This window comes from Telmatherina bonti (genome assembly GCF_933228915.1).
Source record: "Telmatherina bonti genome assembly, chromosome: 2".
Taxonomy (NCBI): Eukaryota; Metazoa; Chordata; class Actinopteri; order Atheriniformes; family Telmatherinidae; genus Telmatherina; species Telmatherina bonti.
This window is the reverse complement of record NC_136620.1, coordinates 16,688,165-16,832,343: the sequence shown is the minus strand read 5'-3', so window position 1 is coordinate 16,832,343 and position 144,179 is coordinate 16,688,165. Positions and strand designations below refer to the sequence as shown.

Here is a 144,179-nt window from a genome sequence, read left to right as displayed (position 1 = left end):
GTTTAGGATGAATGTGAACATAAACTTCTGTCAGATAACAGTATATGTGAGCATATTCTCTGCAAACTGACGAAGTGGAGAACAAACATTATAGATGTTTTAGTATGAACAGTCCAGAAGAGATACCATAAAATGACCATCTGCTCTGATTATCAGACAGTTTAGTGATCTAAAATTTTAAAAGATTAAAATGACAATAGTAAAAACAAATAAGTTTTACTGTCTGTATTGTTGTCCATAATAAATTCTGTGAAAAGAAAAACATCTTGAACCATTTCTTCATTACATTCATTCATTCATCCATTTTCCGAACTGGTTAGTCCTATTAAGGGTCGTGGGGAAGCTGGAGCCTATCCCAGCAGTCTTTGGGCGAAAGGCAGGGTACACCCTGGACAGCTTACCAGTCCATCGCAGGGCTCCTTCGTTACATATTATCATGAAAACATTGCATTTGTGCATGAGATTAAACTTTTTCTAAGCTTGAAAGTTGATATTTGTTATACATCTGGAAGTCCAATAGAGTACCATCTTACAAAGTCAGATTAAACTCTTAAAGGAGGCATTTCAAGTCTAATGTGAATTACTTTTAATCAAATCAAATAGTTTCAAGAACAACTAAATACATCAAGGGTTAGTCCATTACAGTAGTGAAAGGAGAAAGGCTGCTCCCAAGCAGATGATTAACAGCTTAAACAGAAATAAAAAGAGAAAAGAATAAAGATATATAAGAAAAATGGGGATACCCTCTGCTCTCCTGTCTTGTCACACCTACATCTCCAAATTTATTCTGCAGGGACACTCACACCTGGTCCTGCTTAGCAATAACTCAGGTTGATGGGCCTCCAGAGTGTTAGTGACACAGCAAACAGTCCACACAATGGTGTGCAATAAAATACTACATCTTCATCACACTTACCCAGATTTTCTTCTTTGCCAAGGTATGTAAAGCATGTAGGAAGGCGCATCATGACACTTCCTGAAGATGAATTCAATCATGAAAACCTGGTTAAAAACCACATGGAAGTACAGTAGTGTCATCTTCAGCAAAAGTAGATTATTTCACATGCCTGTAACTTTTACTATTGAAAGTAAATCAAATGAAAAATACCTTATCTTAGAGAAACAGCAATTTCTAAAGAGTAACTCATCACAGGTCCCAAGTCATCCTGTCAGTGATTGTATTAAAAGTTTGATTATTTCTGCTTGGAAGGCCAGATGTTGCAACTTTACTTTCGAACTGAAAAGGACAACGTTCAGCTTTTCCTGTTCATAAAAATAATCCACAAAGCCATTTTAACACAGCTCTGGTGCCTTTATTGGCTTGAAAAAGATATTCTTGATAAGCTTTTCATTGTTCATACAAACCAATGGAGTTTGTGTGGCCTGAGGGAACATTCACATCAGCCTTCTACATGCAAGTCCCAGTCCGTTTTCTCGGAAAGTCCACCTCGTTCAAGGTAATGTGAATGTGCAAACTAATTCTGAGCAGACTCAGTCTGACTACAAACATACGTTTCAGTCTGTTTAGAGGCAAATCAAATACAGGAAGCAGTTTAAATGACTTGTATTCATATTGCATACAGGTGAAAACATGTTTGTCTGGAAGAATCTTGGCACTGACAACGTTCAGAACGTGCATGGCTGTGATTTGTATTATATATATATATATAGCTTTCTCTTCTTCTTTTAGTACTTTCCAAAGTATTTTGAAAATATTTTTTGTTGTCTTTTGTTGTAAACACTGTTTAGTGCCACACTCAAACTTCTGTCTTTTGTAAAAGTTACTAATTCTCATCCCCCTCCAGATGACTTGTTTGCAGGTGAACTGGCTGTTTGGCTAAACTTTACTGATTTCCTGTTTCACAGTTCTCAGATATTTGGTCAGTGGAGCCAATAAAACGATAAGAAAATGATGACTAAAGGAAACTGTTTATTTTTGCCTGGTGTCTTCATTTGTTGAATACAGACAAACATCAATTTCATACTCAGAGAGACATTTTCATTGCAAGTCTTCTTCAAAAATTCTTACATTTATGACAACAAGAGAACCACGGTACTAACATTTTATTTTCTGCATGAATTAAACCTTTATGAGTTTAATTTTAGTAGGAAGCAGCAGCTTGGGAGAACAGCTCCACCCAGCGTAGCATTGACAGGTAAAGTTTTCAGCCCAAGCGTTGAGGTCAGCACTGGATGGAAGACCAGCAGCCAAGTACTTCCTGCCTTCTTGAAGGATGCGAAAGTTGTTGGGGTTCAGGTGCAGGTAGTGGGGGGAGTTGTAGTTCTTCCTGATGCAGCGGCCCTTCCCCTGGCATAGGACCTCGCTGCAAAGCATGGTGGCAGCCGTCACATTGGCAATGTATGGATTTAAAATGGAGGTCAGGTACTTGGACAGAGACTGGCAGGCAGACTGTGAGGAGAAGCCGGGGTTAGCAGTGGAGACATTGTGGCTTCTCCAAACCAGAAATCTATTTTTCATTTTTTTTCTACACTTGGTTCAGTATTAAAATGGAGATGCAATAATCCAAGCAGAAATCCACTTTGACATGGTAAAACTAGTCTGTATAAGGACAGAACATAAATATTTATTGCTGATCAATTACTTTCAGGTCTACACTGAAATTTTTATACAAACATTAATAATATTACTCAGACAACATTAAGTAGGATAACGAAATTTTATTTGTATAAACTTAAAGCAGATTTTTAGCTTCTATGTACAAGATCCAAACAGTAATCTGAATTGGATTAAATCAAATAAGCATAGCTCAAAACGTGTAGCCTGCTTCAGACCCTTGTTCAATCCAAATGAATAAATTAACAACCTTGAAATCATCAGGATTAGTTAGTTGGTTAGTGTTTGGACATTTTGAGCTGAAACCTTTGACAGGAACATAAGCAGCAGCTGAACGCATCAAGTGGGCAAGAAGTTGTGTGAACGTGTGTGTTTGAGCTGGAGAACCTAAGCGATCAGTTCACAGCTCTCTGAACTCTTACTACAAGTTTAAAGCTTCATTTTGAGTTCTTAATTCCCACTTTTGAGGTACTTTCAGTGCAGTTTACTCTACAGTGAAGGCCAGGCTTACACACTGTAGTATACCTTTACTTTGCTTAAAAGTCAGTAATCGAGTGTTTGGTGGATAAATTCCTTGTAATACTTCTTGGCATTAAATTGCATACTTTCTGAAAGCCTGTTTATTTTCCTTTTTGAGAGCAAAATACATTTTTTGGATGAGCAGAGGGAGAATGTGGTTTTGTCTGGGACACAATCCAGATGTTCAACTCTCAACCTACAAATGTATTTTCCTTATCAAAAGGTAATTAAACTGGCTTCACAACAGTATATGAAGCATTGTTACAGATACAAAATAAATTTCCTTCCTTTTTTCTTAACTTTAATTTTGTTTTGGCCCTGTTGCAATGAAAATGAATGCATTTGTGAATGTTGCTTATTTGTAAAAGTAGTATTTATTTATGTTAGGATGGTGTTTAGTTTCTCCCCATTTATTTCAAAGCAGTATTTATACTTTTACATTTCAAAATGTTTGTATTTTAGTAGAAATTAGATTCTTGGATTTCTCAAACTTTTCCATGAAACTAATTTAAATTGACTGAAATGTTTAGTTGTTAAATTAAACATCAAATTTGAATAAATTTAATTGAATAAAAAAGGACGATGAAATAAAAAATAAGTATGAAACCAATAATGACGGAGCAGTTTTTGCACATCTGTTAGCAAAGATAACAAAACCCTCCAGTCATTCAACTGTTAGCTCTTCCTTAAAGAGGAACTAAAGGCAGACAAATTATTTGCTGATTAAAGCCTTGTCATCTGTGTTCCTGTTGTTCGCCTTTTAGACAGTTTCTGTGAATGCTAGCGAATGAATAAATGAATAAATGAGATTACCCTGTAATGACTCAGATCACACCACTCAAACCACTAAAACACAGTGCTGGGGTTACCTCGCTGTTGTAGTCTCTGATGCCTCCCCACATTACAATCCCAGAAGCTCCCAGAGCTGCAGACTCTCCAACAGTGCTGATAAGATCAGCCTGAAAGAGCAAAATAACACAGAACGAGTTAACAAATACACATATTTGCTTGTTTCAGACCCACAGTCAGCACCGTGATGGAATTATGGCTATTATGGAATATTGTCACCAAAGCTAAAGCCAATCATACCAGTACTTACCAGTGTAATATAGTGATTATTACTGACCCTAACTTTACAACCTTAAAACATCTTCCGCTTTTTCTTCTGAGACACCAGGTTTGCAACTTGTCACCTGCTAGCAAGTGGTTATAAACACACCAGCCACTTCAAACACTCACCGGAGCCGATTCAGCAAAGAACACAAGGGAGAAAATGAATCACAGAAAAAGGAAAACATCAAGAGATACATTTACGATTAGAGTCAATATTAGACCATCTTCTGGCTGGAAAGAGCTCACTGTACAGATAGGATGAAAGACTGGGAGTGTAGAAGTGCTGCCATGCTTCTGTTAAGTTTAGGCTAAAAATAGAAAGCTTGAAGTCCTGCAAGATGGACATACTTGTAATCTCGTGAAAATCTTGCTGCTTTTCATAGTAACTTTTACTTTAATTTAACCTGTTGATTAAATTGTGTTATTTTTTGTCCAAACTAAAGAAATTTCAATCAATCAATCAATCAATCAAAACTTTATCTTTTATGTTCAACAGACTAAATCCTCCTACCAGTGTATTCATTTTCTATTTCCACCTGACTCTAGCTCATGGTAGTGGGGGGGCTGAACCCTATTCCGGGTACAAGTGGGAAATTATGTTGTTACACCCTAGACTGGTCGGTAGACCATCACAGAGCTAGATGAGACAAACAACCATCCATAGGTGGATGAGGAGGAAGGGTGGATTTACAAGTGGGTGGCCACTAAGTTAATGACATTTAATGTTAATATCAATGACAACACTCACCAGACTCTCAAACTTTTCAGTCTGATCCCTGTACAGCAGCCTGGAATAGACATAGATTGGCACAGTATAGGGACGTTTTGGCAGTGCTGCCACCCTCAGAGCCTCCTGGACACGATTGCGAACGAATAGTGCGGCGCGAGGCGAGTTCCTCAGGCTCAGGTGGAGGTAGACAGATGGAAAGAGGGCGGTACTTCGCTCCCATAGCCACAGCATCTCATTGTTCTGCTTCTGGATCTGTGCAGAGCACTTCCCTGTGTAGCCTGGCTTATTCCATCCATAGTTAAAGCAGTCAGGAAACAAGTAGAACCCCCAGCGGCAACTTGGACGCTCTGCAATGCCAAGGCTGATAGTCTTCTCCATGAAGCGTCGCCCAGTCAGCTGAAACTGCTGCTTTGCTAGCTTAGAAATGCGCTTTGATGACAGAAATGGGAAAATCCGTAGAGCATGAGAAATGGACAAGGACTGATAAATACGTTTTGATCCCCAGTTCTGGTCCCACAGGGGTCGCCAAGACTCCCAGTCAATGACAGCAAGCCCAGGAGATGAATCTTCAGAGATGTAGCGATCTATTTGAGTTTGGGCTTTGGAGAGATGCTCTGTCAGGTTGCCATTTTGAGGGACACCACCTTGGTAGATTTTCTTCTTTTTTATGTCAACTTTGGGGTAAAGGCCCAGCCTGTCTTCGTAGAAGAGGGTAAGGAACTGACCTGGCACAGACGCAGGTGTAGTCACTGCCTGGAAGGCTGCCGTGTTCAGAGGGATGTCAAGCTGTTGGCATCGTTCTGTCGGAGCATTCCATATGGCAACAAAGGGGTGGCCGTGGATGAGTGGGGGCTCCGTTGGTGGTAATGCAAGGATGGAGGATATTGAGCAGGTAATAAAGAACATGACGCAAGACAGGAAGAATGAGGCCATTGTGATGACTCTGGAGGAAGATGAAAGACAGCAAATAAAGATTAGTCTCAATTTTAGGGGTTAAAATTTCAGAAACAATTAATATTCTGAGTATTGAAGTGGATGAGAATACATGAACAAGATTGGAATTATGTAATAGAATTTAATGTTTCTATGTCATTAATTATTTTTATTTGGGTTTGAATGTGTGTGTGTGTGTGTGTGTGTGTGTATGTCTTGTGTTGAAATCATAGACTGTATATAAAAAGATGGATGGAGCCTAAAGAGCTGAATTGAAGCTCGGTTAGCGGTTCCTACCATCGTCATCTTTGCAGAGGCATGCGCGTTGTCTCGCCCAGAAAATACAAATGTGGGCAAAGAGGTGGAGCTGAGAGGGGGGCTGTGAGCATCATGGTGGATGATTGACATCGAGCAAATTCCAGGCTGCCTGTAGGTAAGAGCTAACCGAGCTAACCCGGAAATAACAGGAGCTAACCAGCTAACGGAGGTAAGAGGGCTAAAGCTAAGTCATGGTGTTAAGTGCCTGAAAACCGTGGTTGTTGTACGTTATTCTTACTTGAAGCGGGGGATCAGGTACCTGTCAATCAAAAGGGCATGCCCCTAAATATGCAGAATTTTTAGATTAAATTACTTTTAAGCAAGCAAAAATTCACTCCCCCCACAGTTGTCATGAAGATAAACCTGGCCTATTAAACCGAAAATGGATTTTTGAACCAGGCTGTAAAGATTTTTATTTCTGCTGTGAAGTTGGCCTTTTTAACATGGGAATCTATGGGGATTTACTCTTTTTTGCAGCCAGCCCCTAGAGGATGAAGAGGGAACTGCAGTTTTATGCACTTCCGCATAGGCTTCACTTTTAGTCGCAGGAGGCTCCGGTCATATATGGTCTATGGTTGAAAAGCTCCCGCCCACCATGGTAATTCTAGTGTTAATTAAGAGTACAATTATTTCATAGGAAAGCATCATGTCATATCGCTGTCTTTTTTCAAAACTTTGCACTGAAACTTAAAAAGTCCCTATTTGCTTACGAGTACATAATTTTCCTTTTTTAAACTTCTTCACCAGTGTTTTTAAGTTCAACATTGCAGGACATAATATGTCCTCAAGCTTGGTCTCTCTCCCTCACAAACACATACTCTGCACTCTCAAAATGCGGGTTCTTAAATATTTTTCCTCTTTCTTGAGTTGCTGAATGAGTTGTTTCTTAAACGTCCTCCAGCCAACATCGTACCAGATAAAGGCAGACCAAGTAAATCGTTACATGAATAAGAGCACACAAGATCTAATACTGGGTTGGAGATACGTTCAAATCGGCCTCTGTATTGCACAACTTACATTTGGTGTGAGTGGACTGGATGGGATTGAACAGGTCATTTGCCAATCACCAAAAAAACAGAAAGCTGTTTTTTCACAACACAAACTTTAACTGTAGGTATTTAAAGAAGTGTTTTCTTGAAATATCATATATTCCACACAGCTAATCTAATGACATGAAGTCATACATAAATACAATGGGCCTCATTCACCAACCTCTTTCAATTCTTCTTAAATTTAAGTTGTACTTAAGTTTTTTTCCCCTTCATCAGATTTACTAATGTGTTTGTAGACCACATAATTATTTGTATGTTTTTTCTTAGATAGGTGAATACCAACCTGTCCTAAGCTGAAATGATGGATCGGATGGCTCTACTTTGCAAAGACTAACATGAGGAAAAAAATGCCCATAAAAGGTCATGAGGCTTACAGCTTTGTGCAATCAGATACAGCCCTCTGCAAAAAATGACAAGCAGAAGTAACAAGAAGAATGACAAAAAGGTGAATGAAAACAAGAGATAATAATAAAGATACTCACTAAAGACTAAAGTGTTAAATTAGTTAAAAAAATAGCCACATGATGAGCTTCAAATAATATAAATCACTTTATGATTAAACAAGTCATTCATTCCTCCTGAACTTGGACCGCAGCCTGCAGTCTGCTCCAGTCAGGAAGCACATCCTTGTGATGTTGTGGCTGAAGAGGACGCCGTAAAATAAATGATCTTTACATCGGCACATCTTTACATCTTTACCTGCTGTGGGACCATTTCCCTACAGAGCGGAGCAAAGTGGCGCATCTGATGAATCCTCCAGGTGAGTCTGTTATGTTTTATGAACCAGGCAGCCACAATCAAACCTTGATTTCTTCATAACATTTAACATATTAAAAAGACACCAAACACTCCCTCACACACTCATTATGACTTTTGCTGACAACCACACTTTGTAAAATGACCACCACACTGAAGTGCAAGCAGCAACTGTATCATCAAAAATTCCTAAATGTGTTATTGATATCGGGCCTGACGTCACCCCATCTCGATGAGTGTCCTGTCTGACTGGTGTTTCTTAATTTGCGGCACCAGTACTTTACCACATTTTTCTTTTTCGTCATTGTAAAACTATTTTATCCACATTGAATTTTTTGGAACTTTGTCGAGGGATAACTTTCATATTTGCTTCTCATAATTTGCAGCTCCTTTACCTTCTCTTGGTTCTAACTGCTGCACAAATTGTTGTCCAATTGTCTTAATTAGTGATTGTGTCCACTTCTAAACATTCCTCTGGATTTAAAACAAATAATGTGCCCTCTAATGTATGCTTTACATGCCTCCCATCTGACAAAAAATAATTGGCATTGTGTTGTTCAGTGGATTTGATATAAACTGCGTGCAGCAGCAGTTCATCTCTTACAGCTATAAATGTCAGGTGGACAGCGTAGGAAAGAAATGCTGAAAAATATTACCCTAATCAATATCATAACACTGACAAATAACATTCACCATTCCTGTAAGTATAAGCACACCTCTAGCATGAATTGTATGGAGCACAGAAAACCTGGCCTGGACATCTATTAACTTCTGCTGCTCTTAAATGCATCTCCTGCAAAAAGGATGAATGCAGGAGTTGTTTGATTCTGTTTGAAACTTGTTTTAATTTAGTTATTTACCTTAAACCCCAACCTAACATTTCAACTAGTAAATTTCATTTTAGATATAGCTACTGGTGTTGAATAAAATGTTGTCTTGGATCAAATGATGAGTACTGCTGGTGAAAGTCCTGCAGACAATAGTTGGAAAAGACTTGTAATAAGTTGTAGTATGAGCAACCCACAGAAGACTGTTTAATATTATTGAAAACAATATTTTTAATATGCTTTCATTAATAGAAATAAGAGACAACAGTGCGTCTTCTCTTTCTGCACCCCAGTCATGCTTAGTTAGTATGAATTATTTCTAATGTTTACTGACTGGCTGCTTTGGATATGTAATGATCTCACAGTGTAAAAGTTTGTTTTTGTAAATCTGTCCAGTGGCGATACATTAATAACTTGGTTTATGTCCAGTATTTTAATTGTTTGCTCAGTAATAAGTTTTTGAAAAGATCCACACAAGTTTTTCTGTAGTTGGGTTTTCCTGTGACCAAATTGTTGAACAGCTGTTGACATAGTCATGGTTGTAGCATCGATGTTCGCTGGTGCCACCTGCATACCTGATGAAAAGGAGACTGAACACAGTGAATTTGGCTCCACTGCAGACCTCTAAATGTTTGGAATCAATAAAACATTTTTGGATTTTGTTATTTTTACATAAATCTGAGTTAAGAGCTATAAACTGCTATTTTGCACGCTCTCTTTCTGGTTACTGAAATGTAAATAGTTTAAAAAATAAATCTATTTTGGAGCTTTAATGGGAAGATGAACAGTACTAATTACAAATACAAACTATTCAATCAGATGGACTTAGGAAATATGATTATATTATAGTCTTGTTTTCTCCTAAAAGACAACATTTTGTGTAGTCACCATTGTCAACTATCAACATAAAGAATTTCTATAATTTTCTATATATTTTTAGAAGAGAATTTCATATTACAATAATAATTTTACATAATGAAAAAGAAAAGATACCAACTCATACCTGCTGTTCTCGTCAGTGACCCGTGACGATCTGCTCACCGCTTATAAACCGCAACAATTTCTTTTCTTTCTGACAATTTCTTTTTCTTCTTTTTGCTGATTCATATTTTCACGGAAATGTTTCTTCACTCTTTTAAATTGTTATCTGATTGGTGTTTGGGTCTGGCCTGTTCTCAAGAGGCTGGTGGTAAAAGCAGAAGCTTTCATTACACGCACAGACACACACAAGGACACAGAAGAAAACACACACACACACACAAGGAAAGCAACTCAAATTTAAAGTGGCATTATTTACTACACTTTAAAAGAAAAAGAATAAAAAAATAAGGCAAAAAAGAGAAGAAATATTTGAAGGAGTTTTAGGGTTTAACCTTTTACAGCAGTTTTACTTGTATTTTTCTAATGTGTGCATTGCATCTTGGGACCAGGAACTTCTTTTCAACCTTGCACACGTATCACGTTGTGTGGTCTGGAGTATTATGAGATGAGTTTTCTACTCCAAAAGTTCTACAATAAAGTTTGACACATCTTTAATTTTCTGACATACACTTTGACCCAGAGTCGGACGGATATCAGGTCAGATGTTTCTGGGGGCTCCAGCAGTATTTCCTCCATAGCCTCAGAGCAGTGTTGGGGTCACTACTCAATAAAATTAAGTTACTTTTTACTTCTGTAAATTGTAATGATGTCATGGTGGCCGGGCATGTTAATACATGAAATAAATAAAGACAGGTAAAAACGTCCTCCCTGCCACCTTGGTCCTTTTAAAAATCATGGGGAGCAGAGTCAATCACACTAAACCTTCATAGTAAAAAAAAAAAAAAAAACAGAAAAAAACAGTTTATTAAAAAACAAATAAAAAGATTAGAAGGTTAAAATATTAAAACCCCATCCTCCAGCCCATTCCTCTAAAATGTCCGCTGTGCGGTTTGGGGTGGTCCTCCTCTCTGCGGTGATGAATTCATGCACGCAGCCTTATGTTCTGCGGCACCACGCCCCATTACCTGCAGAGAGGAGCACATACGGCAGTCCACAATCCTAAGAGGGGAACCCTCCTGCCTGGCCCTGCAGCCAGCCTCTCCCTCTGGACCCTAAACTTAGTCATTGTACTCATACTTGGTCCTGGGCCGGGAATATCCGAAGGCCCAGAACTGAGTAGCTGCGCCTTAGGGTCCAGACTGGCTGCTGCACTTCAGGCTCCGCCTTACCACCGCCAAGCCGTGGTGGGACCTGTCATCACTGGCCCCTTTGTAGTTCCTTCCTCGTCAATGTCATCCTCATTGTCATCCTCATCCTCATCATCATTGTCATCGTCGTCGTCTCCTTCTTCCATCTTTTAGGAGCACTGTCTCCTTTCTTCCTTGTCCTGCCCTCTTCCTCTCACACATCACACCTGTTGCTCATCTTTAACTTGTCTGCTCCAGACACTCACAGGTGTTCTCACTTAACAATTAGGGTTGAGCTTGTCAGGCCTCCGGGGGGGGGGGGGGTTGTAGTCACACAGCAATAAGTTAAAAACACAATTTCATTTAATAACCGTGCATTTGATCTCATCACAATAAAATTACTTTATTCATTACTGCTTTGGAAAAGCAATGTCATTACTTAATACTTTACTTTCCATCCATCCATCCATTCTCCGCTGTTTGTCCGGGGGGGATCCCAGGCCGAGAGATATAAACCCTCCAGCATATCCTGGGTCTCCCCCGGGGTCTCCTCCCGTAGGGACGTGCCTGGAACACCTCACCAGGGAGGCGTCCAGGAGGCGTCCAGGAGGCATCCTGACCAGATGCCCGAGCCACCTCAACTGGTTCCTCTCAATGCGGAGGAGCAGCGGCTCTACTCTGAGCCCCTCCCGGATGACCGAGCTCCTCACCCTATCTCTAAGGGAGAGCCCGGCCACCCTGCGGAGGAAACTCATTTCAGCCGCCTGTATACGAGATCTCGTTCTTTCGGTCACGACCCACAGCTCATGACCATGGGTGAGGGTAGGAACGTAGATCGACTGGTAAATCGAGTGCTTTTGCCTTCTGGCTCAGCTCCTTCTTCGCCGCACTGATCCCCCTGTCGATCTCGCACTCCATCCTTCCCTCACTCGTGAACAAGACCACGAGATATTAAAACTCCTCCACTTGAGACAGGACCTCATTCCCAGAGGGAAGAGGGCAATCCACCCTATTCCGGCTGAGGACCATGGTCTTAGATTTGGAGTTGCTGATTCTCATCCCAGCCACTTAAGGTTGATATTTTCTTGCTAGCAGGCTATTGCTATAAGTCTTGTTCATGAAAGTCATTCACCAAGATGAAATCCACCGACATTGTGTTCTCATCCAGTTAGTAGATGTTCCTCAGTGAAGCAAGGATTGAAAGATATGGCTGATGCAGTCCTCTATGGAAAGGTTAACAAGGTGATATCTATACTGTGTGTATATGTAGAAGATTTTTATTTTAAAGTTATACATGCCTTTTTCTTTATGACTGAGTATATTTTGACCAATTGATATGTTTTTAAGCAGGTAAAGAAACAAAAAAAATATTATAAAACACATGTACTACAGTGAGACTGTAATTCTGTTGTTTTCTTTAATGTTACAAGAATTCTGCAAACCCTTCTGGATTATGTAAACCATCTCTCTGTGGCCAGTAGTGACACTGAGTGGAATGAGTCCAGTTTGTCCCAAGCATCTACTCTGCAGGTAAAAACAATCAACATTATTCCAGTATGAAATATGTGTAAAACAGTAGCAAAAAAAAAAAAAAAAAAAAAAAGGCCTTTAACAGTATTTAACAATCCACAGAGGTATGGCATATGTATTTTACAGATAGATTTTTTGTTGATTGTGATGCATGGAACGCAGGACGGCCATGTTCTGTAACAATCTGCGCTGCCTTGTTGCTCTGCAGCTTTTCCAAGAATCTTAAACTAGAAGCGTCACTGTCAACAAAGATATAGTTTGATACAGCAGTTATTCAAGTAGAAGTTGAGTCTGTCTACAGCCTGATGCTTCAGTACAACTGAAAAGAAGCACATACCTTCATGCAGAAGCAGGTAAAAATATGTATTTCATGCTTTTTCAGTGGTTCTTTTAAGGAAATTCTTTGCAAATGTTATTGTACTATTGATAACATGCAATTCTTTTTAATGGACACTTTACATGAAGTGTTTTTGTTGGTAACTTGACATTCTTAACCCTTTAAGGTCTTGGTCTACCTTCTGGTAAATTTGAAATGGAAAAATACTTTATTAATCCCCAAAGGGAAATTCAATATATTTCAATACATATCCTGAATTGCAGTGACTCTGATGAATTTCTTTAAAAAGATTGTGGAAATAAACCTGCCTGAGCTATCTCTACCAACTGGTTTGGGTATGTAAAACCCAAACTAAGTGTGTTTTTATAACACTACTTTTTCAAATTTCACTGATAGGCTATTATATTATTACTAACTTCTTCTTTTTAACATCTCAACCATTTATTTAGTTTATACTTACAGAAAAACACAGATAAAACATTTTTCTCTGGCCTTTTTGTTACTGTAAAAGATAATTGGTTAAAGTAAGAACCCTTTTTACATTTGTGTCCCTCAGCTTGATTTAAATATGAGTGCCTGCATGACAGTGCAGCCACTTTCTAAATATATTGCATTCGAATGTTTTTATTGCATATTACCCAGAAAAAAATCCAAGTATGAAATAAATATTCTGGGTTTTCTTTTTGTTGTTTTTATTGCCGAATCATATTTCTGTACCACATCATGTGAAAGATATGTGCCTCAGCTTTAAGGAGCAGAAGTAACAAGGACAAGGATTTAGTTTTGGATTTTTCTTTATCATCGCTGACAAACAGCTCCTTTCTGAAGCTGATATACAGTACTGTGGATACGAAGAAACACTGACTAGGACATACCATACGTCATGCAGATAAGCTGTAGTTCCTGTGAGGTCACCAAAGTTAATGTTGCTTCGGTGTGTGTCTTTGCTAAAACCATGTTGGACTCCATAGTTTTCTGTGGACCCCTGCCAAATCTAATCAGTGATGACATGTTTAGCCGTAAGTCATCCTTCAACCGCTGGCTGTCTGGATGGTGCTCAGAATGCAATGTGGGCTTTATCGATAACTAGAAATGTTTGTGGGGGAAACCTGGTCTTATTAGAGGCAACGGCATTTATCCCACTCCGGATGCAGCGGCTCTCTTTACTGGGAATATGGACCATTTTATCAGTCACCTAAACCCATGACAGTTCAATGCTGAGATCAGGAGGCAGAGTTGTAGTTGTACACACTTCTCTGCAGACTCCCATCTGCTGACAATGCAAAACCAAAAAGCACCCGAAAATCTCATGAAAACTAAAACAATAAGTTTAAAAGAAAAAAAAATTAAATGCAGTTTGCTGAATATCAGATGTTTTTTGTCTGAGTCTCTGTTTGCCAGTGATCTGATTGCTGGTTATTATATTGATTTATTTTGTCTTCCAGCAACCTGGCTGCAGCAGGAGGATCATGTGTGTATTACTGACTCTACTCCACCTGATTGTCTGAATCTTCATTTCCTTCATGAGTTTAAAATTCTTCTCATCACACATAAAGCTTTATTCCAAACAGAGCACTTCCTGCTCAGACTGCAGGCTTGTGATTCCAAGAGTCTCTAAGAGTACGATGTGAGGAAGAGCCTTCAGCTATCAGGCTCCTCTCTTATTGAACCAACTCCCAGTTTGGGTTCGGGAGGCAGACTCCCTCTTTACCTTTAGGATCAAGCTTTAGACCTTCCTTTTTGACTGATGTGGATTTATAGTTAGGCACTTTAGTCATCCCTTAGTTATTTTGTCATATGCTTAAACTGTTGAGGGACGTCCCATGATGCACTGAGCCCTTCTTTTTCATCTCTCTGCTCCTCATCTTCCATGTAGAAACATATGACAGTATTGTCATCATCATCACCTCCTCTTTGTGGATCTTCCTGGATGGACGTTGCAGTTAGTCTCTCTTTTCTGTCGTCTGCACTCCAATCAACCGAGGCAGAGGACTGCCATCCCTGGGCCGGGTTCTGCCACCCCTGGGCCCGGTTCTGCCACCCCTGGGCCGGGTTCTGCCACATGTTTTCCTTTCCACTCTCACCTTGTGCACGGTCAGGCTGGGGGATTGGATCCAGTCAAGATTTGATCCTATCTGTTGTCTTTCATTATCTAGACTATTAATTATGAACTGGCTTATGTTGATGTGTCTGTAGGTTTCCTGAGCCAACATTGTTGTGAAGCGGTGATATACAAACAAAGCTGGATTGAACTGAATTCCAAGAAGACTTTATAGTGATCAGTTAACCTAACATGCATGTCTGTGACTGTAGGAGGAAGCCAGTACCTGGGGCACCTGCATACACAGGGAGAACATACAAACTCTGTAAAGAAAGGCCACTATACAAACCTACACTTCCAGTCAAAAGTTTAGACACACTTTTCCATGAAATTCAATGGGAGAGTGTGACTAAACTTTTGTGATGTGTGATCAGTTCCTCTCCAATTTTTAGTTGCAAATATTAAGCATGTTGATCACTTATCTTTCATTCCGAGACGTTCCCAGTGGATCGGACTGGACGTGCTCACTCGTAACACACCCCACACCAGAGGAAAGTCAGACATAAAGTTGTTTGCAGACACTGAACAGTCAAGCCTTTGCCGGCTTATTTTACAGATTATTCTGTAAAGTGAACCCACCCTAATCAACCTTTTTGTTCAAATCTTGTTTTATAAAAGTATAAAAGCAATAAAATGTTAATATCTGGCCATGTTTAGTGCTGAACACTTTTGTTTTTGCTTGATATTTATCATTTCTGCTCATCATTTCATGTAAATATTTGACATTTCAGGAGGTCAGAATGTACCACATAAAATTGGACATTTTTCTTTCTTTCCTCTTTTAAATGGATTATATTTACTCAATTCTGATCCTAAATTAATCTGTTTTTTGGGATTTTAAATTTGATGTTGATGTGAGCTTATTTAATTTCTCTGGATGCTGATTATCACATCTAACCTCCTGGACAGTGGATGATCTTTTCTGACAGGTAAACAGTTATTTTTCCCACATCCTGAGCATGCTTATGATCATTTGTTGCTTTTGGAGCATAAAATCACACTAATGGCACCAACCAGCATTGAATAAAAACATTATAATGACAACATCTCTCCATGGCTGCATTTAGGTGGATCCTTTCAGGATTATACAATCACCTTTACAAGTAAAACATCCAGCAGAGTCAAGAGCAGGATCATTTGATGACTGCAGCGGGTTGGCATTGCAGCACTCTCCCTGCTTTCATATTGTCCACCCTGCTCATCCTCCCACTCTATCCTTCTTCGTTCCTGTTCATCCCCCTCGTTCGTCCTCCACAGCTCATCATCCTCTCTCACTTTGTTTATACTATCACACGTGCCTCCCTCATGACCTTCATAGCAGTGGCAACGAAACCTCTGAGTCAGCAGCTGTAGTTCGTACTGCGAGGGCCACCCAGTAACAGCAAAGTCTCCATCTCCAGTAGGAACAATCTTGTAGCTGTCAGCGCCCAGGTGGAGGTAATGGCTGGCACGGGGGTCCCGTCGAATGCAGCGCCCGTTGCCCTGGCACAGGAAGTCGCTGCAGATTTCAGCAGCACGCGTCACATTGGTGATGTACTGACCCAGGCGGTGGTTCAGGAACGACTTCACCATGGTGCAGTTATGCTGCATAAAAACCCAACAGTCAGAACATCATATGAAGCATATTTTCTTTGATTTATTGAACATTTTTAGAAATATTAGAAGTAGTTAAATGGCAAAGATGTCAAATGTGGCATTAAATTATATTTGCACACATTCATACACTCACTAGCACACACACATGTATATATAGACAATAAGTTTATGGTATCAAAATAAAAAAATATCACCTTACTGTCCATTAATATAAAATATATCTTCTCACTCGTGTAATATTACGTCCACTAATAATTCTAAAAATAACCACACATTCTGGTTAGCAAAGAAAGTCAGATTTGTTTATACATATGTTACAGAAAAATGAAAAACAAAAACATTATCTTACACAAATCAGCTTCGTCTTATGTATTTGCAGATGTAACATGTTTTTCTGTTGCTTGTGCAAAAACCAGCTAATATAGAAAACAGCTTTCAGGTCTGACAGGGGGAGTCAGACAGCGAATTACACCCACCTTAGAAGAAGTCAGGTTCAGATCCCCCCAGATAACAAAGCCTGCAGCTCCCAGAGCAGCACTCTCTCCAATGGTGTGGATCAAGTCTTTCTGAGGGGGAAAATCAGCCAACAAATTGCATCCATTACTAACACACACATATACACAAAAAGAGAGGTAGGCCTAACCATGAGAATGAGCTCTTCTCCAAATCTGGGATTTTGATAATAAAATGATGTCATCAGTAAAATGACACAGTTTAATTCCCAAATGACTCAGTGCACAGAACTTTACTGCATTGGATTTTCCTTCTATTTCCACCAGATGGCAGAAGGGGACAAATTCAGTCTGACCATCTTCACAGTTGGTAAGACAGACTGTTGAGAGGATTAATGTATCTTACACTGTTCTCAAACATCTTTCTGAAATGTCATCACTGTAATGCATAGCAGAAATGTTAAAAATGACGGAGAAGAAAGAAACCGAGAACAAGCTTAGAAGTGATCTTTAAACCTGTATTGCAAGGTAGAGAGAAAAGTCACACTTCTGCAGGTTTCTGGACTTCCACAATAAATCAACACATGCACAAACCAACCTTATGACTGAGATTTTAAACTAAGGGCCATGGTGTATAGCTGTACAGGTATGTGTTTTACAGAGATTTATTGATAGAGCTTTTTAAATATATAGAGCTGGATCTTCACATGTAAATATACTGGTAATGATCTGAAATATGCCATCACTTCTAACTTAAATCTAAGTAAATATTAGATTTACATTATAAAGAAAAGATTGAAAATCCCCCAATCTATTATCAGGAAACTTCAACCCCTGAATCACACAGAAAAAAAAAAAATTACAACAAAATATTAAAGATATTCTCTACATGAATTTGATACCTGCAGCTTTTTTGTATCTCTCTTTGTTTTTAGCATGGCTGATGAAGCCATTTGCTTCACATTGCCTTTTTGGGCTGCTTATGAAGTCTGCTTTCAGCCTCTACATTAAGCTGCAGGCAATAAAATTTGGTTTTGCAGACCAGACTGTTGTTAGAAGACAAAAGAAGTTCCTGTGAGGGGTCCTTCAGAGCAACAGGAAAGAAAAGAAGAGCACTGCTGAAATGCTTCTCGGTAAAAATCACACATCAATCTAAACACTGTGTAGTGTTATTTGCAAAATAGAACCACCTTCAAGATAAGTCAGAGCATTTCTATACTGGACATGCCTTCAATTATCACCATGGAGTCTGCAGCAGGGAGCAATTTAGAGCTGCATAACATGATGCAACAGCCTGGACTGACCGCAGAGCTGAATCATCAGACCATTTTTATAACCAAAACTGATAGTTCAGAGTTCATAAACACAGCCAGCTGTGTTTAGTTGGAAAAATAAGGGGACAATCAACTTAAGTTCTTGCTCTGGAGGTGGTTTCTATTGCATAGTAATAACATCAACACCAATAAACTGCAATGATTAGAAAATTTAATCAGAACTGCTTATTTCTCAAATGACAGATGTCAACAAGAACTCATGCAACACGACAGCAAGTATTGAATTTATTGCAAACCCATCCAGAATAACACTAGAACCACTTTTATATGCAACATTTTAGGTCAGTGAGAAGTTTAGACAAAACTTGTTAAATGATATATGTCTAAATTTTGACTGGCACTATGTTGTACACACTATAAACAAAGGAAAAGATTTGTGAAGACAAACCAAACAAGATCCTTGGTGTCACTGAAAAAAGTAGGGAAGTGTGTTTGTACAGTAGAAACACGATAATGTATAATGTAGAACATTAAAGTTTTCTTACTGTGGTCAAGAAGGCCAGGGCATCCTCTCGGTAACCCAGCCTAAGGTACACATAGGTGGGAAGGTCATACTCCTTTGAGGTCAGTGAGGCGATGCGGAGCGACTCCCTTATCCTGTGTTGGGAGAATTGCAGGTTGCTGATGCTGTCGGTGTGAGTTTTCCTGATTGCCACAGAAGGAAACAGCGCCGTGCTGCTGTTCCACATCCATATCAGCTCATCGTTTCTCAGCCTCTCGAGCAAGGGGCAGAGACCAGTGTAGTTTTTATCATGCAAGTTGTAGTTGTGACAGTCAGGATAGAGGTAGAAACCCCAAAGTGCATTGGGACGAAGGCGTGTTCCTAACTGGATTGTCTGCTGCATGAACATCTTGGCACTTTTCTCAAACCGCCGCCGAGCCAGCTCCTCCACCTGAGCTGCAGTTACATTAACATATGCCTTCATGGTCAACTCTTTGGACTTGCGGCGGTAGATGTCTTTTTTGTGCCAGTTACGGCTCCATTGAGGCCGCCAGAACTCCCAGTCAATGACAGCCAAGCCTCTGAAGTCCTGTGCTGGGATAAAGTGAGTGATGTCCTTATAAGCTTTGAGCAGGTGCTGGTCCAGGCTACAGTTTTGAGGTAGCCCACCATGTATGGCACTGCCTTGCGGCGTGTAATAGGGATAGTTACCCAGTCGGTTGGCGTAAAAAATTGTGACATTCTGTCCCATCCAATCAGCACGTGGGCTTCCTTGAATGTGAAATAGGTGGTCAAGATTGGCTGTGATGTTGTACTTGATGGTACACATATCAAGTGGCGCATTCCATGCAGCAATAAAGGGTTTCCGGCTGATTAGTGGGAGTTTTGCAGGTTTCTGACCAAAGGCAGTTTGGAAAAGCAGGAACAGCCAGGAGCAGGTGAGCGTGACAGGTACAATGCCGTGGGAGGAAGATGCCCTGCCCACTGGCATCACAAGCATTCTTGGTTTGAACAGCTGCATGTGCCAATCATCCTAAGAAGAGAGATTTTCATTAAAATCAGTTCAATTTTATTTGCTCATTCAATTCAGACGTCTGTCATACATAAAATATTGCCATATGTTATTTAAAAGTCTTTTAGTTTTCATGTTCAGATTTAAAGAATGTCCCAGCTTTTCTGGGATTGGTCTGGAACCCAATGCCCATTCTGAAAACACACCATGTCTCAAGTTTCTTCAGCAAACAAACTTGAGGACATTATCAGAGAAAGAAAAAAGAAAAGAAAGAGAGAGGCACAAAAATATCAACATTTTATTGACTTTTCATAGCTGGAGAGAACTGAAAGAAAAGCCCCGATACTTGATGGCTGTTGACTTGATTTACCCCAGCTGCAGATTGCAGAACAGTTTGGGGCTGGATCATGGTCAGGTTGGACATTCGATGGACACAGCCAAACAAACTGTTTGGAAAAATAACTCCATCTTCTGTACTAATGAAAGAACCGCATAGACACCTGGATCTATTAAAGGTTTGCGTGTACTATAATGCGTGCAAAACTGTTCAATCTGATTTACTAAGAGCACACACTGAGGGTTGTGTCTTTCAAAGATCTAAAACAGCACGTCTGCAGCCAGTTAGAACGCCTGCTGCAATGAATATTCAAATTGTTTTTCACTCACAACCTCGTCATGGAGCAGATGTGATTGTTTCTTGCGTTGAATGCAGCTTGAAGCTGGGTGCTGTGGGCCAAGCCTTACTTGTGCTCCATTGGACGAGGGAGAGATTTGCATCGGAGCCGTTGCTGCTCAGGGCTCAGAGTAAACTTTATTCCTCTATTCCTCAATAGTCTTCAGTATCATCAAAAAAGTCACTACACTTGTTGATAGTTGCTTTTTTTTCCCTTATAGATTTGCTGAAGGGGTCTAAAACATTTGCTAAAAATTATTTTAGTTGCTAAAAATATTGCCAAAAATGCAAAGTTCTTAGCAGAGGTCTACTGTGTGTGTCAGTGTACTCAGAGAAAATTGTGCAGGCCTAGTTTACTTCCTTGTCATTACCCACCAGTCAAATATCCTAGAGAGGATGTGAGTTTACACCCAGAACTAGAACAAAGACCTCAGCAGGGCTGACCACCGCTTTCCTTTCCACATATAATCTTTCTCTGACCAGCGTGGAAAGCCATAATGACAGGCCTCCCCGCCAAATATCTGAGAAAGGGTCAGTTGTTGCTCTTTCTGCATCCCTTATTTTTGGAGCAAACATCCACTGAGAAAGCAGGCCGTGATCTGATGTCTGAACTTGGTACCTCGTATGCTTTAGTCATGCTGACAGAAATTCAGCAGATTATTCATTATTAGCCCCAGTTTCTTAGCTGTTGGATTTAGTAGAACTAAGAGAAAATTCATCCACTTTTTCATGGTCTGGAAAGTGTATTTATTATTAATTGGACTACAATAACCTTAAAGATGTCTTATATCTACAAAATATACTTATTATCATAGTTTAACATTTAAACTGAAACACAGATAAAATTATTTCCAGTATCACGTTTCTTCTTATGCTTCTGTGGAGCTTAAAATTTATAATAATGCAATATATGCCATTAGCTTTCATTGTCCATGAAATAACTAACAATGATTTTAAAATAATTTCTGGATGATCTCCTTATTGACAGCACACATTTAGCATAGAGGATTTTACATGCTTTGACACATAAGTCTTTTAAACCTACTCTCATGAATACTTCTGATGTTCTAATTCTGTGTCCAAAGCTACAGACCAGGTGCCGTATTCATAAAGAACCTTCTGGCTAAAAGTAGCCTCAGTGTGTCTAACATTTTCGACCTAGGAGTGTTTTACGTAGCATTTTAGCTCCAGCAGTTCCTAATCCTGTAAATGGTTAGGAGTAATCACTTCTGAACACAAAGAGCAAACCAAAGATGAAACCAACAATGACTGCTGCCGGTCATCCACAGAAACAGTTTACGCCAGCGTTTTTGATTCAGTCCCAGTCCGTTCACTCAGAAAGTCCACCTCATTTGGGGGTAATGTCAATGCACAAACTCGAATTTGGATCAATGAAGCGAACTCGGCCCACCTACAAACACAGGGGTCTGACCTCTGATGGAGAGTGAAAGCAGTTTAATAATCTGTGAAGATGGTTAATCTGGACTGAGTTGTTATTGAAATGTAGCCTGTTGGATGGTAAAGTCAAATAAAAAATCCATGTCTAAAAGACACTTCTGGCCTACATTTTATTTCATATCTTTATTTGACTCCAGCAGGACACATCCTGTAGCATCTCTGTCATGAATTTACTGACAGAGATGTAAAAAATAAACAGAACTGCAAATCACAGTGCTGGTAACATAACAATGACATCATCCATAGCAACGGGGTGCACCATGCCCGTCTTCTTAGCTTAAGGTTAGATTCTCTCAGTTCCACAGTTAACTCTCGGCAGAAGTTTGTGACTGGCGTATGATATGTCAGAGTCCTCTTACTTTTTTATGTTTCTCTCATCCATTAATTTTTAGGGTTGAGATATAAAAATGAATGTTTTTAACTCTCAACCCAAAAGGTGACAAAGGCATGTTTCTTGAATGATTTCAGTATTTCAGTTCATTTTAAGAGTTACATTGTCTGAAACAGTTGAATTGTCAGAAACAGACATTGGAACTCAGAAATGAACTCCATGTCCTCCCATTAAACGTTTTACCCATCAGTTGTGCTAATGTATGGAAATATGTGGGCAGTTATATTTGATACTGTTTTAGATAAATGTGTCAATTTATGTTGATAAAGGCATCATGAATGAGCTTACACACATACTTTCTTACAGTGCATTCCCTCAAGCCGTGTTTTATTCAGATCTTTGTCCCTTTCCTCAGGAAGTCTGCCCGTTTGGGGAATTTTTAACATACAAACAAACTGACTGAAGGAATGTTACTGCCCTTAGCTGATCCTGATTCTTGTGGACGATCCTGATGTGAATGTGCCGTTACACAACTACATGTTCCCTGCTCACACTTTCTAAACATGTGCTCTTAAACATGTGAATTATATGTTACTTTTTGAGACACTTTTTTGAGCTGCATTTTTAATTAAAGCTGTTTTCCAGAAGCAAATTCAGAAACACATGGAAAATGTTTGAACTTTTTCCCCAAATTTCCAAAACAATTAGGTTAACCTGAATGTACAGAAGTAGCATTTTTGAGTAGAGGGTCCAAACCATTTCCATCCAGAGCTCTATAGTGAGAGGGAAAGAGAGTCTGAGAAATATTTTCCTCTCTTTGTTCTCATGCCAGTTTTCCTTGGGTTTTTTTTAATGATTTGACTGCTACACTCAGTGACGGTACATCATTTTTCAAAGCAGACTGTACTGCTACATTAAATATGGATAAGTCACTCTCAATTTGAGCTGAAATCACTTCCATCTGAATACTGCCTGCAGAGCACACACACACACACATTTAACCAGAGGATAGTTAGAGTTCATACTTCTTGGACATTTTCCGTTTGAACTAAACATGTGATCCAAGTTAAAAGCGTTACTGGTCTGCAGCTCGTCTATATAGATCAGATTTATCTCTTTATTTAAATGGGAAATAATCTTAACGGGACTTTAAAATATCAGGACAAAAGTGAATATAAGATTTTGTACTTTTAACCATTGCAACTATCGACAAGGTTTTAGGACTCGTAGTATTGTTTTAGTATGGTTCGTCATTGTCCTCTTAAAGAACTCGCATTAAAGTGTTTTCTGGTAACAGATTGCTGTGCATCTTAAAAGAAACAGCCTTAAACTGACTATTTGGTTAAACGATGCTGAAATCAAACATAGAACCACTGTCTGGGTCCTTCAGGACCCTTTCCAATCATTAGTGCTTATCACAGTCAAAGATTCAGAAAGAAGCTAAACGCATCAAAGGTTTATTTACAGTTCGGCTTTGTGTGAAACAAAATTATTTATCCAAAGTAGCTTGGAGCCATGGACCAATCTGGAATCAACTAAGATAGGAGTTTGTGTATGTCTGTGGTTTTTGTGGAATGGACTGGCTCCACTCATTCAACAAAGAGATCATCTGGTTTTCAGTGTTTATTGGAAAATTGGGTGAGTTTGAGTCATGGTTGCCAGTGTCTAAAGTTTAGAGGATTTGTCTGCAAGAATGTCAGCAAACCATCTTAACCCCCTCCCCCATAACTCTTCACAGTTCATCGCAGATCTGTTTGATACTGTATATGTTATGCTCATGTTTATGTCCATGGAAAGACCAAAGGAAAGCCACGTTTTATCTTTTACAACACAACAACCCTCAGCATCGCTGAAGGGCTCACACATATACTTTTGTACTGGGAAATTTGTGTCCAAAGAAAGCATGCTGAACTCAGAGGGAAATATGATTAACAGACTGAGGGAGACGGATTCGAAAGAACTGAAAGACAAGAGCGCTCTTAGCATATACAAAGATTGTGGAAAAGCATGTCCTAGATTTGATGTTTTTGGAATTGATCTGAAAAATCCAAAGGAGGGCTTGGGGCATAAGCCAAGTTAACAGATTCCCTCACATATACCATCTGTCATGGGAATCAGTCCTAAAACCAGCCGAATTTCATCAAGTCTTACTCAGTTTTACCAGAGCACATATATTACATGTATTTTATATACCATTTAGTCCCATTCAGGGCCCAGGACAGAGGCAAGGTACAGGCAAGGACAGGTACTAAGGGACCTAAGGCCACCCATAGCACGAGTGAGCTTCCCCATAGGGGCAGTGTTGTTAGAAATGTACGTGCAACACTGTTCCCCAAACAGAGAGCAGACACCCCCTCGCTCAGCCAAGATCATGTCCAACACCATCCTATTCTGGAAAGCCATCAGGGAGGTCGCCTTGAGCTGTTCATGGACCACCAGCAGTCAGCAGGGCAGAGAGACAACCATTTACATTCTTTCCTAGGAAGTGAATCGTCTATGGAGAATTTAGAGTGACCAATTAACCTAACATGGATGTGTTTTTAGACGGTGGGAGAGAGTGGAAAACCTGGAGAGAACACACACACACACACACACACACACACAGAGAGAACATGCAAACTGTTCAGAAAGCCACTTAGCCCCAGCCAGGGTGTAGTTGTGGTGCTTACCACCACACCGCTCTGCACTTTATTATTTAATGATTAAAATTTATCCTCCACATGTTTCTCCGACTTTTCACACCACACTTTGATGCCCGCATTGGAAAAAAGCCTTTTTTTTTTTTTTTTTTTTTTTTAACCAAATCTAAACATTAGAGTCTAAGTGAAATGGTTCTTCATTCTTTAAAGGCCATTATGAGACCTTGGGAACCTACTGTACACAGCAGGAACAATGAACAGTAAAATCTAAGGTACGGCTTTACAAAGAACTCACAGCTGTGAATATCATTAATTTAGCTAGAAAATTTGGACTCTTATCCTTTTGTCCTTGTGGAAAAATGCAGAACTGAACAGGAAAGGTTCATTATTCAGGGAAGAGAAAGCAAGCATATGTTTGATCAGGAAGTCATGTGTATGTTTTTTTTTTTCCTTTGGACGTGTGTGTGTGTGTACATGGTGCCAACTTAGCAACCAACTCAGTAGGACACATGAGACTCAGAGTAAGAGAGACCAAACACAGTAAACATATCTTAAAATGCATTATCTTTACACAGGAAAGTGATTATTTTCTGCATAATTAGGGGTTTTCAGATAGAAACTGGAGCTTTAACCTTTGAAGGCATATCAAACAATCTGCAACACCCATATTTCATGCAGGAGACGACGGGTATTAAACAGTTAATGTAAGTGGTGGGTAACAGATCCAAGCAAACCGCAGTTGTGGTTTCACCGTAAGAATGTGTCAGGCATTGCTCGGGTAAGCAGAAAAAAAGGCAACCTCATAGCAGGAGGTGGGGGCTGCGTGGAGAGATGTAGTGCATCTTTCATGATTACTTAAGTATGATGATGAGCTTTGTTGGACTTAGAGAACATTTTGAGTCAGTGGGGCTATTTTTCACTGCAGTGCACAACTTTCTTTTACTGAAATCAAAACATTCAAAACATGAAACAACTGATGTTTTTTTTTTTTTTTTTTTTTTCTTTTTTTTTGGCTGAGGGTTAATAAATGTGTGTGTGTGTGAGAGAGAGAGAGAGAGAGAGAGAGAGAGAGAGAGTTTTAAGCACATCTGGAATCTCATTTGATCACATTGTGGAATGAGCAGTCAATGGTGAGATAGTGCTTCTCTTGTGTTGATAATTGTTCAGGATGACTTCACGATACAAACCTAATTCACCCTTTCAGAAACACAAACACAGCGCTTCTAAGTGCATGCGGTTTTTGCTTCCTCTTCCAGCCCCATGCTGTGATGTTCCCAGCCTAGTGGGAAAATCTCATTGTTCTAATGATCTGCCCCATGGTTTCCTCCCAGTTTGACTCAGCTGTATAGATGGCAGCCTGGTCTCAGGCTCTATCCTTCTCAGCTAAGTTTGAGCTCACAGATTCTACAGAGGCTAAATCAGCCGCATAAATTAGCGAATTCATTTGATGAGTATACAAAGTTCTTGTTGAGTAGGACTGATGATCAACCAAAGCTGCAACGTCAGCATTTTCTTAGTGATATGGGCGTCATATAACTACATGTAAACAATGTTCATGCGCCATAAACATAAAGCATAAAGAAATAATCTTTACATTTTTGACAGTCAAACATTTATCAAGCCGTTGCTAATTCTCTGTCATTAATGGTGAATATTCTCCCAAACAGGCTTTAGATTGTCTCCTCCATCATCTATCTGTAGCCTGATTGCATCTGGATTTTCCACGAGTCACACCAAAATCTGCTTTTGGACCGTGTTAACCGGAGATTCAAGTGTTTTACCAAATGTTGCCAGTGACTGAATGTGGTTGTGATTCATGCTGCTTGCATGAGAGGCTGAAAACAAAAGTTGAAAAAAAGGAGCAACAAATACTGATTTTTTTAATCCATTTTAGCTGTGCCAAAGTCAGTCGCAGTGCCTGGAAGTTACCACAGCTCCAGCACTATTTGCCAGGACAAAGAAGCCCCTGGTGAAGAGTTTGGGCTGGATTTGAAATCAGTGGAAAGTGCAAAAAGCACAAAGTTTAAAAGGATTGAAAAAAGGCAGAAAAGTTCTACTTTGATGTTCTCTGTTTTGTTATCATTGTTGGCTTGTTTTAAGCCAACAATGATGAGACAGTGGAAACTGTTTAACAAGAAGGAAAACTGCTTTTTCCTTCTCACACAAAATTATGACGCAATTAAGCCGATGTTTAGGTTCTCTTAAGCATGTTTGCCACATGACCATGGCATGTAGCATAAGCAGCAGAGACAGAAAGAAAAAGCAAGTGATGACATGATATTTGTAGTGTAAAGTTTTTCCCAAACAACCACAGACATTCATCTCACCAGCTATACCAATGAGACACTACGTTATGATGACATAATTGTCATTATGTCATAATGTGTTCATTTAAATAGGCCAACATAAACTTCAGCTCGCCACATAAACAACTTTAACTGCTGGTCAGAATGTATAGTCTTTTCTTCAACAAAGGACATTGTTTTCTTGTTCAAAAGGAGGGCAGAACTGTTGATTTTCATGACTGAGTCGTAGTTTTCAGTAGACCGTTAGGTTTTAGCTCTACAGCCATGAGAAATAAGAAATACAGTGACAGTAAATCAAAGCCTTGTTTGGTCTCAGTTAATGACTGCAGTGTGTGTTGAAAGCTAATAACCATGCATGCCATCCAGCGACACATGGTATTTATGACTTCAGACAGCACATCTGACTAGCAGCATTGGGGGATCCCAGCTGTGACAGCTACTGTAAGCTGGAATGACCCAGATGCAAAAAAAGTGCAGACTTGTAAGCAGTTTTGTGTCATTGCATGTTTGTGTGACTGACTCCTACTTGTGGTTCCAAATCCACCCTGAGTTCCTCCAACAGCTCCGAATCAGCAATGCTGGATAAGTGATATGTTCTGATGATTGTTTCCTCGTTTATCCTAAAAATAATTACACAAAGGTGAAAAATGCGTTCTCTGCATGTCTTTGCTTCATTTCGATGTCTAGTTGCGACAATAATTGGAGCCGCCTGTGTGCAGTTTTATGAGGAAAATTACTTTTAGGTTTTATATCGCTTAGAGGATGCTAAATTAATATATTTATGTTTTTTCATCGCAACACAAACAAACGTTGTGTGTGAACACTTCATATTGCACATTTACTACAACAGATACGCTAACTAGAAGCAGACATGCACCTTTAAAAGATACAATGATCGATGTGTGTTGTTAGTTTGTACATTTTTTTTGCATGTGCAAGGATTTTCCATGTGTTTTTGTACTTGCAAATATTTAGTAGAAACGTTTAAGTCCTGTGTCTGTGAACTGCAGCTTGAAAACTCAAAATGTTGAAGAAACTTTACTCTGGCTTTCTGTCCTTCAATGACGCCAAGACCTTTAGTTGTCGTCAGGTTTTCTGACTATTTACTGTAACTCATTATGAGTTGAGCTGAGATGGCATTTAAATGGGACTTTCCATGTCTCTGTTACAGCTTATGCTAAAGTCAAATACCACTCATGGACTTCAAATATGTGCTGGTGTGTGTTTGATTCTAAATGACAACACTGTTTTCCACTTTGTGGTTTTTGGTTCAGGGGAACCAACATTCCTTGCATGACAGGGCAACCCCTCCTCCCCCCTCCTACATGACTCAAAACACTCGAGGCTTGCTGTAATACACAAGATTGCCGCCTTGCTCAAGATTTAAGAATAAACTTTATCTCTGTCAACAAGACACAACTGCAGAGAATTCAGACTTGATCTTAAAGTCTGATAGGAAAAAAAATCATGCTTTTAGCAGTCTTCCGATATTAAAAGTGGTGACACAGTTTAAAAGCTCACCTGCACATGTTGGGGTTTCTTCCCTGGAGGTCACACCGGTGGTCATGGTGGCTCAATGTGTCAAATGTCCGAGTGGTCTGAATGCAGTCTCTCCGTCACACTGAAATAGAACAAGCTAACCACACTTTTATACAGCCAAGACAGGGGAAGAGAGGGAGGAGAAAGCGTTAGTACCACAACACAGCGATTACAGAGGAAGGGAGGGGGGTGGTGGGGGGGGACATAGAAATAAAGTAAAGAGAGGGAGAGAGTGGTTTCAAACCCATTTTGTGCTGGGCTTTTCGGATGTCTGATCCTTTGTGAAAGAATATTCTTAGCTCATCCAATTCAATCAGTCTTGAACATCAACACATGACTGTCTGTTCACACAGCAGGGCCTGCAAGTTGGTGAATCTAGTATTTAGAAATATTGTTTACATGAACATAAATTTGATAAAGGTATATACACTACCAGACACTTTTCCATTAAATCCAATGGGAAAGTGTGTCCAAACTTTTGACTGGCACTGTATATTTATACAAACCCTTCCTGGATCACCTAGTGTCTCTCCTTAACTCAAATAAAGACCCCAGCCATCCTGCAGAGGCAAGCCGATAGTATTCGTATCTCTTTCATTCGGTCACTACCCATAATTTTGAGAACACAGGTGAGGGTAGGAACATAAATCAACAGGCTTTGAGAGTTTCACTTTCTGGTTTAGTTCTTTTTACAGCGCAGAGTCTGAATTACTGCAGATGCCACATCAATCCACTGGTTGATTTCATGCTACATCCTTACCTTACATGTGAATAAGATGTCAGGATACTTGAACTTCTTCACTTGAGGCAAGACCTTATTCCCAACACAAAGAGGACACTCCATGCTTTTCTGGATGAGGACCATGGTTTTGGATTTGAAGGTGCTGATCCTCATTCCAGCTAATTCCCACACAGCTGCAAATCACTCCAGCGAGAGCTGGAGATCACAACCAGATGAAACCAACAGAATCACATCATCTGCAAAGAGCAGAGACTGACAAACCTATGGTGCGACACCATGTAGGGAAAACACGAGGTAGCAGAGCTTAAGACCAGAAAAATGTAAGAGTGAGTTACTCAGTGGCATAACCGCTTCTATAAGGCTCTTGCCAGAGTTAATAGTAACCCTACATTACCGTTAAAATTGAGCCTAGCAAGCAAAAACACCACCATGCCTCACAAACGTTCTACCACCAATAGACAAGCTAATGCTAATGACAGCTCCCAGCCTACCTGGTCCCAGAGTAACATTAAGTCAGGCTCTGGCATAGCTTCAATTATGCAAGTCATGTGTGATTTAAGAGACGAACTGATTACCATAATCATCCAGAGGGCTGAAGCACAGAGTGCTGGACTGCACACTCTGTAAGGTTGTCCTACACAGAGGTTTAACAAGACTAATGAGCTAGCCATGGCCAGCAGTGCCGGAATAGAGGGGCAAGGTGCTTAGAAGGGCCAAGTCATATAAAAAAAAATTCCCGCTTCAATCCAAGATGGCCAACAAAGAGTGTTTTGTAGACATGACATGTTGAAACTGGCCACCAAACTTTCTCCATGTTGTTGAATGTGGAAGGCAGGGCTGATGTTTGGGGTAGGAACTTGAGCTTTGTACTTTAGTATCATTAAAGGGTTTGGCATGTTGTGAAGGAGTTTGCGTAATGATTGTATAATGTGTTTGTGTAATGGCAGATGGAACCCACAAACAGATCAGAAACCTCAGGATCAAACAGATAAAACTTTATTATCTCAGGAAGGTGCACTACATCTTTGTAGGCTTTCATTGCCATAGCCCCACCCACTTGAAACAGGAAGGGTGGCAGACATCCTCTCTATCTTTAAGATCAGGCTTAACACTCTCCTTTTTGATGAATCTTATAGTACATCCTAACAATCCCCACAGTGGCGGGTATCAAACTGGTCCTTGGGGGCCACTGTCCTGCTCAAGTGCTTCCTGCTGCAACTCACTTGATTTGTATCGAATAGGTCCAAAAGCTTGTTGTTAAATTCTGCACAATGAACTATTTGTTTCATTCAAGTGTGTTGAAGCAGGGAAACATCTAAAGACTCCAGGACCGTAGCCCATGAGGGCCAGAGTTTGACACGTCTGCTCTACAGCAACTCAACTGTTCTAAAGCAAATCTTGTGTTTACAGCATGAGACACTTGATTATCAGACACAGTCCCAGTAATGTCATAATGCAAAAGCAGGAGAAATGGAGGGAGAGGAGGAGCATAAGGTCTGACAGAAGGCTGTTGCCCCAAGGATGAGGCAGTGGGACAGCAGGCTGAAGTGGAGGAGGAGGAAGAGAAGGGGACGGAGCTTGGGGCATCTCACAGTAAACTCCTGCCCAGCCCTGGTAGCACTGGCAGGTGAATTTGTGTTTCATATCCAGGATATCATGGCTGTTTAGGTGACCCCTGACATGGAAGCGGGAGCCCCTGGGTGACGGGTTGCGGTGGATGTGAAAGAAGAGTGGATTTAAGTGTAGGTAATCTCCGGAGTTCAAGCTCTTGCGAACACATCTGCCGTTCTTCTTACAAAGTGCTTTGCTGCAGAGTTTTGCTGCCGATGTGACGTTGATGACATAATGACCCAGTGGACCGTCAATGTACTTCTTCACAGTCATGCAGTTCCTCTGCAAGAGAAAAGGACCATTACAGATTATCAGAACTTAAAAACAAGAGATATGGTGGTGTCTCTTCATGTTTAAACCTGTAAGCTGTGTCTGCCTTCAGTCCCTCATGAGAACTTTGTACTTTTTTTTACCAGTAGCTTTTAAATGTTGGTTATACATTTAACAATTACCTGTGTTCGACCGTATTCCGATGATCCCCAGAGGATGACGCCTGATGCCCCCAAGGCGGCACTTTCTCCAATAGTATGAACTAGGTCACGCTTACAGAACAAAAAAAGGGAGGGGAAAGAAAATAAAGAATTAAACAGAAAGGAAAGACGTATTTTAATTCAATAATCACTAATAGATTTAGTTATAGATTTAGAAGCTATAGATTTAGTAGTTTGATGCAGCCTCTTTTAAATCATTCAGGAATTCTATTTACAAACACATTTCTTGTACAGTTTGATCAGAACCAGTCAGAGACACAAGTGTACCAAGTGACTGCTAACCTACTGGCTAGCTTGTTCATAACGGGAGGATTTTCTCTTTTAACTGTTGGGTTAGTTAGCTTACCAGTAAAACTAAGACCTTTTGTGGAAAACTGAGACTTAACTTTGATTCCACTCTGTCACTTTCTTCAAAAACGTTTTTTTTCTTGTTCTTCAAAAGCATTACCAAATCTTCAGCTAAAGGCTCCGTATTCGTTTGCTTGCAAACGAGTTTGCTTTATTTGTACGTGTGTTAACAAATCATAGACTGAAAAATGTTGTTTGTGCTAACTAATTGCAGTAAAACATAAAATGAACATTTTTTTTTATGTTAAGCTCATAAGTTAAATTTCCCCAGGAGATCTGTAACCAATACAGGGACAGTCTATCTTCTCAAACCTAGCAGAGAAAATCATATCAGCTGAGGAAAAAAATGTGTCTCTGTATACATTTAATGTGTAGTTTAATTATTAATAATTAATTATAAATGATTAATTATTAAGATTATTTGGTTCAGCCGCTCCACCAGTTTACCCAACTGAACGATCACCTTCCTCTCAGACTATTCAGAAAGCTGCTGCTCATTAAGGAGAATGTTGTATTCTCCTGTCCCTACTGACAAATAGTCAAACGGAAAAGTAAAGCAGATGCTCATTTGTCCATTTACATCATTATATATTGATTTTTTTTTTTCTAATGTTTTTTTTTAAATTTGATCATCTGTATTTTTTGTTTGTTTATTCTGTTGGGGTGATAACCAGGAAGCTAAAGGAACGAAGACAGTTCAATGAAGGAACACGCATCAGCCTCCCTTCCTGTATCCTGACTGATACACCATCTTGTTTACTGTGAAATCCTAAAGAACTAGCTTCCTGGTTATCACCCCAACATATTCATTTAGAAAACATACGAAGACCGTCATGTCTTTTAAAATAATTTAAATTGAAATCATAGTCTTGTAGTACTATTGTTGCACATAAATGTTACACTTTATTTAAAACCAAAAGGAATAAAGCAGTTAACATGTTCAGCAAGGCTCATAGCTTAATCTATTACCATTTAGGTTAAAAAACAATAGACGGGTAGTAAAAAGATGCTGTTAACAACATTCCTGTAAGCTAATTGAGTTTTTATGAAGTGATTCTCTTTCAGGCCAATAGAGAGAGCTGGAGACTTTTCCAAGAGGCAGATTTTTCAAGTTTTCCACTTTGAATTACTATCTTACAGCAACAAAAGCTTATCACATCTAGTTTTACAAGTGACTATATTATGACAGATAAGAAAAAAGAAATCATTTTATGGTAGATTAATTATTATTAATTATTATTAGTATATAATTATAAATTATTATTAGTAGATGCATGATAAATCATGAACAATATTCAAGGTCCCCAAAACCCAAGTTTTGCTTGGATCTCCATGGATGCCATACTAAGTTTTAAAAATATTGAAATGTTCTCCAAGCTACAAACACAGTTTTTGTTTGTTTTGGTTTTCTTTTCCCCTTTCTCTCCTCGGTTTATCAGTTAAAGATGGAGTCATTTCTGTGTCATTTTTTGTTCTTAGTTCTTAGTGTTGTATTTGCAGATGATGTGGAAACCAAGCTAGCAATTTTTTCAGAACAGGTCAACCTAAAAGAGAGAATTATTTAACATCTAAAATAACCAAGAGACAATTTTCAGTCACAGCTTTTCAAACATATATTTTAAAGACAGACTTACTTCTGCACTGTACAGTTATCTAAAATTAGAAGCTATCTCTGAAACACTATACTAGTGTTTGGTGGATCATTTGTTTGTTGTAACTATGCTTCTTGCCAGGAAATCTTTTAACGCAGGAAAGTGTGTTTATTTCTTTTTAAATGGTGCCACAAAAAAAAAAAAAAGTATTTGTATGATGAGCTGCAGAGTAAGTGGGTTATGCCCATGAAAAAACTTGTCAAATAATCTCTGCTAATGCCAAACATGGGTTAACTGGAGAAAAAAGCTGGTTATAGAATGAAATTCCATCCCATAGCAGTGTGTGAACAAGCTGGTGATGACAAGCATGTTTCTCCCACATGCTCCCACCTGTTTGTTATATCATTTTTTCTTTAAATTACCAATGTCTTCTTTTTTCAGACTGCAATCATTCAATCCAAAACACAACGCCAAACAAGAGTCCATCATGGAAAAAGCTGCTTACAAACATGTTACAACTTAAATGAACACTTTTCCCAGCTGTATAAGATTTATTGCCAAGCATTGTTTAAACAAAGACATATTCAACCAAACACAAATGTTTCAAGTTTTTTGTGCTGAGTTTATACTAAACCTGCATTTTCTTTACCATAAAAGTGTTGCACAGTCAGCACTTAGTTGATATATTACAACCAGAGCAAGGCAAGTTTATTTGTATAGCACATTTCATGTACAAGAGAATTTGCTGTGCTTTACATTTTGCAATAAAAGCATTAGAAATAGTAAAAACTAGCAACAAGTTCAAAATTCACAATAAAATCACACATCAAATTAAAAAGATTAAAAGGGATGGAAGTTCAAATTTACCCTCCAGATTTCATGAATAGGCGCATTATAAAATACATGGTTTTATCTTAGATTTAAAAGTGTTTACATTTTGTGAAAGTTGAATTCTATTCAGTTCGGCTTTATTTGTATAGTGCCACTTCACAACAATGTCATCTCAGGGCACTTTACACACACATCAATTTCATCCAGTTCATAAGAAATAGACTGCATTGAATCTTGACTGTGATCCAATATCCCATCCTGAGCATGCACAAGGCGACAGTGGAAAAGAAAAAACTCCCTTATAACAGGAAAGAAAAACCTCTGGCAGAACCCAACTCAGGGAGGGCAGCCATCTGTCTGGACCAGAGTCCAACATGAGAAAGTTTAATGTCCAAGGCCACTTTGTTCCACTTGTTTGCAGCAAGGTTGCAAACTTGGTCAGGGATTTTAAGAAGTCTCCTCCTCTCTTTTCTACCAGACAAAATAATCTCAGTTTTGTCTTTATTTAATTGTAAATTCTCAATCATCCCGGTTGTTTGTTTGCTTTAAACACTGACACAGTAATGCTTGTTACATACTCCATGAGAAGCAATAGCATTGTTCTTGCTCTCGAGGCCGCAAGAACACAAAAATAATTTTCTTTTTCATCTGGTCCATTCATACTCCACGAGAGGCTTCATCTGCAATGGTTTGGAGATCACTGCAGGCGGCAATGTCTTTGCCTTATTATGCAATGACCCAGGTTGTTTCATATTTAACAAGAAACTTGGTTTTGTAAGTGGTTTGGTCTGTGTGTTTAAATGTCACGTTGTTAAAGTTTTTTTTACTTTCTTGCCACCTTATCACCTGTTTTACTAAAACCATATGGTAACAATCCACCTAATGCTTTTCTGTGTTAATTTTACCAATCTCAAATGTTCAATCACACAATGCTTCTCTTAGCCCCACAACAAGAAAGTTCTACCAGCCTGATGTGTTGAGAACTGTTTTCAATTACACTCTTGAAAAGGAAATGACGTCATTTTCTTATCATTGCATCAAGACCATAGACTGTATATGAAAAGATGGATGGAGCCTCCGTGACATCACCCATAGGTTTCTGAAGAGCTAAATTGAAGCTCAGTGGGCGGTTCCTACCATCGCCATCTTGGCAGAGGCATGCGCGTTGTCTCACCCGGAAAATACAAATATGGGCAAAGAGGTGGAGCTAAGAGGGAGGCTGTGAGCATCATGGTGGATGATTGACATCGAGCGAACTCCAAGCTTTCTGTAGCTAAGAGCTAACAGAGCTAACCCGCAGATAACAGGAGCTAACCAGCTAACGGAGGTAAGCGGGTTAAAGGGAAGTCATGTTGTTAACCGGCTAAAAACAGCAGTTGTTTTACGTTCTTCTTACTTGAATCAGTAGATTGGTACCTGTGGATGAAGGGGGAACTGCAGTTTTATGAACCACACAGTCTTCACTTTTAACTGCCAAAGGTTGCTGCTTAATCAAGACCAAGAATAGTTCTTGCTTGGAGCAAAGTGTGTAACTAAGTCTGTTGGACTGACTGATCTGGTGCCAAAGACACATAAAGTTGTTTATTCACTGGATAATAATGATGACTATTGTTAAAGTTCTGTCATGTTTGACCCAAAGGGAGCATATACAAGTTAAACAGAATAGGTCAAAGGACTGACCCCTGGGGGAATCACTCAGCTGCTGATCTTAACAAAATAACTTTGGCCCTCTAAATGGAAATTATCAACATTTTCACTTTCAATTTAAATGTCATTAAGATGGTTAAATACAACTTTCTCAATAATCTTGAATATAATCACACCAGTTTTACAATCTCTGCATTGGCTTTTAAGTTGATTTAAAAAAAAACTTTTATTAGTTTTTAAAGCTCTAAAGGTCTTAGTTCTAAGTGTTTATCAGACTTGCTATCAGCTTATTAACCTCCCAGCACTAGAAAACCCAGAGTTTTCAGACTCCTGCTGAATGCCCAGAGGACAGCCAAAAACCTGTTTGAAATTGACAACTCAACGAGTTACAATTGGCCGTCTTTCATTTGTAAATGCAGCCATTACCTGCCAGATTAGTGTTTCACAGACACAACATGCATCCAGCGCTTGACTGGTCACACTCAGGTCTCATGGAGGGATATGCCTGAAAAGAGCCTGGAAACCTCAGATGTCTACAGAGTACTTTTCTCCTGAGTATGGACTGGAAGGGGCTTTCAGAACACACTGTATTGTTTTAGTCATTACAAACAGCCTATAAGCTTTAGACCATTTCTCACATTTTTCATGTACCCTTTTTTTGGCATCACTCATATGTGAAAAACATCACATATGAGTACAGTATGTACACATAGCCTGCTTTCAAAGGAGAAATAATCTCCTTCCTTGTGGCTTTTGTGGGAACAGAAAAACCTTTTTTCAAACTAGTTTTGGTCACAACAACACCACATCATGTGATTGCTGAAAACAGCACAGGCAAGTTGATTATTTTTCACAAAATAATGGCAGACAGTCAACAAGCATCTCCCGTCTTTTTACCACATAGTTTGCAGGGTTAGGGTTAGGGGTTAGGCTACATACAGGACACAGGCCCAACCGAAAATGTGAAGGTATACCCACATTGCCCTCTCCCTGGCTTGCATAACCTCAACATGGAAATGCTTCTCCCTCAATGACATCACACTGCAACATGCCTTCTCGTTCATGTGGCGTGAGACTTTCCTGAAGATTTCATTAATATCTATCCACGTTTTCAGTTTTGCTTCCTTCTGTCTTTAGGACACCTAGCTGTATTTTGATTCAAATTCAATTCAAATTCAAATTCAAATTCACTTTATTTATCCGTTAGGAACTTCATTTGCGGGTAGAGCACAACCATGACAAATAAAATAAAAAGACATGTCCACACACACAACTCAACATGTCAGTTAATAAATAAGTTAATAACAACAATTGACACCAATATGCCATACACAGTCATAAATATAACAGTCTGCAATAGCCATCAACCATTTAACAGACGGATAGAGGTGGGAAGGAAGGTGGAAGTGGCCCTCTTTGTTCTCAGAGGGAGAGACCTGTACCTGTGCCCTGAAGGTAACAGGGTGTAGTGAGAGTGCAGGGTGTGCGAGGGGTCAGTGGAGATCTGGGTGCCTTTTCTCAAGACTCTGGTGTTATAGATGGTACTGAGTGACTGCTGCTCCTGACCTATGATTTTACTACTGATTTTAACAATCTTATTGAGCATGTTGTGATGAGTGAGAGTGAGTAAACCAAACCAGGCAGTGATGTTGAATGTGAGAATGGATTCAATGAAACATTTATAGAAGGCAGTGAGAATGGACTGGTGAACCTGAAGTTTGCGGAGCTTACGGAGAAAGAAGAGGCGCTGTTGACATTTTGAAAAGATCTGTTCAGTGTTGAGTTGGAATGTGAGTTTATGGTCAATTATGGAGCCAAGATATTTGTATGAATGAACCTTTTCAATTATTTCATTGTTTACTGTGAGTGAGGAGGTGGAACACTGGCCATGGTGGAAATAAATGACCATTTCTTTGGTCTTGGATACATTTAGATCCAGACAGTTGTCCTTACACCACAGTGAGAATGAGTCCAGTTCTGATTGCAGAAGTTTATCGGTATTTGTGGTGTCAATGATCACGGTGTCATCTGAGTACTTGATATATGTTATTCCTGGGGTTGAGCTCCTACAGTCATTTGTGTATAGTGTGAAGAGAAGTGGAGAGATGACTGAACCTTGAGGAGAACCGGTAGATATTGTCCTGGCAGTACTGAGGTGACCATTCACCCTGACCCTCTGATCCCTCCTGGAGAGAAAGGAGAGGACCCAGAGGATGAGGTGGGGATTGGCATCCATCCGGAGCAGCTTACGTCCCATGAGGTGTGGTTGCACGGTGTTAAATGCACTTGAGAAATCCACAAAAACCAACCTGACATGGGACTTGGGCTTCTCCAGGTGGGTGATGGCACCATGCAGCAAGGTGAGCACAGCATCATCCACCCCTCTGCGCGGCTGGTACGCAAACTGCAGTGGGTCGGAGAGCATCCCCACATCAGCCTGCAGCTGGGCCATGACGAGCCTCTCAAAGCTCTTCATGACCAGAGATGTTAAAGCCACAGGCCGATAGTCGTTGTTTGAATGTGTCTTTCTAATAAATAATAATTTATCCCTATTCTATTCTATTCTATTCTATTCTATTCTATTCTATTCTATTCTATTCTATTCTATTCTAAAGTAATTTAGCAGACACTTTTTATCCAAAGCGACTTGAGAGTGAGAACAACACAAGCAGGAAATTAAAAAATACATTGTGTCTTTTGTTGTTTTGTTGTTTGTCCCCCCACCTGAGGGATCAATATCAGTTTTCAGCCTTGCGGCTGATGTAGAGATTTCTCCAGATTATCTGGATGTTTTGATGATATTATGAACAGAAGATGATGAACTCCCTTCATTCCTTGCAATTGTATATTTACTAACATTGTTCTTAAACTGGTGGACTGTTTGTTCACAGAGCTGTTTGCAAAATAGACACCCTCACCCAATGCCTTAGAACGTCTGTGCCTTCTGGAGATGTTTATTTTATACCGAAATCAGCTGCCTCTAAAAAACCTTTTTTGCCAGAGGAATGTTCCAAACAGGTGATTTTTAAGTATTCTTGAACCTCCAGTCTTTTGTTTCCCCTGTCCCAAATTTTTTGGAATCTGATGCAGGAAGGCATCAAATTCAAAGTGAGACAATATTTGCTAAATAAAAAAATAAATAAATAAAACACTAATGCTGTTTATCAGTTTGAACATTAACTCAGTGGCTGCCAGCCATTATTATAGCAGATGTCAGCCATAACATCTGAAGCAGTGCAAATAGTCACACAGAGCACGCCACATGGAAGTCCAATGGCGTACAAGTAATCAGTAAATCATTACCTACGGCATCCATTCCACACACATGGGCAGCATGAAAGCTGTCACTGCTCTCTGGTTTGGTCAGAAGTCTTAAAAAATATACAAATCTTGAAAGTTTTTTTTCTCCGAAAGAATATCCTCATCCACAACAGCTCCATCTGGAAAAATCACACTGAAATCGTGTAATAAAACTGAAAGCAGTCGTAGAAAACTAAACAAAAGAAATACTAAAACATTCCTGTTTAAATTTATTATTCATACTTATAATATGTTATTACTTGAACAGACTTGTTTGCCTATGTTAAAAGATCATTTAGAAAATCTCAACTTGTTTTTAGTCTTTGGTTATTTGAATTTAAGAAAGTGATCAGGTGGTTTTAGCAGTTGTATTAGTTACAGACCTAGGAGACAAGAGCAAACATGTTTTCACATAACTTTAACTTTATAGAGATGGACAGATTTGTTTGTGTTTTTATTTATTTTCCCTCTTTTTTTCTTTATTTGCACACTGTTGTAATGCTTTAAATGTTTAAGGAAAAGAATTTTGAGCAATCTTGTTCTTGAACAACGGCGTACAAATGCCACAGGACAGTAGCATCTCTGCATGCAAGAAAAGGAAGTGTGTGTCTTTCACTGACTGGTATTTCTCCAGGTTATTCAGCAAGACTGTATAAAGATAGTTTTCAGTCCTGAAATGGTTTAACATTTCTTTAACATAACACTTTTAAGCCCTTCTAGGAGGTCTTGGGAGTTGTTATGGATTCACGCCTGTGCTTTTTAAGTACCGCTTTACCTATTTATTGGGCAAATTCCAACACCAGTATATCCAGATAAAGAAAACACCCTGCATAAGAAAAAAAAATGTTAAGAATTAAACACTGTCAGATATATTAATCTTCATTTTCTTTATAAATTTGAAAAATTGATGCTGCAGGGAATGTTCATCCCACCATACTGCCTGTCAGCCTGTTTGTTCTGCATTTTAGGGATCTGAGTCTCTTCCCTGATGGCAGCAGGCTGCTGCCAGCTGCTGGCCAGGGTGGGTGCTGTCCTCCCAGATCACCTTTCCTCTCCTGATGCAGCAAGAGGTTGCAAAGTTCTCCAGGGAGGGCAGAGGGCGGCCAAGTCTGCAGTGCCTTCCTGCCTGCAGAGCTGCGAACCAAACAGTCACACAGCATGTCACCACTGACTCAATGGTGGCTTGCTAGAAGGACACCTGCAGACTTTCCTCTAAGTGAGTCCTTCTCAGAACCAGAAGGAAGTGGAGTCTCTGCTGTGCATTTTTAACCAGGGGAGATCCTCCGATAATTGGGTCTGAAGGAGGCCACACTCTCCACACACCCCATTGATGGATAGTGGAGCATGGTCTCCTCTAGGCCTCCTGAAATCAAACAAATCACATTGGTCTTCTTGCTGTTCAGCTCAGAGCTACTCTTGAAGCATCACCCTGCCAGCTCCTGTTTTTCCTTCCTCTGTTTCGTGTGGGTAGAAGGCAGACAGAAGGGAGCTCAGCCAGTGCTAAGTGTCAGGGAGGAAGAATGGAGCTCGCACATCTTCACAACTTGTAGTCCATTGGTCAAGAAGGCCTTGATCCAGAAGCACAGCGAGGGGGGTGGGGGTGGGTGGGGGGGGGGGGGGGTGGGGGGGGGGGGGGGGGGGGTCAGTTTCTGCACAAAGACCAGATTGCCCCATAGGCAAATTGATGGGTAAAAGTTCTGGGTGAGACATTCTTAAGTTGCTGAAATCAAGCTTTTCCAAGCACTTCATCTCACACACACATCCGTGCCAATGGCCTTAGCCATAGCTGTCTTTGATAGCTGTCGAATGTGCTGATGCAGCTTTATTCTAGTTTTAGACTCACTCGTTAGTTTACAAAAAGTTAAAGAACAGTACATAATCTTTAAAAAGTTGGGATGGAATGATGAATGATGAACGCTTTTTTTCTTTCATTACGTCTCTTCGTAAGAATCGTACCTTAACTGTCTTAAAAGTTTCATCATTAAAACTTCTCTTGGCTGATTATTAGAGCTCATCCTCCTGATATTGACTGACTAGTTATGACTTATCATCATACCACAATAGCTCATACACTGTATAAAAGATGGACGGAGCCTCTGTGATGTCACCTGAAAAGCTGAACTGAAGTTCATTCGGCGGTTCCCACCATTGCCATCTTGGCAGCATCACATGTTCTGTCACTTCCAGAAAATACAAAAAAATGGGTAAGAGGTTGAGCTGAGAGGGGGGCTGTGAGTGTGGTGGTGGATGATTGACATCTATCAAACTCCAAACTGCCTGTAGCTGAGTGCTAATTGAGCTAATGCAGAACCAACGGGAGCTAACCAACTATTGGAGGCAAAGCATGCTGTTAGATGGCTAAAAAAAACGTGGTTGTGCCATAATCTGCCATCTTGCAGCCAGAAATAGGGTACCTCACACTTAAAATAATATGTCCCCAAATATGCAAAATTTTCAGATTTAATGACTTTTTCAGGGATGAGTTATATAAAAAAAACACTCCCCACACAGCAGGATGGGAGATTGAGTTGGACTCAACTCAATCTGTTGGTTTCCTTATATAGGCTGTTATGAATTGGCCTTCATTATGTTTTCCCCTCTGTCTGTAAAGCGTCTTGAGATGGCATTGCCGTGATTTGACGCTATATAAATAAAGTTGAATTGAATTGAATTGTCATAAAGATGTTTTTTTCTGCATTCCGACCTTATACAACTTCCCAGCAGTAAGAATTAAACAACACAAAAACACTTCTGGGGTTAATCGTGAAAACCTCATAAAAATAAAAACAATGGATCTAATAAAATCTGAAAATAAGACAATAAAGTGTGGCCTACTGAATATTAGATCCCTCCCAAATAAGTCTTTATTAGTCAATGACTTGATAGGTGATCACCACATTGATTTATTCTGTCTTACGGAAACCTGGTTACAGCAAGAGGATTATGTTAGTATTAATGAAGCTACGCCAGCTAACTATTTAAACTTTCACATTCCTAGAACTACAGGCAGAGGAGGAGGTGTTGCAGCTATTTTTAAGTCAGAATTTTTAATTAATCCTAAGCACAAAACTAACTATAAATCCTTTGAATTCCTGACATTAAATTTATCTCATCCAAAATGGAATTCAGAGAAACCGCTCCTTTTAGCATTAGTGTATCGCCCACCTGGACCTTACTCCGAGTTTCTGACCGAATTCTCTGATCTCTTGTCTGAGTTAGTGCTGACTACTGATAAGGTCATTGTACTAGGTGATTTTAATATTCATGTTGACGTTGAAAATGATAGTTTAAACATTTCCTTTAGCTCTATTCTAAACTCAGTTGGGTTTTCACAAAATGTCAATGGAGCCACTCACTCTCATGGTCACACTCTTGATCTTGTTCTAACATATGGTATTGAGACTGATAAGCTCAAAGTATTTCCTCAAAACCCTGTCTTGTCCGATCACTTCTTATTAACCTTTGAATTCACTTTATTTGATTACTCACTGACCAAAAATAAATTCTACTATAGTAGATGTTTATCAGACAATAATATTACAAAATTTAAACAATCAATTGAATCAATTTTTTCACATCTACCATGTGTTAGCATGACCGAGAGTCCCCCTTTAAGCCTTACTCCTGCTCAGATTGATCAACATGCTGATACTATAACAGCTTCAATGCGTACAACCTTGGATAATGTTGCTCCCCTAAAGAAGAAGAAATTAGGTAAGATTATGAAGGCTCCCTGGTTTAATTCCCAGCTTCGAGCTCTAAAACAGGCATCAAGGCGTTTGGAAAACAGATGGCGTTCATCAGGACTAGAGGAGTCTCACTTAACCTGGAAAGAAAGTTTAAGCGTATACAAAAAAGCCTTACGTACGGCAAGAACAGCTTATTATTCATCATTGATAGAGGAAAACAAAAACAACCCTCGGTTTCTTTTCAGCACTGTAGCTAGGTTTACTAGGAGCCGAAGCGCTGTGGAGCCATGTATTCCTTTCTCACTTAGCTGTGATGATTTCATGTATTTTTTCAGGAATAAAATTGACACTATTAGAGATCAAATTGACAATACTCTTCCTTCTACCTATAATGTTGAGCCTGTTGTGGTCTCCGAAGCATCCTTAGAACCAGGATCTGACTTGTGTCTAAATAGTTTCTGTCCTGTCCAACCCTCTGAATTAACTAAAATAATAGCTTCATCTAAACCATCCACCTGTATCTTAGACCCTCTCCCAACGAGCCTCTTTAAGGACATTTTCCCTTTAATTAATACATCACTACTAAATCTTATCAATATGTCTTTAGTGACAGGATATGTACCACAATCATTTAAAATTGCTGTAATCAAGCCTTTACTTAAAAAGCAATCTCTGGATCCAGAGGTGATAGCAAATTATAGACCTATATCTAACCTCCCGTTTATGTCCAAAATTCTGGAGAAAATAGTTTCAGCTCAGCTACATGCCCACCTGAGCAGAAATAATTTATGCGAGGAGTTTCAGTCAGGATTTAGAGCTCATCATAGTACTGAGACAGCATTGGTGAAAGTTACTAATGACCTTCTTATGGCCTCAGACAAAGGACTTGTGTCCGTACTTATCTTGCTTGATCTTAGTGCTGCATTTGATACAGTCGATCATAACATTCTGTTACAAAGACTAGAACAGGTGATTGGAATTACAGGTACAGCGTTAAGCTGGTTTAAATCATATTTATCTGATAGACTTCAGTTTGTTCATGTAAATGACAAGTCCTCCTCCCAAACTACAGTAAGTCATGGAGTTCCTCAAGGTTCTGTACTTGGACCAATACTCTTCACACTATATATGCTCCCTTTAGGCAAAATTATTAGACAGCGTGGAATAAACTTTCATTGTTATGCAGATGATACTCAACTATACTTATCCTTTAAACCAGATGAAACAAATCAGCCCAATAGGCTACAAAATTGTCTCATAGACATAAAGACTTGGATGTCTAGAAATTTTCTCCTCTTAAACTCAGATAAGACTGAAGTAATTCTCGTTGGATCTGAAAAACTCAGAGCTAAATTTTCCGGTTTTGTAATGAACCTGGATGGCATTACTTTAGCTTCCAGTGCTACAGTGAGAAACCTTGGAGTAATATTTGACCCTGACCTGTCCTTTGGCCCACATATTAAGCAGGTTACTAAAACAGCCTTCTTTCATTTACGTAATATAGCCAAAATTAGGGACATTCTGTCTCGGAGTGATGCAGAAAAACTGGTTCACGCTTTTGTTACTTCGAGACTAGATTACTGTAACTCTCTATTACTGGGCTGTCCTAAATATGCCCTGAAAAGCCTTCAGCTGATCCAGAATTCTGCAGCCAGAGTCCTGACCAGAACCAGCATGAGAGATCATATTTCTCCAGTTTTAGCCTCTCTTCATTGGCTGCCTGTTGAATCTAGAATAGAATTTAAAATCCTTCTCCTTACATATAAAGCCCTCCACAACCAGGCACCACTATATATCAAAGACCTCATTGTTCCTTATATACCAAGTAGAGTACTTCGTTCGCAGACTGCAGGCTTACTTGTGGTTCCTAGAGTCTCAAAGAGCCGAGCAGGAGGCAGAGCCTTTGGTTATCAGGCCCCTCTCTTATGGAATAAGCTCCCAGTTAGTGTTAGGGAAGCAGACACCCTCCCCACCTTTAAGACTAGGCTGAAGACTTATCTTTTTGATAAGTCCTATAGCTAGGGATGGTTAGCATCCCTTAGTTATGCTGCTATAGGTTTAGACTGCTGAGGGACATTTCCTGATACACTGAGCTTCTTTCTTTTTCTCTTTATCTCTTTCTTTTACCCCCCCCCCCCCCCCCCCCATAACAGTGTTGCATCATTAACATGTATGTCTCCTGTCTCAGCAGGTCTCCCTGGCCGGGAGTAGCAGTTCCTGTTGTCTGTTGTCTTTCTGTCCTCTTCCCCCCACACAGCAGAGGCAGATGGCTGCCTGTCCTGAGCCGGGTTCTGCCGGAGGTTTCCTTCCTGTTAAAAGGGAGTTTTTTTCCTTCCCACTGTTGCCAGTGTGCTTGCTCAGGATGGGAGATTGAGTTGGACTCAACTCAATCTGTTGGTTTCCTTATATAGGCTGTTATGAATTGGCCTTCATTATGTTTTCCCCTCTGTCTGTAAAGCGTCTTGAGATGGCATTGCCGTGATTTGATGCTATATAAATAAAGTTGAATTGAATTGAATTGAATTGCTGTGATGTTGGACATTTTAACACGAGAGTCTGTGGGGAATGGGTCTCTTTTGGAACCCCTTGTCTATGAGAGGGGAACTGCAATGTTTGGCACCTTAACATTGGTTTCACTGAACCGTCAGAGGATGCTACTTCGTAGGAACATGTAGGACGAAAAACAAATTCTTACATGCCAGACTTTCTGTGTCAAGTGTTCAAGATGCCAGATTGTCAGTCTTTCACTATGTCACACTGCATGGGAAAGAGATGCTTTTTCTGCAATTAAATAACCCACAGTCGGTCACAACAGTAAAGTTTTGTCTGCTACGTGTCTGTGGTGTTGACACTGACAAATCTGCTCTTTTGGTTAAAATGTCTCAGAGACTCCACTGATTTCCATGTGTAATTACTATTCATGTTAATGACAAAAGAACATATCCTTGCATATCCAATCAGTATGGAGATAGACCATTAACATGAAGGTGATGATTACCAGAGTCCGGAACCTGTTGACAACAGACAGAACTGGAAAACAGGAGAACTGATAGCAAAGGAGACATTATCTGTGCCCTCCAGATCTCTTAGTTTCTAACAAATACAGCAGATCAGGCATCTGAATCTGAAAGTAAACAGCCTGATTCCTGCACTAGCCGGATCTGGTAGGGTCAATCTCATAGACTGTATATAAAGAGATAGACGGAGCCTCCGTGACGTCACCCATAGATTTCTGAAGAGCTGAATTGAAGCTCAGTGGGCGGTTCCTACTGTTGCCATTTTGGCAGCGTCATGCGCGTCGTCTCACCCGAAAAATACAAATATGGGCAAAGAGGTGGAGCTGAGAGGGCAGCTGTGAGCATCATGGCGGATGATTGACATCGAGTGAACTCCAAGCTTTCTGTAACTAAAAGTTAACCGAGCTAACCCCCGAGATAACAGGTGCTAACCAGCTAAGTGAGGTAAGCACGCTAAAGCTAAGTCACGTTGTTAACCAGCTAAAAACCGCAGTTGTTTTACGTTCTTCTGACTTGAAGCCGGAGATTCGTACCTGTGAATCAAAAGGACACGACCCTAAATATACCGAACTTCGAGATTAAATTACTTTTAAACGGGCAAGTTAGAAAAAAATTCACTCCCCCCACAGTTGTCATGAAGGTAAACCTGACCTATAAACTGAAAAAGGATTTTTGAACCAGGCTGTAAACATGTTTATTTCTGCTGTGAAGTTGGCCTTTTTAACATGGGAGTCTATGGGGATTTGCTCTGTTTTGGAGCCATCCCCTAGCGGATGAACAGGGAACTGCAGTTTTATGCACTTCCGCATAGGCTTCACTTTTTACCGCCGGAGGTTGCTGCTTGGTCAATCTGTCTTTTCTCATTGACTTCACCTTTTGCAGATTCTGTGCAGAAGATGGAAAACAAAGAAGAAATTATATCACAAGTGGTGTTTTCTGTGTGATCACGATTTTTCTCATCTAATGAGAGAATCAGTGAAGATAGCCAGAGACTCACCGTCTCTGCATGCCACCTACTGGCAAAAAATCATAACTGCATCTTAACTTGATCATTGATAAACTAAACACATTTGACAGAAAATAAAATCACCTGATAGAAAGCTCATGCTTAATACATTTTCAAAGTAAATATATTACACACTAAGTGGGAACACATTAGCGGGTATCATAAAGATGGATGGTTAACCCAAAACACTCCCTGGGTAGCCATACTCCTAGGCTACTCCCTGTAGGCTAGGAGTATGGCTACTTAGTCAGAGACATAGTGAGAAATTTTGCAAATGGGACAAAATAAAAGCTAATATATTCATAGCAAAATTTAACATTATTTATATAGTAAAGTCAACATAGGTATTTTGAAACTCAAAACATCTAAGTACATTTAGGATATATGATGAATACTCACTTTCAGTCCTGTAGGAATCCGATATAGTGAATGAGTGAAGAAGTCTCAGTGTAACAACTAACCTTGGAAAGTCTGCAAGCAACTACTGCTTAAGTTCCAGGACACGAACTATTCAATAAAATAATCACCATCCAATGCAAAAGGACTACTCAGAAGACCCTCGCTCCCACTCAAGATGTGACAGAAGTGCAAACAAAAAGTCAGGGTGAGAAAACATAACTGCAAAGATGGCAGCATGAGCAAAGCTCAGATCAGCGAGAATAAAACAGAGAAAACTAGTAGCAACATATTTACTATCAATTGATCTAAGAAGTTTTACTTTTGAAATGAGTTTTTTACTAATGTTTTTCTCTTTTCTCAATTCCTAAATTTTTATTTGATATTGTACGAGTCACTCTTGATCTTTTTGGCAAAGATCTAATCCCATACAGAAGGCCATGAAATGAACTAGATTTTTTTCAGGTGGTAATTAAACCAAAGAAGCTGCTATGGCCAAATAGTACCTGGCCAAACCCCTTTACACCTTTATTTACTTATTTACTGTTTGATAAAAAATCAACAAATGCATTCAAAAATCAGGAAAAAAAACCAACAAAAAGACTGCAACAAAAGAAAATTCAGTAGGATATTAAATAAATGGTAATTAATGAATACTAATAAACAATAAGCTACTCATCTAAAATAAAATGCATAAATTAAAGACAGTAAAGCAAATAAAATAAGTATATTTCTATAAAATGACATAAAATAAACAAGCCAGAAAAAGTTTGTGTTAAATTAGCAGAAACAGACATCAAAGGGATCAAGCGTTAGTTCGCATGATATTTCTCCTTTTTTCATCCATAAAAAACAGGTGGTTTTTGTGAAAACTGAAAACGTACCTCTGAAAGCACAACGAATGTGTAAGCATAGAAAGGTCTGGAGTAGACAAAGACAGGCAGAGTGAAGTCCGTACGAGCAATGGATGCAATCCTCATGGCTTCTTTCACTCGATAGTGGACAAACTTGACAGTGTTTGGGGAAGACTTTAGCTCATAATCCAGGTAGATGGATGGGTAGAGAGCTGTGCTCTCCTTCCACAGCCACATCAGATGGTCATTGCGGACATGCTCGACATTGGGACATTCTCCAGTATAGCGCTGCGGGTGCTGCTTGTACCCGTAGTTGTAGCAATCTGGGAACAGGTAAAACCCCCAGAGCCCATCTGGTCTGCGAGCTTTAGCCAGTGCCAAAGTCAGATTCATGAAGCCTTGTCCAGCTCTCTCAAAACTTTCCTTTGCCACATTTTCTACTTTGCTTTCTGGCCAGTTTGGGTGAAGTTTTCGGATTTGTTCCTTTGATTTTTCTCGGTAGATGTCTTTAGAACCCCAATTTCGGACCCATTGAGGCCTCCAGTTCTCCCAGTCAATAACACCTAGTCCACGGAAATCCTTGTGGGGGATCAACTTGTCAATGTCAGCCCGAGCCTTGTTCAAATGTTTGGAAATGCTCTGGTTCTGGGGTAGTCCACCATTAATGGCAACCCCAGAGCTGGAGTAGTATGGATAATGTCCCAGATGGCTGTGGTAAAATATGGTAACATTTGGTCCACTTAATGTTTCATTGAGGTTTGCCACAATGTCAAAAATGCTCAGGTCCAGGTCCACCTCGAATCTAAATCGACAAGACTCCGTAGGCGCGTTCCACACTACAACAAAAGGTCGATGAGGGATCAGTGGTGCTCTGGCAGGCTTCATTTGGTCTCCTCTGACTTGGACCTTTACCCCTGTGCCCACCCATAAGACCAGCATCAGGAGAGAGAATCCTAGTGGTACCATGGCCTGCGATTCCTCATGGAGCAATTAGCAGTCCTACACAGGAGAAATGACATATTTAGAGAGGGAATAAGTCTTATGAGCTTCAGTGAACAACCATAATCAGACATGCTGTTTGTGAACATGGATGATGGTCACTGAAGTGAATGCTCCAAATTCCACACAAAACACAAAGGCACTCTGTTCTGAGTGGGAGCTGGACCATTATTACAGACCATGTGGAGGGAGAGAGTAATCAGTAAAAGCTCTGCACCCTCTCAAAAGCTTTTAACTATTGATTTTAATGATTTTACACCAATTCTTAACAGCTAACTTTAGGAAACCACAAGAATTGACTAATTATTTCCAACTAGAAGACATAAAAAAATATGTGACTTGTCCATGTTCTTATCTCCAGATTGGATTACTGTAACAGTACTTCCCTAAAAGAACATTAAATAGCTGCAGCTCATCCACAAAAAAATCAGCAATGCGTGCAGTCAGTAGAATTAAGTCTTTTATCAATCCAGAAAAAATTATAATCGTGTCTTATCATGATTTTAATTGCTTCATTGTTTGTTTCTGTCTTTATGTTCTATTATCCAAAGCACACCAAATTGTTTTTATGTATAAAATGTGCTATAAAGTAAAACTTGTCCTGCCTGAAAACAATGGAAGATCATCTTTAGATATCCTAGAATAAATCTGCAGTATGTACAGCTACATGTAGAGAAAAAAAATAAAAATAGAAAAACAGTAGATTGTTGTAGTTATTTCCTTGTTAAAATGCAGATTGCTACACTTTCACAGCTTTGGTTCAGAGCAGAACCTTTTCTGTTCATATCCATGTACACATCTAGCATATAAGCAAACACATTTAGTCTTGTTGGAGTTCTAACTTTTCTTCTTTGTCATTTTGCTGAAATGCTTTACCACAGCTTTTTCTTCAGTAGCTCCCCACCACTCCCACCCTCCTTGGGATCAATTTGCTCTGGCGCCCCTTATTATGTAAATAATTCCTCAGCTTTTCCAGAGTTTGGAAGGGAACCATTTTGATTCCTGAGAAATATTGCAATGAGGTTTCCCCTAAATGTGCCATGAAAAATCTTCAGTCATTCTTTTTTTTTCTTGTGGGATTGTTACCAGAACAGAGGAGTAAGAAACAGCTAGCGGGCTGAGGAGTCTATAATTATTTAAAAATGTCATCCACATGAGGAAAACACTGTGTAGTAGATGCTGAGAACATAACTTTGGATATGGATCCAAAATTATGTTGTTAACTGCAAGAGCATGTAGGTAATGAAGAAGGATTCAGAGTGGCAGTCACTCGTGAACTTATTAAACATTTCCTATAAAGCGCAGAGAAACTGTATTATTGCTTAATAAATGCTGCACGTGTGTTTTTTTTCTCATGTCCCACTAAGCTCCTGAAGACATGTCTTCAAATAATGCCTCACACAAATTTCATAATTCCTCCCAGCCAGATGGTTTTGATTCTAATCCAAGACTGAGTGCAGTGAAGCCACTCGGGCTGTCTTCTAAACCACTGAAACCAAGGAGCCTTCCTCCCAGACCACATGAGAGACTCCCCAAATACAAAGTCTGACTCCAAACTGACACAGGATATTCAGCCTAATGTTGGGTCTCAGGCAGACACAATGCCACAGTGAAAAGCAGCTCCAATCAACTGATTGAATCCAGATGATAAGAAATGAAATTGCCATTGTGCACCAACCCTCAACATGTTTCACCGTGCCAGTGGCACGTCTGTGGGAGTGGAATACTCCACCTGATATGGCCAAGGGCCAAATTTGGAAAATGAAAAGAAGCTGGGGGCCAGTAAACTATATTAATTGCACAATGGCTCATGCACATATTTTAATGCATTGCATTAGCTAAATTGGAATTCAATAATATTTCCTAAACCATCTTTAATAGCATAACTGGAACCTTTTACCATGTACACAAACACTGGATAAATTCATCACCAAAAAGTTATTATCAAGCTTTGAAAAATAAAACTAACATAACTTTTCAGCTCTTTTAGTAGGAAGTTAATTTAAGAAATAATAATAAAAAATAAATAAATAAATAAAAAAAAATAGGATAAATAGTTGGCCCAGTGGCCCACAACCAATATGAACAGCTTGATTTCCTGAATGTGTTTAATATTGAGTTTCTGATGTATAGGGTTGGTTGATCTTCTCCTCTGTGTGGAAAACCTTCAGCTGTCCAATAGTTACCACTAGACAAAAGGAGGTGGGCAAAAAAATTTTAAGTTAATAGATTTTTATTGTTCAGTGTTTACTATAATGGATGTTGTTTTTAACATCCTGGTTTCTATAGTTTCTCTGCCTTTAAGTCATTTGAATGCACTGCAAAGCCCATTTAATGTTATTCGCTTATCTGATGGATCAGGGATTAAAATGTCTTTTTGGAACTGCAGAGGATTACAAAAACCAAACAAAGTCAAACAGGTAATGACTAGGATGAAATACATTCTGATATCATGCTATTTCAGGAAACCCACCGGTTATCTAGTGAAAATAGGAGGAGGTAACAGGACAGTATGTATTCAGCACCCTATAAAAGGGGTTATTATTTTGATTAATTAATCCATACTATTTCATTTGACAGGGCTTATTAAAGAAAAGACCAGAATGTACATTATTCTACAGGACACATTTATTCCAGAAAAAATAAGCCTGATAAACATCTATGCAATGACACTCCTGGAAAACATGTCAGTTAGTGCCATCAGTTTGCAAGGAAATGAGGAAGACTGGCATCTAGAAGATGACGGACCCTCTGGTCAGTGTTGGTCTTGGCGGATTCCCATTGGCTGCACAATGAAGAGGTGTATTTTAAGAGTATATTAAAGACATCTTGAGGCACGTATTTTGCTGAAATACCCTGCCCTCTGTACCCTCAGTACATGGAGGCTGACATCTCTTGTCAACAGAAGCTGAGTAAATAGCCTGAAGTCCCAGTATGTTACAATTACTCCCATCTAGTGGTGCGTAAATTAAATGCAAACAACAGAGTGGTGCTTTTTAGCACCTCACCTTTTAAGCACATTAATACCACTTCCAAAGCCACGGAGAATCAGATATGTGACAATGCATTATGATGAATCACTATGTGTTGCATCCTGCACATTGCTACTTTCTCCATCAATGAACGAATACAAGCTGTCAGATCTTTATGAACTCTGTTTATGATTATTTTGGAAATCATATTGTCCTGATATTGACAAACATTGCAGCAGTCTTACGGCGAAATTCAGGGTACACCCTGGACAGCTCGCCAGTCCATAGCAGGGCCACACAGAGACAAACAACCACTCACACTCACACTCCTAGGGGCTATTTAGAGTAACCAGTTAACCTAACATGCATGTCTTTGGACAGAGGAAGATGGAGTACCCGGAGAGAACCCACACATACACAGGGAAAACATGCAAACTCTACACAGAAAGGCCACTGTCCAAACCTCGCCCCAGCCGAGGATCGAACCAGCAACCTTCTTACAAACATTGCAAACATGTAAATGCTGATGCTAGTTTCAACTGCATTATTGAATCAAGAAACATCTTTACTATGCTGTGAATTTCTGTTATCAAAAATGGTTAAACAGCCCTCTGGCGAGATTTCCTTTTGTGCATTTTGTCCCTTCAGGCTTTCCATAATCAGTTCAGGCAGAATCTGAAAGTCAAGAAGATTGTTTTCATGTACTCCTTTATGGACAGAAAATATTTGCCTGCAAGGACTGTAAAAAAAATCGTTACTCAAATACTAATTGATGCAAAAATGTAATAATTAAAATGAGTATCTATACTTAAATGCCACTGTTGTATCTGGGCATCAACAGAATATGTACTTTGCTTTTATTCAATTATGCTTTGTTGCTGCATTGAGGCAGAACCGGCCAAGAATGTAGAAATGATTGATTTCAACACCCCTGGCATTTGGTGGGGGCAGGGCCCTGGAATTTGACATTTCGCCATGTAAATAAAATTAATATTACTCCCAATTAAAACATAATATCTGCACCAAATTTCTCATGTATGTCATCAACATCCTGAACATATTTACATGTACAATAATAAGATTAAAAAAAAATTTAAAAAAAGGAGTGGATTGGATTGCAAAGCCAGACCCCCTGGGGAAAGGAAGTGACTCATCTTAGAGCCTAAGGGAACTGATCTAATGTGTGGCTGCACTGTTGCAGTGATGTCACCAGGGAAAAAATAGGCCAACAAAGGGGGGCTTTTATCGGCATCTGCATCTTTAATGTCATTTTGCTTTACAAGATTGTGCAAATGTTGTCTGTTTGTTGACTTTACCAATGGAGCATTGGATGATGACAGTTGTGGATGTTGTGAACTTCAACCAACATCCTACTGTTGATGCGGATGCTGCACTTCAAATTAACTTTGCTCATTTTGTGAAACTGAAAAATGAGGCAGTGTTACTCCTGGAGGTAGTTTCTAAGTTGGCATTAACTAATCCTCATTTGCCTTTTTTTCTTTTTCAAAAAGACTGCAAATTTATATTCCATTGCTGAAGCTGAAGGAATTGCTGCTGCCTTTTTCATTTCCTTCGAACAACTTTGAAGGTCAGAGGCTTGTAAAACAGCTAATATAGTGAGTAATGAGTAAAGCAACGCTTCTAGGAGTTACTGCAGGGGTGCCCAAGTCCGGTCCTTGAGATCTACCATCCTGCTGTTTTTAGGTGCAACCCTTCTCCAACACACCTGAATCAAATAAGCAGCTGTTAGCAGACCTCTGTAGAGCTGAATGACATGCAGAAGAGGAATTCAGCTATTTGACTCAGCTGTGCAGGATGGTAGATCTCCAGGACTGGACTTGGACACCCCTGAGTTTCTGTATCTACCTTATTTGTAATAAAGTGCTCAAACTTCATCATCATACTTTAAGGAAAATTTAATACTCATAATCCCAGCAAGTCTTCAGTTTTTTGGCAATAAGCCACGGTACAGGTTCATCTTCATCCTAGGTTCCATAACAAGCAAGCAGTACAAGCAATGGTAGTGATAACAATTGGGACAGCGATAGCGGTCAAAAACTTGTTTGCTCCCTTCATGCAGCAACACCTGTTGTCGGTTTCTTACCAATTCACATCTGTACCCATATTAGCAATATCCAAGGAGAAAGCTTTAAAGTGGACGCTCCATACTATCTTACTGTAATTAATGAAGCAAAACAAGTAAACATAAGGAGAAATAATCCAAACATATTCATCTATCAGCTTGTAAGATTCTCATTCAAAACCTCTCTAAAGCCATGCAAAATAAATACTTTAAAATTAACTTTTGAATGGATAAGTGCTGCCAAAAGTTAATCACATTATTGTTGCCTCAGGTGGGCAGTTATGGTTAATGAAACACATTACTGAAAAAAATCAGCATTTTTAAAGTTGTTTTTTTTTTTTTTCTTGTTGTTTCTTGTATAAATACCACAGAGTTAATATGCAGAATTCAGCAAATTATCATTTACTAGTTAGTCATTACCAGATGTTTGGTTTCTGTGACAAAACATTTCTTACTAAACTCCAGAAAATATATCTTTGGAATTATGAAATAAATTAAATAAATTTCACTTATTGATGAAACGATCAGCACCCACTGTTACAGCTCAGATTCTGTCCAAATGATTTTGCATGTTAAAACTTTTTTGAAGGACGAGTAGTTATTTTCAGACATTTACATACCTTCCTCTTTGCTTATGGCTCAGTTGAGGAGTGATGTGATTTGGCAGATGATTCCTTGTGCTGAAGTTTTAAACATCAAAAGCTTGAGAGCACATTGTCCATTGACAGGCTTCTGAATTGTTCTTCTGTCTATGTCCCTTGTCTGCGAGTTTCCTGTGAGTTATGGGGCAGACATCCCCCATTATTGTTGGTTTGGTCCCTCCTCATTACACAATGGTGCTCTAATTTGATGGGCCAAACAGTTATTAAAGACCCAGAAAGTCCTCTGACGGAGTAACATTTTAGGTTCTATTTTTTAATATTTTATATACTAAAGCAATATTATATGTACACTCTAGTGATCACACTGTAGCATAAAATGCTAATATGTTTTTGGCGGAGGAAGGAACCAAAAAAATTATATATATACTCAGTAACTGAATAGATTCAGTAGGCATAAGATCTGCAGGTTTCCTTTCCATCTCTTTGTGTCTTCACTCCATTTTTCCTTCTATGAGCATGGAGGCAACTAGTTATGTATACCTACAGCTGCAGCTTATGACACTGGTTTAGTGATTCTTTCTTTCTGTCTTTTCTGGGCTCTTTAATGTTTTAAATTTTTTCTTTAAACAAACTTTTGACAGGACTTCCCTGAAAGCAGCCAGTAATTGTCAAAAATCAAAAGTGATTAAGATGATTGCAGTTTTAATCTCACTTATCATTTTCTCATCTTCCATTTGTGACGATGGAGATCAAAGTTCCTTATAAAGCTAGCTTTCCACCATGTATTGTGGATCAGAAAGTGCATATGTGTAAATGCACAAATTCTTTAAATAAATCTTAACACTTAAAGGGTTCTCCAGAAACTCTAAAAAATAATCTCCGCTGACCAAGAAGGTTTCTGATATGACATAAATAATATTAGAGGGTTTCCAACAATGCTTGACAATAAGTTAAAAATGTTTTACCGAGTTATGTGTTTTATTGAATCTTCAAAGTTTTTCTAAAATTCATGGAAATATAAATTTTGACCAAACTTAACACACTAACTTTAACAATTGTAGGATTTTTTTTTTTTAAAGCCATAATACATAACAAAATCACCTTTTTCTATTCTGTGGGAAAATTGAAATAAAATTTTCCTTACTTTGATAAATTTTTAATATATCTGATAAGTACTATTTGCCATCTTAGTAAACAAGAAACTTGATTTGTTTCAGTCATTAAAAAAACATGCTTACTGTCAATGTTTACAAGAATTTGAGATATTTCAGATTTTGAAAATATACGTCAATTGTTCAATCTAATGCGTTTTTTTTCACCACTAATGATATTCTAAGTACTTATAACATTGCATTAATATGACGGTTGGGTAAAGAATGCAGAATTAAACAGAATAATGCAACCCAAGTATATCTAAATAATATGAGTAAAAAAAATTATTTTTGTGTCTGGTCCTCACTCTACTGGTAAAAAAAAAAAAAAACCATTTTTTCTTTCATGTTAAATAGAATCTGAGTCAGTGTGTTGAACAACATTTCCATCAAATAAAAAAATAGAACAAATAAAAACAAATAAAACAATTTAAAAAAAAAAAAAAGGAAAACGATGCCATCTAGTGTCCACCATGATAGTAAGTCAAGCAAAACACTTCCCTGTGGATTTTATCCTGTCTTTATTTTGTACTATTTACAGGCCTGTGTGTGTGTGTGTGTGTGTGTGTGTGTGTGTGTGTGTGTGTGTGTGTGTGTGTGTGTGTGTGTTGTATATTTGAGTGAGTGTTGATGTCTGTTTTGTGGTGTATGATACATTTGCTGTTGTGCTGCCTTCTAGGCCAGGTCACTTTTGGAAAAGAAACTTCCAAAGTCAGTGAAGTTTAAAGTTATTAAATAAAGGACAAATAAAACCTAAAAACAAATAAAACAGATGTATCTTAATGAAAATCATCCTGTTCTTGCAGGCTATATGTGAGAATCCTGTGATTATTAGTCATGATGAAGACAATGTGCTTGTAGTAACGGAGCAGAGGCCAGGGGTCGGTCACAGCAGACAAAGATCACATCTTCTTTGACACTCTGATCTATTGATCACTCTGTGGTTATTCTTGGGATGCTGGTCAATAATTAATGGGATTCTGTGAACTGTGAAACCACCGAACTGCTGCCGACAGACCTGCATTTATAGTTTGTTCCATGTGATCTCTACATCTGCATAGCTGATCACTCAGCACGTCTGCATATGAAATCTGAGGGCTGGAAATGTGAAGGGAGGCACAATGTTTTACAACCCCCATTTTAAAATGAGAGAAGGACAATGGCAGAAGCCTAGAAATGGCGGTGAGAAGTGTACACTTTGTATGGAGACATACAGGGAGCTTACCTGTTTACAATGCCATATCTTCTATTTAAAACATAACTAATATAAAGAAGCCAGAAATTATTAAATGTCTTTATCATCTTCTTCTGTCAATACTCCCAAGTTTAAGTTTTAAATTTTGATCCAAAGTCATGTGAATGCAAAGGATGCAGAGACTTTAAGTAAAATAGAAAATAAGAACAAAAAAATTATCAATCTCTTTTAGACTAGGCCTCTTTATTCTGTTTGCCATATGAACTGAAGTGCTGTGCCCAAAGTAAACTAAGTATATCTTCAAACTACAAATTCTGTATGCATAATTTTGGTCTAAATCAAGGTGAGATGTGAGATTACTGCAGAAGTGTCAGAATCACGATATGTGTCACTGTGGTGAGTAACTTCACCTGGAACAGGTCATTGAACATTATCTCATTGTTCTTAACAATGTCAATAAATTTTAAATTAAATTAAATTAAATTAAATTAAATTAAATTAAATTAAATTAAATTAAATTAAATTGAATTGAATTTAACTGAGTTACACTGAACTGAACTAAATTGAGTTTAATTGAATTGAATTAAATTGAATTGAATTGAACAGAACTAAATTGAACTGAATTAAATTGAATTGAATTGAAGTGAAATGAATTAAAATTAATTGAATTGAAGTGAATTGAATAAAAAATAATTGAATTGAACTGAACTAAAATGAATTGAATTGAATTGATGATCTGATTTTGTGGACATAAAAATGAGGATAATGAAATTTTTCACTGTGTTCAGATATAAAGACTGAAGATTGAATGAAGTTTAGTTTGGTTGGTAGTATGTTCTCCTCTTCCTGAGGAACCAAACTTAGAAGTGAGCTGTCGGAGGGGTTGGTGAAGTGTATCACCGTGCATTGTTTCTCTGTTTCAGTTATTACTCGAAGTAATCAGCTCATGGTGCAAGTGTGTGTCAGGGCATCATGTTAGCGCCTCTTCCTCTCTTTTAGTTTTTTTCCCCGCCCTCCGACAGATCTGATTGGTCGCTAGGAAGTCTGTCTCCAGAAATTGCTCTAATCCTCTTAGATAAAACAGAGCCTTCATCCAATCCCCTGTGCCAATCCCTCCTCCCATGTCTCTCTCTTCCCCCTCTCTCTCTCCCTGTCTCCTCCATGTGAAACAGAGTTTTTAATCCAAGTGGATTATGTTGCAAATTGGGTGACAGTGGAGACGAAATCTGCCGCAGACTGATGCCTTTATGACTTCCTGAATATCTGTAAACTGGAGAAGTGGAGCAGACCCATCAGAACTGGTTTTAGGAGCAGCAGCAGGTGGAGGCAGGAAAACTGTTCCGGCTGTGATTCCTGGAGGCTGTGGGATGGATTTCAAACATGACAGCATCCTCTTCCTGCACAAACACATGTGACTTTTTCCTCAGTCACTTTAAGGCTTGGATGGCTCTAAAATCTTCAAGGATTGTTTCCCTGAGGAGGACGGGAGGTTAAACCAGGTACCAGAGAGAAGATGCCAGGACAGGTTTATCTAGACATGAGACACAAAGCACTCAGGGTCCAAAGTGCATCACTGCAAACACTGTTGTAGTTCATCTGTAGCAAAAATGAGGAAACCGTTTACTACAAACTCTTTAACATCTTAAACTTCCAAAGCTGCTCTCTTTTTGTAAAACTGCCTTCTGAATCTGGGAGTGCGAGCTGTGTATCTGGAAGAAAGCAGGATGGGGGGCAGGACACCTGGAACCAGGAATCTCCTGAGGATTTGGGGATTTTTCTGTTTGTGGATTACAGCCGATACTCAGATGAAAATCCCACCAGAAACGTAAGGACCTTCTTCTTTCTCTTCTCCCTCTGGATACTCAATCCCATTTGGACCTATTTTCAGAGAAAACACACAAAAGAAAATGTTTTTAAGTCATGATGGTCTGGTATTGTGACTTTTCCTTTGTTTATCTAAAGGTTGAAACTGTTCCCTTTTAGGACTGTAGAAGCATTCAGATGTTTGACTGGATAGAAGGGCTTAGTACAGGGGTGTCAAGTTCATTTTAGTTCAGGTCCCACATTCAGTCTGATCTCCAGTGGGTCGTAGCAGCATAATAGACTCTAGACTCTGTTTTCTTTTTTTTAGTACAAAGTACAAATATATATCAACATGTTTATGTTAAATGATCATTTTGGAAAACAATACGACCCACATGCAGAAAAATAAACACCTGATTTTGTCTCAGATTCACATTGAATGATGTATTTATAAACTACTCATCCATTTCATTTTAGTTTTATATATTATTTATTTCTTTTACATTCTTATTTAGTCGTCTTTCCCCATTAACCTACTTTACTGCGAAGCCAAAATTCTCCCTGAAAGATCATTTCAATTGTGAAGGGGGTCTAGCAGTGGTTGTGTCTCAGTTTAGGTTCTATGCACATAGAGCACCGACTAGTTCTGGTCTACTGTGGCTGCTTACTGTTTGTGTAATAAGACCTAGCCATACCATTGTGTTCCAGTCCGCTGTTTCTCAGCAACTGAAAAAAGCTTAATAATCAAAGCATTCCCAATGTTTCCGGTAATTCCCTCAGGTAAATTTACATTTTGTACCAAATGGGACCAGAAATTTTAATTTACCTGTTCCTTTAAAACGAAAAGAATAAAAAATTTACAATAAGACATTTTATTAACCACTTCCAATATCAAATATGGCATGATTCCAGTATAATTAATGGATTTGATTTTGTCACATTTCTAACAGAAAATGGTAAATGAAATAACACACCGCCACTCCTCTGTACTAGACTGCTGCTTGTTCAGTGGGAGCTGTGAGGTTGCAAAGGTTACATGCAGTATCTAGACCGCCAGTAGCCTCCACTGTATGCCGAATGCACACCTGTGTCAGCTCTCCCCTCTAATGCAGAAGATGCTCAACTTATTGGATTCAAAGGGGATTTTATTGTTTTGTTTTCTGCTGTTTTTGAGGACGACCTCTGCTCTTTTCTTTGTTACTGACAGCATCATCATCTGTGGACACCTCTGTGTCAAAGTTGACCATTTAAATGATGAATGTGGCCTCTTCTCCACCATCATGGCTCAAGCCTCCTGAGCAGAGAGCATATTGAGTAAACATGCCACTGACATGGTCCAGTTAGATCGAATTCGCTGTGTGCCCCAATTTGTCCATGTAGTTCAAAGCCTCTTTCTAACTCCCACCTCACAGGATTACACAAATTCATCCTCACAAAAGGCAGCGGTGTGCATACTTATGTAAATTCTCTTTACAAAAGAAAGGTTTTGTATCCAACCTAACTTTTAGAAAGTGTGAAATGCAAACTTTACATCCCTATGGTTGCTTTTCCATCTAAACATTAAAAAGATGTTGGTTTTCATTAATATAGATGATAAGGTGGAGGAACCAGCAAATCAGGTGTGTGCTTCTGTCTGCCCATACGCTGCCATGTCAAGGCCATGACATGGCAGCGTTCACATGAAGGCAGCGGCTGATGAGACAGTGGCGTGGAGAGAAAAGGCAAAGCAATGGAGAATTTGTGGGGTTTGCCTAACTAAACAGTTTATAATAAAATACACAGAGGGACAATTTCAGGTGTTATTTGAAAGATTTGCAGACTGGTGTGAAAGCACATACAGAATTTACTTCTTCTCAATGAGCCACGGGTCTTGTTACGGGCCCTTCCTCTGTCCGAAGCTCTCACAGCAGCAGAAGTTCCAGCGATGTGCTGCAGTCAGTAGGAGCAGGAGATGCTCACTGGCTGATCCAACCCTGGCTTCCCATCAGATATTATTGCCTTTAAAAGATGGGTATGAATAAAAAGATTTAAAAAAAAAAAAAAAAAAAAGGTGTGTGTCATCTTCAAATTTGTGTCTTTTAATTGAGTTTAAGAAAAAGATCAAAACAAACAAATCAGTGCTGGTCAAGTTAGAGCACTTTTCTGATGAACAGTAGGAAAAAAAAGGTGCAGAAGTCTGAGTGAAATTTTGTCATGAATTTCACAAGACTTTTATTTATCATTACTTTTGTGAATTTCAGCTTATTTCAGTGGCAGATTGTTCTTTTTCAAAAATTAAAGTGGAGAAACACACAACAGGATGATCCAACTTTACTGTAATATCCTTTCAACAAGTCCAAATGAGGCTCAGCAGTGTGTGTTCCCTCTGCGTGCCTGTAGGAGGAGAAACAACCCAGCAGCAGGACCGCTACCTTCTTCTTTGTGCAAGGAGGAACAGGAGGAGCACTGCCAGAGCCCTGCTAAATGAGCTCCAGCAGGTCACAAATGTGCATGTGTCTGCTCAAACATTCAGAAACAGACTCCATGAGGTGGTGTGAGGGCCCGACGTCCACAGGTGGGGGTTGTGTTTACAGCCCAACACCATGCAGGACGTTTGGCATTTGCCAGAGAACATCAAGATTGACATTCGCCACTGGCGCCCTGTGCTCTTCACAGATGAAAGCAGGTTCACACTCAGCACATGTGACAGACGTGACAGAGTCTGGAGACGCCGTGGAGAACGTTCTGCTGCCTGCAACATCCTCCAGCATGACTGGTTTGGCAGTGGGTCAGTAATGGTGTGGGGTGGCATTTCTTTGGAGGGCCACACAGCCCTCCATGTGGTCGTCAGAGGTAGCCTGACTGCCATTAGGTACTGAGATGAGATCCTCAGACCCCTTGTGGGACCATATGCTGGTGCGGTTGGCCCTGGGTTCCTCCTAATACAAGACAATGGTAGACTTCATGTGGCTGGAGTGTGTCAGCAGTTCCTGCAACACGAAGGCGTTGATGTTATGGACTGGCCCGCCCGTTCCCCGGACCTGAATCCAACTGAGCACATCTGGGACATCATGTCTCGCTCCATTCACCAACGTCAAGTTGCACCACAGACTGTCCAGGAGTTGGCGGATGCTTTAGTCCAGGTCTGGGAGGAGATCCCTCAGGAGAACATCCGCCGCCTCATCAGGAGCATGCCCAGGCATTGTAGGGAGGTCATACAGGCACGCAGATGCTACACACACTACTGAGCCTCATTTTGACTTGTTTTAAAGGACATTATATCAAAGTTGGATCAGCCTGTAGTGTGTCTTTCCACTTTGAGTAGAACTCCAAATCCAGACCTCCATGGGTTGATACATTTGATTTTTACCAGCACATTCAACTATGGGAAGAACAAAGTATTTAATAAAAAATATTTCAGTCATTCAGATCTATAAAATATTACTTTAGTGTTTCCTTTATTTTTTTTAGCAGTATAGATGTACTTTATGTATTTTTATACTTTTACATATTCCAGTAGAACAGTATTTATTCCCAGGTATCTGGAATTTAAAAATCTAGAAGTTACTTTAGGTGTACATAAATGTACATTTCCTCATGTGTGTAGTAATACTGACCATAAGAGCTGACTCATGTCATCATACAAACTGAAGTCAGATGTATTACTGTGAAAACTCACACAGATTCATTAGAAATTACAGTTACTTTTATTGAAATATTAAAGTCAATATCTTCCTAGAGTCCTGTGAACAGGAAGTTTCTAAGCAGAGGTTTCTCTTACCTTTGAGAAATATGTCGGTTATGAACCTGAGTCCAACTGGACTTGTTTTACATAACTGAAGCTACAGACTGTATACTCTGTTTTGTTTTGTTTTTTTATCAGTGTCCTGAGGGAGTTCACAGGCTTTAGATTTCCCTCAGGACTTACTGAAATCTGCTCTCCTTTCTCAGTCAGAATGAGCAGCCAGATTAGTCTCTGTGCTCTGGCAACATAATCTCATGACAAATAGTAAAAATACCTACAGTGGTCCACAAAAATATCTAGCATTTTTTCCTATAAAAGCCCAAAATATCCAGTACTGGCATTCAGTTTGATTCTTCTTTATTCAGCATCAAATCAGCATCTGCTGTGATATTGATTATATTTCTACAAGTTCAACCTGACAACATTAATCTAAACAAGGACCAGTAAAAACTTCTGCAGAGCAGCTCATTAAACTGCAAATATATAATAACATATCAGATGTTGGAACTGAGACATTTTAGCATTTCATGGAAAACATTTGCATAGTTTGAATCTGACTGCAGCAACACATATGTAAAGAAGCTGGAACAGCAAAAGGCTGTAAATGTACAAATGAAACTAACTGCATGATCTTTGACAAGTCATTGGGTTAATTGGAAAAAGGTCAGTAATATGACCAGTAATATGGATATTAAAAAGTCTTTCAGAGAGCCAAAGTTTATCAGACATAAAGTTGGATAAAGGTTCACTAATCTGACACAAACTGGGTCTGCTCCATTATGTAATATTTTGAATCAGGGGGAGTCTCTGTGCACATGGGACAAGGCTGAACGTGGGAAATAAATGTTGGTGATCTTGAGGCCCGCAGGAAGGACTGCATTAAAACCAGACATGATTCACTTCCAGAAATCACTGCGTGGCATCAGGAAGTCTTCCAGAAATCACTGTCTGTTCACACTGAAATCAATTTAAAAAAAAACAAGTGAACAGGATCCAGAAAAATACGCCATCTACTCTGGAACAAAGCTCCTTTAAAACAGCCTGAGGCCAAGTGAAGAACTGTCCTGCAGACTGAAGAGGAGTGGTACACCCAGCTTGTCATCACTGAAGAGGGCTCATACTTTTTAAAGTATGGACCCTCGCGGACCCTGAGGTCCTCAGGTACCGGCCTTTTAGTTCTTCCTAAAGTTCGTACCACAACATATGGCGAGGCCACATTTCAGTATTACGGGCCTCGCCTATGGATCAGCCTGCCTGAGGGCCTCAGGGCTGCAGAGACTGTTGATGTTTTTTAAAAAAAACACTCAAGACCTACCTTTTTAGTTTAGCTTTTAACTAAGTTTTAACATTCTTATGTTAACCCATATTTATTCTTCTTTTTAGTTAATTCTATTTATTTATATATTTTATATATTGATTTACATCTTTTTAGTTCATTTGATTTATTTATTTTATATATTTATTTTCATATTAGTATAGATTTTATTATTTTATCATTTTTTAAATGGACTTTACTTTTGTTTAGTTATCACTCCAGCTCTCTCCTCATTGGGGTCCTCTTCACCAAGGGCTGCCCCTGCTCTGACTGCATGGGTGTTGCTGTGGGGGCTGTCCCTGTCTGTTGGGTCGGGATCCGGCGCTGCAGCTTTACAGTTGTGGCGTGGGTCCTATCTGCCCGGACCCGGGTGGCCCCCATGGTGATGGCCTGGGTGGTCTTGGTTGGGGGTAGCCCTTTGTGTAGAGGCTCCCTGAGAATATTGTTTCTTTATCTGGTGCACATCTGGTACAAATGCACCTGGCCATTCATCTTCTTTTAACTGTTATAAATAGGGCATGGGTGAGGGTGGTTGTGGGTGGGTGAAAGGGGATGTGTATGTGTGTTTGTGTTTTATCTACTTTGATGTAAATTGTTTTATAATGTAAAGCACTTTGTATTGTTTTTAAGCACAAAAAGTGCTATACAAATAAAGTTTGATTTGATTTGAATTGATTTGATAATCTCTGTATCTCTGATGGTGTGGGCTTGCATTGGTGCCTACACTCTCAAAAATAGAGGTACAAGATAAGGACATTTCTGTACCTATAGGTTAATTTTAAAGAAATGTTCTCTCAAAAGTACAATACTGGACTTTAAGAGACCAGAAGCACACCTTCAGAGTATGAAAAAGGGTTCAAAGTGACATAAAGTACAAATTTGTACCATTTTTACCATAAGGGTACCTGCAGCATTGAAAAATGTTTGTCGTGACAAAAACTATTGTTAGCAGCAGTGCTTTAGGTGGGCCGGTATGCAGCGGTACACAGTACCGGCACTTTTAAATTCTATCCTTTTGCCCACCGGGACTATTTTTTACAGCGTATAGTGCATACTGGGACTTTTACCAGCTTTTCTTCAGCAATCAGTATACCCCCCTACGACTTCACCACATATTACAACTTATATTTGATGATTTTATTTTAAAAAATTTTTAAAATGTCGCCTCAAAAGAAATGTATTGTTAAGACTGGTTTAGACGCACAACACTTGGTGTAGCCCACAATGTCAGTGTTTTGAGTTTTTGAAGATTATTTCTAGATTAAAGATAAGATAATATTGCTAAGTGGCATGGACCAAGCCTAATGCTGTGAAAAACATAAAAAAAAATAACTTGATAAGGTGAGGTTGAACTTGATAAGGTAAAAAAATAGACCAGAACTGAAGAGTACAGAAATGTCTCTCAAAAGAGTACACCCCCAGCGACAAGCATTTGTACCTTTTTAGGTACAAGCTGGTACATCTATTTTTGAGTGTGTATGGTGTGGACAACTTTCACACCTGTCACAGCTCCATCAGTGCTGACAGGTACATGGACATCCATCACACCAGTAAAGCTTCACGGGAGAACTGACCAGCAGCTGAACTTGCCTGTCTGCAAACCAGACCTTTCACCAAAAGAAAACTGGTCTTCTCACTTCCCAGACGTTTACAGATGTTCAACAATCCTAAACATCTCCCAGTTGCTGATTTCAAATTTAAAATGAATCAAGACCGTCCATTAAAAAGTGAAATGTCTCAGTTTTAACATTTGACATGTTGTTCTATAAAATATGGGCCAATGAAATTCCATTTCCATTTACCTTTTACACATCAACCCAACTTTTCGGAGTTGCAGTTGTGCCTTTCCTGATCACTTTTCCAGTTGATGTTTCTGATGTTTGACAAAAACAAGACGTAACTTGGTTTCAGATTAGGAAAAGTTCTGTGTAGGTAAAAGAAACCTGAGATATTGCAGATTTTGTGTAAACATGACCAAGTTACAGATGGACCATGTCTCCGTGGAGTATCTTTGTTAAGCAGTAAAGAATTCCCTAAAAACTCTCTTTTTTTTGCTATCAAACTGCTTTTTTTTTCTGTGATTGGGTTGAAAAACAGCCAGACAAAATGTCCCAGTGACACAGGATCATGTGGTGAACAGATGGGCCTGCTACATACCCTGTCATGATATCCAGCCCCGCTTATCCAACCAGTGGCACACTGACCATTGTTCAGCTCATAATTGGTCCATGACTATAGCCAGATGTTTGTGCTTATTGTTGGTAGGACACATATCTTTTAATCCCTTGCATACACTTTGAGTTATAATCACATCTTTTACCATATGGAGAGCTGAATGTTTATATTTAGATGGAAGTGCTTATAGATGCTCAGCTCTCCATATGAAGTGTGTTTGGAGTCTAATAGTTCATGGATTTCATGGAACAGCTTTAAGAAAGTCGGGGTCAACAGATAAAACTACTCCTCTATTCTTTCATATTGAAAAAGTTTTTTTTCCAACAAATATCCAAAATCATTTAAAGTAGGTATTCCATAAAGAACCAGAATGATCTTGACAAAGAAATAACAAAAGAAGAAACATACAAAGCAAACACACTCATCTTCACTAAAGAAACTAAAGAAACTAAAAGCAAAAAGAAATAATTAAAACTGTAGTAGTCCAGCAGCAACTGCACCAGATGTGAAGTAAAAATAAAGAATATGTAAAAAAAGAAATTCATAACAGTAAAATTCAACCATAAAAATGTATTTGATTTACCATTTACTTTTCGATGGATGAGGCAGTGAAACAACTTTATGTATGGGTGCATGAGAAGACACTGTGCAGATGTTTTTTTTTTTTTCTGCTATCCAGGAAGCTCCATTGGTAATGAGTAGGTTGATACACTCCAAGTTCAGTCTGTTATCTTTAAAACAAAACAAGCAACAATCTTACAAAAAGTCTCTGTTACAGTTGTATCCAACACAGGGATTGACTTCATTAAAAATATCACCTGCTGTTTCACTTTGTCATCTTACCTCCTCCTTGACAGCTACTTGTATGTGTTCTTCAACAGTTTCACCACCGGAGAATGGCCTGTTGTTTAGGTCTGGCTATTTGGAAAGCTGCTTCTCATGGCTTTCTGCAGCAGTGAAGGTTGCAGAAATTCGCTTGTACTTAAAGTAAAGGTCTGGACCTGGTTGGGTGGTCATTGTGTTTTTTTAATGCCAATATTTTTTCTCCTGAAAACCAGGTCTTAAGAGAATCATGTGCAGATGACAAAAGACTTGCTCACTGTTGATCTGTGTTTTATTTCTATAAAGTGCTGCTAGTAATAAATTGGTTTGTTTTTTTTTTGGTTTTTTTTTGTTTGTTTGTTTTGGTTGACCTTTAAGCTGATAAATCTAATAATTCCTTTATTTTACATCTTTTTAGTTTCAGAATCTGAGTATTTAGGCTGTGCTGAAAATGATGTCTGGTTGTTGACTGGGATGAAAAGGATTTAACTTCTGTAAATGTTTTTTTTTTTTTTTACATATAAAGATAAATACTAAGAAAAAGAAGCAAAGAAAAAGTGCCAGTAAAAGTGGTAAAATGTTTTTCCAGTCATTTAATTTAGTTTAAGGCATACAGGATTTTTTTTTCTTCTGACGAACCATCTTATCAGATCTGCTTCCTTTTTTTTTTTTTTTTAGCTCAGATTGCTGCAGACTTATAAATTTACATGTGAACTTACTTTTCTCCTGATACATGTTCAACATACAGCATGAAAACCAGGAAATTGGGGGTGTATTTTGTCCAGTGGTTTGGTCATAATGATGTCAACGCAGCCTACTGCATGAACTGAAGACTGTCTGACTTCTGATATCAGACGATATCAGATCTCCATCTGTGTGCAGATTACGGACAGACACTGTCGGACAGATCACCCTCAGCACAGAGCATCATCTGCCTTGACTCTGGGGGGTGATCTTCACAAGGGGATTTATTTTGGGGATTTTTAGTTCAAATCTGTGACAGATGGAAAAACATTAAAGGTAGATTTGCTTCAGTCATTTAAACAGTGGTTTTTAATCTGACTGGTGACATTTCAGGGATGAAAAGAGTTGAACTGAACAGACAGTAACAGCTGAAAATACTCTGAGATGAGGTGTGGACAGGGAACACAGCTGATCAGACTAATCGCTGAAGATCATGAGCATTTCAGCAAGCAGCAGAATGTGATTATGGAGGTGCCATCATACAAAGAAGGATCTGAGTCAAAAGGTGAAATAGGCTTAGACAATAACAGGATTTTGAAGACCTTAAACTGTGTGTGTGTGTGTGTGTGTGCATGTGTTGGGTTGGGCTTACTGAATAAATGCAGTATGCTGACAACATATGGGTTTTTATCAGGCAGATGATGTAATAATGTGTGTTTCACACTTTTGGGATTAATGCTGAGAGGCCAATACGCTCCTCCGTCCAACAATGCGTGTTGATTTACCAGCTACTGTAAATGTACATACTAACCAACTCCCATACCTTACTATTTATTAATAATAGTAGTAGCAGCTGTTGTGTAATTATTATCATTATCATTATTAACAAACAAGTCACACAACAATGGTGTGGTACAAAAGAATGTCTGTTTACAGATTACTATCAATATTTGTCAAAGAAAAAACCTAAAAGGTTATTGTGGTTAGTTGCGGTGGCCCTGGATTGGTGACCTCATGCCTGGTATCTCCTGGGACAGGCTTTACAACCCCTGTTGTACAACCCTGCATTGGAATACATAGATGTAGAAAATGGAAATAATTTAGAAATAGCTCCAGAAATAAACACATGGAAAGATATGCTAATTAAACACCCTCCATGGTCCCTCCACCACCATCTGCCAGCTACATAATGTCGGTAACCACTATTTTAATGCAGATAACTTTCTGACTTTTAGCTGGATGATGCAAACTTGTGACCACATTCTCACCTGGACAAAAAACTAGTGGAGCAAGAGAGGTACACGACTGATCGCATCTTCATTAATTTGCGCTTAATTACAGCCTCAGAGGCACATTTTCACCCTGACACCCTTTGTGTGATGCAATCATTTAAATAATCATCATTAGTGCAGCACTAATAAACACATTAACCAACAGCGAGATAATGGTTGGTGCCCAGTTTCTTTGATGGTAACACACAGTTTATTTGCTGATTGTAGTTAATTGAAGTTTTATAGTGTTGTGTTAGTGTTGTGTTATTCTCCTGCACGTGCAGCTGTTGTGTTGTAAATTTTGTTTTTGTGATATTGTCGTATTTTGTGGTGTTTGTGATGTTGTGCATCTCTGTGTGACTGTGGGACACCTGCAGCTCCCTGCTGTGACCCAGATGAAGAACAGATTATCTAAATCTCTTTTATCACTGTTATATTTAAGGGTCTTTTTCTGCTGCTCAGCAGCATCACCATGGCAACGAACAACTACACGCCGCAAGAGCTTTATTAATTGTTATCTGAGATAAAATGCAACTATAATGACGGCTCTGTCTTCCTGTCACTTTGCAGTTTGCATCAAAATTTCACGCTCCATTTTTAATCTTGCTGCTCCAGTCCCGTTAGTCGGATGACAGCTACAGCTGGACTCTTTTTGTTCTCCTTTATGTGTTTGATAAACATTTCATTCATTTAAGCACAAGAGTCGATGAAAGAGTAAACTCTTCATTGGTCAGATGAATCTGCAGAACAGGTTGAGCCCAGTGAGGCCAACCCAACTGGCAGCAGTGTTGGCTCAGACTGGTGGCACAAATCAGGACAATCCAGGATCTCGTCTGAGCTCATCAGAAAATACACAACCAACAAGAACAATCTGTTTGTATGAATTTACATGTGTGACTACAGTATAGACTGATGTGCAATGTTTATTTTCTTTGAAAGTTTCATCCTGTTCAGATTAATGAGAGAGAGAGAGAGATGTTGTCTCAGAGACAAATGACCATGTCAACTTACACTCACACCTACAATCAGTTTACAGTCATCATGTAACACTTCATGGATGTTTGGACTGTAGGTCAGACCAACCGTCCCACTCTCTGACAAACACCATGATTATATAACAGTGAAACTAAAACACAGATCAACTGTATGTTGCCAAAAAGCTTTGAATGTAAAATTCTTCTAAAATGAGAAACTTTAGGTTTTTTTGAATTTTATTTTAAATTTATATTTGATGGACCTCTGTCACCAGAAGTCTCCTCATTTGAGCAACTCGGCTACATCACTTCCAAAATGAAAAATAGTTTCACTGTCCACTTCATTCTACCTCCTTTTAACACAAATACTGTATATAATCCGCCAATCACATGGCAGCAACTCAGTGCATGTAGTCATGTAAACATGGTAAAGACAACTTGCCGAAGTTCAAACTGAGCATCAGAATGAGGAAGAAAACTTTGAATGCAGCATGGTTGTTGGTCTGATCGTTTCAGAAACGGATGATGAAACTGGGATTTTCACACACAGGCATCTCCAGGGTGTACTTTGAATGGTCTGAAGAAGAGAAAATATCCAGTGAGGAGCAGTTATCTGGACCAAAAAGTGTTGTTGATGTCAAAAATCAGACGAGACAGGAAGTCAAATAAGTACTGATCCTAACCAAGTTAAGCAGAATAGCATCTGAACACACAACATGACCATCCTGGAACCAAATATGCAAAAGCAACAGAAGATCACACTGGGTGCCACTCCTGTCAGATAAGAAACAGAAAACTGAGGCTACAATTCAGAAAAGACTCACAAAAACATGACAACATGAGTCCACTGCTTTAAGTGGAACAAAATAAGTGGTAGTACTCCCTTAATGACTTGCTGTCAGTTTGTCATGCAAATATGAGACAAAAACATTGGTGATACTTAAATGTAGATCTTATAAATTGATCTGTAGAATAATATTTTTATTGCACAGAAATGACAAAAAACAAACACAGCAAGTTCAAAATCAAATCCACATTTGCCAAATTCAAAGTACCATGGGGACACTTTAAGGAACTTCGAGCCTCATTGCATGGACATTAAAAATAACACTGAAAAGTAAATATAGAAACTAAAAGTTCATTAACCCTGTAATGCATGAATTAATTTAAAAAAAAAAAAAAAAAAAAAAGCAACATTTTTTAAATACAGCATTTTTACCTCTACAAATATGCAATGGTACTTTTTTGTTAATTAGTGATATTTTGAATTTTGTAGGATTTATTTTCATGTACTCTACAAAATAATTATAGAGTAATATACAATCATAATAATATTATGTAAATCTTCTAAAAGTATGACTGTATCATTTTCTTTTCCTATTTATCCCAAAGGCAAATTTGCGTAATTACATTACATACAATTATGTCATATATTTATTTATTCTCCAATGAGTGGAAACATATTGGATGGCTAACATCCACGGAAGTGGTTTATTTACAAAAATAAAATCCTCATTCATGACTATGCAAGAAAAAGCTTATAAATAGGTGCCCACTACAGGGCCACTATGTATGAAAGGGTAAAAAACAAAAAAAGTTCTACATTTAGACTTATTGAGCATATTACCAGTCTAATTTAACAATGTATTACTATTACACTTTTCCTCTGTGAAATATGTTTTTCACAGCATCAGGCCTGGTCCATGCCACTTAGTAATATTATCTCATCTTTAATCTAGAAATAATCTTGACAAACTCAAAATACTGACCAGCCGTACACTTTGTGTGCAGCATCTGACCTTCATTGTCTGGTGTAGTAAATGACTGTTAGTAGTACTACTGTCATCACTCAACTGCTCCAGTTCGTGTCTCTTTTGGAGCCAGGCTAATATTACAACCGCAATAGTTTTTTTCTCTGCCTTTACTTTCATTCAAAGCACGTCCACTTCAATGTAAACACAGACGTGAGTGAACAACGTGACGTCTTAACAATACATTTCTTTTGAGGCGACTTTTTATTAAAATCAACAAATATGAGCTGTCATACGTGATGAAGTCATAGGAGGGTATACTGATTGCTGAGGAAAGCTGGTAAAAGTCCCAGTATGCCGGTGCATACCAGCCCACTTAAAGCACTGGATGAGTCTCCATTTCAGCTCCACATTTAGATGGTAGGATCAGAATTAGCTGGAAACAACATGAAAGTGTGGATCCATCTTTTCTTGAATAAAACAGTATCTCTCTTCCCCTTCAGGCTGACTATGACCATAATGTACCATCTTTAGACGGCCACTTCCAGAGGAATCTCCAACTGCTTTCTTGAATGTGAAAATGATTTCACTGAACTCTGATGGCCTCCACAATCACCAGCTTTTGATCCAATAGATCACCTTTGGGAGGCGGTGGAACAGAAGATTCTCATCAATGCTGTGTGATGCTATCATGTCAATATGGAGCAAAATGTTTGGACTCTTTATTATTTGCATGGAGCTACTGCTTTGGTTCAAAATATTCAGTTTATTCTCACTCTGTCAGCATCAGATGCATGCAGGATGCCTCAACTTCATAAGTTAAAGCCTCAGTTTCAGTTTACTTATGAGAATAATCTGCTAATTTTCTTTGTTATTGACAGAGTGCAAAAGCTAAGTGGGTTAGCAAAGGATCAGGCGTTTATTCAAAGAATGCAATTTCCCATAATAGGTCAAATGTATGAACATATGAGCCATATTTTTCTTTTTTTCCCCACTTTTTCCTGCTGCATTTGGTGTATTTTCACAGTGGAAGGCATGTTGTGTTCCTATAAAACACACTACAATTTCAGTCCTTCATGACGCAGGCTGTTTTTTTTCTTTATCTTTTTCAGGGTGCAGCAGTGGGCATCAGCATTCTCCGTTCAGCTTCGAGACATTACAACCAAATACTCCGGCTCCCTGCTGCTGCAGAAGGTAAATAGAGTCTAAATTGATCATTCCAACACACTCAGTTGACAATTCACAGTTTAAGCTTATCTTGGATACTGCAGAAGTATCTATGACATCACGTAACTCAGCTTGTTAAAGTGTCCAGAGTTGAACTCACATCTGAACTGTAGTAAAACGTATGCAACATCTTGCAGCATCTTTTACTGTTTGACCACCACTTTGTTCACTTTTTTATTCTTTACAAAACTTGCTAAAGTATAAGAACTATTTTGTGTTGACCTTGATGTAGTTTTTATGCTAAACAACCTTTGTCAAGCTGCAGCGCGTTTCTTTCATTCACTTGTCAGCTGATCTGAATCATTAAATAATGCGTTGCTAAGGTGATGCCCAATGGAGTGATTTAACCTGCAAAAATAAGAATAATGTATACCAGTTGGCATCAAAATATCTCACTGATCATAATATAATGTTTGTTATAATTGTTTATCATATTTTCATCCTAAAAGAAGATCACTATTACTACTATGTTGCAAAATGACCTCTATTTTGACCGGAAAAATATTATGAAGGCATTTCCTGTCTAACTTTTGACAAATCAGAGAACTAAAACTGATCGTAATGTCCAATCAGGAGCAGCCAAAGATTACCAAGTGAGCAGAAACTTCTGTCTGTCTGAAAAGAAGAAAAAAAAAAAAAATGGTTCTGCATGGTTGAAATAAAGCCAAGAAGACACTTTGAACACTGTATGCACTGCTAGAACCTTCCTCCAGGCTTGAACCAGTGAGCTACTGTGCTAACCACTATGCCACCATGCAACAAACATGCATTTTACACATAAAAAAAAAATAAAAATATGAAAAATAGCCAAAATAGCTTTCAGTTTAAGGTTAAAAGTGCAGAAATGCTGCTTATGTAGCATTTCTGCACTTTGGTTCCCAGATCATTGCAAAATAAAAATATACAGCTATTAAATCAATTTGAGATTATTATTGGGGCTCTCTAAATCACTAGTTAAGGCAAAGACATGAATATGTGGAAATAGCATTTATTCATTCATTCATTTTCCTAACCGCTTAATCCAATTCTGGGTCGCAGGGAAGCTGGAGCCTATCCCAGCAGTCTTTGGTCGAAAGGCAGGGTCCACCCTGGACAACTCGCCAGTCCATTGCAGGGCTGGAATAACATGTTAATTATTGTTAACAAATCAATGCAACAAAATTATTACTCATGCCATTTAACATGTGGTTTTCAACATGTGGGTGTCTTACTGGACTGAATCCCAATAAAAACCCTTTATCCTCCTAATATAAATAAGTTTCACCTGAAATTTAAAGGATGGCCATCGAATGACTCATACAAAGTATCACACAGTTAACCACTCGGTGAGAGGGTCTTGGCTGCAGCCTGGCGAATGAGGCAGGGCTGGATATTGGGCAGGGTTGGACGTCCAACCCCGCCCCCTCATCATTTTGATTGGATTAACCCTAACTCTAAACCTAACCCTAACCCCACGACCATTTGACATTCAACCATGCCAATGTGACATCCAACCACACCCATTGGACGTCCAACACTGCCCAATATCCAGCCCCGTCCCATTCTCCAGGCTGCAGCCGGGGCTTATCCCACTCGGTTGTCACTTGTAACATTCTGGTCCACGCTCCCCACCACTTGGTGGTAATAATGGACCAAATCGTTGCATGTTTGCTTCTATGTAAAGTTGGATTTTTTTCTGGAAGATTCTAAAAAACCTTGGCCTTGTCACGACGGGCGGTGGGGAAGGTGAAGGTGTGGACCCAAATGCAGAGATGCAAACACTGGGATGCAGGTTTAGGACTGATTTAATTAAACGGAGGAACTCAGGGGACTTACACAAACAACAAAATAATCCAGCAACCAAGAATTGAAACTGAGGGGTTAAATACACTGGGGAACCAAACAAGAAACGGGTGTACTGAATGAACTAAATATAGTCCAGGTGAACTCAATGAACAGGAAATCAATAAAGCTAAGCAACAAACAAGAGAACCAAACAGGAAAAACTAAATAATAAAACAGGAAACCTGAAACTAAGGCACAAAAAGTCTTAACCATGACAGGCCCTTTAGACTGGAACTTTTGGACATTAAGAAAACAGTCATGAAAATGAAGCAAAACACCACATCTGAAAGTCCATCATGCATTTATTTCACGTTTGGCAGCTAGATATCAGCAGAATGCAAGTTAGTCTGGGGGGTGGGGGGAAGAATCACTGTTATAAACAATAGAGAAATCTGCACTTATGCTGGAAATTATTTTCAAATGTGAATGAATATTGGTTTTGTGGGGACCGAAGATAAAACTTTAAATCTGGATGGAAAATTGATGAAAATAAGTAGCTAAACATCAATAAATAAAAACAACTGTGAATGTTTCTGTTTCAGCTGAATGTGCATTTGGATCTGCTGGTGAGTGTGTGTGTGTGTGTGTGTGTGTGTGTGTGTGTGTGTGAGGGATAGTGTCCATCTGTGTGTTTGTACACCAGGACACACACACACACACACACACACTCCTAGGGATCATGGTAATGCGCAGATTGAGGACCAAGCCCTCTTTACCGGCGTCAGGATTTGTGGCCTGTTCTGATTTTAGACATTCATCCATTTATCTGTCAGATTTAGATTTGTCAGCCGGCAGTTGGTCTGCTTTCAAACACACAGCCACCTCCTGGAGTTACGACGACGTCTCTGTGATGCCGTTAAACCCACCTTATCAATATAATTGTAGCTGTTTTAATGTTAGTCGTCTTTCCAGCATCATGGTCAGCTGAAATAAATGATTCCTGCTTATATGCTATACAAGACCTTACTTTCATTCGCTGCAGAAAGAGGCTTCTTTCCTCTTCCTATGGGATGTATTTTGTTGGCATCTTCCCCGGTTCAGATGTACTCTGCTTGAAGGCGATTTGAATAGAATATAATAGGATTTAAATGTAAATCTGGATTAACGGTTTGTTTTGTTGTTTTATTTAGTGGTGATTTAGGGTACTACTTGGGATACCCGGTGTTTCCTCTTTCTATAAACAGGCCAAAGAAAACAACGAACAAATAAAACATTTCTTTTAATTCAATCTACTCTCACTACTTTAAGGAATTTACTGTTTGTGTATTCATAACACCAAACTGCAGAGGAAGCATATGGATCCTGAAAGCAGCAATTTACAGTTTAAATACATGAATACTAGGCTTACGTTTCCATTAGTCCTTAACACTGGAAGCCGAGTAGCTGCAGAATATTTGACAATTACTTAATTTCTATTTGTCTTAGTGGTTGTCAGCTGTGGAATGAGACACATCCTCTACAGCAAGACTAAGTATGAAGTTTATGCCTGTTTAAACTTCTAATGACCAAATAATATTAAATACAGAAAGTTAACAAATCCGTTGTATAGAAGAAGTTCTCTACATGTTTGGCTCTGCAGGTATTTGCTTCAGTTCGCAGGCTGCTTGGACTAATTGGAATTAGTGACTGACTTAATCAAGCTTTTGTCAGTGTAAGTAACCAGACTGGTCTCTACTTTACATTCAGGTGGCAGAACATTCTTAAACTTCTCAGTCAATAAAAACACATTTTACTATTATATCTGAACAAAAGGAGTCGAAGCAGACAAGGACAAATGTGGCAATAAGTGAACATGGCTGTGTGGAGTATTAACCTTCAGCCTGTAAATGAGTCTGTTCTTTTCTGGTTCCTCTCACTGTCCAACAACATGTAAGTAAGTGTGACTGGGGCTGCTACTGTGGTTCCAAGAGTGATGGTGAGTGGTTGTCTCTGTGATGACTGGAGACCCTGCACTGGAAGGAGCAGGGATTGGAAATAGATGGACTTATAAACATCCCTGCACATGCTGAGTTGATAAATAAGGGCCCCAAATACCTGAAACTTCCTTTCTGTAAGCAACACATCTTCACAATGTGATGCAAACTCATAAGGAAATTCTTCTTCCAACATCAACACAGTAAGTTTGCACTTTTGGGTAACTGAGGATGTTCATCTCACAATGTGGTGCATGGACATGTAACAACAGCAGAGCTGAAAAACATCTCATGAAGGTGCAAAAGTGCATATACAAATATTCCTGTTTGTATATACTCTGTAGATATACAGAGTATATACCACATATACAGAGTATATACAGAGTATATACCACAACTCATTCAGTTGTGGTTCAGTTTATCTGGATCTCTGAGAATCAAATATTACTTTTTTCCTGGGATCTGCTGAGTTTTCAGAAAGATTTCTTGGTGCAAAATATTCACATTGTAGTTTGTTTCCTCTCAGAAACTGAAGGACGTGGAGTCCATTGTCAAGATTGTGGAGCTGAACGGAGATGACCTGGTGAAGGACTACTCTGATGACATTGAAAGAATGTTAGGAAGTAAAATGAAATCTGTAAAGGTGAGGACGAAAATAGCTGGTTTTATTTTACTGCAACCATTAATCACAACAACTTGGATGCTACTTTTGCTTCATCAGCAGATCAGATAAAGACATTATTGGGTTTCTTTTAGGAAGTAAACTGGAGTACTGAACATGGACATAAAACAATAACTAATAAGGGAAAATTGTGAAAACTAAGACATATTAGCAAAGCACATATTTAGACTTCTTCACATGTTAAATATATCTTCTGATCTTTCCTCAACTTGTTCTGTGTTCTGTTTTTCACATGTCAGCGATTAGCAGAGTCTGCAGAAGATGCTGACCTGTACCATGAATACAATGCTACTTTAGAGGTAAGTGCACCACTTTTTTTTTTTTTTTTTGTCTTGTCCAGCATTTAAGCAAGCAAACTGATGTTCTGGATGCTGTGTTCTGCTGAGCAAATTTATTTTGCCAAGGGGGACTTTTGTAGATGTAATGATCCCCTTGTATTTCTTGATTCTTATTTTATTTTTCAATTTGTTTTGGATAATAGCTTGTATTACAGAGTTTATGCTGCTGGACCCGACCGGAAAGGACAGGAAAGGGGCAGAAAGAGAACAGAAAAGAGAACATAAAAAAACAAAAAAAAAACAAAAGAAAGAGATCAATGCATACATGTATATGCACATACATACCCACCTACATATATATGTATATACACTCGCACATACATTATATATATACATACATACATACATATACACATACATACACATGCATACACACACATGTACACATACATGCATACATAAAGATAGATATACATACATACATATACACATACATACACACATATATATATATATATATATATATACATATATACACATATACATACTCACATACATACACATACATATACATACATACACATACACTCACACATATGCATACATATATACATATCCATACACATACATACATACACATACACATAAGTACACACACATACCCACCCACACACATAAATATATACACCCACACAAGCCAACTCTAGATTTGTGGAGAACAAAACCGTTGACAATCATGAGGACCAGAAACTAGCAAGTTAAGTCAAAAAGACAGAAAGAGAGCTACCTGCTGTTAGTGAATAAACTTGCTGGATGACTCAGTGACTGTGACACATGCAGAACATTCATGCAGAACATTCAGAGTGGAACGTGTTTAGAGAAGAGTGATCATGCCAATGTGACCCCCCCGCCTACAGCTAGAGGAAGGCCAGGAGAACCCAGAGACCCGGGTAACCGACAGTCACCCCCAGGTACAGATCCCAACCCCCCCACTCCAGAGCCAGCCATGCATCTGCCCAGGAGGTGGCGAAGGAGGTGCCCAACCAGAGTCCCCCGCAGTCAGGGGGAACAGGCCCCAGCAGGCCCAGGCCGGCAAGGGCCGATCCCGCTGGGCACCGGCCACCTAGGGCAGACAGAGCGCAGGCCCCAGGGCCCCAAGAGCCCGTGAGCAGCCCCCCGCCCCCGCAGGCAGAGGGCACAGCCCACACCGACGGAGGACCAGGATCCCCAGACCACCACCCAGCGGCAGCCAGGTCGCACCCCAGCGCACCAGCTGCGCCCCCGGGTACAGGACACCACCCCCCCACCACCAAACCACACACACATATACATGCATACCCCCCCCCCAACACGCACTCCCCTCTCAACCCCCATCCACACAACCCTCTGCAATCCATGCACATCATCCATCACATATACAACCCCACCCCACCTCTACTCACTCACCCATACCAAGTCACACGAACCCCAATCGCCCCCGCCCCCACACACGCTCACCCCCCCCCCACACACGCTCACACCCCGCCACCCCATCCCTCTACTTCTACCCAACCACACATGCCCCACCAAACACCCCTCCACCAACCATAGCCCCCCCTCCAAACTTCACCCTCACTCACACATCCCATTCCGCATATACACCCCCCCCCTACACACACACACACACACACACACACACACACACACACACACACACACACACACACATACCCTCACTCCTCCAACACAGGCACACCCCAATACAACCCACGCGCCAACATACCCCTCCACACACACATCTACTCATCCTCACACATCCCTATCCCCTACCCACCTATATCCCCAACCCTAATCCCCCCCCAGCCATCCCACCATCCATCTGTAACCCCATACACCCATTCCCACACATCCTCACCTCACCCCTCCATCATGTCCCATGTGAGATACCTCAGAGGGGGCAGAGGACAGGATGGCCCCGATCAGGGCCCCCATAATTACCGCCCACCACTCCCAGCGTCCCCCCCACCACCCCACAGATGCAGCCGACCCAGCACCCCCCCAGGGCCGGCGACAACCCTCCTACAGCCAGGCCAGCCCAGACTTAGGCCTAATGGACGGCACTCTTCCCCCACCCGTACCCTCCCCCAGTAAAGCCCCGAGAGCAGGGGCATGAGAAGACCCTATCGTCCCTGCCTCCCCCCCGCTTATGACTGATTGTGAAGTATGTATTAGTTGCAATTAAAATTGAGGGAAGTGCCACGCCGTGTTGGGAGAGGGACCACCTAAACAGCCCCGCCCACCATACACTGCATGCTCTTCCCCCTAATCATGTGAGTCGTCAGTGTTTTGGTGTTTGGTGTCTAAGTGTAATTAAAACTGGGAGGTGAGCCGAGGCTGGGTGCAGCGATCAAGACCACCTTGATGGCCTTTCTCACCACCCAGCGCCACGTGCACACCTCCCAATACCCTGCCTGTGTGTGATGGGGAGCGGGGAGGAAGAGGCGGCACCAGAAGGTGAGCCGCCCGCGGCACTGGGCATGCCCCCTACTCCCAGGGCCCCCCAAGGACCAGGACAAGCCGGGGACAGCCATCCCCGTAACCAGAGCCTTCGGCGACTCTAACCAGAGAGTCATCACCGACCCAAGAGGGGACCAACTCACCACATGCAGAAGGGGGGCACGAGGACAAAGAGGAGGCGGGGCGGCAGAAGGGGAATCCCAGACCGATTGTCCACCGCCCCCTCACTCACAGAGGACACCCACACCTGGGGACATGAAGTCCCCCCTTGTCCACACATCGGCACTTCACACTGTCACATCCAAATCTCCCCCACTCCCATCCATCATATCTACACTTATCCACCAACCTACCACACACATGCACCACCCACTCCCCCATACATACACCCCTGCCCCCCCCCCCCACACACACACAGACAGCACGCCCCCCTCCCCCCTCCTCCCCCCCCACACACACACCCGTATACATGCACCACCGCCACTCCCCACATACACGCATCACCCCACTCCCCTACACACACGGCACTACCCCCCCCCACAGACACCACGACACCCCCCCCACACACGCATCATCACACTTCCCCACCCACACACATCCACATACCTATGTACCGCCACCAGTCCTCAACGCACACCCCCTACACACATCCCTCCATACACACTCACATCCCATCCACACTATCAAACACCCCCCACTCAACAAGTCCCAGGGTCGCAACCAGGCACCAGAGCACGTACCTGCCCGCCGCCGCAGCAGCAGGTCCAGGTCAGCCCAGCCCCCCCCCCCGGCACAAGCCGACCCCCCACCCCCAAGAGACAGGGGACAACCCCGGGCACCGGAGCCCGGGACCCCGCCCAGCCCACCCCACGGCGGCACAGGCGCCCGTTACGGAGTCACGCCCGCCAACCCATCCCCCGCCAGCGACCTCGCCCCGCCGCTGCGCGGCAACTCCAGCCGCTGGCCCATCCAGGTCCACAGTAGGGCTAGAAACCTAGCCACTCCAGCAATGGAGCAGTCAAAATCCCCCCCCCAGGAGCCCACCACAGACCCACAGCCCCCAGAGAACCCCAACCGGCCACCAACCCCGAGCGCAATAAGGTCACATTCTCCCCCCATACTAAGTGATGGAGCTGATCACAGGGGACCAGAGGGAATAAAGTTCAGCTGACTGATCTCTTGAGGAGGCAGACATCATCTCGACACTGATGTGATCTAATAAGAGATTTCTGAACTGCTGGATACACAGACTTTGTTTGCTTTTCCAGTTTAGAAGGATAGTTTTCTTTGCGATACATAAACTGGTGAGGATTAAGTTTGCAGAATTAAATTCTATGTTAATTTCACCCAAGTAACCCAGTAGGCCCAGTTTGGGGTTTGTAGGGATGTTACATTTGAAGCAATTTGACAGATCTTTACATACCTGAAACCAGAATTCCTGGACAGGTGGGCAAGACCACAAAGCATGGTAGTAGCTGTCAATTGTGTTGCCAGTGCAGTGTGGACAGATGTTTGATTGTGACAGACCCATCCTGAACATCCTGTGTCCTGTATAATGAGTTCTATGCAGAATTTTAAATTGTATTAGTTGCATGTTTGAATTCTTAGTCATTGTAAATGTATTTGAACAGATTTGTGACCATTCATTTTGGTCAAAGTTACTGGATAAGTCTGCTTCCCATTTAGAAGTTGGGAGACATATGGAATCGTCTAGCTTTGATAGTAATCTATATATTTTGGATAACAGTTTCGGGGCATTGAGATTTAAGAATTCTGCAGCCCTGATAGGTAGCTGCAAGTTTAATTGATCAGGGGTGTATTTCTTACCTATAATAGATTTAAGTTGGTGGTATTCTAAGAATTTTGTGCTGCTGATTTCATATCGTGAAGTAATTGTATCAAAAGGGAGAAAGTTCCCATTTTCTATTAAATGTTCTAACTGTTTTATTCCTTTATTCTTCCACTGAGGGAAGTTTATCATTTTCCGGTTTTGCTGGATGTCGGGATTGTTCCAAATAGGTGTAAGTTTGCATGGAATAAGCAAGGATTTGGTTAGTTTAAGAAATTCCCACCAGGCCATTAGTTAGGAGCTGATATTAATGCTTTTAAAGCATTTTTGGCGTTTGACAGCTGTGCTGATAAATGGCAGGTCTGAAATTGCCATATCCTCACACATAGCTTCTTCTATATTAAGCCATGGTTCATCTAGATAGCTAGGTTTAAGCCATTTAGAGATGTATTGTAGTCTATTGCTTATAAAGTAATTTTGGAAATTAGGCAAGTCTAAGCCACCGCTATCTTTAGTCTTCTGGAGTGTTTTTAGACTAATCCGTGGTGGTTTGTCTTTCCAGAGAAATCTAGTAACATTAGAGTCCAGCGATTTAAACCAGGTGGAGGGAGGTTTAATGGGGATCATTGAAAACAGATAATTGATTTTAGGTAGAATCATCATTTTTATAGTTGCAACTCTTCCCATTAGTGATATGGGTAAAGATTTCCACCGTGTGAGATCGTCCTCAATTGTTTTTAGTAGAGGGACATAATTTAGCTTTATAAGGTCTGACAGTCTGGGTGAGATGTTTATTCCCAAGTATCTAATATCTCCTGACTGTAAAGCAGTGTCAGTGCACCACTTCTGTCCTAATAACCAACAAACCTTGTGTTAAAGGACCATTCTAAATTTTCCTCTGTTATGTTTAAGTTGATGGTCAATAAGACTTGGGCAAAAAATGGGTGATTATTTAGTTCCCACAATGAACTAAATGTCCATCATCTCTGTCTCTGAGAGCGTTTCAGCATGTGGAGTTGGATAAATGCAACTACCATGCTAATTCGGTGGGTCAGAGGAAGCTACAAGCTAGTTTGCAGTTGATGTTGTAACAGATTGGAGCTTTAAAGCTTCAGCCAAAATTAGATTGACACCTGAAATTAGATTAAACCAGGCTACACTTATCCTCTGAGGCAACTCGGTCAGTCCCACAGAAAAGCTTCACACCGCAGTTAAATACAGAAGCATAAAAAAAGTTCTGTCAGCAGTATAAAGGGGATAAACTTTTAGAATTTTTACAGGACCTTCAGTTTCTTAAGTTGGATAAAAAAAAATCCCTCTGCATATGTCGTGTGAGAACTTACTCTTTCTGAGAAAAAAATCCATCCATCCATCCATTTCCTGAACTCCTTAGTCTAATTCAGTGTCAGGAAGCTGAAGCTGAAGCTCGTCCCAGCAATCATTGGGCAAGAGGCGGGAGGAAAATCTCTGAAAAAAAAGAGTGTTTTGTTTGTAAATATGGAAACATACAGACAAAATCCAATGAATGGTTAGACATGTTACATTTTAAAGGACTGGCTTTGTCCTTATGTTCAGTAATGTTTGGGTGTTAGAGTGTTGAACCGGCTGATGTAGAGGCTGATGAAGCTCTACAATTGACATACAGATAAGACTACGGCAGTGTCTGAATGTCCACACTATTCCATAACTTTTCATTTACTACACTGGGCTAAACTAGATAGCCCACCAATTAGTGCATTTATTCTTTGGGCTATTTTGACACGAAGTTGGCTATTTTCTACTCACCACCAGTCATGACTACCAACTATCACTATGCCAACCACGCGTACTTCCAAATCCAGTCTCATGTAACTTTTTTTTTTCTTATTTTGTTTTTATTGTTTCTTTTTTTGCATATTTATTCAACAAATAGGGATATAAAATGGATGATCTACCTGCTTTGATGTTCATCTCACTTGTGCCATTTTAAGGTCCTTTCTGCAACGCATTGTGGTTTATTTTGACCCATGTAGTAACCATCGGGTCTTCATGGAGGCATAGTGGTTAGCACTGTGGCCTCACAGCAAGAAGGTTGCTGGTTTTGATCTTTGGCTGGGGGTTAGGCTCAAAGAGTGGCCTTTCTGTGTGGAGTTTGCATGTTCTCCCCATGTATGAGCGGGTTCTCTCCGGGTACTTCAGCTTCATCAGCATCCAAAGACATGCAAGTTAAGTTAACTGGTTACTCTAAATTGTACCTAGGAGTGAATGTGAGCATGGATGGTTATTTGTCTGTTTGTCTTGTTGGCTCTGTGATGGACTGGCAACCTGTCCAGGGTGTACCCTGCCTCTCGCCCAATGACTGCTGGGATGGGCTCCAGCTTCCCCGTGACCCTTAATCGGACTAAGCAGTTTGGAAAATGAATGAATGGTGAATAATAACCATCAAAGCTCACTACTTTTCAAGATGCATTGTGGGTAATTTTGAGTGCACTACTTTTTTCTACTACTCTGGATATTAGGACACCCATAGAAAATGGCATGAGGACTATATAGGGCACTATGTAGGGAATAGTGTGGACATTTTGACACAGCCTGAGTCAGAATTGGTTAGCACAGGTGCTGCTAGTCACACTAATTAAATTTCTGCTCTATTTAGGTAAAGAGCCTTAATTAATGTGATTAGTCTCAGCCGTTTAATTTACGTCTCACTGTGTCTCGGTCACATGGCCTGAAGCAAAGAATGTTTAAAATCATGGGAATTTTTTCTTTGAATTTTGACAGCAAGACGTTGAACTTTTCTAGAGGAAAATTGGAAACTTGAACTTACTTTTATAAACGATGTTAGTTTGCGTGCAGATTTGCGTGTGTATGATGCCTTATGTTTTAAGAATAAGAAAGCAGATACAGACAAACTGAGAGTAGCATCATAAGTTGCTACTGCAGTAATCTGATTACTTTAAGAAAGAGCTACAGCAGTTCTGTTTGGGGTATGATAACTCATGGTTCTAACATGGGGGTTTAAGAGATAACTTCAGGGGGTTGCCTAATTTTGTAAAATTAAAATTTGTAAAAAAAAAAAAAAAAAAAAAAAAAATCCATCCATCCATCCATCCATGCATCCATAAATCCATGTTCTTAACCGCTTAGTCCATTTAAGGGTCCATTTAAGAGCCTATCACAGCAATCATCAGCTGAGAAGCAGGGTACACCTTGGACAGGTCGCCAGTCCATCCCAGGGCAACTGTAAAAAATATATAGCCTACATTTATTAAATACATTTATTTTACTTTGTTTTATCAAGGCAGCTGAAATTAAACTGTTAATGCAGATAAATCTGCGAAACTGGCACCTTAGTTTTTTTTTTTTTTTTAACACATGAATACTTAGACAGCAAAGTTAGAATGCATACCATATTAAAAATCTGAATTTGGCATCTCCACAAGAGAAGCTGATTTTGGATATGCAGGTACTTTGTCACAGCAGCAAAATCAATCCACCAAAAACAGCTACGATGATTTATGTTTTCTGTCAGACAATGGCAGCAGGATAACCCATCGGATCTATCACACTATTTATCACTGTGGGGATTGGGTTCACAAGCACCAACGTAAAAAAAACACATGCACACAAGTCTGCTAATTCATCTACAGTTGTGTAAATTCTTTTTGACAAAAATCAGATCAAAAAGTTTTAGAGTGTAGTCTGTGTCTGTCTCTTCAGGCCAGTCTCTGTACTGTGACAAGTATTCTCAGGATTAAACATTGTTTCTGCTTTTTATCTGTCTCTCCATCTTGCAATTGGATGCTCACATTCCGCAAACCTTGACAATATTTTGTTGTGGTTTCTTCATTCTGAACACGAGCCAGCAGCTAAATCTGCTGCCAGAAATACACAGACATTATTTATGGAATAAAAGATTTATCGATTGTACAAACTGGTAGTGTGACTAGAGTGGGTCAAGATGATCTACACGTACATGGTATATTAGCCATAGATCAACATAACAACCCCTCACTTTTTGGTATGATTTGTATTGCAGAGTTCCTTTTGATGGAATTTGATGTGTCAAAAAGATCAAAGAGGACACTCAGAATATCAAACAAAAATATTAGTGTGAGACAGGAAACTCCAAAAGCTTCAATAAGGACCCGCCATACTCCATCCAGGTCATCCGAGTTCTCCCCATCCTCCCCATCCTTCTGGACTTCACTACCCAATGAAACAGCTGGTCACCGTTATGACCAAACTGACCCCCTGCCCCAGTCCTATCTTTTTCCTCAAAAAAACATCCCACATCACACCCCCTGGTGAACTCTGACACAACTGTGACAGTCCCATCACCCAACCCTCCCCCTCCCATGCCAACATCTGTCTCCACGACCTGATAATGGCACAGCATCTAACTGATATGAGCAGGCCGCAGCTATGTCAGTACTCATGGCTCTCCCCATACTAAGCCGGGGCCTGATATGCCAGCCGCTTCCCTTATTCCTGTTTTATTAGGTAACAGTAAATAGATGGGGCATTCAGAAAAACAAGATTTATCCTAAACACCCTAAATAAATTTATCCAATCTTGTGTTCATTCGTCATTAGCCTCAGCCTGCTGATCACAAAAACTGGACACATAATGTTCGTGGCACACTGAAGCTATTTTTACTTAATGCCAGATTCCTGGCAGGTAAAACATTCTTAATCAATGATTTCATTCCAAACATTACAAAGCACCAACTTTGTTTTTAACAGAAACGTGGTAAGAGAGAGAAAATGATTCAGTTGTTCTTATTGAAGCAACTTCTCTAAACTTCAGCTCTAGAAGTGAAGCCAGATTAAATAAGAAAGGTGAAGGCTGTTTTGTTTAATGATTCCTTCCAATGCAACAAGATGTCTTATAAAAGCTTTAAGTTATTTAAATATGTGGCTCTTCATTTGAATTCCCCCCGTCCCTATGTTGTTTGTGAACATATACAGGCCTCCTCAATACTGTGTTATCTTTTTGATGACTTTGCTGAACTGTTGTCAAAGATGGCAATGTAGTTAGGGGTGGCAGTGGCTCAGGTAGTAGAACCGCTTGTCTAGCCACTTGTCTTGTGGCCTGATGTGGCCGGATGTGGCTCAATGTGGCCTGCTCCCTATACTGCAGCAGTGTAGGGAGCAGCCCCGAGGAAGATTCTCTGAGGCTGGCCCCAAGCCCAGATAAATGCAGAGGTTTGCATCAGGAAGGGCATCCGGCATAAAACAAGTGCAAATTCACCTGAGCGATGATTCGCTGTCTCGACCCTTTCAAAGGGACAAACCGACAGGGAAACAGCAACAACTTTGGCAGTGTAGTTATTGTTGGTGATTTTAACATCCGTTTTAATAACCAAGACAGAGGGACCAAAGGACTGTGTTGTGGTCTTGATAACTCAGAATGTGGAAGATAAAACACAGAACAGAGGCCACTGTCTAGATCTAATTATCAATTTCCAAGGTTGTAGTGTAGGATGTTGCTTTCTGATCCTGTGTTTTCTTTGAGAATGTGGTAATTAAGCACTGGAATGCCCAAACAGATGTTGTCAAAAACTGGTGCATTAAAGGGGTGCTATTATGGTATGCTATTTTGAGTTTTCTGAGCTTTCTACAGTGTTACAGTGTTGAATCCTCATCAGACATGTGAACGACACTGTTTTTTATCACCTAAACGCATGTTTGAGTTTAAGTTTGAGTTCCAGCAGTCTCTCCGTTCGGTTTCCATGGCGACGAAAAGCGCATTGTTTTAGAGAGTTTTTTCTACTTCGAAATCCTTGTGACGTCCCGGGGGATAAGGTTCAGTGATTGGTTACTTTCTACTGGTTAACAAGGACATGTACAAATATATCAGGCGGGTGGAAAACGTCGGATAAAGTTATTTCCAACGATGGCTGGTGAGTTTACCAAAGAGAGACATCCTGCTGCATTCGTTGCTGTGGGTTGCTGTTTTCCACTTTCAGATTCAGGTTCCAACATGTAGGGCTGTATGCTGTGTTGACATTGTATTTTGTTTTTTTATTGAGTTCATATGAGCCTAATCCTTCTGTTTATGAGATGTTACAATGACAGCGAAAGCAGTTGCGGTGCGCGCTCCCGATGTAGTGCAGTGGCGGGAGGCGGGGCTTAATGCGGAAGAGTCTCAATCCACTCGTTTTACCCGCAGGCTGATCTGACAGCCTACGGAGAGGGTCGGTCTGAAGTAAATAAAGCGATTTGTGATAATAACTCAATCAATCCCAGCCTTTCTGGTCTCAGAAATAAAAATAAATTAGCCTGAAATGCACAGAATACTTCCACTTTAATGAAAATACCACTGAAATTTTTATGAAAGCTTTCTCTTCCTGATGAATTCCTAAATAGTGTACTATGGGTAAGTCACATGGATTAACAAAATAAAGATCAGATGTCTTCCAGAGCTCTATAAATTACAGAAACTCAGCAAAAAAACATCCACATGCTGTCTTTCAGTTTGATTACTACAACTCCATGCTGATCAACACGGCGGATGAAGATGGAAACTATGTGGCGCTGGGAGGAGAGTTTCCCCTTGAAGAGAATGAACATTTCAACAAATTGCCTGTGAACACACAGCAAAGCAACATCCAGGTTCCCACCAACGTCTACAACAAAGGTCAGAGGTAGTTTAAACCCAGACCACTACTGCTAGCCAAGGTCTGCAAAGTTGTATTTCAGGAAGTTTCCATTTTCTGTGCAGATCCAAACATCCTCAACGCTATCTACAACTCAGAGGCTTTAAACGACGTATTCATTGGTAATTTCCAGAAGGACCCCACACTGACCTGGCAGTACTTCGGCAGTTCCTATGGCTTCTTCAGGATATACCCTGGTACATTATCTGGACTTTATATTTAATACGCCAGCTTTGACCGCCATATTTCTTTTGCATTTCTAATTAGCAAGATCTATAATTTGTTGAAGAAACATTTTGATGGATTTCTCCATTAATTTTGCATCTTTTGGACACAGATTCCACATGAGCTATTAGGGGATATTATTTATGTATAAATCTACTCCCTCTGTTTTCTATAAGGCATTAAATGGACTCCGGACTCCAATGGTGTGGCAGCCTTTGACTGCAGGAACAGAAACTGGTGAGTTTGGTCCAGGTTATCATGTTGCTCTAAAATTATATATATTGATGGCATCTGAAATTATATGGTATGAATACCAAACATGCTTTTGATCAACAAACTTGAAGGTAGGGAGAAAACTAAAGTTGAAACAGGAAAATTATTCAAATAACTTTTGCAGTATTGCATCAATTAATTCCAGTTGCTGTGTTTAAAGTTTATCAAAGACCCTGGTAAAATGAAGTAGGAGTGAGCAGTGATCCTCTAAGTTCCATCACCGTGGGTGCAGTATGACGCGCTGCATTCACTGCAATAGATAAAAAGCCATAGTGGAGTTGGATGTGCTGTTAATGTCCATCTTTCCAGGTAAAACTGACGAGAGCAATTAACTACCATTTCCAATACTAGAGTTGTTATAATAGAGGTATGTTATCATAGAGGCAGGTGACTTGACCGTCAACTTTTGAGAAAATATCTACAAGATGTTGATTTTTCCTCCAAAGTTAAGTCCTCTCACTAAAACTGGTGGGAATGTAGGCTGGTGTGCAAGAAACCGTAGAGCAGGAAAGTCCAACTGTGGTCCTCGAGGGCCCCAGTCTTGCAAGTTTTCGATGTATTCCACACCTGACTCAAATGAATGAGTCTTGTGCAGAAATTAAATAGCTGTTGGATCCATTTTATTTGAGTCCGGTGTGTTGAACAGGAATACATAAAAAACCTGCAGGACTGCAGCCCTCAAGGACCAACTTTGGATACCCTTGGCATAGAGATCTCAGACTCCAGAATGGAACCAGACCTTGCAAGACCACTGGCGTGGACCCCTTTCTTCTCCTGCTGCTTCTTTATTGCTGATAGTTTACATCTGAACACATTCATTTGTCTTCTTCCCAATTTTGATGTATTTGTGTGTCAGCATTGCAGCACCACTTACAGGCCTGGTGTTGCTACAGCATTTACATGGAATTATATGGGCCCACAACTTAATGGGAAAGTTGTTTCTGTATAAAACATTAAAAAAAAAATTTAAAAAAAAGTTTCTTCCCTATGTGGATGTGGCCAAAGACCAATACATTGTTTTTCTACATTTGATATTTTTATAAAGGAGCATTGCTACATGTGTTTTAAACAAACCACATCCAAGTGTGTCGCTCTAATATTGTATAGATCCTTCAAAGGAGCTCAGTTTGTGTTCAATAAGATTGCAAGAACATCCAAGCAGCTAAAGCTTTTATCTCACCATGAGCTTTTATTTGATCCCAACACATCATCAGCTAATAGAGAAGGATCCTAATTAGCTGAAGGGAAGTGTTTCCTAACCTTTATCCAAGTGATCACTGAACACCCTGACATGATCTGACTCAGCTCTTGACTTGCACTTGTAGATGTAGCGATACACTGTGTCAGCTGACAATTAGGGATCTGAAGTGTTATTGAGCCCTCTTGGTAACATCCTTCACACAATGATGTCTGTTTTTAAAGGGATCAAAGGTCAAGGGATTAAATGTTGGTTTTTGGCCTTGTTGCTTATTTACAGAGATTTCTCCAATTTTTTATCATCTTTTGATAATACATGGACTGTAGATGATGAAATCCCTAAATTTCTTGCATTTTTACACTGTGAAATATTGTTGTTAAGCATCTTTACTATTGACTCACGCGGTTGTTTGCAAAGTGATGAACCTCACTCCATGCTAACTTGTGAACAACAAAACCTTTCAGGGATGCTCCCTTTACAACCAGTCATTACACTCGCCTGTTCCAAATAACCTCTTCACCTGTGGGATGTTACAAACATTGTTTTTCAGCATTCTTCAACTTCTCTAGTGTTTTGTTGTCTCCATCCCAGCTTTTTGCAACAGTTTGTAGACATTAAATTTAAAATGAGTAAATATTTACATGAAAATAGGTTTATCATTTGATTATCATTTATTTTGTTTGAGTATTCAAGTTTTTGAGTTTTCTGAGCTTTCTACGGTGTTACAGTGTTGAATCCTAATCAGACGTGTGAACGGCACTGTTTTTATCACCTTAACGCATATTTGGGTTGAGTTTGAGTTCTAGCACTCTCTCGGTTTGGTTTCTATGACGACAAAAAACGCGTCGTCTTAGAGAGTTTTTTTCTACTCTATACTCTATATACACACACACACACATATATATATATATATATATATATATATATATATATATATATATATATATATATATACACTACCAGTCCAAAGTTTGGACACAATTTTCCATGTGTCTGAACTTTTGACTGGTATGCAAGTGTGTGTGTGAGACATTATGTCAGTGTTAATTCTGATCTGGAGTCTGAGTTCTGTCTGAGTCACTGTAGGACATTTAAATGCAGCTTGCGTACTCCATACCTATGGACAGCTCAAACTCACATTGACATTTTTTTTCTAGTGATCCATCTGCTGCTGTGCAGCTGATGGAGGTGCAAAGCTAACATGTTTTGTAGGACACTGGACAGATGGGTTGCTAAGTTTAGCATGTTTATGTTAGCATCAGCTGAACTGCAGCAGCAGGTAAAGGGCAGTATGAAGTCAACTCAAGAGTAAGTGAATGAAATCTTGTTACAGAAAACAAGTACAGTATCTGCTCGTCATCAAAGCTCTGGCAGCAAGAAGGCTGCGTTGGTTTTGTGTTTACAAGAAAAGAGTGACATTAAAGTTTATCTGCAAATATCGCAGTGACAGTGTTGGCCCCATTACTACCTCAATAGGAATAACTTCTTGTGATTGAAAGTAAAATGGTTGCTGTCCAAAACATAAGAAATATTACTGTGAATTAGTCCATCATCAGCAGTTCTACCTCTCGCTGTGGCGGCTGAGCAGCAGCCAGCCAGAGTCCTGATCCTCTGTAAAAGACGATAAGCTGCTCCTTAGCCAGGTCAGTGCAGCCCACATGGCACCATATGTGACTGTTCATGCATTTCTAAATAATACCACAGACATGCATGTCCCTGAACACCTCGTCATGGAGCATTACCACAGCTGAGCTGCTAAAGCTGCTACATGCATCTGCAGGGAAACGCAAACAGTCCGTTTAAGGCTCCAATTACAAACGTGTAAAATAACTCATGTATGCAAATCTGAATGGTCTGAAACTCTTTCACTGCCTTTGTGCAGGTACATCCAGGCAGCTACCTCTCCAAAGGACATCATTATCATGGTGGACATCAGCGGAAGCATGAAGGGCTTGAAGATGACTATTGCCAAACATACCATTAACACCATCCTGGACACACTGGGAGAGAACGACTTTGTCAACGTCATCGCTGTGAGACTCATTCTCTAAAAAAGTCCATCTGAAAACAGTATATTCATTCATTCATTCATTATCCAACACCGCTTAATCCTGTGAAGGGTCACGGGGAGGCTGGAGTCTATCTCAGCAGTCTTTGGGGCGAAAGGCAGGGTACACCCTGGACAGCTCCTTAGTCCATCGCAGGGCAAAAACAGTATATTTTTTTACTATTTAGAACCTAATTTAAATGTGAGATGAGATCATTACAGCTCCAGAAACCTAGAGGAGCAGATGGGTTTAGCATTTTATTTAATCATAATAGGTGCTGCTTGACTTTAAAGCAGTTCCTACATGGTATCACAGCTAACCTTCTTCAATCAGTCTATTTGAATTTATTTTATTAAATCAATTCATACTGATATCCATCTATCTTTACCAGTATTTTGATTTGAGACAGAAGGTTGCATTATTGGTACCAAAACTTTTAAAGATCAGAACCAGAAGAAGAGCATCCAGAGAAGGTTTGGTTTGATTCAGGACACGTAACACCATATGGCCAGTATGTAGTTTAAAAGCATGTGCACATAAAAAATACAGTGTACACAGTCAACACTGAGCTTACAACCTTTAGAGAAATCCTAGTAGCTGCGTTTCCATTACAGTTTTTCACTAAATAAAAGGGATATTTCAAAGATTTTGACAAATTACTGTTGCAATTTGCTGGTGTTTCCATTGAATAGATTTTACAAAAATGGTGCCAGGTAGCAGGGTTGTTTCAGGGTTTTCCACTTTCTGCAGATCTGCCACAGATTTTCAAAGCAATTCTCCCTTGTTTTCCTTTTGTATTTCTTTGTAAAACTGCATTTCGCTGTTGTTTGCTATCAAGGATGGCGGTTGTATTTTCTCTGTCGATCCAAACAGTGCCCCTCTTTGCTTGAAACAAACTGGTCACATGACCTCCTACGTCATGTCCATCACATAAGTATATCGACACGTCTGAAAAACCTTGTTAGAGATATTTAATTTTTTTTCTAAATGAAGGTTTTTCCATGACCAGATTTTTATTGCAATATTTAGATTTTATGCAATTGTGGGGTGTAATGAAAGCACAGCTTGGAATGGTGAAGCAACCTCCAGAATGTATGAGGAGATATGCTGATGAGAAAGAGACAAATAAAGAAATAAATGAAAAACTTTCTAAATCTACAGAAATTTATAAAATGTAGAGTAAAAACAGCTAACGCAGACACCCAGTTTTTTTTTGTTTTTGTTTTTTTTTTATCAGAGCAGCAGTACTTTACTCTCTGGTAGAACAAGAAGGAAAAACAACTTTCAGTGCATCTAATCTGCCCTAAACCTGAGATCTCACTGGACAAGAGGTTGATTTGCTCCTTGAAAACAGAAGGATTTTTTGGGTTTGTTGACATGTTGACTGCTGTGCAGGAGTCATTTGAAATAAAACTTTTTCTCTCCCGGTGTTTTCCTGTCTGTAGTACACCGACTATGTTCGCTACGTGGAGCCATGCTTCAGAGGAACTCTGGTCCAGGCTGACTTGGACAACAGGGAGGTAAGACTATTATGTGATTCATGACAGCTTAAAGAGCTGAGGAGGCAACTTAGGTCTCATCACACACACCCACACACACACACACACACATGCATGCACGCATTGACACACTGAGGAATGCCCTCGGAGGCGTCATCAGATCAACTACTTGGCCGGCATCTTCAGGTAACTCCAGAAACCAGGCCAGTTCAATTTAGCTCTGAGTGGGTGTGTGTCGGTGTGTGTTTTCCTTTTTTTTTTTCTTTATTCCTTTTTACTTGTTCAAGTGAGTTTGAGTTGATGATCTAAAAAAATCAGGACATTTTTCTTTGTTTCTAAAAGAAATTGAGACCTGAGGACAAAGGTTAAAGCCTTTCTGCTGCTGTTCTTATAGAAAATCTAAATCCTTTATGAATGAGTAAAAACAAGCTGCCCAGTTAGGAACAAATGTCTTAAATCTTCAAGGATCATGGCTGAAATGATCTGCCACACCACTTTTAACGATGTTTTAAAGAAGTCTCTACTGTTCCTAATCTGTTTCTTTAATATTTCTATGGAGTTTCTTTTTTTTTCTAATGAATTCCTCACAAGTTTCTATGGAGTTTCTATCTATTGGGCTATGATTACAGCGTAAAGCTATTTCACAAAAATCAGCAGGTTTATGTTTAGTTGACTATTACATGGATAATTGCACGGTGGGAGATTGCAATCACCTAAACCACTAAGAAATTCCGAATCAGACTGAATACCAACAGGAGAATATTACAGGGTGTTTAGGGTCTCTGCTGCCATGTTGGGCTGTAGCTTTCCAACTATGTGTAATAAGACATCTACTACAATTATTAAAGGGGAGAAATAATCAACCAAACAGTAATTCCCTTACATTTGGGGTAAGTTTAGTTGTTGTCCTGTCTTCCTCTCTCAGCACTTTAAGTTGCTAGTGGATGAGCTGCATGTCAAAGGAGAAGCAAAAATCAAGAATGCCATGAAGGAATCCTTCAAGATACTGAATGAGGTTTGTGCATCTCTTTGCTCTCAGAGCTTTGATGGATGTTTAGGGTTTTGTTGTACACATGTAAACTCTTTATTTGTATGCAGGCGAGGGTGAATGGTCAGGGCAGCATGTGTAACCAGGCCATCATGCTGATCACAGATGGAGCCATGGAGGACTTTGAGTCTGTCTTTGAGGAATTCAACTGGCCTGAGCGCAGGGTAAGGACTGGCGCTGAAACTGAGAAATCTTTTGGGTTTCCAATGACCACGAGAACCTGTGATGGCCTCTATGTCTTTATATGTAAATATTCCAAGAAACCATATCTAATAAATCAAAGAATGCCTATAAATCAGCAAGATATCCAGAAAATACAGCTGGACATTTAAATCTGCAACCATCTGTCACCCATGTAAGGCTTGAACAGGCCAGTTGATGGAAGATTGTAGGAAAACACAGGAAAGGTTGGACACAGGGAGTTATGATTTTATGCAAATATTCAGCATTAAACGTTTGAATTGTGTTGACTTAACTACGTGTTGCATGTCAGGTTTGTGTAATTTTTTCATGTTTTGATTAGAAGGGGCACCTATTGAAATATGTATTTACGTTAAGCTGAATGTACCAAGTTTTTCTCTGAGAAATTTGTTTTTTCGATGGAGGTGCTGTCCCTCCTTCTCACCAGCATTGGAAATACCTGCAGGTTTTTTTTTTCTTTTATAAAAAAAAAAAAAAAAAACAATAAAAGAGGATGCAAAATGAAAAAATAAATACCTGGTGTTTTGTTTAGTTGGTGTGCATGTCTGTCCCATTTCCAAAAAAGTTGTGAATAAAAACAGAATACAACTATTTCCAAATCTCTTCATTTTTAATCCCTAAATGAACAAAAAAAAACACATCAGATGTTCAAACTGAGGCCAAATTTTAGCTCATTTTGAAACTGATGGCAAAAACACATCTGTAAAGGTTGGAAGAGGGACAGCAAAAGGCTGGAAAAGTAAGTGGTAAAAATAAACAGCTAGAGGAGCATTTAGCCGTAACCATTAGAAACACAGATGCAGTCATTTGTTTGCTTTCCCATTAAAACAATCCCATTTGTTTATATGGAAATCAGATCTACTTTGCAAGGTGTAAATGATCATTATGCTGACTGTTTGTTTCACTCATGTCTTGTAGCGTGTATGAGTGAATGTACTAAAATAATCCTCCTTTCACTGGAATGCTGAGCATTGCATTCATTTACTCTGAAGGCTCATTTATGCTCCCTTTATGTACATGATCGGAGTGCATATCAGCTACACTGCTTAACACTGTCCCGACAGTTTCTTTGCTTCATTGGGGTCGTTAGTTTCCCTAAAAACTGACCAAATATCGCAGATAAATAAAAATGATTGAATATTCATCTGACTTTTTCAGAACCATGAATGGGTTTTGAGACTCATGGATTGAGTTTTCATGGATCTGATGAATTGTCAGCACCTTTTCCAAGATTATACTGTATATAGCATTTGCTACATGTTTCATCCTCATCCGGATGTACTTTAAATACCAGAACTGCTGAGGTAGCGTAAACAAGCTGTTGCTCTGTGAGATTCATGTCTTTTATTTGTCTGCCCAGGTGAGAGTCTTCACCTACCTGATTGGCAGAGAGATGACCTTCGCTCAAAACACCAAGTGGATTGCCTGCAACAATAAAGGTTAGTGTGTGTGTTTGTATTTTCTCTGCTTTACACATTCATGCAGGACAGGTTCGTGTTTCCAGGTTATTATACACACATCTCAACACTGGCTGACGTACAGGAGAACGTCATGGAATATCTGCACGTGCTCAGTCGACCCATGGTCATTAACCACGACCATGACATCATTTGGACGGAAGCTTACATGGATACTGTGGTGAGATTATCTGACCAATTAGATGGCTTCATACATCACATATACCTTTATCCCGTTGTTGTTTTATTACCATAAACGCACTGTGCAGCTGTCATCATCATCGCCATCTCTCATCCTCATCATTTCATGTTCATCTGTCTGTTTGCTTCTGGTGTATTTGGTTTAATCTCCCATGATCCTCTGGGCCATCCCTTCCTTCACCGTGGCAGCTTCCCAACACAAATGAGGTAAAGAGCAAGTCGGTGAAGAACTGTAGATGATTAGTTACTTCCTGTTCAGACTGATTCAGAGACAGATCCTGACTCAAGTTTCACACCCCAGTGGTTCCCAAATCACCACACAGGATAATAGATGCTGGTGCAACTTCAGCAGAAACCTGGAACCTCAGTCCTGACCTCTGACCCCTTTTGATCCTGCTCCATGACAGAAACATCCTTGTATACCCAGTTAACTTGTACTGAGCATTTGCTCTGCTATGTGTTTTCTGACTTTGGTGAGAATCAGTAATTTATGTAAATGTATTGTCTTACAACGAAGAACATGCAAAGTATCTTTTATATGTCCGTAGAGGTTCTCACATGAGTTTTATATTGACCTGTGGAAATGTACTGATATCAGTAGGGGTCGTTGGACCATCACTGAGTTTCAGAGGTGGTAATTCCTGATCCAGAAAGTAAAAGTCCTGCCATGTTTTTGGAGCTACCTGTACATTTATAACAGGTGTTTTCACTAACAGGCTTGTTTACCTGGCAAATAAACTCTGCTCAATAAATTCAGCTTGTTTGGTGACTGGTCGGACTTTACTTTCTGGACCAGGAATTGCCGCTTCTGCTGAGTTTAAAAAAGTGGTGCCCAAAGTCAGTTCACAAGGTCTGCTGACCTGCAGGTTTTTATGTATCCCAGTTCCCACCTGATCCATGAAAAGGATCCAACAGCCAATAAAGTTCTGAGAAATGAGTGATTAGTTTGAGTTAGATGTGTTGGAACAGGGATACATGGAAAAACTGCAGAATTGTGGCCCTCGTAGACCAGAGCTGGACACCACTGGGTTAAAGTGATACAGCATCACCTGGAGGTTAAACACAGAACTGCAGCATGACTGTTTCACCAACGAGGAAGAATTGTGCCAGAAAATACCTATATCCAATATTGAGAACATATTTATTAGAATTAGAAATGAACACATTGTTAAATCATGATGTGGACTTGAAAGTAAATTAGACAAAATATTATTAACAATATCATTAAAAAACAAACAGGAAACACTTAATGTATTTAAACCATTTATAACTTATCCTATCATTTCCTCTTAATATTTACTAACAACTGTGATGTTCCAAATATTTCTCAGCTCTTTGCCACCAAAGCTCAGAGTCTCCTGCTGATGACCTCAGTGGCCATGCCTGTCTTCAGCAAGAAGAAGGAAACGGTCAGTAACAACTTCATAGACATCATCTTCACATAATCAGCATTGTAATGTTTCTCTACACAGTAGTTAGCCATGTTGACATGTTGATGTTTTTTCTTTGGTCCAGAGTCAAATAAATGAACAAATATGGTTCCAGCCCAAATGAGTCAACACACACTTTATATTAGGTCTGTTGGGGAAAATGTAGCAACTTGCAGCTGTTTGCAATAAACAAATCAAACAAATATCAGAAGTATTTTTGTCCAAATTCAATAGAAAATTAATTCTGAACAGAAGCCCCCATAAGCCAATGTCTTGTAAGTTTACATTTTAGTTTCTCCAACACTCCTGGTTCAAATGAAAACTTCTCCAACAGCTTGTCACCAGCACAACCCTTAATGACCCATTAATCTGAGTCACCTCAAACCTGCAGGGATGCTCTGAAGACTGGAAATTCTCCTCCTTGAGCTAAAACTGTTTAATGGATGGCATAACTAAACATAATGGATATATAACTTGATAACATTTCTGAAAAAATAATCCAAATATCTTAAGTATGAATAAACGGTTGAATTAGCTGACTGGGAGTTTAATGGAAAGCAGGGGTCACCAGTGCTACCATTTCCTGACTTAAATGAATACATCTTTAAGAGGCATGTGCAAAACTTGGGAAATTCCCATCAGAGCCCGACTGAGAACCCTGAAAAGACTCCAGCGCTGAGGAAGACTCATTGATGAGATGTTATGTTGTAAATGTGTGAGTGATTAGAGCTGTTATAATGCTTCTGTCTCCAGCTGTCTCATGGGATCTTGCTGGGAGTGGTTGGCACAGATATTCCTCTCATGGAGGTGATGAAGTTGGCCCCCAGATACATGGTGAGCTCCAAAGTCCAGTTTAGTATCCTGTATCCCAGAAAACATCTTATGAACAGATTCTTTGTTTTCTGTGACTTCTCAGCTTGGAGCGCACGGCTACGCCTTCCTCCTCAACAACAACGGCTACATCCTGGCTCATCCTGACCTTCGACCCCTGGTGAGCTCTGATCCTGGCCTCTAGGTCTTCTGTAGACACAGATGATTTAACTCAAGTGCTTTCACAGCATATCCGATTTACTCCATAAACTTTTGTCACTAATCTGAATATGACTGATCAGGTTCATACTGACATCACGCACCGTCCATTTCATCAGCTTTACCGTTAAAGTCGAGTCTCCATTGTTTATTTGTGACATAGCTGGGATGCAGTTTGGTTGGATTTGAACTTTTTATTTTACCATTTAAATCAGAGGCGTCAAACAAACAGACTGGGGCCAGAATACGCCTTCCAGAAGGTCCAGTCTGGCTCACAGGAGGGCTTTGGTACATGCAAGATATCTACTGTAATATTCTATTAAAAGTATCTGTAATCACTAATTTGTTCCCGCAAGGGGTGTGTACATGATTTCTAATTAATAAACCAAATAAAAAGTGTAAATACATCAAGTTTTCAAGATATACCATGGAGACGTGGGCCGAATTGTAGAGATGGAGGCAGAATGCTGAGTACGTTCCAGGAATCTTGTTTTCATGGCTGAACTACAACTTACACAGTGAACCAGCAAAGTAAAACTACAACTATAGGGGTAAAAATACACAGAACACAACAAAACACAGGTGACACGGATTAACTATATGAAATCAGGTGAGCTACAAGGCAAAACAGGAAAAACTGCAAAATAAAAGAGGAAACCAGAACTGAGAAAACACATGAAACCACCACACCATAACACAAATATGTAAATGTGCAACTGAGGCCAAGATGACAAACGACAATGATTTTTCTTCAGAAATTTCAGGTTGTATCTATCATTTTCAAAAAAGAAAGTTTATTAAGTGTTGATGTCTTGATAATCTAGTTGTTCTTCTTTGTACTAAAACAAAGTAAAAAAAATATGGCATCTTCATAAATTATAGGTTATAGTGCTGTTATTTAGCTGGTTTGAACCGCTGGAGATCAGACTGAGTATGGGAACCTGAACTAAACTGACTTTGATGCTTCTGGTTCAAGTTATTAAAAAAAAGAGTGTTAAAATCTAGACTGAAACATCAGCTAGTGTGTCAGATTATAGTGTGCTGATGGTGTTAATCGTGTTATCCTGCCAGCTCATGTTTTACTATACGGTGTTGAATTATAGCATGAATAAAGAAGCTGCAGAACACTTCAGAGACCTTCCTCATCTGTTAGATCTTTCTGTGTCCATCAGCGGGACATAAACATGGAGCGTTGCCTGCTTCTGCGCTTTTCTGAGGGACCGCTGGTCAGATTACAGATGTGGGTCTTTAGGAAGCGGTTTTTGTTCCTTTAGTGTCTCGGTGTAGAAAAGCCGTGAAGATTTGTTTTAGTTCCTTCCATTAAGCATCAGCTGCATGTGCGGTTGAATGCATGTTTTTCCTGCTGGCTGGGAAAAGTTTGGGGGGTATTCAAAATTATAACTATGTGACCTTCCTGTCCAAGAAAAAATATGTTGCATGACTCTGTTCACTGCATATATTAACAATATGATGCAAAATGGAGCCAGCAGCCATGATTATTTTAGTTCAGTATAGTGGTGGATGTGCCTGATCTGGCAACAAGAGCACACACAGATTTACCATCTGGTTTTAAAAGAATTATCTTCATCACTCCCAGATGTTTTCCAGTTTGTCAGTGGTTCAGCTGGATCTGGAATTTCTGGATCAACACATTAAAAGGATCATTTGTGCCAAACCTTTGGGAATAATGTTTTAGTTTTAACAATATCAACAATATCAGATGACAAATGCAGACTGTCGATGTGCAGAAGCCCTGAAGGGAACATTGAGATATTAGGAATTTATAAGGAGATCCACCCCATCTCCCAGTAACGGTGCCCCTTCTGTCCTGCAGTATAAAGATGGAAAGAAACTGAAGCCGAAGCCAAACTACAACAGTGTGGATCTGTCTGAGGTGGAGTGGGAAGACGTCGACGAGCTGGTAAACACAGAATAACTGATGATTTTCTCATATTGCTACGATGGTGGTTTTTTACATTTTATCAAACCGTTGTTCATTCAGGTACCGCGATAGCTACTGGTTGTATTTAAGCTGAAGTGTCACTTCTGTCATTCCAGCTGAGAACGGCGATGGTGAAAGGAGAGACAGGCAGCATCACTCTGAGCATCAGAGCGTCTGTGGATAAAGGGGTAAGGGATTCTTCAGGCCACGGGGATTTATCTTCATTCAGTTATGGAGTTTAACCCAGAAACAAACAGTCCTCAGTGGGAGGTGATTATTTACCCTGTTAATAAACCCTGAGTCTTTACACTTCATCTCTGGTACCGGCTGTTGTCATACATAACCTGTATGACATGCAGTATGATGCAGATGAGGAAAAAATACTCAAAGTGCCTTTATGGCTTAAAATAGATTAAATAAACCGAATGTAACTTTTTTACATTTTTTTTGGTAAATTTTTTTGAAGCTCATTGCCTATCGGCAACATTGTCCTATAATCATGTAAAGTGAAACCATGAATTATTTATTTATTTATTTGTTTATTTATTTATTTATTTATTCATTCATTTATTTATTTATTTATTCATTTATTTATTTATTTGTAAAATGTTAAACTGTGTCAGCAAGTTATAATAAATGCCTTTATAAATGTAAAAGCCTTTTAAAAGGAAGTCTTTTAGTGGGTTTATGTCTGATCCTTGTCCACAGGATGCTCTTCTGCAGAAGCCATTTGGCTTCAGACCACTTTTTTCTACAAGGTTCTGTAACAGTTGCTGTGATTGGCCGGGGTGACTCGTTTGCATATTTTCCAATCTGTTTTGCGGTGCTCCTGTTCTGTTCTGCACCGTATCATAAATATGCAAACATCAAGAGTTCACTCTTCAGAATGAAACCTAAGGACGTTTCAAAGTATAAATGACCAATTTTGACTCCTCACATAATAATGTTAATAATAAATAATGAAAAACATTGAAAATAGACTGTGGCACAGTTTTTAAGTTAGGACCCCTAAAAGTTTCTGCCCTCTCTACATGAGCTGGTCAGTTTCGCCCCTGCTGTTTCAGTAAGGTTTCCTCAGACCCATGTGACAGATCTCAGCATTGTTATTGGTTCCCTGTGGCGTTCTATCCCTGTCAAAGCATTGCCTCACTCAAATACATGCATTCAATGTTCCAGGTAAAATAAAATGGCCGTGTTTCCTAAATGCTGCTCCGTACACAAGAGGTTAAAAAGAGTTTGTTTTACTGCTTTGATCAGTCCTGAACTCACTGTTCTGTAGCAACAACTATGTGAAGTGATGCCGGCGGACAGACAGGAAGCCAGACATGACAGTGACATGAGTTCATACTGTAAACATGACTGAATCACTGTTCTGATCAAAGCTTAACACCATTCTGTTGCCATCCAACAGAAAAGACCCCTTTACCTGGTCAATGACTATTTCTACACAAACATTGATGAAACACCTTTCAGGTAAATCAGCTATTGAACTTCTTTTATATTTCCATTATCTGTGACATTTTCTTTTTCTGTGTTGATGTCTTCAGTTATGCCTGAGTGATGCGGCCACTTTAGGGCAGCATGACACAGCTGAGAGGTTAATGGAGCATCTTGATGGATCCCTTTTTTTGCTTTGGTTCTCTCTGCAGCTTCGGCATGGTGCTGACGAGGGGTCACGGCAGTCTGATGTTTGTGGGAAACGTGTCTGTGGAAGAAGGTTTGATTTTCAGCAATGTTGTTTATTCAAGGCTTGTTTGTGATGTATTGATAATAAACTTCATACAGACACGCTGGAGTCTGATGACTTCATTTACCCAGACCCAAATGAAAAATAAATTCACTGTCTGTTTGCATTGAAAACTGAATCAACTGCATATTTCTTTCCTTTGCAGGACTGCACGATCTGACGTCCCCAGACCTCAGGATCGCTTCTGAGTGGTATGCTTTAGTTCAGAGATCTTATTTGTCCTTTATTGACAGGGGGTCATATAGCAACAAAAGAAAGGTCCCTCTCTCTAACACACAGTAATATAGACCACTGAGATCACTTTAGTCACAGTAGAGAAACATAATAAAATCATCTTTACATAAATAATGTGGATCACTGTTGTGGAAAAAATGACCAAAGAGTCTGGATGAGTTGGAAATAGATTAACAAGAACAGGACAGGTAAATGAACAGGTTACAACCAGAGAAACTGTTCAGAAAATCGTTTCTAATGGAGTTCTGACCACAAGGTCAGAGAAGAGTCTGTTTTAAACCACAGTCTTCAGAAAGGCCGACTATCCCATCACTGGGATGACTGGAGATATGGTTCTCATTCATCATCATCATCATTGTCCATCAGATCCTTTCCTGGGTCATGTTGTTTTATATCAGGATGCTAATGATCAGTTTTTATTGCATACTTTTTCCTCTCTACTTATTTATTTTGCCAGTATGTGATCTACTTTGGTTCCAACTTATTTAGTCCCCGTCTGATAAAACCGTTTTCCTCAGGACTTACTGTGAGACGGACATTGATCCCGCTCACCGAAAATACTCTCAGCTTCAGGCTGTGGTTCGCTACCTGCAGGGGAAGGAGCCTGACCTTGAGTGTAGGTTTTCCACATCATTTCTGCTTTTATTCATAAATATGTCAATATTATCTTTGTTTGTCATTCATTCTGTTCTTTCTGCATCAAACTTGTTAACATACACAAAAGTTTGGGATCACTTTCCCATTAAATCCAGCGTGAAAGTAACCCCATACTTTTGAGCGGTAGTGTGTGTTTGGTTTAGTTTCACCCTGACGTCTCCATCCGTTGCTCAGGTGACGAGGTGTTACTACAGCAGTTGTTGTTTGATGCCGTGGTAACAGCTCCAGTGGAGGCCTACTGGAATGCCTTGATGCTGAATGACAGGTGAGAACCACAGTTTTACAACGTATGTTGAAGGCATTAAAAGTTCATGGTCACAGTCAGGTGGTGAACTGCCTTTCAGAGGCGTTTTTAATCCTTAAAACCCTGCTAGTTGTCCAGGACCACCAGGCTCCTCCGGTTATATTCTCAACAATTTCACTGTAAAATTTACAATCCATTCATGCCTTCTTCTGCCTGTCATTTTTCCCTGGTGCATCTGGTCTGCGGGTCAGGGTGGAGTCAGGGGTGGAGACAGCATTCCTTGGGACTCGTTCTGGACTGATGAGGCTCATGAGATACGCGGGAACAGAGATGAGGGTGGCAAAGTAAGATTCAGATGTTCTTTATGTACAGTTCTGAGTTTGTCTCCGAAAATTCCCTTCCCTCCCCAAACGTCTTTTGTGTGGGTGGATGATGATAGAATGGTTGAAGAGGACACATTAAAACATGAAAAGCTTCTGATTTGTAGGTCTCAGAGGCACGAACCAGATAAAATTCTTTTTCTTCCTCACAGGAGGTTTCTGACTCCATCTGATAAAGACAACCTGTTCACCATCGACCACTTCCCCCTGTGGTACCGCCTGGCTGTGGAAAACACTCCAGGGACATTTTACTACTACCCTGTTAATGACAAAGGTTGGTTAATCAACATCACAGCAGCTGTAAACATTCATTTCTTCGGCCCTAAATCTTCAGTTCTGAGTAGAATTTTCTGTCAGCAGGAGTGAAATACATCATAGCAACGACAGCGGTGACGGTTTCATCTGGAGGAAAGGTGGCCATGGCAGGAGGTGAGTTTCTCTGCTGTAGCTGTGCTTCGTTGTTCAGACAGGAAGTCAGTGGGAGATGACTGGCAGTGTGTAAGATGGCGTTTTATGCATCTCTCTTTGGGCAACAATTGTTTTTAATCACAGTACTGGTGGGTGATTTCATCGAAGTAATAGATACCACACAGTTAGCTTTCCTCTGGAGCAGATTTCTCCTGACTTTTCAAATCATTTTAACGTCATTCCTGCATGAATACCAGAGTTTATTGGAAAGAAATGAGTCACATAATGAGAAAAGAAGTTTATAGCATGCTGTTCTGAGAGACTTCGGAGTAATAATTGGAAATAATTGTTTTTTTTGTTTGTTTTAAAAGAATTTATGAGATAAATAATGTGTATGTTTGTCCATAACCTCACTAAAAGCCTGGAGTGTTATTTTTAAATTTTCAGTACTATAGGCAAAGCAAGGCAAGTTTATTTGTATAGCACCTTTCATGTACAAGACTATTCAAAGTGCTTTACGTGAAACATTATAAAGCATTACAGAAGGTGTAAAAAAGCATAACAGACAACAACAAATAGCAAAATCACAATAAAATCCTAAATGATGCTACAATAATTAAAAGCAAGATCAAATAAAAGCTAATGTGCAGATTTCATGCAGGCGCATGAGAAAAGAAACGTTTTTAACCTGGATTTAAATGTTTCTAGATTTGGTGAGTTTAATCTCCATCGGCAGTTTGTTCCACTTGTTTGCAGCATAACAGCTAAATGCTGCTTCTCCATGTTTAGTCTGGACTCTGGTCTGGACACAGATGTATTCTGGGATTTGTAAACAATCAGCAGGATTTTAAAATCTATTATGTGACTGACTGGAGTGTGTTGCTACTCTTGTTGAATGATGTCACACATGCAGTTCACTTCCAGTCCACGTCCACTTTATCAGGTCTGCCTTGCTAGTATCGGGTTGGACCCTTTTTTCCTTCAGAATTGCATTAATTTTCTATGTCTCATATTCTCAATGTGTTGGAATCATTCCTCAGAGATTTTGATTCATATTAAGATGAAGTATCACACATTTATGATGAGAATCTTCCGTTCCACCACATCCCAAAGCTGCTCTGTTGGACTGAGATCTGGTTAATGTGGAGGCCAATGCAGCTCAGTGAACTCATTGTCATGTTGAAAAAAGCAGTTTGGAAATGATTTGAGCGTTGTGACATGGTGCATTATCCTGCTGGAAGTATCCATCAGAAGATGCTACAGTGTGGTCGTAAAGGGATGGACGGCCACGTTGGTACTAAGGGCCCAACTGGTAAGATAAAACATCAAGTTTTCTTGATCAAGGTAACTTGTCAACCATGTTTTCTCCAAATAATAGTCAAGTAACCAGGAATAATATATTAAGAAAAGAAGACACTATTTCCAGAATGATAGTAGGATATTTTAAGATTCATTGCTTTTCATGCTAAAAACTTCCAAGTTCTTTGGGCTATCCTGAAAATAAAACCTTCTACAGACATCACATTAATGGCTTAATCAGTCTGTAATGTTGTTGGGGGGTGGTTGGAACAAGCTTATTTATTGATTCTATTAGCCAGTGTCAAGATGGAGATTATTAATGTAAAAACATTAAAACATGAACCACGTGTCGCTGTGATGGATCCATGCTTTCATTTTGCTTCCTCCTAATTCTGATCCTACCATCTAAATGTGGAGCTGAAATGGAGACTCATCGCACCATCACAATGTCTTTCCATCATCTGTTGTCCAGTGCAGGTGTTTGTGTGAATTGCAGCCTGAGTTTCCTGTTCTTGGCTGCAGGAGTGGCGCCCGGTGTGGTTTTCTTTGTCTGCTTCAAGGCTGCTCATGTTGTGTGTTCAGAGTTGTTTTACATACCTGGGTTGGAACCAGTGCTTATTTGACTTCCTGTTGCCTTTCTGTCATCTCCAACCAGTCTCGTTCATTCTCCTCTGACATTAGCAAAACATTCTGGTCCAGACAGCTGCTGCTTGTTGTATATTTTTTCTTTCTTATTCAGAATGTTCTCTGTAAACTCTGGAGATGATTGTGTGTGAAAATCCCAGTAGATCAGCAGTTTCCACAATACTCAGACCAACAACCACACCCATTCAAAGTCACTTTCCTTCCTTGTTATGATGCTCAGTTTGAACTTCAGCAGTCATATTGACTATGTTTACATGACTACATGTACAGAGTTGCTGCATTGCGATTGGCTGATGCCATATTTGCGTTTACAGGCAGGTGAACAGGTAAAGCCGATGAAGTGAATTTCTGATCCTTGTAAGAATATCAGCAGAACCTGTAGTAAATGTTTATTCTTTCATTTAATTTTTTTTTCACTAATTTAAAGATATGCTGCCATTTCTAAAAGAAACTCATTTTCTGTTAAAGAAAAGAGCTGAGTTCATGTGTTTGGTTGTCTAGTCTGTGTTAATATTAACGTCTGAACGTTTCATCCCGTGAACGGCTGTAGGATTTTGTACTTTAATAAGGATGTTTGTAGGAAGAAGAAAAAAAAGCATTTTAGATAAATAGAGTTTATTATCTTCAGCATGATAAACAGTCCTTCAGTTGAATTTGAGACGGTGCTTGATGTGCTTATCAAAGAACGTAAATTCAGACACACATTTGTAGTTGAAGCTTGAGTGATGAGGATGATGTCCTCCTTCTGATCATCTGCACCACAGGGACATGACATTTTCATTGAATGTTTTATTGTGACCTTCAGGATTTGTGCTGGAATAGAAGCTGCTGTAGCTCAAAATGCCCTCTAGGTGGCAGTAGTAATCTAGTGTCGTGTGAATGCAGCTGTTCCGGATGAAGCTGAAGTATTGCTCCAAGCAGCAGGCTGTTCATCTGAAGGAATTCAACAGGGTGTCAAACATAAGGACAAAGAGTTACAAAGAGTTAAAAGATGACAAACATCAAATACACATCTGACGGAGTGAAAATGGAAAACTGAAACAAACAGAGAATCTGACAGACCATTGTACTTTTGGAGCTTGTGCTTGTTGCTTGTGCTCACATAGACAGACAGCCTGAACAAACAAAGGTACTTCCACATTTCTAAGAAATTAAAACACAAATGAAGGAGCTTTGAGGAGCAATTTCCAAAAAAGTTTCAAAGCTGTCTGAGAGAAGCAGCGCAGGGAAAGAAGGACTGGCAGAGCATCCATACAAGGAGGGGGCGCAGCCGTCAGCCTCACCGGGTCCAGTCCAGCAGTTCAGAAGTGAGCTGCAGGTTTCCCTCTGCAGATGTTGTCAAATCGGCCCAGCAAAAAAGCAATAAGAACATCTGGGAAGGATACATCGTCAGCGTGCACAGTTCTGTCAGAAGCTGCTGATTCGATACCCATGCACGAAGTCGCAGGTCTCTTTGGGGGGCGACTCTGGCGTGTCAGGAGAGGACATCTGCCCGTCCTCCACGTCTGTCTCAGCACCAGACTCGGCCATCAGAGGCTGCCCACGGCTCTTCATCTCTTTCTGGTACCGCGCCATCAAAGAGGCATACACACACCCGTAAGTGGCGGCGACCACCATCATGATGCACACCGTGCCACAAACCACACCCGCCACGATCTGCGTGCCGTGTGCCCGGCGCACGCTGACAGGCCTGTACCGCTGGCGAACACACTCGTCCGAGCTGCTGATCCGGCCGGGTGGGCAAGGAGGCCGGGTGGCGTGATCAGACGCCCCCTCCTTGGTGGGACTCTGCAGGCAGTAGCTGAACATCTCTGCTGGCACGCTGCGGATGTCCCTGCCCTTCAAACCTCTGGGGAGGCTGCACTGCATCACATCTACCAGCCCATCTATGAAGGAGTCAGACAAAGGGGGGGGGGGGGAGACAGAGAGGAGGAGAGACAGGGAGAGAGTCTTAGATCTTACGCCTTTTCCCAGCATACATCTATCCTGCCAGCGGGAGTTTAACCTTTAAAACCCTGTTTGGTTTTCCACGCTTTTAATCCCAGTCAACATCCAGGCATTCATTGAAGGATAGCCTCAGTTGTCAAATTAGGAGGTTTAAATGATGGAAAGTAAAGGTATCAATAGTTATAGCACCTAAAGAACATCCTAAACAACAAAGCAGAATGTATAACTTACAAAAGCCCTACTTTGTAGAACATATCAACAGTGACTAAGCTTTTTCTCTCATCTGCATATAATTGTCCAAAATTTTGGCTTTCAGGAGAAAAAAATATCGGTATTGACACACATTCACACCGTTTCCTAAAGCTGTATTTTGCTATTTACAGTTATGTTACTATTTACCTACAATCCTCACAAAACCAACTCCAGCTCAGCTCGAGTCTCTGTGCATCAAAAACCTCATACTGGCCTTGTTCTCGCCAAGGAGAACCCTTGTGTTTTCCTTCTCAGACAGACCTAGACTGTCCACTCACTTATCGATCTTTAGCTGCTCCTGATTGGACATTACTTCTAATTTAAGCTCTCCGATTGGTTGAAAGGTTGACAGGAAGTGGCTTTATCATCATTTCCAAGTCAAGATAGCGGTCTCTTAGCAACATAGTAGTGATAGTTATCTTTTTTTATGAGGAAAATATTTTTTAAAAGTTGTGGTACCACTTATTGTAGATTTACCACATTGTCTCTAAATAAACTATATTTAGAGGCTGGACTGTAAACCTTCTAGTCAGGCTGCACATGTCTGGGAAACAACTGTAGATCAACTAAAGGATAAGATATAGTTTACAATTTACTTCAAAGTACTGCTCCTGAGAAACAGCAGATAATATAAGTGAATGTGCTTTGATTACCTCCATCAAGGAGGTTATGTTTTTGCCGGTGTTTATCTGTTTGTCTGTCTGTCTGTGTGCAACATAACTCAAAAAGTTATGGATGGATTTTCATGAAATTTTCAGGACTTGTTGGAAAAGTGAAAAGGAAGAACTAATTTAATTTTGGTGGTGATCTGGATCACCGTTTGGATCCAGGAACTTTTTAAAGGCCTTGGCGGAGGTTTGGGCTTTCTGAGTGCTTTTCTAGTTATAGTTTTTGAACCACAAATGCAAGATCTTAAGCTCACTGCTCACCTCTATAAATCATCCACTCCATCCAGTGCTTGAAGTCCCTCAGTTTGCAGTTACACTCCCAGGGATTTCCCGCCAGCCTCAGCTGCTGCAGCTCCACCAGGGGCTCAAAGGTGGCTCTGTCCAGGGTCGCCAACCGGTTACTGGCCAGGGACAGCCAGGTGAGTCTCCGAAGCCCATCCAGTATGCCCTTCGGCAGCCAGAGGAGGCCATTGGAGGACAGGTCAAGCCCCTGCAGCTGCCACAGCCCGTTAAAAACCTCCTTGCTTAATCCGACACTCCCCTGACTTCCATTCAGGCCCTGGACAATCAGTGAGCTGCTGTTGAGGTCATTTTTTGCCAGATGTACGCCGAGGTAGTTGGAGGAGAGATTTAACCAGCGCAGTCTGCTAAGGCCTAAAAAGGTTTCAGGTTGAAAGCTGTAGAAGTGGTTCTGGGAGAGATCCAGGAGCTCCAGGCTGCTGAGGTTGAGCATATCAGTCTTGAGCAGGGAGGAGAGGTTGTTCTGGGAAAGACGGAGAACTAGAGAGTCCTGGCCCAGCAGCTCAAGGACGGGAGTCAAAGAAAGGAGGCCAACAGCAGAGCAGTCGGTCGTGTTGCCATAGCAGGAGCAGACACTCGGACAGCCGCCGACTGAGCTCAACAGGCCCAGCAGGATCAGGGACAAACTGGCAGCAACCGTGCAGACTGGAAGAGACATGCAAAAGAAATAGGTTCATCATCTAAATCTAAAATCCTGCAGAACAATTGGAAGAAAAACAAAACCTTATGAAAATGAGTTCTTCGTGATGTTCTTCGACGTCTGGGGATTATGTAGGGAAGCAGATTGTTTTCAATTACTCAGAAATAAGTTTTGTGTTGAATCCATCTCTTTGGGACACTGAGCATGTCCCAGGCATCATTACATCTCTGCAGGGTGTTGGATCGATGGGTGGAGACTCACCCAGACTCTCCAGATGCTTCGGTCCATGCTGGTCACAGTTCTTCATGTCTGCGACATCCACTCTGCTTTAACATGAGGCTGGCATCTGGAAAGTCTTGCCTTGTTCTGGGTCACATCCAGCTTTGAAGAGCATCCTGAATGACAGAAAAGCGAGTTTAAGTTCTTTGGCATCACTGATTTATGGCTGCTGATTCCACAAACATTGATGAGTGGATTTTCACAAAGAGGACTCTGAGAATGAAGCTAATGATTGTTTGGTGGATTGTGTCTTTGTGGTAACAATGCTCCATGGTAAGACATCTGACAGTTAGAAAGGAGCTACAGAGCCATATTTGTAGGGAAATGCATACTTCCTCCTTAGGCTAGTCACCCGTTTGGTCACACACTGCTGTGGGATGGCAGCCCAGTCTCCCACCAGCATCTGTAAGCAGTCAGCTAATGTGGTTGTGCTGGTCACTCTGGTAGCAGCAGAAGCCCAAGCTGAACCCACAAGTGTTGACTGAGGTTGAGATCAGGATTGTGGGGAGTTCATCCATCCTCTGATATCAGCTGAACTGAATTTGAATTTATTTATTTATTACAGACAGACATAACAAAAAACTGGTCTCAAAGGAAATGTTTGGTATCAGGTTTAGCAGGACTGCTAACTGTTAAAACATTCACTTAAAAGGAAGAACATGCCGTTAAAACATCAAGAGGGTTTCTGTATTAATTCAGTCTGAAAAATGTTCCACAGAATTGTGGCTCTGTGAGCAAAGGAAGATTGGCCAGATGTTCCCAGATATGTTTTTTTTAGGATAAAGCAGTAACTATACTGGCAGAGTTTGATTATTCCAGGGGTGTTACAGATGTTTCTACACCTTAGACCAGTGTTTTTCAACCACTGTGCCGTGGCACACTAGTGTGCCATTAGAGATTATCAGGTGTGCCCTGAGAAATTACCCTATTTTACCAAATTGGTCCAAAAAGCAGCTCTGTGTTCATCCAAACAGGCCCCAGTGAAAAGATAATAAAATTCCTTCTTCTTGTGTTTATCTGATTTCCATTCAAGAGGCTTTGACGAGATGGACTTTATATGACTAAAATGGACTTCAAAAAACAAAAAAAAACATTTGGTTTGTGGTGTGCTTTGTGTTTTTTGTTTGTTTTTTTTTTAGTGAAAAAAGTGTGCCTTGGTTCAAAAAAGGTTGAAAAACACTGCCTTAAACCAACTGGGTACATAATATAAAAAGTGCAGCACAATCATGGTGTTAAGATACAAGCTTGAATCATCAAAAGTCTTTAACATGTTTAAAATTTCAAAGGTTTTCAGAAATTTTATTTATAAATTGATAGCAACCTCTTTTTCATGTTTTACATGAGGGTGGAGCACAGTGACATCAGTGTATATTAGGAAGTCAGCATCAAGCCACACAGATAGGAGGCCATCTATATGTCAGGAGACCGAGAAGCAGTCACTGCTTTGCGGGGTTCAGCATAGTCGTCTTGGAGGACAGAGTTGGTCCTGTTGTGACTGTGTGTAGTTCTTCCATATGATAGTCAGACAGGTGCTTGTTAAAAGATGACACTGTTAAACACAAACATGCCTTGTGTTTTTCAGACTTCAGACACAAAAAGCAGCAGAATCAGCTGTTTGGCAGAGAACAGTTTTTCATGGAAGTAACCCATCTACACACCCCCCTTCTGCTCATCCCCACAGATGTGTTTTGCATACCAAAATGGCTCCATTTAAAAAGGGAAATACACAGAAGCATTGCAACAACAAACAAATAATCCACCCAGCTCTGATTTACTGACTGTTTCTGCTCAGTTTGATCATTTTCTCTGTGACGAGACGAGAAGAGGTATCCTTTATAGAAGATATAAAACTTCCCACATGAGGAGGAATCTTGCTTTGTGATGAGTTTGCTTTGCACTTTTGCAGCTCCGCATGGACTCACTTCCATTTATTGTGTTGTTACTGTGTGAAACTGAAGAATTATTCACTGCACTTCTGGGTAGGTACTGATCTCCTTCCTATAAGCCTGTTTTCAACCTCCTGAGCAGAACTTGTGCGTAAGAAGAGGAAGAGGAGATTTATGTGCCAATTAAGGAACATCTCCAACTTCTCTCAGGCTCAGCTCATGTTGTAATTCTTGGTTATCCTTAATACATTTCATTTCTTTTTTTTAAGATTAAAGAGAACACAGAAAGTAGAATAATCCTCTGAGTTTCCACCCAACAGGCATCAAGAGAAAACTTAATGCCAACTTTCCTCTTCTTAACACCCACTAACAGAGTCCAGGCAGGCTGACGTTACAATCCGTTTTTATTTTTCATGTTTGTTTTTAAGTAATTCTGCTTTACTTGGATACCTTCAGCAGTTTTTAGGTGTACAGATATGCAGTAGGAAGTGTGAGGGGAGAGATAAAGCTGCAGAAGAAAAGAAAACTGCCACCACTCCATCATCTGTCTCTAACTGTTGTAAAGAGCCAGAGATGCTCAGCCTCAAGGTCTGTCTTTTGTTCCAGACCTTTCTTTTATCAGGTTGCCACAAAGATGCCAGTCACTCAGCTGCTGACTGCATCAGGCAGGAAGAAGCCTACGGGCCACAGCCGACTGTACAAAGACAGAGAAATTGCATGGAGGGTGGGGGTGGCATTTAAACTGAGAGGGAAGTGGGACTCCTAAAGCTCACTTGACGTCATTTTATATAATCAAGAGACTAAAAACTTTCAAGTGCAAAGTTAGAGCTCCAGTTCTGAGGTGAGATGATGTCGTGAAGTAATCCGCACAATGTCAGCAGCTCTTGTATTTTTAATCTCCCCAAAGGAAACTATCATTTAAGCATTTTACAGAGTTTACTGCATGTTTTAAAACATGGAAAGAGGAAATTTGTTTGAGCTTGCATTATACTTTGTTTTATGTATGCATGGGAAAAATTTGCCAGCTGATTAACAGCTGGATGACACATTGGTTTCAGGACAGACTGAGCGTTGATGAGTTTGTGGAATATTTGTGGTGATTTTAACAGCAGATGAAGACTGAAACATGTCTGACAGAAGGAGGATGGATTTATGTATGCGAATCTGAATGTGGGATTGATTTGGGATTAACGTTGTGCTTCATGAAAACACAAAAACAAGTTCAGCTGCAAGCCCGGAACCAGGAGCGGCGGGGCGGGGGAAGGGACTGACATGTCAGCTTCTGTTCATCAGGAGCTGGGTTGCTCCTGGCGGCTTGTCGTTCATTTGTCCTCCCTTCTCCGCCCCACATGAAGTGTCTTTCTTTGGACTGGCGACATTTAAGGACTCCGCTCAGAGTCCTGAGGCGGCTGATTGTAGGTCGACAAATTCAGCAAATTCAAATTTTCTAGCACACAACCTCCACTGCTGCTTCATTGCACATTTATTTGTATCATTTTAACCATACTTTTGATGATTTGTGTTGGTAATTTATCCTCAGTCCCACAGACACACCAGTTTCGGCCTTTTCAGCAAATATATTAACACTTTAAGGGTGCATTAATACAGAAAATTGTGCATCCTGGACTCAGTTTGGAATAACTGCAGGAGCTTGTGGAAGTTAGGATACTGGTGAGGCTTCACGATGAAGGTGGGGCCACTTATGTGCTTTCCTTTTTTAGCTAAGTTGAATTCTACCCTCCTCTCTCTGCTCTTATTTCATGTTGATATGAAGTATTTTTCCTGTAAAGACCACAGAGGAAGCCTGACCTCTGACATTTCCACATGACATAAAGCATCTGCATATATGCAACTATGAATTTAAATCCATCTACAATTATTTTTTTTTTGTATTAAATCCTCCTTTTGCTACCCCACTTCTCTTTTTAATTAAGTCCAGGATTTGTTCAGTCATTATCCTACTTGAATCAGGAGACGTCAAATGAAGCAACTGAGACATGCAGCGTAATTACAGCGAGCATCTCAATGGGAAATCACGCCATCCTGCACCGTGCATCAGCCAGCCTGATTAGTTAATTGCTTTTGAAAGTGGAAGTGCAGGATATTTCCTCATTTTCATGGAATCTGGCAACATTTGTTTTCATTTTTAAACCCAAAAACATCTTTTAGAATCATTTTTCGAACCTCATGGGTTTCTTACATTTACAATGCTTTCAGGTCATTACAGGGCAAAACATTCATCTCTGGAAAGCTGGTATAAAAAGTTTCCAGATCTTTTTTCCGCCTCGGTCCCTATCAAAACCAGCAAATATGTAATTATTTCAATCATTTTAACCCTTTAAAATCCCAATTTCATTACTTAAAGTGTCTCTATTATGCACATTTCAGTCTAATTTATTTTAATATGCAAATCCAGAGAAGCAAGAAATAATCAAACATTTCTCACAAACCCCTTCATTCATTTTGTATTGATCCTCTCAGATCTGCCCTGTTTCTCTGCCAGAAACAGGCGAACAGAGAAAGCTCCACCCCATGTCCTGCCTGCGAGCTGCGTCTGATTGGTCAACTGCTAGGAGTATTTATACTGAGCAGTGGGCATGACTTTCTTCTCGTGAACGTACACAAATCTACAGAAAATGACCAATCGCTGAGTCCCTCCCCCCGGGATGTCACTAAAATTTCGAAGTAGAAAAAAAAAAAAAAAAAAAAACATTGTTTCTCCCACCATGGAAACCAAGGTGATGGCACCACTCATATGTCTGATGAATACCAACACCATAACACTGTAGAAAGCTCAGAAAACTAGAAATAGCATAATAGAGCCACTTTAATTCCATTTTTGAACAAAATATAAATGAGTTATTTTCCACAACACAAGTTTGTGGATGTTAAATATACTTAAAGTCAGTAAAAACATGTTTTGATCTATAACTAAAACCCAAATCCTTCTAATATGTATCATATGGAAATACATCTTTTTATAAATGTTTTTAGCAAAAAGACATCATGTGATCAAACTGGCATTTAAAAGGTTACAATCGAATGAATGGTTTCATATCTGGACATTTTTGATAGGACAGGCTGAATAAAAGATCTGGACTGAAGTTTATTGAGTATTAAAAAATAAAAAAAAGTGAGAAAAAATATTAATCTGAGTATGAATCTGTCCTTCTAATGACCCAGGAGGGTAGCAAATATGCTTCTGTGGTCTTGTTGACCTTTAAGAAGACATTCATAAGTTTTTTTGAGAAAAAAACAACTTTCTTATTAAAATGGTGTTGTTGTGTTTCAATATGGTGAAACACAACCAGAAAAAAGGCCAGAAACTGAAGGAAAGTCACCTTAAAGTAGAAAAATACCTAATGACCACAACGATTAAATGCATGTTTTCTTGATGTTTGCTGTCTGCGCTGGTTGATCATCTTTCCTGATGGGTTTTATCACTTCTCATAAATGAAAAAAAATGTGAATAAATCCTCAGTTAGAGAAAGTAAAGAAAAAATATCTTTGGGACTTCTCAGAGGCCATTATAGCAGCTAGTCAAATGCACCATCAGCCGGCTTAGACGCTGGCCACGCTGCAGGGACAGGTCACGGATTAAAACCTCCAATCCCTCAGCTGGGCCGGGGCCAGTTCAGGAGTCCAGATGGTGTCAGACCAACTGGCCCACTAAATGCTCTGCTTTTACAGCTGCAACACCGCCACCATCTGCTGTTTTGTTTAGGTTTTTGTTTGCAGGACCGGCAGTAAATGATGCAGATAGCCTCATAAACGCTGAAGCTGCAGGAGGAGAAAAACATGACAGCATGAAGCACTTTCTGCTTCCGTCATCAGGAGTCCTGCCTCAGCGGAATGGTTAAAATCCTGCATGGATCGCCTCATATGTGCTTGTTGTGACCAGTTTTGACTGCTTTAGTGTTGGAACACTGTTTACATCCCATATCAGTTTGTTTCTCACTTTTTAAGGTGATTTTATGTGTCAAAGAAAAAAGTTTTATCACTATTGTAAACCTTGTATAGCTGCCATTTAATATGGCAAATGTGTTGCTGAACTATGTGCTGTAAAGCCAATAACAACTTGCCAATCATGCAATAATTTATTAAGGAAATGGTTGGTTACTGGTCTTGGATGAAAAAACAGTTAACATGTAATAACTGCAGCTAAAGATGTAATAATACATAAATAAGGAAGTATCTCTTACAAACAACTTTTTTTTTCAGTTTTCGGTCAGTTTGCTTCTTTAGAGTTAAGTCTTCATACATTACTGGCAATGTATTACATTGTTGTCTTATTTACATTATTGTTTGGTAAAAGATTATTCCATTGTTGCTATGGTAAGGTCAGCTTCTCCATGCCTGCCCCTCTGATCATAACCATGGGTTAGAAAATGATGACGGAGGTGTCTTTCTGATGATGACCTCAGAGCAAAAATGGCTTCTTCCTCACATGATTTCCGTTTAAATTAAAAGATATTCAACTGTGAAACACAGCTTGTACAAATTTAATGTCATGTGTTTGTGTTAAATCCTGAAAACCAGAAGTCTGGAGTCTTGCACGGGATTTGTTCTTCAGAATCCGTTGAGAAGTTATGATTCGTTTGTTCACATAAACTCCACCTTTTTCTGTTTCTATTCATTATGAGTAATGACTGCGAGTGTAAAATGAAAATAGAGATCAGAGAAAACATCCTTGATGCTGCTTGTGTGTCTCTGTAGCAAATAACCTGACTGTGCAGAAAGTCAAGTTCTCTGTTTTTTAGCCTCTTACTGTGTGCTTGCTGGTTTAGAATATGCTGAACGAAGCAGCTTAAAAAAGCAGCTTTCCCTTTATGTGCAAAAGTGAAGGGCCATTATTTCGATTTAAAACTCCACTGTTGGGATTCTGTCTGCGAAGTCCTGCCATGTGATGCTCACAGCTTCATCCGCAGTGCATCGCTCCAGTTTCCTGGGCTCTAACTTGGCATCCTGCTAGCTGCTTAATGGCCTCTGACAGGCAGCCTCTCTCCTCCCTGTGGCTGCACTTTTCCTCCACACAGCCTGGGAACGAGGCAGCTGAGCATTCGGTCCAACAAGGCCGAAAGCACAAACACACTGCAGCAGAGATGAGCAGAGAAGCTAGAGAGTAAACAACAAGCATGCAAACACTGGCTGCAGGCCAGACAATGTCACACCCACCTGGTTTCTGACTCTATTAGTGCATAGACATTAAATTGTAAAGATGTAAACCTGCAGAGACGACATCCAGAACCTATTAGTTCAGTTTTTCTCACATGACAGTTTATTTAAAGAGCTTTTATTTGTACATTTTTTTGGAACAGAAATAGAATTGATTTCTAACACAAAGTTGAGGCAGCATGGTTACACTTTGCAGCTCAAACTTTCATCCATTGCAAAGTTTTCTTACTTCATTGTAGTTTTTTTTTAGTATTGATCCTGATTATTAGGGTCTGGTTTTGTTACAGGATTACCATTTTAGATCAGTAGAGTTTCACCAGGTGAGAAGGATTGTGATCATTTTCTTGCTTTCATGACACATGAACAACAGTGTTACAGTATTTACTGCACATAGAGGAGCTACTCACCATCTGCAGTGTTGTTTCAGCCTCCAAAGACAGGAAGACGACTGCGTTCCCCTTCATCAGCAAATCCTTTTCATGGAAAAGGATTTAATCTTAACAAGAAAGAACCCTGAAGGCACCACTGGAGTCTTAGTCTAAAGTGACAGAAGCTCAAAGCTCTGATGTGACTTTTAGTCCACATTCGTTGCTGCTCATCCTCGTCCTCCTCCTCTTCATCCACATCCCTTGCTCTGCCACCTTCCTCTGATGGTCTGAGCGCTCAGTCCAGCACACACCCAGCCCACTGACTGAGGAGAGGCAGAAAGAGAGAGAGAGAGAGAGAGAGAGAGAGAAAGAGCTAGAGAGGCCACATGATGCTGCTGATGGTGTGTGTGTGTGTGTGTGTGTGTGTGTGTGTGTGTGTGTGTGTGTGTGTGTGTGTGTGTGTGTGTGTGTGTGTGTGTAATGTGCATTAACGCAGTTTGACAGAAATAGTAACAGCAGAGTGTGTTTGCAGTCAGGGTGTGTGTGCGTGCCTCCCTATTTTTCTGCCATTGTGAACATTTCACTTGCATTTCAAATAAACTTTACACCAAAAGGGATGAAAAAGTAGTCTCCGAGGGGGGGGGGGTCTTTAAAAACAGAGACAGAAACAAAAACATGCAGTTTCTGTGGTTTTTGTATGAATTTCCACTGATTTGATTTAGCGAATGAAGTGAGAACTAGTTTTGGGGACTTGCAGCATGAGACGAGCAAAGCTGCTAGTTGAGGTTCTCTCAAAATGTATGTCCATAATAGTTGTTTTGTCAGTAAACTTAGAATGAATATTGAGTTGTGCACTCATATTCACTCACACGTAAGCTGATACAGCTGCTGTGTGACCCTGCAAGTTTAACCACAAACAGCTGCAGTTATATATTTGTTTCCATATATTTGCTTCTTCATCTTCATTTTCATGCCGCTTATCCGGGGTCGGGTCGCGGGGACAGCAGCCTAAGCAGGGAAGCCCAGACTTCCTTCTCCCCAGCCACATTTGCCAACTCTGCGGGGGGGATCCCGAGGCGTTCCCAGGCCAGCCGAGAGATATAATCCCTCCAGCGTGTCCTGGGTCTTCCCCGGGGTCTCCTCCCAAAGGGACGTGCCTGGAACACCTCACCAGGGAGGCGTCCAGGAGGCATCCTGACCAGATGCCCGAGCCACCTCAACTGGTTCTTCTCGATGCGGAGGAGCAGCGGCTCTACTCTGAGCCCCTCCGGAATGACTGAGCTCCTCACCCTATCGCTAAGGGAGAGCCCGGCCACCCTGCGGAGGAAACTCATTTCAGTCGCCTGTATACAAAATCTCGTTCTTTCGGTCACGACCCACAGCTCATGACCATAGGTGAGGGTAGGAACGTAGATCAACTGGTAAATCGAGAGCTTCACCTTCTGGCTCAGCTCCTTCTTCACCAGGACAGACCGGCACAGAGTCCGCATTACTGCAGACGCCGCACCAATCCGTCTGTCGATCTCGCGCTCCATCCTTCCCTCACTCGTGAACAAGACCCCGAGATATTTAAACTCCTCCACTTGAGGCAGGACCTGACCCCCAACCCGGAGAGGGCAATCCACCCTATTCCGGCTGAGGACCATGGTCTCAGATTTGGAGGTGCTGATTCTCATCCCAGCTGCTTCACACTCAACCGCGAATCGCTCAAGCGAGAGCTGGAGATCACAACCAGATGAAGCCAACAAGACCACGTCATCTGCAAAAAGCAGGGACCCAATCCTGAGGCCACCAAGTCGGATCCCCTCAACACCTCGACTGTGCCTAGAAATTCTGTCCATATAAGTTATGAACAGAATCAGTAATAAAGGGCAGCCTTGGCGGAGTCCAACCCTCACCGGAAACAAATCCGACTTACTACCGGCAATGCGGACCAAGCTCTGACACCTGTCGTACAGGGACCGGACAGCTCGTACAAGGGGGTCCGGTACCCCATACTCCCGCAGTACCCCCCACAGGAGCCCCCAGGTGTACATATGGACACTCTTATGTTGGAACATGGTATTATGGACAATCCATGACGAGCACAGAAGTCCAATAACAAAACACCATTTGGGTTCAGAGGGGGGGGACCATGCCTCCCAATCACTCCCCTCCAGGTCTCACTGTCATTGCCCACGTGAGCATTGAAGTCCCCCAGCAGAACTATGGAGTCCCCAGAAGGAGCACCCTCCAGCGCTCCCTCCAAGGACTCCAGAAAAGGTGGGTACTCTGAACTGCTGTTCGGTGCATAAGCAGAGTCAACAGTCAGGACCCGTCCCCCCACCCGGACGCGGAGGGAAACTACCCTTTCATCCACTGGGGTAAACCCCAACGTGCAGGCACCAAGCTGGGGGCTGATGAGAATGCCCACACCAGCTCGGCGCCTCTCACCATGAGCAACTCCAGAGTGGAAGAAAGTCCAGCCCCTCTCGAGGGTACTGGTTCCAGAGCCCAAGCCATGCATCGAGGTGAGTCCAACTATATCTAGTCGGAACCGCTCAACCTCGCGCACAAGCTCAGGCTCAGGCAAAGGTGATGTTCCACGTCCCTAGAGCCAGCTTCTGCAGTCGGGGATCGAACCGCCAGGGTTCCCGCCCCTTGCTGCCGCCCAGCTCACATTGTACCCGACCCCTACCGCTCCTCCCGCAGATGGTGAGCCCTCGGGAGGCCATATATTTGCTATTGGTGTAATTGTTGGTGGTATTTTTCTCCATCTGTCTTCATGCAGGTGCTCATCATGATTTTTGTTTTGTTATGGAGGATTTAGGATGTTTCCCGTTTATTGTCTTTACAGGTGTCGTAGCTGGTGGTCTGTTCTTCCTGTTGTACAGTTGATGCTGATTATTTTTATGTCCCTTTTGGCTTCACAATCTCCGGTCTTTCATTCCTCCTGTCTGTTGCACAATAAACTTATAAGAACAAGGTTAATATCACAAAAGCTTGAGCATTTAATAGATCAAAAGAATCAGAATTTCTCTTCCAAATGAAGCAGATTGTAGATCCAGATAACTGAACACATAGAAATACTGAGAACTTTCTATGTTTTAGCTGACTTTGTTTTTCCTGACAGCAGGTATACAATACCAATTCTGTCATCATCAGCTCACCACTCACTCCCAAAGGAGCGTGTCAGGAGGGCAGACGCTCAAACACCTGTGCGTTATGAACGTTGAGTCGTGAATCATGATTAAACGTGTCTGCTGTATTTGTTCCATTGTGAACTCGACCTTGCGGACTGCAGCAGAAACAGTTCAGCTGCAGTGCTGAAGGGTGACGAGAAGGACGCAGCTGACTGAAAGGAGTTAAAAAAAAAAGATGAAATAAAATTAAACAGCAGAGCATAGCAGCATCGCTCTGAGTATGCAGGGAGGCTGTTTTAGAAGGATGCGGGAAAAAGATGCCTCAAGAGGTTTAATGGGGCAAAAGGTCAGGCAGGATACTACATGAACACAAATGCAGCTTTATATTTTCTACTTCCTGCAAACCTGCTTCTGAGCAGTGAGTTCCAGCAGTTTCAGCATGTTTCATCATCTGTACATGAAAGCACTGATGTACCGAAGATTTGACTCAGACTGAAAACAAAGTGCAGGTGCACTCGACTGAGCCAATGGAGAACATACGGTGAGAATGTAAAGTTTATAAGTACAATGGCGGCACCATGTGATTGGCTGATAAGATGACCTGCTGCTCAATTGAGCTGATGAAGAAGAAATTTTATGTTACTTTCAGTGTATCATGGTTGTTTGAGTATTTTAAAAATGCTGATCTACTGGGATTTTCACACACAACCATGTCTAGGGTTGAGAGAAACTGGTCTGGAAAAAGAGAAAATGACCAGTGAGCAGCGGTTTTCTGGTCCAAAATGTCTTGATGATGTCAGAGGTCAGAGAAGAATGTGCAGACTAATTAGAGGTGATAGAAAGGCAATGGGAAGTCATGTTGATGGAAAAATCTTGTAATTATGATATTGTGAGACTCTGTATGAAACACATGGTTAGAAATCTAGCTGTAGAAGTTCTTGTCTCCTGCTTCAAAGTGTCTCTTGAATGAGAACAACTGGAGAGGACATTATAACCTGCAGGAAATTGTAAACCTCACTCTGGGGGTCCTACACCAAGAACTGAGATAACAATGTTCTCAGATGGGGGAAGTCATTCTAAGCTGATTGTTGGTTCACCTTGGTTAGCTCATGGTGTGACATCATCAGCTGAAGAGGGATGGTTAATTGCATCACAAATACATACAGCTTTGTCTCACCTCTGAATTATAGGCTAATTGCTTAATTATTTGATTTTGATTGAGAATATTTCATATTTGCTTACATATTATTCATGTCAGTGTCTCTGTTGGATTTTGCACTGTCCAATAAAATTTACTTTTTTTTTTATTTAATCGAAACATTGTTTAAATATTTTCCATTTAACTGTTAAAACAATTTAGATCTCATTTGTCAGTAAAAGCAAATGAACTATCACTATAATTGCATTTAAGTTCAATATACAAACTAAAGAAACAAAAAAAGAGGATTGTTGGATTTAAATTATTTAAAATGGCCAAAATAATTACTTTATTTGGTATTATTACATTATTAAGTGTTATTTCATTATTGGTTGCTGCTCACATCATTAATGAACAACAGCAATCCTTCTACAAATCCCTGAGGAATCCCATTAACAGAGGTGATATTATTTGTGAACAACCCATCATCAACCCCTATGATGACGACAAACGTGGGCATAAATGTTCCCTTGCCCGGACGCGGGTTACCGGGACCTCCCTCTGGAGCCAGGCCTGAAGGTGGGGTATGAGAGCGAGCGTCTGGTGGCCGGGCCTTCGCCCATGGGGCCCGGTCGGGCTCAGCCCGAAAGGGTTACATGGGCCCCACCTCCCGTGGGCTCACCATCTGCGGGAGGAGCCATAGGGGTCGGGTGCAGTGTGAGCTGGGCTTCAGCAAGGGGCGGGGACCCTGGCAGTCCGATCCCCGGCTGCAGAAGCTGGCTCTAGGGACGTGGAATGTCACCTCTCTGGTGGGGAAGGAGCCTGAGCTTGTGCGCGAGGTTGAGCGGTTCCGGCTAGATATAGTTGGACTCACCTCAACGCATGGCTTGGGCTCTGGAACCAGTACCCTCGAGAGGGGCTGGACTTTCTTCCACTCTGGAGTTGCTCATGGTGAGAGGCGCCGAGCAGGTGTGGGCATTCTCATCAGCCCCCAGCTTGGTGCCTGCACGTTGGGGTTTACCCCAGTGGATGAAAGGGTAGTTTCCCTCCGCCTCCGGGTGGGGGGACGGGTCCTGACTGTTGTCTTTGCTTATGTGCCGAACAACCAGTTCAGAGTACCCACCCTTTCTGGAGTCCTAGGAGGGGGTGCTGGAGGGTGCTCCTTCTGGGGACTCCATTGTTCTGCTGGGGGACTTCAATGCTCACGTGGGCAATGACAGTGAGACCTGGAGAGGAGTGATTGGGAGGCATGGTCCCCCCCCTCTGAACCCAAATGGTGTTTTGTTATTGGACTTCTGTGCTCATCATGGATTGTCCATAACGAACATGTTCCAACATAAGAGTGTCCATATGTACACCTGGCATCAGGATTCCCTGGGCCGCAGTTCGATGATTGATTTTGTAGTTGTATTGTCGGACGTGCGGCCACATGCCTTGGACACTCGGGTGAAGAGGGGGGCGGAGCTGTCAACTGATCACCACCTGGTGGTGAATTGGCTCAGATGGCGGGGGAGGAAGCCGGTCAGATCTGGCAGACCAAACATGTTGTGAGGGTCTGCTGGGAACGTCTGGCTGAGTCCCCTGTCAGAACGAGCTTCAACTCCCACCTTCAACAGAGCTTCAACCATGTCCCGAGTGAGGCGGGGGACATTGAGTCCGAATGGGCTGTGTTCCGTGCCTCTATTGCTGAGGCGGCCAGCTGGAGCTGTGGCCTTAAGGTCGTTGGTGCCTGTCGTGGTGGCAATCCCAGGACTCATTGGTGGACACCAGCAGTGAGGGATGTTGTCAAGCTGAAGAAGAAGTCCTATCGGGCCTTCTTGGCCTGTGGGACTCTGGAGGCAGCTGATGGGTACCGACAGGCTAAGCGGCATGCGGCTTCGGCTGTCGCCAAGGCAAAAACTCGGGCATGGGAGGAGTTCGGCGAGGCCATGGAGAAAGACTTCCGGACGGCTTCGAGGTGATTCTGGTCCACCATCCGGCGGCTCAGGAGGGGGAAGCAGTGCTCCATCGGCAGTGTGTACAGTGGAGGTGGGGAGCTGCTGACCTCAACTCGGGATGTTGTGGGTCGGTGGAAGGAATACTTCGAAGACCTCCTCAAACCGACCAACACGTCTTTCGATGAGGAAGCAGAGCTGGGGGACTCAGGGGTGGACTCTCCTATCTCTGGGACTGAAATCGCTGAGGTGGTCAAAAAGCTCCTTGGCGGCAAGGCCTCAGGGGTGGACGAGATCCGCCCAGAGCTCCTTAAGGCTCTGGATGCTGTGGGGCTGTCCTGGCTGACACGCCTATGCACCATCGCGTGGACATCGGGGGCAGTGCCGCTGGATTGGCCGACCGGGGTGGTGGTCCCCTTTTTAAGAAGGGGGACCGGAGGGTGTGTTCCAATTACAGGGGAATCACACTCCTCAGCCTCCCTGGTAAGGTCTATTCAGGGGTCCTGGAGAGGAGGGTCCGCCGGATAGTCGAATCTCGGATTGAGGAGGAGCAGTGCGGTTTTCGTCCTGGCCACGGAACAGTGGACCAGCTCTATACCCTCTTTGGGGTCCTGGAGGGGGCATGGGAGTTTGCCCAAGCAGTCTACATGTGCTTTGTGGACCTGGAGAAGGCGTTCGACCGTGTCCCCCGGGGTTCCTGTGGGGGGTACTGCGGGAGTATGGGGTACCGGACCCCCTTGTGCGAGCTGTCCGGTCCCTGTACGACAGGTGTCAGAGCTTGGTTCGCATTGCCGGTAGTAAGTCGGATTCGTTTCCGGTGAGGGTTGGACTCCGCCATGGCTGCCCTTTATCACTGATTCTGTTCATAACTTATATGGACAGAATTTCTAGGCGCAGTCAAGGTGTTGAGGGGATCTGGCTCGGTGGCCTCAGGATTGGGTCCCTGCTTTTTGCAGATGACGTGGTCCTGTTGGCTTCATCTGGTCATGATCTCCAGCTCTCACTTGAGCGATTCGCTGCCGAGTTTGAAGCGGCCGGGATGGGAATCAGCACCTCCAAATCTGAGACCATGGTCCTCAGCCGGAATAGGGTGGATTGCCCTCTCCGGGTTGGGAGTGAGGTCCTGCCTCAAGTGGAGGAGTTTAAATATCTCGGGGTCTTGTTCACGAGTGAAGGAAGGATGGAGCGCGAGATCGACAGACGGATTGGTGCGGCGTCTGCAGTAATGCGGACTCTGCGCCGGTCTGTCGTGGTGAAGAAGGAGCTGAGCCAGAAGGTGAAGCTCTCGATTTACCAGTCGATCTACGTTCCTACCCTCACCCATGGTCATGAGCTGTGGGTCGTGACTGAAAGAACAAGATCTCGTATACAGGCGGCTGAAATGAGTTTCCTCCGCAGGGTGGCCGGGCTCTCCCTTAGAGATAGGGTGAGGAGCTCGGTCATCTGGGAGGGGCTCAGAGTACACCCACTGCTCCTCCGCATCGAGAGGAACCAGTTGAGGTGGCTCGGGCATCTGGTTAGGATGCCTCCTGGACGCCTCCTGGACGCCTCCCTGGTGAGGTGTTCCAGGCACGTCCCTTTGGGAGGAGACCCCGGGGAAGACCCAGGACACGCTGGAGGTATTATATCTCTCGGCTGGCCTGGGAACGCCTCGGGATCCCCCCCGCAGAGTTGGCAAATGTGGCTGGGGAGAGGGAAGTTTGGGCTTCCCTGCTTAGGCTGCTGCCCCCGAAACCCGACCCAGGATAAGCGGCACAAAGACGAGACGAGACGTGAAGTGAACAAGTATATTGCATATGAGTTAAAGTGCATAGATGTAGATCTAGCTGTAAATTGAATACAATTCATTCATATTTCAAGCTTGGTGGTAAATTTACACTTATAAAAAAAAAAAAACCTATGTCATTGTTTTAAAGGTAGTAAATAGTCAACCCATAACATAAGACATTCCGGTTACTTGACATTGACAAATTGCCTAAGGCCTATTTTAAGGCCTGGCTTTTCATTCAACTCTCTCCTAAGTGCTGTTTGTGTAAATAGGTCTGGTATTCATAGTGATGAAGCTGCTACATCACTGAGACCATGTCTTTATGCAGACCGCAGGGAGCTCACACCATCAGACTCATCAGTGTTTACATCCATTCATTAGCGTCAGGACACGACAGAGGCGAAGCCAGGGTTGAATTGATTTCCTGTCCTCCTTCCTTCCTCCACAAACACAGCAAACTGCTCAGCACCGCCTCTGCAGAATCCATCCCATCCTGCGTCTGTCTTAGTGCTGAATGTGTGTGTGTTTTCTATTTTTAGCTATTGGGGTGCAGATGTCCTTGGATTTGCTGGAAAAGAGGTTCTGGGCCATCGCCAAACAGGTGACCGGAGGACTCACTTTCATACACATCATCAGCTGAAGTTGTTTTGTGGGCATTTCACTGACTTTTACTTTGAAAGCTGACGCTAAGCTAAACTGACTGACTACGGCGTTATCTCAGTGTAATAACAAATATCTCATAAAACCACCCTGCAGAGTTTAGCAGATCACTTCAAAGATTCTAATTCTTCAAAACAAGAGAATACAAAACAGCACATAACTTAGTGTCATTTTAATTTTTCATTAGTTTACAGTGGACATAGAAAGTTTTCACACATGTTTAAGCTCTGGTGACCTTTGACATAAGCGGTTTCAGTGGGAAAAAGTATGTTTGAAAAACATGAAAAATAAAGAATGTACAATAAGCTGCTTGCATAGATTTGGATACCCAAAATCTAATACTTGGAGATATTTCCAACTGAAAGTAACTTCAAATTTGTCAGATTGAGAGGATATTTATGGTTTTCACACCTCTTCAAGTCACAACACCATGTTAGACTCTGGTTCTGGTTCTGGCCAATCCCAGAACTTTCTGTTCTTTTGTCGATCTGGATTTTAGGTTTGGGATCATCTTCATGTTAAAACGTGAAATTCAGCTTCAGCTTTTAGAACTGACGCCTGAAGGCTTTGAAACAGAAGTGAATCTGCTGGTAGAAGTTGATAAGAGACCAAAATGGCCACTTATCATCTTTACACCGGTGAAGCATAACTTCTACTACAGCAGCAAATGGGAAATGCCCAGAAAATCCTCAGAGGAAAGTTGTACTTGATCTGGAGTGAATCAGAGTCTGTTTAACCGACTGAAGACTGAAAACTGGGATTAACTGCACAAAGGTTTGGTTTAACCCTAAGGAACACTAAGGTTAGGGGATTTTCACCCATGCTTCATTGATTTTCACTAGCAGAACATGCTATGTTAGTGTTCCAGGGTTAATGGTGTCCGCACTCATTTTTATGTTTCATTTTCTTCCTCTAACAGATCTTTTTTTAGGTGGTTTTTAAGAGTTTTAATGTCACTGGAAATTATTTATTCTGATTTAAATATATATCAAAGACACCTGGAATTAAAACTGGGGTCTGAAAACATTTTATGTCCACTGTATCTGAGCTGTAATAGATGTCCATGTTCATGTCTTTAGAATTTCTTGGCGCAGTTGCATCGAAATCACTCTAAGTGCAAATGAACTGTAGAGGTTCAGCATTTAAGAACCAAACTTGAAAATCTCCTCTCATGAATGTGATCTGAAACAATGTTTACCTCTGAGCGAAAATAAAGTCAGAGGGAGTAGAACGCTGGAAACTTTTCTGTTTGCTGTTAAGTTAGCGTTATGTTCATAAATTAATACATGCCGCTATTCAAACATTTTTCTGCAAACAGACAAACCTTCACCAAGTGTATCATCAAGTTTCCACAGAAAAAGAAGAGCTTTACTATGTGTGACTGCTGAAGGACAATCCTCCAGATTTGCTTTTACTGCTGCATGCTGTCATAGTTAAGTTTATTTTCTGCCACTTATCTGGAGTTGGGTTGCCTGCCTAATTAGGAAAACCTGGACCTCCTTCTCCCCAGCCACATTTGCCTGCTCATCAGGGGGGATCTCAAGAAGTTCTCATACCAGCCAAGAGATGTAATGACTCCAGTGTGTCCTGGATTTGTCCTGGGGTCTCCTCCTGGAGGGACATGCCTGGAACACCTCACCGGGGAGGCGTCCAGGAGGCATCTTAACCAAACCTCAACTGGCTCCTCTCAATGTGGAGGAGCAGTAATTTTATTCTGACCATCTCCTAGATGTCCAAGTCTTGCACCCTATCTCTAAGGGAGAGCCTGTGGAGGAAACTAATTTCATTGTGATTATAATTAATTATATTGGCAATATTGTTCTCTTGATCACTAGACACAGCTTGTGACCATTGGTGAGGATAGGAACATAAATTGACCGGTTAATCGAGAGGCCACTTAACCAGACCCTTCAAAATCTCTGTTAACCTTGAAATTTGGTCCATAAAAGTTATGAACAAAATCGCGACAAAGGGCAGTTTTGCCCTTAGACTTAGCAGAGTCTAACCCTCAATGAAAAGGTATCTGACTTACTGCTGGCAATGCAGACCAAGCTCTGGCACCAGTCATACAGGTACCAGACAGCTTACACAAAGAATTCTGGTACTCCATACTCACTGAGGGACTCCTGTGGGGTTGAATGCCTTCTCCAAGACCACAAAAACACATGTAGACTGGTTGGACAAACTCCCATGCACCCTCTGGGACCCTGAGGCAGATGAAGAGCTGGTCGTTTATCCGCGACGAGAAACAATCCCATTCCTCCTCAATCCAAGCTTCGACTACCCTCCAGAACTTCCCTCTCTGAACTTCTGCCATGCCTGAGTTTTTCCTGCATTCCGCTTAGCCTGCTGATACTCATCAGCTGCCTCCAGACTCCCACAAGCAAAAAGGCCCCATAGGATTACTTCTTCAGGTTGACAGCATCCCTCACTGTTCGTGTCCACCAATGGGGTTCTGTGATCACTATACCTATACGACATGCCCCAACGACCTCACAGCCAGAGCTTCAGTTGGCCACCTTATCAATGGAGGCAAGGAATATATTGCACCTGCAGTCAATGTTCTCTGCTTCTTCTTCTTTGAATCCTCTGCCAGAGGTGGGAGTTAAAGCTTTCTCTGACAGGGCACACTGCCACACATTCCCAGCAGACTCTCAATTGAGAGCTCCACCCCTCTCTTCACCCAAGTGTCGAAAATATGACCCCAAGTTCCTTGGTCTGACTACAAAGTCCATCATCCAACTGCATCCTAGAGTGTCCTGGTGGGAAGTACACATATGGACACTCTTATGCTTGAACACGGTTTTTGTTATGGACGATCCATGAAAAGCACAGAAGTGTAATAACAAAACAGCGCTGGATTTAGAATTGGGGAGCCATTCCTCTCAATCACACACCTCAAGGTAATACTTTGAATGGCCACATGAGTGCTCTCATCCCATAGGGCAAACCCCAAACCCCAAGTATGCTCAAACTTGCTCAACGCCTCTCACTGGGAGCTGTGGGCAAAGACCCAGTCACCAGGTGCTCGCCTCCATGCCCCACGTCCAGGCCCGGCTCCAGAGAGAGGCCTCAATGACCCATGTTCAGGGAAAGGAAACCTGGATCCCTTGTATTTACTCATTATAGGGCTCTTTGAGCCAAGCTTGGTCTGGTCCCTCCCCTGGAAAACTGTTTTCCATGATTAACCCTATCAAGGGCATAAAGCCCTGACAACATAGCTCCTAGGAGCCACAAGAATGCACAAACCCTTTGGGGAGGGAATAGGAGTGATAAAACTAAAAGCAAATTTTCCCAGTTTAGTCCAGACTTTTAGACTTAACTGGGAAAAGAAAACAAGACCGATAAAATTTAACCAAACCAACAGTATAAGAGAAACAATCAGTGAGTGTATATACAACTAAATCAATTAAGTCATATTTAGAAAAAGAGAAAAACAAAATATGGACATCTCCAGACTGTGAAAAGGCCAGAGAACAAGTAGGTTTATGAAGAGACTCAAAAACAGGCAACAAGGAAATCTGTTTGCTGTGTCGAGGCAAGTTGTTCCACAATCTGAACCCAGCAAAGGCTGTCTGCTTTCTGCTTTGCTCTCGGCACAATCAAATGCTGCTGATCAACATTCAGAGTGTGTGTAGGCGTGTAAGGGTGAAGGAGCTCAGAGAGGTAGGGTGGCATGAGACCATAGAACGATATTAAATCAAAATTATTTTAAACTGGATGGAAAAATGGAGGAACACTAAAAGCAGAAAAGTGTGTTCATGTTTATGTGTATGTTAGTTTTGTTAAATGTCCCAATGAAATGTTGCTGTAATAATTAACATGCGCCTTCCCATGGCTCCACCTTAAGGACAAACCTGGGCATTTGTCTTGTAGATGTTGATAGTGTAGATAGTTATTAATGGAAGCTGACAGCTGCCACAGGATGGATTATTGGATTTAAAGCATTAACAAGACAGCATTAACTCATCTGACAGAACATGAGTTACTGCAGAGTTAATGTGGAGGCATTTTGTGTGTTCAATAAAGTCACCCAATATGGTTCTTTGATGTGACATAAAGTGTTAAATGTGTCTCAGAAACAAATGGTTAATTCTTGTCATTTTAAATCAACACTAGCCTCATAATGAACAGGTTCAGTGTTTTTGCTTCTGAGTTATTTTTTGTGAATAAGAAAAACGTACACTATCACATCTGATTCTGCCAGGTGGAAACCATAGCAGTTGCACTTCGCTGATAGCTGAAACATGTTGAAAAAGTCTGTTGTCTCTGCTGACAGATGCTGGGTTCATGTTAATATTTTGTTGTTGTGGAATTGCATTCACACCATGTCTCTGTGTTTTCTCTTTCAGCCTGCTGATACAGATGTAAGTAAACACTTTAATCAGTTCATTTTCATAAATAGTTATTTATGCCTCTTAATGGTCCCACTACACTTTCTTTCCTTTTCTCTTAGTGTACCAACATTGAAGGTGTGTGTCCTCTGAGCTGTGAGAGTGATGTAAGTACTCAACTGAAGATGTCATGCTCTTCATCTAACATCATCACCACTTTGAAGAATTAAACATCTGTCTGTCTGTCTTTCCACTGCTTGCAGGAACTGAATTGTTTCCTGGTTGACAACAACGGCTTCATCGTGCTGTCCAAAGAGAGGAACAATGTAAGACACCTCACCTGACCACACGCTGGTTGTGCACACTGAAATCACATCTGGGCAAGGAGAATATGACACACAGAAACTGCCAAGGAGGTGGTGGCATGTGTCTGTCTGTCTGTCTGTTTGTTAGCCTGATTCACAATTTATTATTTTCTTCTCTCAGAATGGGTTTTGGTTTCATTTTAATTCCATGAAATTTTCAGAGTGACATGAATCACTATTTGGATCCAAAGATGATTTTTAAATATGCCAGACGGGATCATTTTCAGTATATGCATATAACTGCACAATAAAGGATCAGGATGATTGGTCAAAAGATAGAGGAGAAGTTCCCAACAGGTTTTACAAGATATCAAAGATATATCAGGATCCCAGCAAATTCTGAATACTGCCATCCAGAACAGGAAAAATTAGTGGATCTTTGAAATTATCGCCATGGCAAGAGAACAAATGAAGAAATAAACATGCAACAAATACCACAATATGGCCAATACACAGTGGATTCATTAATCCAGAAATTTCAGTGTAAAAATATAAAATGAATGACAATGAGAACATAAAGGTAGAAATCACTTATGGAAATGAACTGCTTGGTGGAGGTCTGTGTTCTCTCAGTGCTTTTCTTTAAATAGGAAAAGAAAGAGAAACAGGACAGAAATTTGATGTCTATTTAATGTCTTTTGTCTTTTTTTTTTTTAATCTGGTTTTGTTTTTAACATGCACCAAGTTAGAACAAGCAAGTAAAGAATCAAAATGTTTAGTTGTTTTCTGGATGAATATTTATTTCAAACATGTTGTGTCATTTCCATTTTCCACATCTTCCAAGTGGTATAAAGTAAGACAAGTGGACTTTCAGGGTTATACCGAAGAAGTCTCACTGCTCCTCTGAGCACCACTAACTGTGTGGTGAGGAAACCAAGTTTTATGTGCTTGGGGGGCCTCAGTGGGTAGACCATGTGCATCGTGTGGGTGGATCAGCCCTACAAACACATAAAAGGAAGACCTGTTTTAGCAGTAAAACATTGTGAAAGTGATTATTTATTTATGTTTTTGTTGTGTTGACAGGATGATTTGGAGTCTAATTGAGTCTGAGGTTAATTTGACCTCATTATTTCCTCCCTTATTAACTGTGATTGTATAACTGTGTGTTTATGTAATTGAGAGTTTGCTGACATGTTGGAGTCAGGCAGTAATTTCCCTCTCTGGATGATAATCTGCTCATGAAAACATCTGGGTGGCTCACAGGACTGGATGACAGTTTGGGTTTTAATCTGTGTGTCTGTAGTGCATTAGCAGTTATTACAACAGCTGCTGCACCTGCTCTGACCTTGGTGGAGCCTTAACAAAGTGCAAAAACAGCTGATAGATGCCACTCGTTCTGTCCCACAGTCTGCACAGTCTTAACTGTTCTTTATTATGTCTTAGAAACTAAAGTTTGTAGTTTTATAATGTGTGTGTGAGAGATCAAATCTTTTCTTTAATGGAGAAATGTAGATGATGAAACATAACACGGGTGGTCAGGATTATTTCGAGCTCTAATACAGTTGATTGTAATGTCCTCCTTTGGTGTACATAACTTCATGAAATCACTTTATTTGGGTCATTATTCAACAGCTGTGTGGTCTCGGATTATCATGATTTAAATGAGTACTTTACACATGTGACAATCCTCAGCTAGGATAGAAAATCTCCCTTTAAACTCCAGATTGCCCTCTAGTCTTCATATACATATATATATATATATATATATATATATATATATATATATATATATATATATATATATATATATATATATATATATATATATGTGTATAACAAATTAAAAATCAAATAAAAAGATGATAATTTTCTGGAAATTATTACTAAATGAGGAGCAGATTTTTAAGTGTGTTTTTTTTTTGTCATCTCTATCTTTTTTTCCTCTGATGTTCTTAGTCATCCGTTCTCCTCTTTATCCAACACTGTCTCCATGACTATCTTGTGCAACAAATTAGGGGACGTGATGTTGAATGACATTCATAATTATTCCTGTAGTTTTGCTGACTAAGTATATCCAGTTATGTTTCAATGAACCACAATACACATTGTGTACCTTCTTGAGGAGCAGTCATTCAGGGTGCTAAACAGAAGCTCTTTCTTTTTAAAATGATACCTTAAATACACAAATAAAATGTTATTTAAAACTTATTACCACTGATTACATGGAAGATATTTTTAATTAATATACATCAATTGTCTTTGTAATGCATTTTTTTAGATGTAAAGAGACACCCTGTATGTATGGTTTAGGAAAGCTTTAGGAAAAAAATATAAACATGTAAATTTTTCCTGTTGTATGTTTGTTTCAGTGCCAGTATTTTTTATTTTAAACCTAGACATATGAGAGAAAGGCTTTGCCACATCTGTGTGTTATTCGTACAAAAGACTGTTTTATTGTTTTGGTTGGGCTTTATGGAGCTATATCTATTGATACATTCATTTTACACTATGTAAGCCTCATAATCTCTGAACCGAGGCTGTCCTGAATAAATAATATCTGGATGTTGTTTGGGATTAACAGCTGAGCTTTTACAAGCGTTTTTACATTAAAGAAAGAATGGGGAGTCTAAAAATAGCAGCAAAAATGGCATAGAGTTTCAAGGGTTTAACTGTTAAGAGCTTTAGATCTGTGGATTAATCTAAGCCCACCACCTCGCCATAAATACATACATTCATCATACACACTCCTCATTCATTTCTAACATGGTCAATTAATTATTACTGTCATCCCATCTTCCTAAAGTCTCTTTTTGAATCATTCCTACATTTGTTGGAAGCGGCCCTGGTGATATTTGCTGTCCCTTTCTATGTCCCTGTCAGAGATGCAGTTTCATCTCAAAAGGTAAATGTTTTGCTGCAGACTGACCTGAATGTGAGACTCATGCTGCAGAAGCTCATTTTTCATTATTTGCATGTCTCCTGTGCACCCAGTGGCCTTACTAAGCAGATATATGACGAAGTGCTTCCTCGATGTTTTGCTGAGCTTTGCAGGAAGTTTGCGGAAATACCCAGAATCCTCCCAAGTGTTGCTGCCACTGGTGTGTGAAGGTGCAGCTCATAGCGCGTTGCATGGCACCATAAATATTTAATCTAGACTGAAATTAAGTCATTGCTTGCTAAATAAAATAGGTCATCTTGAAGTGTACTGTGCAGGGGATGTGGAGGTTCTGTGTGTAGTGAAAATGTCAAACTATATATCAGCTGAAAATACAAATTCATCTATATGCAGAACATTTCATAAGTCCAGGTTTTGATCATTCTTTTGGGTTTTCTGGTAGTTTGTTCCAGATTTCTGAGGCAGAAAAATGGTTCAAATTTAGCTCAGGGTCAAAAATGACACATTTCTATATTGTTGTGTTGTTTTTAACATTGCTGACTGAAGTTGGACAAACTATCTTTGCTCATGTTTGGTTCCAGATACTAAATTTAGTTTTACTTTTTTAGCTGTGGAACATCCAAGGATTTGACCGAGACATGAACTAAACCTTGTCAGGGATCAGGGTCCTCTGGTGAGGCAGTAATATAGAGCTGAGTGTCATCAGCATAATTATGATCAGAAATTTAGTTTGTTCCTATTATCCACTATCTGCTTGGACAAGATGGATGTGTACAATAATGGGTCCAACACTAAGCCTTGGGAAACTCCACTTCATCTTTGCTTGAATAGATGTCACTCAGGTTCTTGCGATTCCAGACAATTTCCCACTGCTGAAGGAATAGGATCCCAGGACAAGGGTCAGAGGGATGAAAGTTCCTTTTTATTAAAAGTCCCAGGATAAAAAGAGTGTCTTCACCCTTTAAAACTTGTCCCACACTCAAGAAGAAGGGAAGGCGATCCGCTGCAGACAAGGCAGGGGCGTGTCCTCCTCAAAGCACTCCAGAAAACACACCACAGCCCACCTCGGTCTAGGTCATGCAGTTGCTAGAAAGGAAACACAGAACAAGAGCCAAGGCACACTTCTGTTAGGGGAACCAGCCCACCCACACAAAAGCTAGATGTGCCTATTTTCCTTTAACTTAGCTGTTGACTTGGCGTTGTTTCTTAATCAGGCCACCAGCCTGATTAAGAAACACAATGAGAAGATATTTTTAATTATCCGAGCAGCACCACTCTGCATTGCCAACCACCATCCTCCTCAGGTTCCCGCTGCCATAGTCCTTCCCACATCGTTGCCATCCCTTCCTGCTGCTGGCACCAGTCCTTTCGAGGCCCCATCAGGATTGCGCAGCCCAAGCTGCTTGCGTTCCATTGCGGTCACAGTCTCCTTCCAGCTGCTGCTTTCCTCTTCCACTGGTCTTTTAATACACCTGCTTCACACCTGTGCCCAGTTGACTAATTATCACCCCGCCAATCTAGTGATGGGGAGAAGGAATGCCACCTGCGGCTTTTTGTCAATCAGCCTTGCCCATAAGGTAAAATCCACAGCAAATAAAAAGTCATGCATAATACTGTGTAAAAACTATAAAACCAAAACAAAGGGCAAAGCTAACTGACCACCACCTTTCTGTCACTTTGACATAGATCTATAGTTACCAGCTGCCACAAAGTAGTTTCTTTAGGATACAAACCAAATCCCCTTGCTGAAAACTTTGTGTCTGTTTTGAGTAAACCTGTTTGACTTTTCTATAAATGTACCATACTTTGTGCAAACCTGAAAACTAGAGGTTACACATAACTACTGTTTGTCACAATGAGTGGTGGAGGCGTGGACCCAAATGCAGGACAGAAGGCAGGAATGCAGAATCAAGCTGTTTTAATGTCCAAAAGCAAAACTATCACTGAGAACCAAACACAATGAACCAGCAAACAGAACTGAAACCAAGGGGCAATAAATACTGGGAAACAGAACAAGGCACAGGTGAAATGGATGAACTAATTGAGTCCGGGTGTACCTAATGAACAGGAACGCAAAACAGGAAACAAGACACAAAAGGAACTAAACAGGCAAAACCACAAAATAAGACAGGAAACCAAAACCAAAAAAAACACATGAAACGTCACATCATGACACTGTTATATGAATATGGAAATTGCACCTTTGGAAGACCAACCAGGAGTAGGTTTAGGGTGTGTAAACATGTCACACATAAAACCTCCTGAACACTGAGCACCACATTTGATGGTAAAATGTTGTCATGGATCATTTAGGCTGTTTGCTAAACGTGAAGATGTGTCTCAGTTGTGACTGCGATCCTAGTTTCAAGGTAATTCAACAACATCTCTGACTCGGTTTGTTTCAAGATGAACTGTTTCTCAGGCTAAGCTATAATTATCTACTTTTAATGAATTTATCATCTTAGAGTGACTAAAATGACAGCATCATTGTTTGCTGTTCACTGCACCTTCTCCTGTCTGGAAAACAAAGGTTCAGTTCTTGGTGAAAACAGCATACACCTGCACACACTCAGCAAACTGAGAGTCCTCAGTATAGCTGCAGGAATTTCCCATCATGACCAAGATGAAGTGTGGGCTGAAAGCAGCTTTAAAATGTGAACAGAGCTGCTGAGATAAAAAGCTCTGAATAATTCAGATACAGAGGGCAGAAAGAGCTGCAGACACACATAGGAATGACTTCAAAACTCTGTAAAACATGCTGTCTTCTTTATTATTGCTCACTCCTCCAGATGGTTTTACTCCACAACGAATATTGTTTTTACAATCGTATTTATGATCCAGTAGCGTTTATGTAAATTCTTTTAATACATGTGAGAAGATAATAGATTTAGTTTTCCTCTGCAAGTAGAAGAAATTTCTGCAGAGATCATCACCAAAACCTTTGTTTAACAGTAGGCCAAATCACACAAAAAGTCATCTTGTCATCCCATGTGAATATAAACACATTCAGGCTTATTATTATCCAGCAGGTCCAGATTTTTATAATTGTACAAGTTGTATATTTGCATTTCCTGGTTTCTATCTTACCTCTGTGACAGGATTAAATTTGTACAACTGAAAAATGTTCAGTCAACCATCCACAGTCGACAGAGGAGCTCCCCACGGCTCTGTTCCTGGGCACTCCTCTTCGTAGTGCTCAGTTGTTAATAAAAAATACAACATTCACTTTCACGGCTATGCAGATGACACTTAGTTGTTCCTGTTCACCAAACCTACTTCGATGCTTCCTTTGTTTTTCTGTTATGACTTCAATTCAAATTCAAAGTTAGTTATCCTGCAGTTGGTGAAATATTTTGGATATATTTCCTTCTATCACAACAACTTTACTACGACTTTGTTAAAGGCAGGGGTTCTCTTTTATCTAAAAACAAAGAAATCTGTTAATTTGGAGGGAATAACACCCCGTACGCCATAATTTCTCACTCTAACAGAATGAAAACAAAGCAACACAAGCAGTGACACACAGATATTGTTTTACTTTGGTTTTCTTTCTGAACTGATGATATAATTCAGAAATAATGCTTCATGGAAAGTCATGATATTTATATAGATTGTTCATTTATGATAGATTAATCTGAATGTTTAATGCCAGAATTTATTGTGAAATAACATAATAATGACATCCCTAATTTATACGCATATTTTCTGATATCTGAGATTATGGTCTAGAATCGTTTATTTGGTTTCAGAGCTTCAGATGGTGATGGGCAGGGAATGGAAATATAATAATGGGAGAGAGTCAATCATCTCCTGTTCATTGGAAATCAATAGTCAATGTTGCTTGTGTATCTGTTTGTTCTATAGATTGAGGTTTCTAAATAATATTTCTCTTCATCTTTTGTTCCAGATCGGCCGTTTCTTCGGAGAAGTGGACGGTTCAATCATGGCTTCACTGATCAAGATGGGAATGTATAAAAAGTACGACCAACTCAGAAACACATTTTCTGACTCATATCATGAGGAAATATGAAGAATATTTTGAGGCAATGTCACTGAAGCTGAGCATTTGTTTGCAGAGTGTCGCTGTTTGACTACCAGGCCATGTGTAAGAACAGCCACCATCATGCCAGCAGTGCCCGACCTCTGCTCAGTGTGAGTTTCTTAACAAACATGGTAGGAATTTTAAAAAAGAAAAAAAAGGACGACCATAATTAGAGAAATCTTGGCAAGGAGTTTTAAGCTTTAATATAAACAATGGTTATGTTCTCCAAAAACCTTCTAAACCACGACGGAAAAACACAACAAATAGCTAAATGTCATCTTCCTTTCCCTCCTGCAGCCATTCTACATCATGGTGGGCTTGATAAGATGGCTCTTTTCCAATGCAATGATGTAAGTTTCAGCTGAAGATGTTTATGTTTTGCAACTGGATGTTTACACTTGTTGCATGTAGAGCAGAAGACAAACGGTTCAGTATGATATCTGTAGTCTACTCAAGTGGAGTTTGATTGGTCTGTTTTTGTTGCACTAAACTCCAAATTGTCTGTTGAGCTTTAATTCTTCAGGACATTTCTGGTTTTAATAAGGTGTGTCTTCCTTGTCAGGTTCCTCCTGGACTTTAACCTCTGTGGTCTCTGGCACTCTGATTTCTTTGTGGATGGTAAGATGTTTCTTTTAAATGACAAATTACTTGTTTGTTTTTTTACCTGGTGTCAAAATTAGCTTTCTTGGTTTCTATTCCGATTAATACACACCCACATGACACAGGCAGTGCGCTATTCATGATATTTCTATTATATTTATTAACCAAAAGCAGATTATTATAGGTCAGGTTGCAACCACATTAACTTGTGGTATGGGCTGAATATAGATTTACACTCACTGTATTCCTTCACTTAAAGGGAAGTGTGGCCATTAGAAAGACAAAAATTAATAATACAAATGAGCTTAATGATAAAAATGAAAGTAAGAAAAATACAAATAGATATTAAAACACACAATTTATAAACACAATATGTTAAAATGAGATTTAAAATTAAAATAGAAATTGTCCAAAAAATTAAACACAAATTAATGACAACATCAGAGTTGGATATTTATACATGGTGAGTAAGGAGAGCAGAGAGGAACCCAGTGCATCATGGGACATCGTCCGACAGTCTCGGCTTATGTCAGCAGAACTGGAGAGATGGGTGAGAGACCCAAAACCATACCGAAGATTTCCTTTTTTCATGAGATTTATGAGAAAGGAAAGTTTGAAAGTTTGAAGACTGATCTGAAAGGTAAGGAGAGTGTCTGCTTCATGAAGCCAAACTGGGAGCTGGTTCCACTGAGTGCTGGATCCGATAACTGGAGGGACTGCCTCCCATTCTACTTTCAGAACCTCTAAAAACCACAAATAACCTGCAGTCTGAGAGCGAAGTGTTCTGCTGGGAAAATGTGGACCTTTGAGACTGAGAAAATTCCGTCACTTTGGTCTTTATGTCTTTTGGACATATTTGAAACAGCTGTGTGAAACTCAGACAAGTGACTCCGTTGCCAGCTGAAAAAAACTATTGTTTATAAACTTAAAAAAAAAACAAGACAGATAGGACTATAAAACTGTGTCTGCTGTTTCATTATATCACTGACTTATGTCTCATTTTCATACACTTCACATGAATGGCTGCCTTCATCATCATCATCCTCCCTCCATCATCATCATCATCATCATCATCATCATCATCATGATCATCACCCTGCTGTGTTCTCTGTACCCACTCTGATCCTTCTGAACCCGCTCAGCCAAAGCTGGTTATCACACATGTGAGTATATGTCTGTGTATGAATGAAACATCCCCATAGGAGAAATGTGATGACATTTGGGACTATGTGAACAACTGAAGCTTGTCACGTGCAAAATGTGTGTGTGTGTGTGTGTGTGTGTGTGTGTGTGTGTGTGTGTGTGCGTGTGTGTGTTTCAGCTCATAAACAGAAGAAGGTGGAGGCACTAGTGCCGTGTGACACGGCGTATCCCGGTTTCATGTACGACCCATCTGTCAGAGAAGCCAACAGCCTTATCAAGTGTGGACGCTGTCAAAAGTACGAACACACACAAATACACACACGTTATTATCAGAAGCAACCTGGTCATGATTTTACTCCTCATTAACAATCCCAGTTGGTGTTGGATAATAGATGTTCTGAAAGATAAGTCACCTCTACAAATAGTTACAGCTTGAAAGGATGGTGTTTCTGAGGAATACCACAGATTTAGCAACGCTGCTAAATGTGTTGGTCGAGCCGCCAAAAACGTTGGAGACCTACAACTTTTGTGTGGGTTCAGATTGTGGAGTGTTTCGGTGTCTTCACGTAATCCTCAGTAGACTGGATGATGCTGAAAGGGGCTCGTGCAGCTTGTTGCAGGACTCTTCATCTGTGTTTAGCCATCATTAAACCTGCAGAGCTATATTTTCTTTAGTAGAAAAATAAACAAGCACATTTAAAACAAATGTTACATCAGTGATGTGAGTGGACTGGACTTTGCGCTGATGTAACTGTAAACTTCATGTTTCTGTTTCAGGATGTTTGTGGTGCAACAGATTCCTGACAGCAACTTAGTTCTGGTTGTGACTCAAGCTTACTGCGACTGCTCTCGTCAGTATGGAGCCATCCTGCTGGAGCCCAAAGAGATCAAATATATCCTTCACTTCCTCTGTCTCTATCTATGGAGATAGAGAAAAGTCCCACAACATGAACATATGGATGACTAATTAATTAAATGTGTCATTAGGGGAGCTTAGTAGGTATAGAGGTGTGTTTTGGTTACCATGGCAGCCCACTGCCCTGCAGTATCTACTATAGATTGATAGATGCAGAGCCTAATTTCCCACTTGAGAAAGTCAAGTAAAAATCAATAAAGTAAAAATTATAATTATATATGTTATTACACATATAAATCCTAGCATTGTATATTTAAGTATTTAATTTAACTGGGGCGGCAGTGGGTTTCTGTCTGTTTGCTCCAGGGCAGCTGCAGCTCTTTATGTAGCTTAACATCACCAAGTATAAATGAGGAATGGATAAATAATGGATTCAATCAGGCGCTTTGGCTTCTTCAAAAAGTGCTACGTGAATCTAATCCGTTATTTTTAATATTGAACTTTTTTCGATTTTCAAATATTTATAATATTTTAAATATGTTTTAATGAATGATACATTAAGTAGTGAAAGAAACTTTTAATGTTTTAATGTTTTTCTAAAATTCTATTAAGGTATTGAGAAATTTGAGTTTTTATTGATTAATGTACTTGTTTATTTAATGTATTTCTTTCCCAATTTTATTAATGGTACATTCATTCAATTATACTTTGATGTATTTTTGGATTGTGGTACATTGTGGTTTTCTGTTTGCATACACTGCCCCCTGCTGGACACAGATGTGCACTGCAGGAAGAAACAATTTGTCAGTAACATTCAGTTTTTAATCCAGTTAAACAGTATTTTTGCCTTCTCCATCAACACTGCATGTAAATACTTTAACATTTTCACATAAAAAAAAGTACAAACATTAGGTAAACGATGATAATTCACCTTGTAAACCTTTCAGTAAATCCTCAGTCAGAAGGCAGAGTTCAGGTTTTCTTAACGTCTGTGAACATAACGCAACGGTGAAGTGCAACAGGATGAAATCTCAGAAGGTACGGCGGCGTCCAGAGTCTTGCCACGCCTACCACCCAAAGGTCAGTGCTGAGGGTGAGGGTCTGGGATCACTGCCCCCCTCCCCTCACATCCCACTCCAGACAAGCAGACTTTACTGAGAACATCTGCAGGTTTAGATGAGTTCAGTGTGAATAATAACAAATAAATGTCTTCCTGTCCAACAGGAGGATGCTACAGAGTGTGGGGGGGCGTCAGCCATCTCCATGTCATCGTCTCTCTTCGCTGCCTCTCTGCTTGTCTCATTGGTCATCCTCAGCTGGATGTAAACCAGAATGAGCCATGATCACATCCTGTTTCTGATTCTTCTTCCTGAGGAACTCTGACAGAGAACTCTGGATGTTCAGACTGGCAGGACACAAAGGGGTTCTCGTAACGTCCTTCTGGAATAAAGGGACACTGGAGGAGGGTGTGTAGACACCCGCGTGGCTGGACAGTTACAAACAGGGCAGCTTGTGTGTGGAGACGTTGCCATTAACGCTTTAATAAGAATGTAGCATCTTTTTGCTTTTTGATACAGATTTGTTGTGTACAAATAGAGCTTTACATTTATGTGATTTAATATAAAAACAGGGAGCTTTAAACACTGAAGATGTCAACACTGAAAGGTGGAAGAAAAAAAAAAAGAAAAAAAAAACTTGTGGTCAGTATCACCATAAAGCCAAATACCAAAGCTGTGTGATTAAAGACGCGGATGTGGAAGTGAAGCAGATTTTTTTAAAAGATAAAAAAAAAAAGATGTGTGGAAACTAGATTTTCTGAGTTTACGGGGTCTGATTTGTGAAATATGTCAAAACAAGTCATGATCTGAAGTTATTCAACAGATGCTCACTTCACTTTATCTTCACATGAGAAAGAGCTGCATGTGGGCTGTTTCTGCTCTTTATGCAGAAAAAAAGCAGCTGCCACACAGAAAGGCCAATTAAACATCACATGGCAGCAACTCAATGCATTTAGTCATGTAAGCATGATCCAGATGACTTGATGATGGTTTGAAAGTGGCATGATTGTTGATTTAAGTATTTCAGAAACTGCTTATCTAAAGGGATTTTCATACACAACCATCTCTAGAGTTGTGTGATCTGGAGCGGAGAAAGTATCCAGTAAGCAGCAGCAGACCAAAATGTCTTGTTGGTTTCAGAGGAGACTGGGCACACTGGTTGACAACAGGAAGACAAGGGGAAGTCACTGGTTTGAACTAATGTATGCAGAATAGTATCTCTGAACACACAACCTTGAAGCAGATTATGTACAGCAGCAGAAGACCACACCGGGCGTCCCTCCCGGCTAAACACAGGAAACTGAGACTACAATCCACACGGACTGACCAGCACTCTGTCTGATGCGTCTCCATTTCAGGTGCAACATTTAGATGGATCCAGGTGGGATCAGGGGCTGATGTCAGGAGGGGGTTAACATAACAGCTGTTATCATTAATGGAAGATGCAGTTTGTTTGTTTTTTTATCTGAGTGTTTAATATTTGTGGACTTTTCATCATTTTCTTAATTTTTACATGAATGTGATCATCAACAGTGTCAGCTATGAAACAGAAGCCCCGATTAGGTAAATATTTAAAAATTAAACAATTATAGACACAAAATGACCCCAATTTGTTTATTTTTACAGCTCTTACATGAATTGCTATATAATCTTCATTTTTTAATATATGAAGTATTTAAATCAGCCAGTGGTGTGTGAACCTGTGGAATCTGCAGAATATCCCCCCCCCCCCCCATAACAGTGTTGCATCATTAACATGTATGTCTCCTGTCTCAGCAGGTCTCCCTGGCCGGGAGTAGCAGTTCCTGTTGTCTGTTGTCTTTCTGTCCTCTTCCCCCCACACAGCAGAGGCAGATGGCTGCCTGTCCTGAGCCGGGTTCTGCCGGAGGTTTCCTTCCTGTTAAAAGGGAGTTTTTTCCTTCCCACTGTTGCCAGTGTGCTTGCTCAGGATGGGAGATTGAGTTGGACTCAACTCAATCTGTTGGTTTCCTTATATAGGCTATTATGA

At 40.5% G+C, this 144,179-nt stretch overlaps 4 protein-coding genes across 4 annotated transcripts in view; 1 reads left to right on the top strand and 3 right to left on the bottom strand.

The window, feature by feature from the left end:
* LOC306768242 (uncharacterized protein) overlaps positions 1 to 19,783 on the bottom strand; it is a gene marked incomplete at both ends in the record, with an annotated part of 24,702 nt that extends 4,919 nt beyond the window's left edge. Inside the window, 8 exons of the mRNA XM_079256514.1 lie at positions 2,087 to 2,410; positions 3,964 to 4,053; positions 4,956 to 5,880; positions 13,968 to 14,053; positions 15,186 to 15,194; positions 16,055 to 16,543; positions 17,032 to 17,121; positions 18,827 to 19,783. Coding sequence (XP_079112640.1) covers positions 2,087 to 2,410; positions 3,964 to 4,053; positions 4,956 to 5,880; positions 13,968 to 14,053; positions 15,186 to 15,194; positions 16,055 to 16,543; positions 17,032 to 17,121; positions 18,827 to 19,783 — 2,970 coding nt within the window. The remainder of the gene's footprint in view (positions 1 to 2,086; positions 2,411 to 3,963; positions 4,054 to 4,955; positions 5,881 to 13,967; positions 14,054 to 15,185; positions 15,195 to 16,054; positions 16,544 to 17,031; positions 17,122 to 18,826) is intronic.
* Positions 19,784 to 30,887: 11,104 nt separating this feature from the next.
* Positions 30,888 to 49,231, bottom strand: hyal6 (hyaluronoglucosaminidase 6; the record flags this gene model as incomplete). The annotated part of the gene is made up of 3 exons (XM_079256503.1): positions 30,888 to 31,376; positions 31,547 to 31,636; positions 48,296 to 49,231. The coding sequence occupies 3 exons, from the start codon at positions 49,229 to 49,231 to the stop codon at positions 30,888 to 30,890; spliced, it is 1,515 nt and encodes a 504-aa protein (XP_079112629.1).
* A 9,760-nt stretch (positions 49,232 to 58,991) lies between these two features.
* On the top strand, positions 58,992 to 142,439 carry LOC306768225 (voltage-dependent calcium channel subunit alpha-2/delta-4-like; the record flags this gene model as incomplete). The annotated part of the gene is made up of 40 exons (XM_079256491.1): positions 58,992 to 59,092; positions 72,899 to 72,980; positions 77,277 to 77,393; positions 77,672 to 77,731; positions 88,454 to 88,616; positions 88,701 to 88,832; positions 89,037 to 89,097; positions 92,214 to 92,364; positions 93,825 to 93,899; positions 94,804 to 94,893; positions 94,977 to 95,090; positions 96,488 to 96,566; positions 96,632 to 96,765; positions 96,975 to 96,992; positions 98,117 to 98,194; positions 98,969 to 99,049; positions 99,132 to 99,206; positions 101,079 to 101,165; positions 101,303 to 101,374; positions 102,598 to 102,659; positions 102,836 to 102,903; positions 103,079 to 103,124; positions 103,686 to 103,783; positions 103,999 to 104,089; positions 104,320 to 104,412; positions 104,601 to 104,722; positions 104,809 to 104,877; positions 126,817 to 126,878; positions 131,290 to 131,304; positions 131,394 to 131,438; positions 131,535 to 131,597; positions 138,380 to 138,450; positions 138,549 to 138,624; positions 138,812 to 138,864; positions 139,077 to 139,132; positions 140,257 to 140,277; positions 140,436 to 140,553; positions 141,035 to 141,152; positions 142,113 to 142,193; positions 142,338 to 142,439. The coding sequence occupies 40 exons, from the start codon at positions 58,992 to 58,994 to the stop codon at positions 142,437 to 142,439; spliced, it is 3,300 nt and encodes a 1,099-aa protein (XP_079112617.1).
* On the bottom strand, positions 108,208 to 110,914 carry LOC306764429 (uncharacterized protein; the record flags this gene model as incomplete). The annotated part of the gene is made up of 3 exons (XM_079251604.1): positions 108,208 to 108,686; positions 109,929 to 110,612; positions 110,869 to 110,914. 3 exons carry the CDS (start codon positions 110,912 to 110,914, stop codon positions 108,208 to 108,210), a joined length of 1,209 nt encoding a protein of 402 aa, XP_079107730.1.
* Positions 142,440 to 144,179: the final 1,740 nt, after the last annotated feature.